Raw genomic sequence first — 144,179 nt, forward strand, 5'->3', positions numbered from 1 at the left:
ACTTGCCCTAGAGATCTGTGTAACTTTGAATTTGAGAGAGATGGTTTAGGGTATCTGGTGGAGGAAATTTTTAAGCAACAAAGCATTCAAGAGGTGACAGAGCATAAAAATTTGGAAAATTTGCAGGCTGACAATCTGATAGAAAAGAAAAACCCATTTCTCGGGAGAAATTCAAGCTGGCTGCAGAAATTGCATAAGTAATGAGGAGCCAAATGTTAATCACCAAGACAATGGGGAAAATGTCTCCAGGGCACAGGGCATGTCAGTGACCTTCACGGCAGCCCCTCCCAGCATTCTATGTATAAGAAACATAGAATAATGTCTAGTATGTAGTAAACACTTAATATACCTCAGCCATTATTAGTAATTATTGAAACAGTCTGGACAAAATATCAAAGCATAATCACCTATGATATGGTTTGATGGTGTCCCCACCCAAATCTTGAATTGTAGCTCCCATAATTCCCATGTGTCATGGGAGGGATGCGGTAAGAGGTAATTGAATCAAGAGGGTGGGTCTTTCTGGTGCTTTTCTCATGATAGTGAATAAGTCTCATGAGATATGATGGTTTTATAAAGGAAAGTTCCTCTGCACATGCTCTCTCCCTTGCCTGCTGCCTTGTAAGACATGACTTTGCTCCTCATTTGCCTTCCGCCATGATTGTGAGGCCTCCCTAGCCATGTGGAACTGTGAGTCCATTAATCCTCTTTCCTTTATAAATTACCCAGTTTCAGGTGTGTCTTTCTTTATTAGCAGTGTGAAAACAGACTGATACAATTTATATATAAATTTAGTTGTGACCAGAGACAAATAATACTGTCTTATTTTGTGAATGGGGAAATTGAGGCATATAATTTCATGAAATATTTATTCATGAAGACATCTGTGACAAGTTAGTACCTATTTTACATCAGTAGCTTCTCTTTTACTGAAAATGACACTTTATCATATAGTAAAGAAAATCATATATACATACGATCTACACTGTTTACACAAAGAAATGCTTTTCAAATTTTATGCAGTATTATCCCTAAAGGTGGGTGAGAATAGTAAACTTATAAAACTGCGGGGTAAAGGGGAATTGATGAAGCCAGCCAAAGAAAAATCGGTCTAAAATCTCCTGTTTTATCATTTGAAGACTGTGAATTTGTCCTTTGATGCCTGTATCAGTCAGCTTCTAGCAGGAGACTGCTGTCATTTTCAAACTGGGTAATTGAGGAGAGTGTTATAAACAGATTATTTATAAAGGTATAGGTAGGTTTTAGGGCAATCATAAAGTAATAGCACAGTACTGTCTAGCGACAAACTGGGGTCAGGCACATCACTCTTAGGCCTGACAAGTCAAAGGGAAGGAGGAGTTGACAGGACCCAGCCTAATGGAGAGACCTGCCTGGTAGGGGTTCTGACTTTGTTGAGCTTGACATGGCCAACATGAGGCATCCTATTAGGGGTGGGGGTATTCAGGAAACAAATGCTCCAACCTTACTCTCTTCCCCGCCACCGCCTCTAGCCAGCACTTCTGAATGGCTGAATGCAATGGATAGCAGGATGGCAAGGGAGCCTGTTGAATCTGCCATTGCAAGTCAGCCTCCAAGTGCATAGGACAAGATGAATAAGGGTGAAGAATGGATAGAGAAGAGAAAATAAAAGATATCCAGTACAATAAATTTATGTTTGCTACAATATTAAAATGACTTCAGCATTTACTCATTAAAACTACCATCACATTTTTCAGTAAAATCGATGCTTCAGGATAGAAGGGTTTGTGTGTCCTGGTTTGGGTAGCATGGACATAAGCAAGTCCTTTACTAAAAAATTGATCTTTGGCAATTTTGAATCCCTAATTGAGCTGAATGGTGTTGTATTAGTTTTGTGGCCACACAATGAACTAATGCAAACTTAACAACTTAATATAATATAAATTCATTATCTCACAATTTCTGTAGTCCAGGCAGGCTAGCTTGATTCTCTGGTTAGGGTTTTCTCTGGCTGAAATCATGGAGACCATCAGGGCTGCAGTCTTCATCTGAGCTTGGGTGTCCTCTTCCAAGATGGTTGTTGGCATAATTGATTTTCTTGCAATTGTATAACTGCGTTCCTGTTTCCCTTCTAGCTATCAGCCGGGATCACTCTCAGCTCCTAAAGGTTGTCTGCAATTCCTGCAAATGTGGCCTCCATAGGCAGTTCACAAGGACGTTTGCTTTCTCCTAGGCCAGCTGGAGCATCTCTCTGACTTCCTCTTCTGGAATCAGCAGGAGAATACTCTGTCTTTTAAAGGGCTCATGTGATTATGTCAGGCCCACCCAGATAATCTCCCTAATTACAACCTGTATTACATCCAGCAGTGATTGAATAATGGGGAAAAGGTGTGTGCATACCAGAGGCTGGGAATCTTGGGGAGCATCTTCAGGTTTTGCCTACCACAGTGGGCCTTAAAAAAATTGCAGCACTCTTTCTTTCCACTGCCTGTGGAGGGTCTGATGTTGTTGCTGACCTCTAAAACCTATAGTAACTTTGGGGCCTCTAGACGAGCAGAAGCCACAAATGTAGATGCCTTTAGGGGCTAAGTAGATCTCATAATCACGGTAAGGTCATCATTAGTGACAACATCTATTTCAGTTTTGGGTACACTTCTTGATTCAGCCACAGGTCATTCAAAATTGCAAATATAGTCTCAATTCAAATTTAAAATGCCAAGTCTCATGTAATAATCATGTAAGTAATACTGTAATACTTGTTTATAACTCAGGGTTTCCTCCTTACAAGCCCTATAGACCTACATTGGGAAGAGGGTTGTGATTTTGATTCTTTTCTCTTTCCATCCCTAGAGATTCCATTTCTGCCAAATAATCTGGTTGAAGACCAGGGAGGAAGAGGAAGAAAGAGGGTCTGGAAAGGTCACACTTTCCTGAGTGCTGCACTCTGCCTGTGGCAGGTGTTTACATTGAACTCCTCTCATGGGCTTCCAGGTTCTCTTTGGAGAATCTTCCCCCTACAGCCTCACTCAGACACTGATATGGTTAAGCTTTGGGTCCCCACCCAAATCTCATCTTGAATTGTAATCTCCATAACCCCATGTCAAGGGAGAGAGCAGGTGGAGGTAATCGAATCATGGGGTTGGTTTCCCCCATGCTGTTCTTGTGATAATGAGTGAGTTGTCACAAGATCTGATGGTTTTATGAGGGGCTCTTCCCCCTTCGCTCAGCAATTCTCCTTCCTGCCGCCTTGTGAAGAAGGTGCCTTGCTTCCCCTTTGGCTTCTGCCCTGATTGTAAGTTTCCTGAGCCCTCCCCAGCCATGCTGAACTGTTAATCAATTAAGCCTTTTTCTTTACAAGTTACTCAGTCTCAGGTAGTTCTTTATAGCTGTATGAAAACAGACTTAATACACACACTCCCCCATCACCAGGTATCTCCAACTGGAAGATCTCTTAATACAGGCGAAGGACCCTCTTCTAACTCTTGGACATAAAGCTCTTAATTCAACTCCCATGAATCTGGAAGGTTTCCCCCAGCGACATTAAACTGTGGGGATTAGAGATTTGTTAGTGAAGTTTAGCATATTTTCAAATGTTTATGATGCTTACTTATATAGTTTGAGTAATCTATTTTATTGCTCATCTTTTAAAACTAATTTGTAGGTGTTCTTTCTATTTGCTAGATTCCAGTACATGACTTCTCTTTCAATTTGTCTATGAAGTCTTTTTATCAAAGTTTTAAGTGTTAATGTAGGTAAATTTACCAATTTTGTTTCCCCTTTCCTCCCTTTTTAAATTAGTAATATTTTATTAGTACTTAACTTTATATTTTAGAAATCACATTTAATGTCACCCAGTTAAACTTAATTAAAATCTTTTCTTAATTCTTAAAGGTCTGACAATTTTACATGTTGGAATGTGTTTCCCTCATGCTTTAAACAAAAAATAAAAATACTTTTAAAGTCACATTTTATGTATCTCACAGTCATACATTAAAACCATTCTTAGGCCAGGTGTGGTGGCTCATGCCTGTAATCTCAGCACTTTGGGAGGCCGAGGTGGGTGTATCATGAGGTCACGAGATCGAGATCATCTTGCCTAACACAGTGAAACCCCATCTCTACCAAAAATACAAAAAATTAGCTGGACGTGGTGGTGGGCGCCTGTAGTCCCAGCTACTCAGGAGGCTGAGGCAGGAGAATGGCGTGAATCCGGGAGAAGGAGCTTGCAGTGAGCTAAGATCGCACCACTGCACACTCCAGCATGGGTGACAGAGAGAGACTCTGAGGGAAAACAAAACAAAACAAAACAAAACAAAACAAAACAAATTCTTATTATTTATCCAGATTTATCAAAAGCTTATTAAATAGAATAAAATGGCAAAATTCAAGGCTTTTAACAATTGAGTGGTAAAGTTCAAGTGGAAGAAAGCAAAACTCAGAGGAGTAAGAGAAGAAAAGAACAATATTTTGCCTATGCCATTTAATTCCTACAAATTTGCAAAGTGAGCATTTTTATTCTCAGTTTCCAGATGAATGCACTGAAATAATTTGGATATTTATCCTCTCCAAATTTCATGTTGAAATTTGGAGGTGGGGTCTGGTGGGAGGTGTTTTGGTTTACTCAGCCGAAGAATTTAGCTTGTTTGATTCGAAGCTGAGATTTGAACCCAGGGTCCTTTGATTCCAAGCCCAGATATTTACCACAATATCTCTGTGATCATCCAATTTATATGTCTCAAGTGTCTGTGCCATTGAAAAATTGTAAAACTGTGCATGTATACATTATACCTCCTAAGGTTGAGACATAGATGGAAGTGCCCAGCAAAACGTCTGGCACAAAGGCATTATTTTTTGTTTTGGCTTTGGGCTAAAAAAACATAGATAACAAGCAAATGCTTTGGAGCCCTTTAAGAAGTCTTATCTTGCTTTTAAACACCTATAATATCTTTGGCAATGACATTCTGCTTATTATTATTTTTAATGGCAGGTCAAGGCTGTTTTGCAGCTTGATTGAGAGACGTCAAGCGGGACTAAAAAAGGTGTAGGGAAATACCATTCTTGAGATGCCAGTACTCCCACCAGAAATCTCTGCAAGCACTTTCAGCTTCCATCCAGACAATTTGAATTTCAACTATGTTAGACCTCTGTGATATATTTAGAAAAACCAACTTCAGAACATTGTTAAGATAGTTACAAGGGTCTAAACATTTTAGAACTCTGTAAATTAGCTCAGTGGTTGTGTAGAATGGTGTTGAAGAAAATTTAATAATGTTGGCATTCAGAAGTTCATTAAGAATGTGTGTGCTATGGCCTAAATGTCTGTATCCCTCCAAAACTCATGTTGAAGTCTGAACTCCTAAGGCGATGGTGTTAGAAAGTGGGGGCTTTGGGTGGTGATTAGATGGTGGTCACAGAGCCCTCATGAGTGAGATTAGTGCCCTTTTGAAAGTGGCCCGGGAGGGGACACTTCATCCCTTTTACTGTGTGAGGACACAGCAAACAGGCACCACACGTGAGCTGGCAAGTAGGCCCTCACCAGACACCAAATTGGCCTTGATTTTGGGGCTCCCAGCTTCTAAAACTGTAAGAAATAAATGTATTTACAAGCCTCCCAGTTTATGACACTTTATTATAGCAGCCCAGATAAACTCAGACAGGGTGGTTGACCAAAAGTGATCTTATGTTGTTTACAAAAGGCAAACCCTTCACAAGAAACAAGAGGTATTTTGAGTTCACAATCAGTCCAGTGAAGCAATATTATGCTAAGAAGGATGTTCTTCTGTTTGCTACTCGACATTGAAGATGTGAAGAATGAGAACATTTGGCTGGAAATGGCACCTAATGAAACAAACACCCACTGGTGGGACATAAACAGCTATAGGCATAAGACAAACTATCTCGGCCCTCCGGAGACTTGCAAGATCTAACTTCTCCAGGCAAGGCATTTATATCTTTGGAAATGCATGAGGTTTTAATTTGGCCAAGAATAAATGTTTAAGTATGCAAGAGTTAGAGAATGGCAGCCACAGGGCACCATTTTAGGTTAAAATCGTGTGCATTTATACACACACACAGCAGCTGGAGGGAGAGTATGGCTCTCGGAAATTTTGAAGCAATCACTGTTTAAAGTTCATGGGAAATTCACTAAATCATTGTTTTGAGATTTGGGTTTCATATATCTTGTACCTCTCCTTCTTTACAGATCCTTGATGAATTGAAGATATTCAAGGAGGTAAAAAGGGATCAAATTGTAGTGCTAGTTTTACTACTGGTCAAGTCAAACTGGGGATATGGCTGGGCTTTCCATCTCCTTCTAGGAATCCAGACTGCAGGATCCCAGTTTATCTTCTCAGGAGTAGGCAGAAAGGCTGGAGCTATACAGGGTACACCTGATGGCTCTGCGTAAGAGGCATCTAAGCCTGGACAATAAGGCAATCTAAGTGCCCTGGACCCCTACCCAGCTCTGTTACCCCACCCCTGCCTGTATTTTCACAATGCTCAGCTCTCATCATTCTCACCGAACAACAAACACACAACGCACAAACACACACACACACTGCTCTACCAAGTACAGGAAAAACCTCGCATTTGATGACCGGGAGGCATTGTTGATTCTATGGGAATTCTATTTTAATTAAATAAAAAAGTTCTTTCATTGCAAATACTTCCAGTTCCACTGCAGATTCCTAGCAGAAGCTGTCACATGGAAAATCAACTGATTCTGCATATTCATGGTTAAAAGAACGATTTCAATAGCACTGGAAACAATAATAACATCAACAAAAAACAGAATAAATTGTATCTATATTACATTTATTATGAAAAGTGAGATGCAAAAAATCATAATCTAAATTTTTTGATGGTAAAACTAAGTCATTAGTTGAATATCAGAATTTTAAGCATCCATTCAAAAATCAAATCCAAAATGAAGGTGTAAGTATATGTAATTCCAAAATCTTACTTCATCTTTGTATAAATTATAACATTTCTTCTTTTTTCTACGAAATGAAGTTTTATTGGTCAATATCTGGAGGATGAGAACTTTCTGAAATGACTTTATGGCCTTTGTATATAGACATTATGAAAAAACATAACTTTAGAATTTAATATTAATACATTCATAAATGGACTTTCCATTTTGAATATTTTTTCTTGTAATATTATACCACACTTTTGATCTTTCTTAGTTGAGTATTTACACACATAAATGATTCTCATATTGAAAACTGCAATTTTTAAGTTATAATTTTTCTGGGTATTATTTAAATTAATACACATCTTTCAAAAATAATCACATAAATTTATCTTTGAAGCAACCATAAGTATTGACAAACATCAAGATTTCAGGTATGCTGCACTTATAAACATGTATACTTTTATTAGTTAAAAAACACTGCCACTCTAGTTGTAATTGTAGTGTTCTTATAGCTGGTTAATCTTTTATTTTTATTTAATATACAACGATGGCACATTCGTTCTCTAAAACATGAATATGTTTTTAAATGTTATTCTTAACTTTCTACAGAGAAGTGATTGTTTGTACTTTGCCAAATGGAATTCTCTATCAAGGGGTGATTCCGGTATTTCCATTTATATTTTCTCTTTTTTGAGACAGAGCCTTGCCCTGTCTCCCAGGCTGGAGTGCAATGGCGCGAACTTGGCTCACTGCAACCTCTGCTTCCCAGGTTCAAGTGATTCTCCCACCTCAGCCTCCCGAGTAGCTGGGATTACAGGCACACACCACCATGCCCGGCTAGTTTTTGTATTTTTAGTAGAGACGGGGTTTTGCCATGTTGGCCAGGCTGGTCTTGAACTCCTGACCTCAGGTGATCTGCCCACCTTGGCCTCCCAAAGTGCTGGGATTGCAGGTGTGAGCCACCACGCCCAGCCTCCATGCATATTTTCAATCTGATACCCAACCAACGTAATTTTTAGTGTCAAGGATTCAAGGTCAAATTGTGTTAGGTTTTAAGAACCAGGTGAGACTTTTTGATCCCTAATAGAGCACTTCCTTTGAGAAGAAATGAGATAAATTCGAACAATATCAATTAACTGGTTGGAATTATAAGCTGACAAATCTTGTTCAGAGTTGACACTTGCCAGCTAATGATTCTAATGTTGTTAGAATCCACACAGTATTACCTGTTATTGATAATACTAATTTTTTGTTTGAGTCCATCTTAAGGAACTCAAGACATGAGGCAATTTAAGTGCCCTGGAACCCCACCCAAGGGTTCATTGCTCATATTCTATTATCTCACCAACATCATCTGCGATTTTTTTTCATTTAAATCTTTGACTTCTCTTCAGTGTTGGTAAGCATAGTTTTGCTGAGCTCAAGAGAAGAATGCCTGTGATCATATCCACTTTGAGTGATTATACATGCTTGAAATCTAGGGATCCATTTCCAAAAAATGTAGGGCTTTTATTGGTTTGTGCAAATCAACACATTGATACATGTCCAAAAGGAGTCTCCAAAACATAATCGATTTTCATCACTGTTTGCCATTTCCAAATATGAAATTAGGTGCTTAAAGAGCAGCATTAATTCTCTGTAGCTACTCAGTTACCAGTCTGTGCTTCAGTTGCTGGAGTTTTCTAAGCACAAAATCTGCTACCAGGGAGTAACACCATTAATTGGGGGGGCATCTGATCCAATAATAATATTTGTAAAACAGAGCAGTCATGGAAATATGCAGCTTTCAATTAGTGGTTTTCATTTGTGATTTATCTGAATATACTAGTATAAATAAAATGTATTATGTGTGCATATATATGTGGATAAGCTATTTACATTTTTATGTGTAGAAAATGAAAAATATATATTGATTAGCCCTTTTGAGGCTTTTGAACAACTGTTTCATCTTCCTTCTTTCCTGCAACTGCTTTGAGGATTTAGATAATTCATACAAGGTATGTACACAATCACACCCATAGTATGTACATCCTAGTCACACACTTAACACGGAGAGGATGTGTGAGGAATGTAAATTATCCCAGTGGTCAAAAAACTGACCTTACCTGTGACTAATGGCATGGTTAATTAGCCCTGGCGTATTTAATAATATGCCAATGTACTGATTACTATATTCAGCCTTTGTGATAATTATGTTACCTACTCAAAGAGATGATAAAAAAAAATCAAACAGCCCTTTCTGACCTTCAAAAATAAAAGGACAAATTCTGTTACTGAATACATGTGCACACTTTTGTTGGCTTTATTCATGTATGTACATATGCCTGCCTGAATACAGAAATTGGCCTTTAAATAGGATATGACAAGTTATTTTTTTTACACATAAAAATAGAAAACTGATCACTCAGACTGTACACACTCACAGAATGTATTGACATACCACGACCAGCTACAGTATTATGCACGACATGTTGTTCACACATTAGTACAGCAGAGATACACACATTTAGAAAATTAGTAATTGCTAGTATATATTTTTCTTATTTTCAGGCTGTGTTGACCTTTTTCAACCTTAATAAAAGGTATCTCCAGGGGCCCTTAAAACAAGAATTAGTCTCTCCTCTCCTCTAGGGATTGGGGAGTATGACTATAATACTGCAATCTCCTGATATACCAGCATCATTTTAAGACACGATGGAAAACATTAGGAAAAATAAGTTACGTAAAGATGTGATCTAAAATAAATGTTAAGGAATCTCAACTAAAATCATCAAGGATGCCGATTAACATGAGTAAGCCCTTTCTACTCATTTTATATAGTTTGCTCTACACACAGCCTTTACATGTTATTAAAAGCAATGATATGAATCAGAAAAAAAACTGTTTAACTGCTCAAGAGTTCTTCTAAAGAGAGACAATTTTTAAAGCAACAAAGAACAATACTAGCAGCAATGTCAAAAAGCAAGCTATAATTTTCACCCCAGAAATAAATGAATGACATCTCCATAGTTAAGAGATCAAGAAAGCTGTTAGCAATTCTCTCCCATTTAATTCTTTCTAACATCATTAAATCACTGGGGTATCTCAACATAATTATCACCATGCAGGTTGATCATCAATATCCTTTTCTAAAGTGTAAAATATGTGATTTTTATTCCTACTATTTTTCAGCCAATTAATTTTGAGCTTGAATCCAGAAAGATACTTGATGAAGAGTTAGCATTTAGAAGTGCCCATCTGGAGCATCATTTTCTGTAAGGCATCATTTGAAGCCTCTTTAGATACAAGATCTCATGTTTTAGTGATTTTACATCCGGGAGCCCATTTTTTCACAGCTAAAGCTGGTAATCCTCTGGGCAGAGTTAACTGAATTGCTTTCTACATGCTAGTGTCCAGAAAGAGTAATTACCATAAGTTTAAAGTCTCCATTTCAACAAAACTTCTGGTTGCAGCTGTCTTGAGTTTTAAGCCAGCAAGACTTTGAGTGGCTCCTCTTCCCTCTGGGCTCACATAAAAACATAGATGCCAACTGTATCCTGACTAATGCTCATTAGTGCTGTACCTCTTTATGAAGCTTCTAAACAAGTTTTTCCAGGAAGAAAGCAGAAACTATGCCTTTGCTTATTTTATCCTGTGGGTTACAGTCAGTCTTCATAAAGCAAACCATCATTATATAATGGTGTGCCCATAATAGATGCATTTGCTGGTATAACTGCCTCTTTTTGGCACATTATTGCTTGGCTTTAATTTCATATTCAACAGTCTTTATTCTCATTATTAGTATCTGAGATATTTGTGTCTTAAAAAAAACTTGTAATTAACATCTTGTTGCACCATTCTGGCCACCACAAGTCATTTCACCAAGGTCCAAGGTTATTTGAATGTTGTTTATAATTATCATCACGTTTACTTACCTAACAGCCAAAAGTAATGTTTCAGGATTGTTTGTTGCTGCTATCTACACATATATACAGATGTACTGGATTTACTTTGAGAGAGGTTATTTTGTTGTGGCAAGTGAGTAGTTTAGCTGGTGACTGTTCACAGTTAAAAGTAGCTGTAATGACCTCTGGCAGATGTCACTGATCACTTGGGAGACAGAATTTTTCCACTTCAATCCATCTTCATTTATGTCCTTGGTCATTGCAAACCCAGCTTATTTGATTTCTGCAGCCAAGGAGAATTGTTTTCTTTCCAAGAGTAGGATAAAGTTCATGGAAATCTGTTTCAGTATTTACAAGACTATTTTTTTTCCCATTTGCAAAAATGTCTAAAATTTTGCAGACATCCTTAAGCCCATGTGTCTGGACAGATGACATTTGTAATTGCTCAGCCAGTTGAAGAATTTCATTAAGAAGGATATCATTACAAGGATGGACAGGAGATTCAGCATATCCTCTGTTATTTGCCAGGTGGCAGCAGCTGACCCGAATTTGGAGAGAATCAACCAAAAAGGGCCACGCACAACATAAGGAAGCATTGCTAACAGAAAACAAAATGCTCAGATACATATGTAAAATAACAAACACTAAAGGGGATGTTTGACTTCTGATTTCACCATGTAGACAAAAACAGTGTGGGAATAAGGTAGTCGGCTCACTTATCCAAGATACTGCTGAGTTCACTGTTCTATCACAAAGGGAAATTCACAGGCCTCACTTCTCAAACACCACTTAGAACAAAGCAGGAGAGAGTAAACAGCATCATCTCCATGGCAGCATTACAGATAATTAGTAAATCAGGCAGGTAGAGGTCTACACGAGGCTACAAGTGCCCAGTTTTCAATAAAAACACATATACATATATGCAAACCTTATCCTAATGCATTGTTTTTCTTTATACTGATTCATAAAAGTAGACAAGGGATGTGGTTAATTATGTGTTACTAGGAGTAGACAAAATTTTAAACACTTGGCACAATATGTAGGAGGAAGAGAAGACACACATTTCACACATTTTGGCAGCAAAACAGTAACAAAGTGGATGCAGAAAAGGCCAAACAATTTATATTAACAGCACACTTGCATATATCCTCTGTAAACACATTTTAAAGTAACATCATACTCTGTTCTTGGTATGCTATATATAGGGATTCTCAGAATGACAGGCATTCCCAGAAATGAGAGGAAAAACATTAGTATAAGCTAGGAACAGTGAAACCTCAATATGCTAGAATACAAACAAATGCTATTTTCCTCTTCTGCTTTCTACTTTAAGACAGCAAGCTCCTATTATGAATTTGGTTCTGAAATCCAACCTCTAAGGTATATGTTACACATGCATATTTAGTTCAATTTATTTCAATTTTTATGTTTAACTTTATAACATGGTGAACACTGGTATTCAAAACAGTATCAGAGAATTCTCAAGATTAAAAAAATTATCAAAGATCAAATTACATTCAATATAGGTGAACTTATCAAGGCAGGAAACATACTAACACATTTTATAAATATTCAATTTCAGACGTGAACAAAAAGGTTTCTGGTTAACCTTGACTTAACAGGATGTTCAACTTTTGCCAGTGACCCAAAGCACAAAGGTTAATCAATATTTTACTCTATGTAAAGTAGTGGTCTGTGGCATTCAAAGTCAATAATCCAGAAATACATAATTAGAAAAGCATTCAAGATAAACATATGACAGCTGAAGCTGTCGCATTTTTCTCATGGTCATAAAAACAGAACAATCAATCTTTAAATTAAAAATTTTAGTATTCACTTGTTAAGTGGTATAGCATCTTAATATTTTAAATGTTGAATTGTCTTCCAGACATGGAGTTCTAACTCATCTTTTTACTACTGGTTTAAGGAATATTTTCTATTTCTTGATTCAATAAAATATTTCCTCCATATATTTCAAAAATAAAATGCATGAAAAAGAACCAAATCATATCTAAGAGAAATGAAGGGTAAAACCAAACAACTTTCAACCCAATGTGTGTTATGCAGGTAAAGTAAGGAAAAAACTGAGCAAGTTCCAAGAGTCTGCCAAGAAAACTGTTTTGCAACTTCATCTGTTGAATGAACCTTAGGTTTCACAAATAAGGTATACTAAATGCCTAATGCTATGTCACAGATTGAAGTGAAGGAAAATTCTCAAATAAGGTTTTATTGTGAGAGTAACTTAGGGGAGGTATCACAATACAAAAATGCTGCTGTCTTGAATAGGTCCCTATCTTATTTATCCATCTGAAGATATATTTCTGTTATTGTCCTTAAAAGCTGTTAGTTCTATAGGATTTAATGAGCCACAAAACAAACAATATTTTTGTAATATTTTGTGACAATCTCTTGAGTGTTGTAGAAGTGAAGAATTTGGTCCCAGCACCAAAGAAAATCAGTTAAACTTAGTACATTAAACAAATTTTCTTAAAGTTTTGATAGGCATAACCACAATAGCAAATCTAGCAATTTTAATGTATTTAATGTGAGACAAATGCCAACAACTCTCTCAGGCCTCTGCTTCATTTAACTGTTTACAAATCATGTGGTTACTCTAAAGTCATGAAAATAAATATTATTATCAGAGGCGAAATTCCTTTTTCTCACCTATTTTAATGCAGGAACAGCCTGTTCTAGCCACTTCACAGCAGAGGATTACCTGGGGCCACCCATCTGGAGTAGGCACTGTTGACAGCTGCTACTGTGTACACAGGCTGTACTCTGTGTATACACAGCATGTATGCCCATGTGGGAGGGAGAAGCCAGCTAGCAAGAGTTAGCAGAGAGATTATGTCCTGGCAGAGGCATCTGAGACAGAAGTGACACAAACACAACTACAAATGGGTATTTAAGGCCCAAAGAGAGAGTGTTAGGCTAAATCTCTAATCATTAATAGTAATTTGCTTGGTAATTTGATGGAAATTTCGACATTACATAGTATTCTTAATAGACACCAATGGGTAAGAAACTGAAAAATGTGCCTTATTAAAAAATTCCTTCTAATTTCCAAATAGAACAACTGTAACAACTCTCAGGCTCTGAGAATACTGGTCCATATATGCAAGCTTTGTCTACAGTTAAATTGCTTCAAAATAAATCAGAGGCTTTTTACTAATTTAGGTTGTGTCGAGTGTAGCTTGTGCTAAGTTCAGGAATGATTTTTTTTCCTGCATATGTTCAGAACGTGCAGAACAGAATTAAAGTGAAAAAAGCCAGAACAGATACTGTGAATTGACTGTACCCACGGGACACATGAGTCTCTAGAGAGAATACCTATGGTTAGATACTCTTTTCTAGCTCATTACGGGGAATGAGTTCAAAGAAGACAACCGGTGCCCCTCCAGCATCTAAGTCTGGTTTTCTAAACGCAAAATGGAGAGCAGCACTCCCCCAACAATGTCTGCAGGAAGGGAAGCCTTCCCAGGGCCGTTGTTCATTCTTCCTTTCCACACTACCCCAATTCTCAAGCCGATGCTGCTCATCCAGGCCAGTGCCTTGGAGGATACTCATGTGTCTCGGGACACACGTCTCTTCTGGAGACACGGGAGGGCCAAGGTCCCAGGAAGTATAATCCACCCAAATCACAAGCCACGTTTTCGTAAAGGCCTCTTCTTTCATTGGGTTTGAAGGATATTATGGGTATTTCTCTTAAAATCAATAAGTTTGCAGAAGTTACCTTTTTACTCCAGAGTATATATTTAAGCAATTAGATGATAGTAGTCTATGTACAAAAATTGTAAGGAAGCTCACATTCTAATTTGGCGTTGACTACATTTGTTACTGGAAGTTACTGAACCCAATTAAAAAAAATCACTAATTGCATCCTGTTTACAGGAGTCTAAATTAAACATTGTTTTTGTTACTTATGAGGCTTTTATCATCACAGAAAAAGCAGTGTTTGGTAATCTGCTATTTATAGTTCCTGACCAGAACCTTAGCATTCTCAGTAGAATATCACTGGAGAACACCTGCACAATATCAATTTAGTATTATCCCTAATTTGATGGCTCTTTTCAAGAATTCAGTCCCATGTACTTCCTCTAGGGTAAGAAAATATGAATATGTCTGGTCAGAATCACAGAGATGCGCCTTGCCTTCAGTGCAGGAAAATGGGTCTATATAAATCCATGTTTAATGTAGGCAGTTTTCATAGTCAAAAGCTTAGCTAATGTTCCTAATATAACTTTCTTATATTTATTAACAGCAATAAGAAGGTTTATAAAAAGAGTTGTCCGCAGATGTTTACAAACATTAATTCATATTTCGTATTTTACACATTTAACTGTTTTTATTTAATGTTATCTGGCCTAGGAATGAATCAAATTTGTTCTCATTTTTTTCATTATGGTTCTTATCACCTATTTATAATTTGTGTGGTTACAGCATTCTTACTGCAATAAGACTAGAAATTATAACAATGTTTTTGCCAATAGTGTTTTTGCTACTTTCAATATGAAGCAGGGATTTTAATGGAAATACTATTGTGTGATAAATTGAGGCAGTTATACAAAATAATACATGTATAATGATATAATAATGCTATTTCTATGAACAACATCGTATTTTTAAAAACCCAATGAGTATTATTTTCAATTTGTTAAGGTTGCAAACCTTCAGTGAAGCTTGTTTCTCTTCTCTTGTTCTTTCTTTCAAATTGAAATGACATTTTTGTTTATAGAGCTCCAGGTCAAAGGATCTAACAATTTTTAATAGCAATTTCCTATAGTGAAGACTTGCTTTTTCTTCCTAGTCTTGCAGCAAAAAACTAAGCAAGCTTTGACATAGAGGGACACATGTGAATACCGTAAATTTATACACAAACTCCCATAAATACTCCCTTTCAATCTAACACAGAAGAAGGGGCAGGGCGGACGCAGCAGTTGGGGCGTCGGAAGTTCTGCAGCATGGACTGGAAAACACTGTGCTGCCTTCCTTTGAGCTTCTTATTTGAAGAAGTATCTGAGGAAATGGATCTCCGGGTCTGGCTATTTTGAGTTTTGATTAATTTCTCATGTTCCCTGATTTGTCTTTGCAAATGGTTCTGGATCGCGATTCCCAGGGACTCTGCGTCCAAGGATGCACCATACACTTCCCAGGTCATTCCCTGCTCATCCCACACGACGTCCCTGACACGCTTGGACTGTTTCAGCTGGAGCTTGGAGTCTGCGCCAAGCTGCTTTTTCTTATCTCCTGGAGTGAGTCCTACCTGAGCCGCAGCTGCTGTCACATTTAACTTTTGCTCCTTGAGGAACTCGCTGACGCGGCTGGGCCTGCGTGGGCTGGCTTTGACGGAGCGAGATGGGGTCTTCTTGCCGGAACCTGGGCTGGAGTCACCCATGGGATCAGATGGCAGGCTCAGGCTGGTGGCTGTCTTGGTCTGTCTGTTTTCTTCTAAGGTGCTCTCCTGGTTCTTCCTAATTGGTGAGGGTGTAGGATTAGCAGCTGATTCTGTGCCTCCACTTTCTTGGGATTTAGGATTGAGCAGTAGGGTTTTGGCATCCGAGGTATCAGTGCCAGTAGACTCTTTTTCTTTTACTACCTGAGGAGATGCAGGCTTCTTTTCCCTTGCATCTCCTTTATTAGTGGGATCCAAGCTCCCAGAATGATCAGCTTTGCTGATAGAGCCACAAGAGTCAGATAGTTGGCAATCTGGGTCTGTTTTGTGGCCGTTTGTCGTTTTCTCTGCAAACTCAGATGGCCTGGTTTCAAATTTCCCCAATCCATAACTTGTTTCAGCTTGACTGCATGCACTGATAGAAATCTGGTCAATGGCGGTAGCTTTCAGGGAGCTAGAATTAGTACCTGCGAGCTTTTTAGCAGTTGATTCTTCCCTCGCTGGAGTCATTCCTGCTAACCTCCCATCTTCTTTACACGTATGCTGGGCATTACCGGAGACCAAATTGATTGATGAGGTTTTAAGGACCCCACCTGGTAGGCTCGCAAGTTTATTTTCCCGTTGGAAAGCTGTAGACTCAGCTGCAGCTGCCTGAATGTGCACCTGTGGCATGATGCCAGGGCACTGGCTGGATTCCTGGGGGGCTAGCGTGCTGTCAGAGAGCTCCAGTGTGTGGCTCCCACTGCTGCGGCAAATGACACGCAGCTGCTCTTGTTCAAAATGCTCAGGAGCAGGGCTTTCCTTCAGAAATGCAGTGAGGATACTGGGGCTGGTGGAGACGGATCTGCTCTCGACACTCGCCACTGCCTGCACCTCTGCATCTTGCCAAGCCCTGCTGGGAACTTCCTTGATTTCACTTTCAGCTTGGTTGGTCATCGTACTGGCTTCTTTGAACCTTGACATCTGACGCTGTGCTGGCAGCGGCACCTTCTCTGGACCTGGGGGACATGCCGAAGTTTCGCTAGTGAGGGGGGTTGGTTGAGGTGTCACAGAAGTTGTGCCTTGGGGGCCCGAGGCAGTGATAGAGGGCTGCTTGTTCTCTGAACATCCAGATTCTCTAGTTAGAGGTTTACAGGACCTCATTTCAGAGTCACAGATGGCTCCCTGCCTTTCCCCTTCAGGTCCACCTACAGGAGAGGATGAGTGACTGACCACCCTGGCTGCTGTCACTGGAGTCTGCACTGTTCCCTGGATTGTTTCTGGAGAAGGAAACTCACAGGACACCTGATCTTTGCTGCTACTGAGGACGCCTCCCACAGGACAACTTGGTTTCTCAGGTTGCTCTCTATTTGAGGTTCTCTGTGATCTCATCAGGGAATCTTCAGGCATGGATGAGGTGATGGCATTGGGCTGATCACCTGGGATGGACTGGCAGGTGTGCTGATTGGCGGGCATTGTCAATGGTGTGTGTATAAGATCCCTTCCTGCTGCAGAACTCGGGGCTGATGCTGCGGGCTGGCTGCTCCCTGGCAGCTGGGGATTGCCGGGAGAGTTGAATGTGGCAGGTGCTTTCTCCACTTCATTGAAGACACCAGGAGAAGACATATCTGGTTGGGTGGTCTCATGCTCACAAACCTGCATCAGGGCTTCGGCAGCTGCCCTGGGGCTGAGGTCTGGTTCTGCAGGGGCACCTGAAAAGCCATTGGCATTCTTACACAGGAGAGCTGGTCGATGCCGAGGTGAGGCAGCCTGTGGCTCTCCTAGATCGTCTTCTTTTCCGGAAGCTGCAATCAGGGAAGTTTTAGCTGATCTCAGAGGGTCAGGTACAGTCCCCATGGAATTTCTTTTCAGGAGCACTCCAGAGCTCTCTTGAGTAGTGTTCCCACTGGTGGGGGAGGGGAGCGCAGTCAGAGCTCAGAGTGATGACACAGTCAGGGATGATTCCTCTGAAGAACCAGCCTGTGAATCAAGGAAACAGCATCATTAATACAGTACGTCGCTTAAGGATTGAAAAATAAACCAAACTGTCATTTTTATAAGAGCACATTAAAAACTTTTCTTCCCATACCTGTTGATATAAAAATAGACCTTGTGGGGAGGTAGAAGAAAAAAATAAATAAAAATAGACTTGAGAAAAAGATTTTGAAAAAAATTATAATTACGAAAATATTATTTTGATATATTGGTTTCTGCTTGCATCCCACTAATGTCTAGCAAATAGGTTTTTCATGTATCTACCTAAGTTTGCTAACTACCTCAAAAGTTATTGGTGTAATCTGATTTAGCAGATGTCAGAAAATCCTGTAAAGCCACTCTAATTAAATCAATAAGTAAGTATTGAAGTAGGCATAAACAGATATGTGAAATAAGAAATCTAGGGATAGATCCAAATATAAATGGGGACTTAATCTGTGACAAAAGAAGTATTACAATTTGGTGGTGAAAGGCTGAGTTATTTCATAGAAGGAGTTGGCAAACTGTTTATTCATCTGGAAGAAAAGAAAAGTAGATGTTTATATTATACCACTTCCAAAAATAAATCCTAGATGGATGCAGTGGATTAAAGGTTAAAATATAAAATAAATAAATAAAATCATATAAGAAAACCTAGGAATCATAAATGTAATCTAGAGACAGGTGAGCTAGGCTTTTTGAGATGGTAGAAACACTGTAAGAGAAAACAAACATAGGTGACTAAATAAAATTCAAAACCTGAATTTTATGGCATGACAAAAGATGCTATAAAAAATACAAGATTTTGGGGGAAATAAAAAGTGTATAACCCTAGAGGGCAGGCAAAAATACCTATAATATAGCAGGAGCTCTTTAACATTTACGAGGAGACCAAATAATCCATTGAAAAAATGGATAACAAATATAAAAACATAGTTTACAAGATACAAAATTTAAATAACCATCAAGCTTATGAAAAGATGATCAAATTCATTTGTAGTCAAATAATGCAAATAAAGTAACAATGCAATTTTACTTCACACCAGTTGCATCTGCAAAATCTTAAAAAAAATAGACTTTTAATAGTAAGGCCTAGGGAGACCTAGCAAAAGGAAGTATTTTTATTAATTGTAGGTGCAAATAAATATGTATTGCTACAGCTTTCTTATGGAGGCAGTTTAATTTTTAAAACTATAAATACACATTTCCTTGACTCAATGATACCAACTCTATCAACAGAAATAGAAACACCAACATATATGAATACGGGGATGTTTCCTGAAGTACTATTTGTAGAAGAAAAACAGACTGGTCTTTATAAATAGGCAGAATGGTAGGATAAGTCATGACGTAATTCTACTACAGAGTATTATGCAACCAGTAAAGTAAATAATTCAGCTATAAGTTTTCACATGGAAGAGATTTCCTCAAGGTATGATTGAATGAGAAAAACAAGGTCCAGAAAACAGCATATACATTTTCATTTTTGTAAAACAATGACCTAAAACACTGCATATGTATGCACATAAACAGGCATACACACAGATATGTCTGTGTATGATTACATAAATTCTAAAAACATTTGGAATGAGACATATTAGGTGTTAAATAGAGGGAGAGTGATAAGTTGGGGACAGAGAGGGGAGATGAAAGTACCCAAAGGTGGAAAATGCTGAATTTTAAAAATCGGAAATGATTTAGGGCATATGATTATGTAAAATTATATGTGTGTGTTTATATATAAGCTTTTTTTTTTTTTTTGAGACATGGTCTTGCTCTGTCACCTAGGCTGGAGTTCAGGGATGCAGTCATGGCTCACTGCAGCCTCGACCTCCCAGGCTCAAGCTATCTTCCCACCTCGGCCTCCCAAGTAGCTGGGACTACAGGTGAATGCCACCATGCTCAGCTAATTTTTAATTTTTTTGTAGAGACAGAGTCTCTCCATGTTGCCCAGGGTAGTCTTGAACTCCTGGACTCAAGTGATCCTCCTGCCTCAGCCTCTGAAAGTGCTAGGATTATAGGTGGAAGCCCATGAACCTGGCCTATAAGCATTTTTTAGAAAGAATAACTAGACACTAGGTCATGTGGATAAAGCAATGGATCAGAAATTAGTGGATGACTGTGTTTTAATATTTATCATTAATAAGCCATGTTACTTCAGGCTAGTCACTTAATCTTTCTGAACCCCAAATTAACTCACTGGCAAAATGAATTAAATGATTTCTGAGGATCTTTCCAGCTCCAAAATTCAAGGATTCCACTTCTTTGCACATGATGAATAATACATCAAACTGTATGATCTTCACTCAGGCTACAAAGTGTCAAAATAAGGCAAAATCAAATCCGGTTGGACCTAGATTTTGAAAATACATAATTTTATCCTTTAGCTCAATGTAATCCAGGTGATCTACTATCACATAAGATCTAACAATAAATAGAATGCATTTTCTCCTCTAAACAAGCTCTTCCTTCTAACTTCATTCTTTATATGAATAGGTTGAATATTTTCCCATCCCTGGTCTTAACTGCTTTCTGCTCAAACCATTTCTGTAGGTTTCTATTCTATTTCTTCCTTACCCCAGGATTCTGTTGCAAGATCACTTGCTCTGCCCCAGCCAGTCTTTCACTCTGTTTTGCATTTGTGTTTATTATACTTTTCCTCCCACTGGCTGCCCTCCTCATCCTCAAAAAGCCTACCCATTCTTCAAGGCCCCACTTAAATCCCATTTTTCTTCTGAAGTCCTCTAAAGCCTTCAAGTTATGAAGTCTCTCTTTTCTCAAAAAAAAAAAAAAAAAAAAAAAACCAAAACTCCTACAGGTTGGTTGGTCGTCTGTGTCCTTTTATTGTTCTTTTCATGCACTGTTTTCGTACCATTGTTACTTATATAAATGCCTCATTTTTCCAAAAACACTTCAAGCCCCAGAAGGAAAAGAAAGAAGCCTATTGATTCATTTCTGTTGACTCCACAGGACACAGTGCAGGGTCTTGTGCATAAAAAGTTGTTAATTGATCCGTTACCCTCCAAAATGGCCATTATTACAGCTCTGCCAAATGTCAAACTTACAGGAAAATTTGATCCATGGCATGAAATGTTAAGAAAAACATAATGTAAAAGAGTGCTTTTGGAAGTGAGAGAATGGTGTTATCTTACTTATTAAACTTTATGTGTCTGTAATCCAGGTTTAGATAACTAAAACCAAGAACACTGAACACCTGCTATGAAAAGTTGGAAGGTCTCATAAAGCCAGGAACACAGAATATCTCCTGTGTTGTAAGGCTGGTTCCAAGGAAGCTAATTCGCCAAAGAGGACTATAAAACATGAACAGCTCAAAGTTCAGCAACTGAAAGTTAAAAGATTTAGATGAAGATGACTTCACAAAACTCTCAGAAGTCCACTGTGTTTACTTCCATTTCCAACACATAGCTAACTTTTAGTTTAACTTTGAAAGTGCGTTTTATTTCATTTGCTTTGCTAATAGAGGTTTAATTGTCCATCAATTGAAGATCAAGAAGAAAAGCCCAAATTGCTTGGCTAAGACCTAGCACTTGAAATCTCTGTATTTATGCATAGATAACAAATCAATACTACTCTCCAATCTGTCTGCTAATGGAATTGTCACAGCATCTCCCTGAGCCCAGAAGAGACTCGCCGAAATTCTGAACCAACACTCCTTCCCTCCCTCACTGACTGGCAGAAATCTATGGGCTCCAGTAGGTCAGACAAATCGAACATTTAAAAAGTATAACTACTTGTTGGTTTAGAATAGGGAGTATGTGTCTTTATCATCAACCAGAGTCCATTATGGTAAGATTTAATAACTTGCACTAAAAATGAGGTGCAAACAGGTGGTCCCCAGACTTAATGAGTCCCTTCTACAGAAGGGTGTGTTGCATCTGTGTGTGTGTGTGTGTGTGTGTGTGTGTGTGTGTGTGTGTGTGTGTAGTGTGTGTCCTGCATGGTTTTCTCTTCCTCCTTCCTTTCCTCTTCCCCTTCCCTTTCTTTTTCCTTCTTTCTCTTTTTTTAAACCTTTTTTTTCAAGTTCAGAGGTAAATGTGTAGGTTTGTTACATGGGTACACTCATGTCACAGGGGTTTGCTGAACAGATTATTTCATCACCCAGTTATTAAGCCTAGTACCCATTAGTTAGTTTTTTTCTGATCCTCTCCCTCCTCCCACTCTCCACCCTCTGATAGGCCCTAGTGTCTGTTGTTCTCCTGTATGTGTCCATGTGTTCTCATCATTTAGCTCCCACTTAAAAGTGAAGTATTTGATTTTCTGTTGCTGCATTAGTTTGCTAAGGATAATGGCCTCCAGCTCCATCCATGTTTCTGCAAAAGACATGATCTCATTCTTTTTTTTATGGCTGCATAGTATTCCATGGTGTATACGTATCACATTTTCTTTATCCAGTCTATCATTGTTGGGCATTTAGGTTGATTCCATGTCTTCGCTATTGTGAATAGTGCTGCAATGAACATATGCGTGCATGTGTCTTTATGACAGAACGATTTATAATCCTTTGGAATATACACCATAATGGAATTGCTGGGTTGAATGGTAGTTCTGTTTTTAGGTCTTTGAGGAATCTCCACAATGTTTTCCACAATGATGGAACTCTTTCCCTTTTTCTTTCCCTTTCTTTTCCTTCTTTTTCTTTTGAATTGAAGAGATCTTTCATAAAAATCCAGAATTCTCCCTTGCCTCTATTTATTGTTAAGGTTTGCATTTCCACATGGCAACCACTAGGTGGCGCTGAGAAGAACTGTCCCCCTTGACGGGCGTGGACTCTCCAAGTGACCAGGAGTCCTGCTACACTTGTTAACATTACTTACCTGGGGTTGTGTGTGCAGCTGGGTTTGAAGACCTTGCTCTAAGAGTACTGACAGTAGACTTCCAACTCTAATTTGCAGGTCTCTGAGGGCAGTCTGACATTGTGTTTAAGAACATGGACTCCGGGGCAGATTCCTTGGATTAGAATATCAGTTCCACCACCTAGCTTTAGCTCTGTGTGCTTGGGCAAGTAACTCAACCTCTCAGGGCCCCAGTTTAATCTATAAACTGAGGATAATAATAGTACAGCCTCATTGGGTTGTCATGAGGAATAGATTTGGCCTTTAGAACAAACAGCATCTTGGCACATATTAAGCACCATAAAAGTGTTAGCCTCTTTTAGAAACCTTGGTATTTAAGCTTTTATCTGTGTTAAAGTAAAAGTTATTCTGACACTTGTTAAAATGGTAAGAAGACTTTATTCAGGACTTTTGTGATGGGTATCAAGAATATTGCAATAAAGTAGAGAGATGGGGCTCAAATTCAAATACAACAAGAACAAGTAGAGATATTTAGCCAAGAAGAGGGTTGTGGTCGGGGACAGGTGTGTCAGTGGATGTAAAATTACTAAGAGGAGACATCAAGCGAAGGGGGATTTTTGCTAAACCACTTAACAAATTCTTGCTGAAAGCATGGTTGACCAAAGTGATCAGATGTCAGGGATGGTGAATTCTCTCTAAGCTGGCTTAGCAAGGTTCTTGCTAAAACTGGACTCTGCAAAAGATGAACACAGATGCCTAAGGTCAAGACCCGGTTGAGAAGAGGGCTCAGCAAATAAAGGTTTTCTTAAAAGACTCTCTGTAACATTATAAATTCTTCCTGAATTGAGCAGAAATCACACAGAAGCTAATGGTACCTCTGAGTTTATCTTTAAGTTTAATGGGAACCGTATCCTTGACAGCAGACTCTTTTGGCACCTATCCTTAAAATCGTGAGCAGAGACTTAAAGCCTTGTTCTGGTAATACAGCAAAGGTGGTAAACATTATCCACCTTTTACAGGGAGGGAAACTGAGGCCCAGAGGCTAAGTAACCCACTCAAGATGGAATACCTGTAATTCCTGTTGAACTGAATTCTAATGGATGCGAATGCCTGGACCCTTCCTATGCTGCTTCCTTATTAACTGTAACCATGAGAAGAAAATGGAAAGAAAGAAAAAATTTTAAAATTTTTATAGATATCTATATATCTATATATATCTCCCTAGAGGAGAGGGAACCTTCTATTTGCAAGTGATTTGCAATCCAGGGGCAGCCTAGATGGCATTAACATCCACTACAGTGACATTCATAACTGGTCACCTTAGGAAAAGTCCAACCAGCTTGTTGAAAGCTGACACTGCAACTGACCATTCTGAAAATAGTGAGTTCCACTACTATGCCACGCTGCCTATTTTCATAACAGACACCTGCACTTAATAAGAGAGGCAGCAGGGAATCTCAGCCCTTTGTGACTTCCCCCAACGCCACGCTGATGTGAAGAGCATTAAGCAGAACGGATGGGGAGAGGTGTGGTGGCCCAGGACCGACAGGAGGCTGATGTAGTGCAGGTCATAGTGATAATCCTGTGGGCAGCAATTACCTTAGCCCACTTTGGAACCACTGCACTGCTAGAACAAGGGCTCCAGGATGTCATCATGCCTCTTTAGTGATATTAAATAAGAGTTACAGGGACCTCAGTGAGCACCTTTCTTTCCAGCCATCTGACAGCTGTTTTTAGTAATCAGATAGCTCCTGCAAAGACCCTCAGAGAACAGCAAGGCAAAAAGTAAGAGATTACTAATCCTCAAGAAAAGAGTAAAGAAAAAACATCATCTGGCATCCTATTCAATCTGATCTAATTGCTCCCTTTAATTGGGAACTTTTGCCTGGATTATTTGCATTCTGAACCCAGCAGATTCTGCCAGTGCAGAGTTTGAAGGAGAAGTGATTCAATCCCAGGAAACAGCCACAGGCTGGGAAGAGCAGTCCCTTCTTCTTTCTTTAAAAACATCATACCGGGGCACTAACAGCTGCCTAAAATGCACTTTTTGAAGACATTAGCTGAAAAATTGTTTTGTCCCTTCAGACTATGGCTAAAGCAAGTCAAAATGGCTGAAGACAAAGGAAGACTGCTTTGCTTAGTGCTACTAACAGTGTCATGTGGACTTTCAATTATAATGGTTACTTTAATAAAAGGCTCATGAGAAACAAGCTGCATCCCTTCTCCCCATCCAGTTTGTCTTTTCAACATTGTTCTAGAAAAACGAGTGCATGGCCTGTTATCTTACTGAATTCCACTGTAAGCAAGACTGGATAAAAACCAAGAGGTTAAAAAAAAAGGGCTTTAAGAAGCACGATGACCCTAAATATTCCCCCTCTTTTGTCAAACACAATTTGAACAGATGGCTTCTAAATTCACAACAGATTAGAATCATGGGACAGCAAGCACTTATTTCTTGCTTTCTCTATTGCAGACACTGTTCTGTATGTGAACTCATTTACTCCTTAGAACAGCTCTATAAGGATGGTCTTACTATGTGCCCTGCTTTGCAGATCTGGAATCTGAGGCAAGGTCACACCACTAGTGAGTTGTGCAGACCGAATTTAAATCCAGACCATCTGGCTCCTGAGTCCACATTGTTAACCAGTTTTACACAGGGAAGAGAGACCTCTTTTTATTTTTATTTTTTGTGGAGGCAAACTCAATGACTTGGACAAGCAGCATCATCAGACAATAAGAACAGTAACAGAAAACTCAAAAAGCATAGTGGTATAGGAACATTCCTTTAAACCCTATTACTAACCGAAGCTAATAAAGGTCAATTGGGCAATACAGAAATCCAATACAGAAATCTTCATAATGATTAATCCAGTTTGGACATTTTAAGAGCCATAGACTCTTCTGAGAAGTTGATGAAAACCATGAACCCTCTAGAATCACATGCATGTACGTGTACACACACATATTTGCAGATCATTTTAGAAGGTTTACGCTCGGTGTTTTAGGGGAGGGAAAATTCTTTTTCCTCTTACCTTTCTAGGTTCTCTGGCTGGAGCCCTGAGAACCTAGGAAGGTAGTAGGAAAAAGAATTTCCAGACAAACGCCAGAGTATCAAAAGAAAAGCATATAACTGTATTTAACATAAGCTTTATGTGACATAGAAGCCTTCATAAGGAAATGAAGACTTGTAGAAATGGTTAAGCCTGAGCATTTTTTTTTTTGAGACAGAGTCTTGCTCTGTCACCAGGGTAGAGCACAGTGGTGCCAACCTGCAACCTCCACCTCCTGGGTTCAAGCAATTCTCGTGCCTCAGTCTCCCGAGTAGCTAGGATTAAAGGCATGCGCCACAACACCCAGCTAATTTTTGTATTTTTAGTAGAGATGGGGTTTCATCATGTTAGCCAGGATGGTCTCCATCTCCTGACCTCGTGATCCACTCCCTCGACCTCCCAAAGTGCTGGGATTACAGGCAGGAGCCACTGTGCCTGGCCAAACCTGAGCATTTTTATAGTAGGGTTGATGAAGAGTGGAAAATCATGGAAAAATGTGATAAGACAAATGGGCAGGAGCTAAGAGTAGTAAACTGCAGGAAACTTAGCAAGGCCTGTTCCTCTGACTCCACTTGGATTCCCTCTGGGTATGGGGAGGGCACCCCTCACATGAGGGTCGTATGACCTGCTTTGGAGAGAAAGAGGCGTAAGAGTCCTTCCTGTACTTGCCATTTCTCAAATTCCTTCAGCTTAAAATAGTCACTATGCCAAGGCGCCCTACGTCGGGGTAGTGTGTTCTGAGCCCTGTCACTGGCAGCCTTTCCACGGCTGCACATTAGTATCCTTTTCTCTATGGCATTGGAAAATGTCACAAAATAAAATGGACCTGCTTCAAAGACTTGTTATGAGCTCAAATGAAATAGGTTAAACACTTAGCATGCTGCTTAGAATATAATAAACAATCGTGAGTTATTATTCTTAAAAATTAGTATTTTGGCATAATTTACCTATGGAGGCAGGAATTATGAAATATATTTTACAGAGAGTCCATCTTACATGGTCCAACATTTAAATAAGTTTACTATATGTTCCCCTAAATCCCAATCTAAAGACTACCACTTGAAGAAGTAACATTTAGCTAACTTGAAAATTAACACACAATAAGCTTTATTCTTTTTCATTCAGGTGGGAGGAATAGACTTTTTTGGTCCGTTTTCAACAAAAATATTTTTTAAAAAACTTGAACTCTTCTCCAGAAGAGGTGATTAAAACATTTAGGTTTGTTATTCTTTCCTTCTCTAATCAAGCTGGATCTTATCATCTACTTGGTTTGCCTGACAAATATTCAAATCTGAATATTTTCTTCTTTTGCAACTCAGCTTTGAAGGACTTCAATTGCAAGCTTATTTTAATTGCAAAGAGAATGCAACAGGATCTCAGGGCTAAGTGGTGGTTAAACAACACGCTAATAGAAGTAAACTAGGCAGCCTCCATTTGCATGTTTTTGCATTTGCATTTTAAAATCCTGTGTTAGATATGATCAAAGCTGCTCTGCATCCCAATTTTCTGCAGGATATATTTAGCACCAGTAAAGTGCCACTCAGCCTTACAAAGAAGTATTCTTGTCCTTGCTGCATTCTTGACCTTACTGATCTTGCTGCCTTTTTCCCTGGCTGCCACACTGCCCCCCTCTACCACCCCCAACTGTTCCAGGTTCACATCAAAACAAGTCTTCCACTCCACTTGCTTGCCTTTTGGCAAAGGCATCTTCCAAATGCAGAGGTGGACACCTAAGTGGGAGATCCCTGCTATGCCATAATAGGCTGAGAGCTTATTGGTAATTTCTGCTTTTAGCTCACATCAGACACCACCAAGTCAGACACCACCAAGTTCAAGCAGTTCTCTTGCCTCAGCCTCCTGAGCAGCTGGGATTACAGACGTGTGCCACCACACCTGGCTAATTTTTTTGTATTTTTAACAGAGAAGGGTTTTCGCCATGTTGGCCAGGCTGGTCTCGAACTCCCGACCTCAGGTGATCCACCGGCTTCAGTCTCCCAAAGTGCTGGGATTACAGGCGTAAGCCACCACGCCTGGCCCTACTTGGGTCTTCAATCACATTGGAGGATGGAAAAATGTCTGGTGGCAATATTTATACAGTGAGGAATCCACAGGGAAAGGGAGCTGTTCACTGAGATGGTGCCTTGGGGGCTCTTCTGCTCTTAGAGAACACAGAGAAACCCAGGAATAGGCAAATTCCTCAGGGTCTTATGGTCTATACCTGCTCTGTGCTCCCCATTTGCTGTTTGCAAGGAGAACCAGGCTGCCTGAGAGAATGTGGGGTGCTCTGCTCTTGAGAATGAATGAATAGCTTCTTTGCTGGGGCCACAATCTTCAGGTTTGATCTGACAGTTGTGATTAAAAAAGCGAGGAAGAGAAGGAAAGAACCCGTCACTCTCTTGCTTTACAGTCTGTAAAACATTAAGTTAGGCATCGCGAGTACATAAAGGTTTTGCTTTTTGCCCTTAAGGAAATATCAATCCTTTTGAGGAGACAAGACAAATTCAATAAGAAGCTATAAGTGAGCAAGAGTGTATATAATTAAGTGGCTTAATGCAGTGGTAATAAACTGCTTTGTAGATGTTCAAATCAGAGAAAAGGCCAATTGACATTAATTCAATTGACATTTCCTGTATAGATTCTATAGGCTAGAAAAAGTTGCCCCTATGTAAGTAAGTCTAAAGAAAAGTGAACATTTGAAATAAGAGAAAGGTGAATCAAGTAAGGATGAAAAAGAATGGTCTTTGATTAAAGATAAAATAATCCCTTAAATCACACAAAGACAATTACAAAATACTGTTGACATCCATTCATTTATTTAATAAGCTAACTGCCTTTTTGTGCCAGATATTCAGTATACAAATATAAATAAGACACACTTATGTCTCTGAGGAGCTCACACTTCCTGCATTAAACAGAATTAAAGTGTTGTAAAAGAAACAAAACACAACCCCCGCCCCCCAATGTCCTATAGAAGTACAGAGGATTTGTCATTTTATTCAGCACAGATCTTAAATTAGAGTGGAGAATCCTAAGCTTTGTAAGACGTATTTAATATGATCAAGAGGAGCTAGATGTTAATCTAGGGTAGAGTTTCTCACCCTGGAACTATCGACATTTTGGACCAGATAGCTTGTAGTGGGGAAGGGAAGAAAGGAGGATTGTCCTATGCACTGTAGGATGTTTAGCAGCGCAATCCTGGCCTCCGCTCCCTAGATCCCAGTAGTGCCCCCACTTCCAGCTGTGACAATCAAAAATGTCTCCAGACATTTCTGGGAGGACGTAATTGTCCCTGATTGAAAGAACCACTGATCCAGGAGGTGAGCATATTTACCTTTGATAGACAGAAATCTCCTTAGAATGAATGCCTGTGAGTTGATGTAAGATAACTTATTCCAGCTGGATATGACTTAATGATATAGTTTTCGGCTCTCAAGTCAAAGAGAGCACTTCTCATACTCTACCTGTGAGAATGCAAGTTAGTACAACTCCTATAAAGAACAATTTGGCAATGTTTATCAAAAATGCCAGGTCGTATACACACTGACTCTGCAATTCCACCTCAGGTACTAATGTTGTAAGTAAACTAAATAAATGTGCTAATTGATATATGCACAAGGTTTTTCACTACATGAAATAACAACAGATTAGAAGCAATTTAAATATCCATTAATAAGAAGTTAGTTATAAAAATTATGCTATTTTGATGAAATGAATACTAAGCAGCCATACTCAATAATGAGGAAGCTCTTTAAGAATTGATATGGGGCTGGGTGAGGTGGCTCCAGCTGTAATTCTAGGACTTTGGGAGGCTGTAGGGGGGTGGATAGCCTGAGCTTAGGAGTTCAAGACCAGCCTGGGCAACATGGTGAAACCCCGTCTCTACTAAAAATACACACACACACACAAATTAGCCTGGCATGGTGGCACGCGCCTGTGGTCCCAGCTACTTGGTTAGGAGGCTGAGGTGGTGGAACTGTTTGAGCCTGGGAGGCAGAGGTTGCAGTGAGTTGAGATGCTGCCACTGCACTCCAGCCTAGATGATGGAGTGAGACCCAGTCTCAAAAAAAAAAAAAAAAAAAAAAAAAAAAAAAAAAAAAAAAAAAGAATTGATATGGAATAATCTCCAAAATACATTTTTAAGTAAAACAGCAACTAAAACAAAACAAAAATCCAATAATAATAATAAAATTTCAAGATACTGGCATATGTTGTATGCTACCATTTGTATTAAGAAGAGAAAAATTAGTATCTTTGCTTGTAGACCTATAAAATATTGCTGCAAGGATAAATAAAAAATTGCTATCAGAGAAGGAAAATGGTGCTTGGGGGACAGAATGGATGGAACATTTTTCGCTTAATATCCTTTTGTATTTTTGGAATTTTAAACTATATGAACTTATTACCTGCTCAAAAATAATAAAAAAAATTTAAGGCCTGGTGCTCCTCACCTAGGCAAAACCGAGCAAGCATGCACGCTGACGTTTCTGTCAGTGATGATGGATTCGTGCTGGTCTACGCTTCAACACCCTTTGCATCTGCTCTTTGCTGTGCGGGGAGGTCAGCCTGGCCATGCGACTAAGGAAACCATAATTTTCTTATCCATCTTGACTATCTAAAAGCTCCAAGCTGGGCAATGTGAGTAGTTTTCAAAGTCAACAGCTGAGAAATGCTTTTTAAAGTAATGTCTGTTAGGCCACAAAATAAAAGTTTACTTAAGTTACTTTTCCCAGACTTTCTGACTCCTGTTTATTAGTTGATTTCTCTGCCCTGCCCACCCTCCGCCATCCGCCTACTTTCCTATTCCTGGTAGCTCTAGCAGTTGGTTTTCAAATCATACATTCCTCAAACAATAAATCCAAAGATGACCTAAGACAAACAACTACGAAATTAAGTCAAAACATCAATAAAAGTGATTAAGAAGAAAATGCATTTATTTTTATTTCTCTAGTCTATATTTTGGGAATTGACTAAATGTCAACATACAAAATTTAGAAAACATATTTTAATTGCCAGTTATCAAATCCACGTCTTCTGTCAGTACTGGGCTTAACTGAATTTATCATGTCTCATGAAAGCGCAATATTATACTAACTGGTCTCATTTAGTCAATGCTAAACACCCGCCACTTGCTGCTAATGTTACCTTTGTAAAACAAACAAATATGCCACTTCTCTGTGCATAAAAAATTTTAATCGTTCCCCATTCACCTACAAAATAAGATGTATACATTTTGGCACAGTTAAAAAAAAATGCCCTTCACTATCTGATCCATTTCATTTTCTAATTGGTATGTTTTCTTATTGAGATAGCCAGGTGGGAGGGGGGTCCTTGGAGAATCTCCAACCAGCCTGTGCACTGGCGGGAATGTGCACTGGGGTGGAGCCCCAGGAAGTCTGCACCATTTGCTGCAGGGAGGAGCCTGGCCCCTCCTCTTCCTGTGTGAAACCTGGGATTCAAACGGCCAGGCAGGAAGCACTGTAGCAGGGACTCAGGCCTTTGGAGTGTCCCTGTTTCCCCTTCTTCCTTTTGACTCAATAAAACCCGGTCTTACTAACCATTCAAGTTGCCTGTGCGCCTGAATTTTTGTGGCTGTAGGACAAAGTACCCCATCTTTAGCTGAACTAAGGAAAAGTCCTGCAGCATTATTGTCATTTGTCAGACTCCGTGTGTTATTTATGTATCTGAAAATAAGCTTCAAAGAAGGATTATGGTCTTCATTTTACAGATGAGGAAACTGAGGCCCAGAGAATTTCAGCTCATCAAAGATGCACATTTACTAAGTAGCAGAGTTGAAATTCAAAACCAAGTCTGACTCCCAAACTCATGTTCTTAAGTGTCTCCAAGAGTACAGAATGGGAAATAAACATGAACTCATGATGTATGGGGATAAAAGAAAATATAGACAAAAGGGGTACATTTCAAAAGCGCTTTTGAAAGGTAATTTCGCCCCAAGATCTTTTCTGATAACACCAAACAGTAGCAATTGTTCCATTTGTCTTCTTCTATATCAGTTTGTTTTACCAACCTCAGGACGCTTTGCACATACTGCCTCTTCTATAGTTTCAATGTTTGTCTTTCCAAAACTCATGTTGAAATTTAATCCCCAGTGTTGGAGGTGGGGCCTAGTGAGATGTGTTTAGGTCATGGGGGTGGATTCCTTGTGAATAATGTCTTCCCTTGCAGATGAATGAGTTCTCTATTAGTTCCCATGAGAGCTGATAGATAAAAAGAGCCTGGCACCTACTGCCCGTCTCTTGCTTCCTCTCTCCCCGTTTGATCTCTGCACACACTGGCTCCCTTTTGCCTTCTACCATGAGTGGAAGCAGCCTGAAGCCTTCCCCAGAAGCAGATACTGGTCCCAGGCTTTTTGTACAACCTGCAGAACTGTGAGTGAAATAAACCTCTTTTCTTAATAAATTACCTAGCCTCAGGTATTCCTTTATAACAACACAAACAAACTAAGCCTTATACTTGGTTCTTTTTTGGCTGCCTTCTCTTCCCTGCATACTTGGGGAAGAGAGTTCTAGGCAGAGGGTGCAGCTAGTGCAAAGGTCTTATGTAGGAGCTCATGGGGAAGAGTGAGGAGTTCAGAATGGCAGCTGGAGCCAAGCAGGTGAGGACAGAATAAGGGGCAAGATTAGAGATACAAGGTGGAGGGATCATGCAGGGCTTTGCTCACATGTCCATTTGCAAAGAGGTTCCTGCAGACTAAGCTATTGTTAAACTGCAAGTCCATTGACTTCCACTCTCTGCCACTTCTGAAGCCCAGCTGAAATTACTATTTTTTTCCGTAACATTAATCACCTAAAATACCAAAACATTTACCCATTTATTGTGAGTATTATATATGAAATGTCTTCCCCTGCTGGAATGCAAGCTTCAAGGGGGCAAGATTTTGTCTTTTTTTGCTCATTGATACCCTAAGTGCCTAGATCAGGGAACAGCCCATAATAAGCTCTCAGCAAACATTTGTTAAATTAATAAATACTGCCTTTTGTGTTTTAGCCTGCATTTGTAGTATGCTACAGTTTTTATGGTTTTCAGTTAGCTTTTACTAATTGCACTCAAAGATGGATTTTTCTCTAAGGACATATATAGGTGAGGTAATCATACATCCTGGGTGTTTTGGGGATAATTATAGTTCAAATGCTAAGCAATACTGCCACCATAATTATTCTTATACTATTCTCAATTTTCACTTAAGATATGGTTTTAATGTAAAGGGATATATATCAGTGTTTTGAGGGGCTAATTTAAATAATAAATTCTATTCCTCTAAAGTCATCTGCTATGGAGACAGGAAATTTCTAATTCTGTTTGTAGACAGGGTACATCTTATTTGGGGACTTGTAAGCAACTGATTACAATACCCCTTTTTGTTTAAAATACTTTGGAAAAAATGTAATAATAAATACATTTACAGAAAAATACCCAAAATTAAAGAATATTCTTTCAAATTTGTCTTTCTAACCTAGGGAATACTTATAACTATATTTGCTCCTTGGATGTTTTCTGGAACATTTAAAACTTTGTGATGAGTTCATTAGGGTAATAGTGGCTAGGAACATATGTTGACCTTGCGGACTACTATGCTTTAGAACAAAGCTAAACATTAAAATATTGTTTCCCTTCCAAAAAATTTCAGCAGATGCTTATTTATTATACTATACCACTGGAATTATTGGACGTTTCTTCCCTCCTTTCACCCTTCCTTCCTTCCACCCTTCCTTCCTTCCTTTTTTCCTTTCTTCCCTTGCTCCTCCTTTTTATGTTGGCATAGGCCTAATATAATTTATTTGCCAATATTTTATAACAGAATCAATATGCTGTTTTTCATTACTTACTTTGTAACAATGTAATATAGTTTGTAACTAAAATGATAAGATATGACAATTTTTAAACTGCTTCTTAGGAGAAGTTGAAAGGCATGCAGGGGTGAGCTCCACCACATTATGTAATACCATACTCAGGTAAATTAACACAAAGCGCTATATTTTTGTGTATTTAATGTCAAAGATTGAGAATAATGTTCAGTTGTTGTAAGGATGGGGTACAGTATTCTCAGTACTGCTTATAGGAACATAAATTAACCAACTGATTAAGAACATTACAAATATCTATACCCTTTGAGCCAGTAATTCTATCCCTTGGAATTGAATTTAAGATAGCAAACAAAATAACTGGTTAGGGCTTATGAACAATGAAGTTCATTGTAGGGTTATACAGAAGGAACTTGCTCAATAACCTGCCCCTAACGGACAGACAAATTTTCTGTTCCCAAAGTGGGACTTCCTGAGGATGCCATGACTCAAGGAATCCTAGCAGCTGGTGGGCCTCTCTCTGGCAGGCCTGCCCAGTACCTGTCACTGATATTGCATGAGACCAAGAGTAAGTGGCTCTTCATAAACTTATGCATGCCACTTACTCTTGTTCTTTTCACCACATAATTTGACTACAATTATATAAAAAGGATGAAGCATGAGTTCAAAAAGTGTTCTTGTTCCTTTGAAATGAAGTTGAATGGTTTGGGAAAACATGACAAAGGTGGGTTGCTAAAACCAAGTTGCTATTGAATTAAGGGTGAGTGAGACAGCTGTAAAAGATAGGAAAATCGTTGTAAACACCTAACATTCTTATTCTTAATTACGACTGCGTCTCCCTATTATAACAAAATGGAAGCAGAAAAATATTGAGGTTCCATAGTGAGTTTCTGTAAGAAAGATGATCCAAAACTCCAATCAATGGATCCATTCTCAAAGAAGACATCTGGCCTTATAAATGATTAGTGAATGATATAAACTCACTAAATCCTTAGTGAATGATACAAATTCCAGTGTTTTAAGTTGAAAGAAAAACCTTAGGAATATATGTGTCATTTTTATAGTTCTTAATTTTTACTAATTTTTGATAATTATATCAATTAATTGTGATGCTATAGGCTGCAATAAATTTATATCTAACATAACATGTAGAGAAAATATATATGTAAAAAAAATTAGAAGGAAGTAGACTAAGTGTCAGTTGGTTACCATAGGGTGGGGTTATGGGTGATTTTTAAAACTATTCTTTTGTATTTGAAAAACTCTGGAAACATAGTCTTATTTCAACTGTGTAAAATGTAGCAAAATGTAAAAGAAGGGTAAAACTGGGAAAACAAGACTCCTACCAAGTCGAACCCCATAGCCAAGAGGTTTCCCATTTTATAATCCTTGTTAAAACTTCCGAGTTAACCACCGCTAAGAATATTCATGGTGCAAAATTGAGAAGGGTGTTCCTCTCTGCAATTGCACTTTTGAATCTTGTTTTATATCAATGCACTCTCTGGATTTTCCAATATTACACCAGTTCTGACTTTGTTTAAACCAGTTCTACACACGGGTATGAAGTATATAATTAGGCTGCACTACATATCTGGGAAGAAATCTGGGATTAGATCTGCCTCGTTGAGGTACCCTTATATGTTGCTGCTTGATAGTACTAACCAGCTTTAGAAGGTTCACTGTCACCCTGACATGGAGGCACATGATGCCTCTGGTTCAACAGCATTAAAATGCCTTTTCTAGGAGCTGCTTATCACTGCTCCTCATTGGTCCTTAACATTCTTTCCTGTCTGGGCCCCAGTCCATCTCTGGCTTCTGGTGTAAGCCATATAGATGCCACAGTCTCTTTTACTTCTGAATTTAGGATCTATTATCTCTTCTTTTGTTATTAATGTCTATAAGTGCTACATGCATTTGAGTTGGACTTTAAATGATAGGGAAGATTTCAACTGTACAGGAGGGAGGACATCAGAGAAACCTACACAAAGAAAGGTGCATATGTTGGGGGAATATTCCACTTATTCAGGAAAGGGTGGGTTGTCCTGAAAGCTTCAGCATAGTATATCCATAAGCAGAGGTATCATCAGAAACATTTATCATCTAGTACACACCTAGATGTGCCTGACTTATCAGATTGCGTGATATTTGTAAAACCATAAGACCGGGATGTAGTTACACAAAAGTGGCTATTACTGGGAGACAACAAACAGATTGAGTAAAACTGGAAAGCCTTAAGAGCCTCAACAAGTTTGAGCTTTTGTGGTGGGCAATAGGAAGTTACTAGAGGTTTTCCAACAGACCAGTGAAACAATTAGAAAACTTAAAAAAGAAGTAGTTTTAAAGTTGCTCTGATTAGCAGGGGAAAGTCCACAGGTAGAGTGATCAACTATGAGGCTGTTTCCATACAAGAGATAGGAAAGAATCCATCAATGTTGTTAGTAAGAATACAAAGAGAAAAGAGATATGGAAATTATTACAGAAGTGGCATTGGCAGCATTTAATGACTGGTGGCATGTAGGAAGCAAGGCTAGAAAAAGAATCAGGGATGATCCTAAGATTTCAAACCAGAGTGATTAGGAGAATGTTGGAGAGATTGCAAAGATGGTTCAAGCACAGGGAACAAGGCTAGACTAGAAGATGTTTGTGAGTGGCTATGCCAAGGGTAGGCAAAGGGCACAGGCAGGGCACCTCTGCTACCCCTCCCAAATCCCCCCACAACTCACTTCAAATAAATGTATAGTCCTATAAAAGCAGTGTACTTCCTATGAAGCCACCCCTTCCAACTGAGTTGATCCTGAAATTCGCCTTTATGTAAAAATTCTGAAGCCACTACTGAAGTATACAAGTGTAGAAAGATGGGAATAGCAGGCCCACAACCAATTGTGTGGTGGAGCTGGCTCACAGAGCTGGTTGTGTTCATCCCTTTCCAATCCCATGATCAGTGACATCATGTAGGTAGCTTGAAATTGGGCCACTGAGGGAATATTCACACCCCAGAATTTGGCAAGCTCTCTAAATTCAGGCACTTTTCCCCCAGAAAGCCAGTTGTTAAATATTTATATCTCTCTTGAGGAACTGGCTATGAAAGCAAGAAAAATAGTGAAGTATTACATAACCTTGAATGACTGTTAAGATAAACTTTAAGAATAACAGCTGGAAGAAGAAAAAGGAGAAGCTCATGAGTTTGAGGTATGATTGATATGCATGGCTATGAAGGTTCATGACAGGTGGGATGGCAGATTTATTCTCATGCAGAAGGGATCTCCAAATATTTCTAGGTTAGTCATTGGTACCTTGAGGAAAAATTTTCTTCTGATTTTATAAACAATGTTTAATACTCTGGTACAAGTAATGTTTTTCACAGATGACCATCGTTCCTGCTTCTCATTCTTCCTGTTAGAATGGTCCTGCTGGGTTTCCTTTACAAATCAGATGAATACTTCAATTGAGCAATAATGAATTTCTGCAGCAGGCTAGCCTGCTGAATGTGGGAAGCAATTATTAAGGAGATAGCAAATCACCATGGTAGTATATTACTAAACTTCTCTTTCAGGGCATCTTTTCAGAACTAGATCTGTGTTACAACGTCCACACCGCCCCCTCTACAAGCCCCATCTGCGCAGTCTTTCTCCTACCTCCTCCAAAAGGCTAGTGTATTTTGTACTCACTCTTTTCATAATGAATCATTTCTAAGGCTTAATCCTTGAACTGTGAAATTTATTACAGAAATTGTTCACTAGAGCAGGCAAGATACAAGAGATGATTATATCTAACTGACATTTTGCTTGGATTAAGGTTAAGATACCCATTATTTTGAACCTTATTCTCCTATACAAGACAAAATATGGTTCTTCAAACCTACTCAACTGTTGAAAAAACCATGAGGATTGTGCAGTAGGAATTTCCATTTCATCTTCAAGAAAGATGATTAGGTGCTACAAAATAATCCAATCTCTTGCTATGTGGTTTGAGCACATAACCGGTGCTCAAAAATGTTTGTGGAAAGACTGGAATATTTTCCTGTAACAATGGGGTTCCATCACACTAAGCTTTAAATCAAATACTTGAGGAACTAAGAGAATAAATGTCCTTTTAACTTAAAATAATGTTTTCAATGGTTGGATTAATTTACTCAATCAATAATGTGCAAATCTTGAGTATTAATTCTCTTAGCTTGAGTATCTTTAATTCTCATTTAAGGAGAAAATATTTAGCATGATTTGTCGATTCATTACCATTTTAAAGTTACCAAAACAGAATATATGGTGACATTAAAAAGTATAAAGAAAGTGACAAGAGAGATGTGATGAATTTATTCACCATAAAAAGGGCAAAAGGAGCAGGAGAAGTAAAAATATAAAGGCTTCCCTTTGTCTAGTGGTGGTACAGCTTCTCAGGAATGAAGATGGTAGGTTAATACTGATGACTTGTAAGGTTGATGTAAAAAATCTGGTGACTAAGTCAGTCTCTCTGCAATTCTCTTTTATGGCAAAACAAACAAACAAACAAACAACAACAACAACAAAAAAACAACCAAAGGTGAGTTAACTGAAATCAAATAACTTATCAAAGTTGCCAGACAAATGTATACCTCTCTGAGTCTGGAAATACAAACGACTCACCTATTTCTTATTCTTTCAACTGTACTCTTTTTCCTGTATGTATTTACCATATTTGGCATTTTAATTTTTTTGTTTGCTATGACATCTCTCATATATATTATATATATTTATATATATACTTTATACATATTTATATATAATTTATATATATATATATAATATAGATATATATGCAGCCTCAACCTCTTGGCTCAAGCACTCCTCCCACCTCTGCCTCCCAGTAGCTGGTACTTTAGGGGCACACCACTGCACCTGGCTAATTCTTTTCGTATTTGAAGAGAGGAGGTTTCACCAGGTTGCCCAGGCTGGTTTGCTATAAATTTCATGCATCAAGGTACACATAGGAGAAACAATAACTAATTAGACATATTGCTAAGGGCCAAGTGAATGAAAGAAAACAAAAAGTACTATGCAGAAATTGGAACTTGGTGCAGCCTAGAAGAATAAATATGCATTGTGGAAGTGGCGACTGAAAGAGAAGACAAACATTTCACAGGCTACAATGCTCAGGGATAGGTACCATGGTCAGGCTGTGAAGTGGAAGGATCTGACTAGTGTTTTGAATACAACGTGTCAGACTATGGGAAGTTGATTAGTGGCCTGAAGAGTATACACCCCAGAGGTTAGCAATATATTATGATGTGGGAACATATTTTGTTGAACGTTACTATGCTCTAGGTGCTTTTATGTTCTAAAGATTTCATAAGCATTACCTTATTGAAACTTCACAATAATCCTAGGAGGTAGAACTCATTTAACTCATATTTTAAAGTCAATGAAACTGAAGCTCAGAAAATTTAATCAATTTGCCCAAAGTCAAATAGCTAGTGAGAAATGCTGCTGACTTTAGAGCCTGCATTCTTTGTAAGCTTATTGACATGGTACCATGATAGGAATGGCAGGATCAAAGACCCATTGCCAGTGCATGGCATAGACATACCATCATCCAGGACCCCCCCTTCGGACACCAAAATCCACGGATGCTCAAGCCCCTTAAACAAAACGTAGTATTTGCATATAACCTACACACATCCTTCCATGTATTTTACATTTTTTCTAGATTACTTATAATACCAAATACAATGTAAATGCTATGTAAAGAGTTGTTATACGGTATTTTAAAAACTTGTATTTTTTTATTGTTGTATTGCTATTTTTTATTGTTTTCTTGAGGAATATTTTTGATCCATGGTTGGAGGAATCCATGGATGTGAAATTCATGGATAGAGAGGGCTGGCTGTATTGGGGGTAGTGGAGTAAAGGAGATGGACAAATGGTTAAAACAATAGTCTGGACAAGCAATAAGAAGGGCAGTAGAGAAAGAAAGACAAGGGTGCAATACATGTTTTGAAGCCAGAATCATCAGAACTTGCTCTCTGCTACAGACTGAATATTTGTGTTTCTCCACAACTCATGTTGAAACCTCAAACCCAATGTGATGATTATTTGGAGGTGGGGCCTTTGGGAAGTGATTAGGTCATGAGGTCAGGGACCTAATGAATGAGATTATTGCTTTTGTAAAAGAGACCCCGGAGTACTCCAAAAACCTCCTTCCCATGTGAGGTTGCGGCAAGAAGACAGCTGTCAATGAACCAGAAAGGGAACCTTCTCGAGACACTGACTGCTGGAACCTTGACCTTGGACTTTCCAGCCTCCAGAAATAAATTTCTGTTGTTTGTAAGCTATGCAGTCTGTGGTATTCTGTTACAGCAGCCTGAAAGGACTAAGACAGAGTAACGGGTTATGGAGGGTGGTGGAGGAAACAAGAACCTGGAAATGGGGCCTGTATCTTAGCAGGAAGGCTGTAAATGTTGGGTTTCTAGAAAAAGACTGCAGGAAATGAGTGGAAAGCGGAAGGCAACAGACTCATAAAATGGCAATTGCTGGTGTTGGGCACTGAGTGGAATCTTGCCTACCATACCACATACATCTCTGCTGACTCCATAAGCAATTTCCTTTTGAAGATTCATGAACAGTCACACCAGAGTGGCAATCACGATTATCACTGCACTTATCAGTTTAGAACTTATGAAAATGAAATTTTCTTTTGACATTCTCCATTACTCTTTGAGCATTTAACTCAAACTTCCATTTCCCCTGAATTTGTCTGGTACTTTTCTGATGGTATGTTTCTAATTGTTTTAAAATGAGTGTGGTTAGTAGAACTTTTGCTTTAATGGAATATTTAGGCTATCACAAAATTTCTCTGTGAATCAGCTATACTAGTGGATTTCATGCTTTTTTGACACCATCCAGTGTAAAAGAAAAATGATATAACAATCCAGTACACACATTCATATTCAACTACCTACCTATTTTACCAAAATCAAATGTTAATAAAACAACACTTATCTTCTGATATTCTCTATTCAATTTTATTCCATTTAAAAATGCTCACTGAAACTCACCAAATTGATATCCATAGTGACCCACAGATTGAAAACAGCAAGCTTAATTCAGAGGTCCATCCAAATAGGTAACCATCAGCTTGGGCCCTCTGGTATCTATCACAGAATCTAGCACATAGAGCTTTAGAAGTGTTGAAAATGAGAAAGAAGGAATGAACCACATTTTTTTTTGTAGATCATTTATTTTTCTTAATTTAAGAAACACTCAGTAAATGCATTACACGGCAATCTCACTAAGTTTATGCCATCTGAAAATTTAGTAAACTTGTTCCCAATCCCAAATGATAACCCCAGTTACAGCTTTAATGCAATCACCACTAAAAATTGGAGCTTAAATCTACAAATTGGGGTTCACATCTCCTGAAGGTCATATTCATGACAAAGCAGAATATTACATCAATTTAGAATGTAACATTAATTGATATAGAATTTCAACAAGCTGCAAAAAACAGTTAATCTGGAGTCAAACAGATTTATGGCAACAGAGCCTCACCACTCCTACCTCTGTAATTGCTAGAACATAAACTAATGTTAAAAAACATGCCTCGGTTGGGCGCAGTGGCTCAGACCTGTAATCCCAGGACTCTGGGAGGCCAAGGTGGCTGGATCACGAGGTCAGGAGTTCAAGACCAGTTCAAGACCTGGCCAAGATGGTTAAATCCTGTCTCTACTAAAAATACAAAAATTAGCTAGGCATGGTGGTGGGCACCTGTAATCCCAGCTATTCAGGAGGCTGAGGCAGGGAATTGCTTGAACCAGGGAGGCAGAGGTTGCAGTGAGCCGAGATCTGGCCACTGCACTCCAGCTTGGGCGACAGAGTGAGACTCCGTCTCAAAAAACAGACAAACAAACAAACACATGCCTCATGAAAAAATGCACTTTTTTCATAGGTGCTATATTCCAGCAAGCAAATCTCTGTGATATGACCTCACGAACCTCCTGGAAATGACCTGTGTGTACAACACCCATGACTAATATGTTATGGTATGTGTCCCTCCTTCCAAATGGCAGATCTTCCTCACTGTTATATCCAATGCCAGTTTAATCTAGTCCAATTAATTAAGCAATAGTGTACTAAGTGCTAAAGTGGGCACTGAGGATACGACATGAGTAAACATAGACTCTGCCCTCAAGAAGCTTATTATGAAGTCAGAAAGGCAGATGTCTAAACAAATGATAACTCCAGAGTGGGAAAGACAGACAATGAGAGGATTAGACAGATGCGGGAAGAGGGCTTGACCAAGACAGACAAAGACTTTGCCCGATGAGTGGTGTCATTTCTCTCATGAGAGAGAATCTAGCACCTACAGCAACACGCCAAATAAACAATTGGTAGTAGAAGACAAAATAACCCCGAAGTGCTATTTAACTGTGTTGTTGTCAAGGTGAAGTATGTTTGTGTTTAACTGTGCTTGTTGAAATGAAACATGTTTATTTTTGCCTGTTGTTGCTATCCTTACTAAGGTGTGGGATAACAGCAAGGAAGCTGAAATGTTTATTTGGAAGTTCTCAAAGTATAGTTCCTGGGCTCTTTAGGGTTCCAGGGTCTCTTTCCAGGGTGTTCGTGACATCAAAATTTCTCTTATAATTGTACTAAAAGATACTTGCCTTTTTGACTATGTTGATATTTGCACTGACTGGACAAAAGGGTAATTATTTGATAGTAATCATGTTGATTTTCACAGTGTCCCTGAAGGCATGTCCAAAAGAAAACTTGCAGGAAGTCAACACAGGGCAATGGGGAAAACACTGTTATTTAGAAGACACAGACTTGATTTTTTTGGAGCCTCAGTATCTTCATCTGGGAAATGAGAAGGTTGGCCTGGATTGTGGATCCCAAACTTAGCTGTGCAGCAGAATGATCTGGAAGGCTTTAAAAAAATTACAGGTCTCAGGAACTTGTAGGATGAGGCAGAGATTGGGCCTTCTGGGATGATGCTGTGGGTGGGGAAGGGTAGAAAGGACTACATTTGTCAGCAATTGTCTCCCAACCCCTTGTCTTTCCAGTGTTGCCTGCCTTCCTGATAACCTTTCAGAGCTAATCAGATTGGCACTGAGGTAGAGGAGTGACAACAGGTAGCTGCTGTCCTACTCCGGAAAAGACCCATTACTGACAGGTAAATGAGGAGGCTTGGATGGCTGGTGTTTGTCACCAAATATGAACACTGAGGCAGGATGGGTTTAGGAGCTGTGGATGTCCCCAGAAGAGCTTCAGCCTCTTTGGCAAGCACTGTGTTCTGGTAGCTTCTATATTTTCCAATAATGGACCAAGTAACTCTGTGTGTGTGTGTGTGTGTGTGTGTGTCCACGCGCATGTGCACAGTGTATGGTATGTGAGCCCACACATAGGGGATGGGTGGGAAGCAATTACCCTAAGAGTAAAGCAATGACTTTGTTTGCAAAGAAGGCTCAATTGCAAGACAGGTTTGGCCCTGTGATTTGGGTAATAGAACAAAAGCTGTGTATCTAATTTGAAATTTTTACCGATAATGTCTATATTTTGCTAGTCAAGATATTCTAATCAATGTTAAAATAATAGTACCCTGCCGAGAGCCAGCAGCCACTCAATGCCGGATTGAGTTAGCACATTCCTTGACCTTAGGTTATGTGGGTATCTTGGAATCAGTAGAAAAAGAGAATCAAAACAGACATAAAAGACAAAAGGATAGCTTTCCTCTTCTTTCTTCAGAACAGATTCCCTGACAGTCGGGTAAGATCTGCTCTGGCAGTTTGGTGCCCTGGCTAACAAGATAATAATTGCATACACTCTTGGAGGAGCAGAATGCAGCTCTCCTTCCTCCTTTCACCCATTTCCTACCAGCCCTGCAAAGAGCTGCCCAAGAAATGGTTGTGTAACCTTTGACTCGGTTGTTATTTTTTCCTTCCTTTAATGAAGTAGACCTTTGTTTGCCTCCTTGTCCACGTCACTAGCAATGACGAACTACAATGCCGTCACGGTAATGCAATCTGGGATACTGATCAGATGGGTTAATATTTGCCAACACATTTCACAAAGAAAAAACTCCAATCTGCCTAACTCACCTTAACGGGGGTCAGTTTTATGTGGAGCTCCCAGTTCCATAATGAATAATGCCTACAGTTAACCTAGGCCAGGCCGATTTAATTTCAAGGAAAAGTTCTGCCAGTTTTACCTGCCTCAAGAAAACTGAATTCCAGGAAATTCTTGCTATAATTAGTAGAATAGGGATAAACAGTAGTACTTTTCTCTGAGCCCAGAGCCCATCTTGTCCCTTGCCACACAGCAAATAATATATGGTATTTTTTGATGGTAACAATGAATTTTGAATAGAGCAACCATTCTTTAACAGATATTTATTTAGTACCTACTATGCACCAGATATCATGTACAATTTTATTTTATAAAATTTTTACTTCTCTTCTTATTTATTCTACAACTTGTCTATGCACTGCTCTTTAGGTGTCTTTAAAATGTTTATTTTAGTAAGATTATTATAGTTCTTGTTGATGATATTCTAATTCATCTTTTAATGGAATCTTTCTTAATTACAGACCCCTTTCATTAGTTAATACTGCACTAGCCACTTCAATTATCACCTAGATTTTGAATTTTGCTTTTGCTTATCATTTATATGTGCAGAGAGACTAGTTGAAAAAGACACCATCAGCAATTTCTTTTGAAAAACTAGCTATCTCTCTAGTGCTCCTCTACAGAAAATACAGGTAATCTGTTACACATGAGACATATAGCCTCCCCTCACCGGAAATCCTTGAAAGGTAAAAGAAGAAGATAATGTGAGTGCATTGCAAACCATTAAGAAATGAAGGAAGAAGCTAGAGACTATTATTCTTGTCAGGCCTATTAGCACAGTACAGTGTTTCCCAGTCACTTTCCTATTACCCCATGATGGGAGTTCAAAGTTGATGGCATCGTTTCTCCTACTCTCATCTGTGGAGGGGACAATGTTGGCTGGGTGGTGCTTCACCTACTGAGAATCTAGCAGTATGAGATGAGCTTCTGCAGCTCAAGTTGGAACTCATAATTAATATTCCTATATGGGGGGTGGGAGGAGGACATGTCCAATGAAATGAAAGCTCATAAAGATATGTGTCAAATATGCTGGTTTAGGCGGACCTATGTATAACAATTTACATTAAAAAACATAATGTTAATGTCTTTTTTTTTCCTTTCAACTATTTATTCTGATACACGAGCTTCTCACACACATCTTGGGAGGAGTCTTCAGTCCAAACAAAGAATTTTTCTCCTAGAACCATTAAAGTTGGACGGTGCTGTGGCCTCAGAACAATCTATTTTCTATTGTAGTGGCTTTTGGGGTCATGGCTGGCTTCTCAAAATAGTTTAGAAAGTTTAGATCCAGGCCCAAATGGTAACCATAGTGGCCAGTATTCCCTTCATTTGTGGGCTAAATTCACGAGAAAACTGACAGAACTTGTCCAGGTGCGAGGCATGAGTGACGTGCAGGAGCGGAATGTCCGTCCCCAAGGAGGGGTCTGCGGTCCACAGACTGGGCGTGCCAGGGAAGGGACCAGGACCCCCAGGGAAAGCAGGACTGAATGTTTCCTGTTCACTATCCCTGGCAGCTGACCCTCATTCCACCCACCAGGTCTACAGCTTGGCTTTGCCCCTTTTGTCACAGGACCTTATATGGTCAGTGGACAATGCTGACCTTCAGGCTACTTGTCTGCAACAAGGAGACTGCCATCTCTGCCCCGTCCACCAACTGCTGAGTCACCTGATGTGGACATCTTAGTAATTCCAAACTCCTTTTTCATCCTCTGCCTTTGGGTGTCTGAGCCTTCTGGGCCCACTGTCTTGTCACCAGTTGCCCATTGTTTGACTCAGAAAGCTCAGCCTTCATCACTGGAGTCCATCTAGTTTCACGCTGTGGTCACTGATGACCTTGATGTGGAGGGATCCAAAGGACTTTCTGCCCTCATCTTAGTTGACCTCTTAGCAACATGTGCAGGTTTCTTCCTTGAAATATGCGCTTCTATTGGCCTCTATGATCCATACAGCCTGTCCGTTTTCTTCCGTCTTTCTGCCTGGTTCATCTTGGGTAGTTCCTGCTCCTCAGCTCAGTTCTATACCTTGGTGTTTTTCACTACCCCCTCCCTATTTTCCCTGGGTGATCTCTCCCAATCCCACAGCTTTATAACCCCATGTATCAGTTAGCTATTGCTGCAATATTGCTGTGTAACAGGCTACCCTGAAACTCAGTGTCAGACAGAAGTTGGCATTTTCTGAGTGAGGAAAGTGAGGCTCAGTGAGAAAAATGAACCTCTCGGGGACATGAGTGACATGAGTTCCAAATCAGATTTCCAGTTCACTGTATTTTCTACTGTGTTCTGAACTTAAAGAAAGGATCGATCATTATCTGTCTTATTTCTATGAACAGCTAATGAGCTACCATATTTCAAAAAATTTTCAAAAATCTCTCCCTTATTTTCGTTCTCCAAAATTCTGTAAAAACATGCCATTAGTGTCTCTCATTAACTTCCTTTATCTGATTCTTAAATGAGAGCTTTCGTTCATTTGCCACAGTGATAATGACATATTTAAATTCTCCTTCTTTTTCCAAATTGTCAAAAATAATCAGTTTCTATAAAATTATTAATTATGTCTACATTTTCAAGTTCAGTACAATAAAATGTTACTAATTTGGAATAAAGGAGGCATCCATTATTCCATTGGCGGCACACAGAAGCAAATGATCCTGGCTAGCATACAGACAAGAAGAATTTATTAGAATCAGAATAACCAGCACCTATAGCACTTACTTTGATTAGGCACCATTCTAAGCACTGGACTCATTAATTTCTAGATTAATGCCTATATAGTAGGTACTGCTATTAGCCCCACTTTACAGATGAGGAAGCCAAGGCACATAGAAGTTAAGTAACTTGCTCCAGGTTGTGCAGTTAGGGTATGGCTAAATATGGATTTGAACCCAAGCTATGTAGCTCCAGAGTCTTAGGCACTACAGCCTGTCCAAGGATCTGGGGTAGTCACAGAATTGAGGGGAAACCTATGGAAGCAGGTTCAAAGAGGGTACAAACCAAGTCATGGTAGAGGCCTGTCACTGGAAGAAACTCTGATCACCCTCATCTCCCAAACCCTTGGTTCCATTTAAAGCCTCCAGATAGAAAGTCCTGGGAGAGAGGCCCAGTTGGGCCTTGACGAGGAGAAGGCAGGGCAGCTTGACTGGCAGTTTCACCAAGGCTGAGCACAGAGGGAAGAACCGATTCCCCTGGAGAAGACAGGAGTGTTGTAAAAAGAAAACAATGAATTTGGGAGGTTGGACAGCAAAACACTGCCCATTACATGGAGCATGAAGGAAAGGAGATTTTTATTCATATTAACAAATAGCTCATAATAGCAGTTGTGTGAGAAATTGCTCAACTGCCTTTAAAACGTGTCCTCAGTAGACTCCTTTATTTGGAAGAGATGTCCCAACTTTTTCCTGTCTCATCACCCGTGCCCCGCCACCATGGCCATACCCTAACTGCTCTATAGAGCCCATGTGTTCCCACTTCAGTTGGATGACAGCGTGCTCAAGCCTCTATCATCAGGGAAAAGTCTTTCCTGGCCCATGTAGCTACTGACTTACATATAGCTCTGCTTTCCTCACAACTCAACTTCTTAAAAAGACAGTCTATCCCCACACTCCCCACTTCTTGCACAGTCACTCCCAAATCTACTATCATGTTGTTTCTTTGTCATTTCTGCCATTCCACTGAAACTGCCCAAGCCACAAATCACTGGACTTTGCCAAAACAAATGAACATGTTTTTCTCCTTATCTTTGTTGCCTTCTCTGCAGCACTCCCTATTCTGACACTGTCCTCTGGAAGCTCTTTTCTGCGCTAGGCTCTTACTTGGTTTTCCTCTTTTCTCTACAGAAGTCTCCTCCTTAATGCCATTCTTCAGTTCTTTTTTCTCAGTTCACTTCCTAAATGTTGGCATTTTCCAGACCTCCTGTTCTTCTCACTCTATACACTCAACCTGGAGGACCTAATTACTTATATGTTCATAAATCTCAACATTCATCTCCAGCCAGAGCTCCCTTATTCATCTCCAAAATAGCAACTCTGCATTTAGAAGTCCTATTGATATCGTAAATTAAATATGTCCAAAACTCATCCATTTTCACTTCTAAGCTTGTTCTTCCTTCTTAATTATCTCAGCGAATGCCATCTTCATCTTCTCATCCATGCCAGAAACTTCAAAGTCATTCTCGCCTCTCTCTCCTCATTGCTCACATCCAACTAAACACCAAGTCTTATGGATCCTTCCTTTGTAATATCTCCTATGTCTACCCACCTCCTCTCTAGTCTTCCTACTGATATAATGTAGGCTCTATCATTTCTTGCCAGAAATAAGCCTTCTTAAGTGATTTCTCTGCCTCCGATCTGTACCTTCTTCAATTCTCTAAATTGCTGCCGGAGAAATTTTTCTAAAATGCAAATATGATCATGCAAGTCCCAGAATTAAAATCCTTTTATGGTACCCACATATTTCAAGATGAAGTTCAAATTCTTGAGTTTGGCATACAAGTAAGATGAGGCTTCTGTTGCCTCTTAAGCTTCATGTCTCTTGTTAGGTCCTCCAGAGCCTTTCAATACAACCATAAGGAAGGATCAATGGTTGCTCAAATATGTCATGGCCTCTCTGCCTTCTTCCATGCTGCTTCCTGTTTCTTGAATGCTCTCTACTGTGTTGGACACTGTCCCCTAAAATTCCGGTCCACCTAGAACTGGTGAATGTGATTTTATTTGAAAATAGGTTTTTGCAGATATAATCAAGTTAGGACAAAGTCATACAGGGTTAGGGTGGGCCCTAAATCCAATATGATGGGTGTCCTTATAAGAAAGAAATTAGGACATAGACACAGACACAGAAGCAAGAAGGGAAGAAAGTCCTGTGGAAACTGAAACAGAGATAGGAGTGATGCATCTATTAACCAAAAAATGCCAAGGATTGCTGGCAACCACCAGAAGTTAGAAGAGGGGCATTGTATTAGGCTATTCCTGCATTGCTATAAAGGAATAGCTGAGACTGGGTAATTTATAAAGAAAAGAGGTTGAGTTGGCTCACAGTTCTTAAGGCTTTATGGGAAGCATGGTGCTGGCATCTGCTATGTTTCTGGAGAGGCCTCAGGAAACTTACAGTCATGTTGGAAGGTGAAGAGGGGGATAAGCACATCACATAGCCAGAGTAGGAGCAAGACAGAGAGTAAGGTCCCACATAGTTTCATGTTTTTTTTTTTTTAGATAGAGTCTCGCTCTTGTCACCCAGGCTGGAGTGCAATAGCATGAACTCAGCTCACTGCAATCTCCACTTCCTGGGTTTAAGCGATTCCCCTGCCTCAGCCTTTCAAGTAGCTGGAATTACAGGCACCCGCCACCACACCTGGCTAATTTTTGTATTTTTAGTAGAGACGGGGTTTCGCCATGTTGGCCAGGCTGGTCTCGAACTCGTGACCTCGTGATCTGCCCACCTCGGCTCCCCAAAGTGCTGGGATTACAGGTGTGAGCCACTGCACCCAGCTGCCACATAGTTTTAAACAGATCTCACTTCTCACGGAGAAGTCACTAGCTGTCGTGAAGACAGCACTAAGAGGATGGTACTAAACCATGCATGAGAAATCTGCCCCATGATCCAATCACCTCCCACCAGACCCCACCTCCAACACTGGGGATTACATTTCAACATGAGATTTAGGCGGGGACACAGATCCAATCTATATCAGACATGGAACAAATTATCCCTTAGAGCCACTGGAAGGAACTAACCCTGCTGACACCTTGATCTCAGATGATTAGCCCACAGAACAAGGACAGAACACATTTCTGTTGTTTTAAGCCATCCAGTTTGTGGTATTTTGTTATGGCCGCTCTAGGAAACTAAAATACCCTCTCTACTCTTTCTTGCATTGCTAATAATCTCAACACAACTCAGCATTTTCTTCTATGGGAAGCCTTCCTTGCACTTTCCCATCCCTAAACCATTCCCCCTTAATTACAAGTCTTTCCCCTGTTGTCTCATTGCATTCTAAAGTCTTTATTATAATGCATTGCTATGCAGTCATCTTTTTTTTTTTTTTTTTGGTCTCTTTAGTAAGAGTACTGTAGAGAGTGAGTGGGTGCCTGGTAGTCTCAGTATCCTGCATGGTGCTGGCAAGAAGAAAAAGAAGTACAGTTACTGTTTGGTGAATGCTAACATGCCTCTAAAGAAATGTGATTTTTATTTCGTGTATAATGCGTTGCCAACAAAATTACTGTAACATAAAAGAATAGCCGTTTCTATTACTGAAGTTAACTATATTCACTAGCAATGATGAGAATTATGTCCATCCTATCTCAAATCATGAATTATTTGCTTTGAATTTATTTTACTGTTTTGAATAGTAGTTTATAACAAAAATCAATGTCATATGAGTATCTAAATAATAGAAATATCCTTTGTAAACAATAAGATACTTGGAGTCAGGAATGTTTCCAACATGCCTTGTTACCTTGACCCTCAAGGGGTTGTAATCTCTCACCTGCTTCAGCGGTGTGCATCTATTATTGGGATAAACTCACAGGTTTATAAGCCTCATTAGGAAAGGAAGGATCCAAAGTGGGTAGAACAAGCTTGTCCTTATGCAGTCCAGGACAGCTTTGAACATAGCCCAACACAAATCTGTAAACTTTCTTAAAACATATGTGATTTTTTTGCAATTTTTTTTTTTTTAGCTGATCAGCTATTGTTAGTGTGTTTTATGTGTTGCCCAAGACAATTCTTCTTCCAGTGTGGCCCAGGGAAGCCAAAAGACTGGACAACCCTGGTGTAGAATATTAATCTGACAAATCACTTGTCAGAAGTATGGGATTTTTACCTCTTCGTGGCCCGAGGTGGCTCAGAGAGCTATCCCCACTTTGCTGTCATGGGAACTATGAATCATAGTCTCAGAGTCTACATCGAAGACCTCACAAATCTGTGGAAATTTGCCTAATAAAGATATAATAAGTTGGACTTTTAAGAATTCACTAAGTTGATGACTTGCCACACATGCGATTATGTTACCCTCAGATGGTAATGGAGGACTGTTTTTCTGAAAGTGATAAGAACATTATGCACATATGTTCGGGCCTAAAAAGACCAATTGTTATTAATATTAACAAAGATAGCCAAGGCCTTTAGTGTTTTGTTTGTAAAATCCCTTGCTTCATTGAGGGCTATGAGAGGAAGTAAAGACAGGCCTTCAGAGTAATTATTTTTCTTATTCACTCAACTCATGCAGCTGAACAATAGGCCTATGTAGCACAAACATTAAACATTACTTTTTTAGGCTATCCCAAATTGTTTAACATACACAATGTGCCAGGCCTGTGGTGGGTTCTAGAGAGCCACAAAGACTCAATTCCTGCCTTCAGAAGCTCACATCCACTGGGCAGAAAGGTGATTTCATTGCTACAGATTTCAATAGTAACACAAGAGAAGAATGACTCCTTCCAACTTCTGCAATCAGGGAAAGCTTCCGGGGAACCAGTGGAGATCTGCTGCAAAACACGGAAGGAAAAAAATACCAGGAACATAGTAAGTAATCACACAGATCATGGTACACACAAGGTGGGTGGAATCTGCCAGTCCTCACCTTCAGGAAGTTCCTATAGGCAGAAACATAAAGGGAGACTGGACTACAGTATAATGGTGAGCCCTTCGGTAGAGCTCCGCATAGGGTGTTATGAGTGCACAATGCTGGCACATCTAAGAGAAGGCCCACCCAAGGCCTCTGAGTGTAAGCAACAGCAATGCTGCCTTGAAAACTAAGCAGGACTTCACCAGTGGGGAGGAAAGGGCATTTCAGGTGCATATGGACAAGTGTGAATAGATATACAGGCAGCCTACTGGGGAAGTGGTTGAGGGTGGGGTGGGGCTGGAACAATATTTAGTTGGCATGGCTGCAGCTCCGGATGCAAGATATAGGGCTAAAGGCTGTGACAAAGTAAAACTGCGGGGGACTTTGTAAGTGAAACTGTGAGAAGTAGGGCACTGGCAGCAGGAACTGAGGGAAGGACGGACCTAGAAATACTGAAGAGGTCAAATCAGCTGTGCCCTCTGATTGAATGCGAAGGATGAAAGAATGGAAGGATCCAAGGTTTTAAGACAAGGCAGAAAAGCAACTGTGTTGAGGTAAACGCTATGACAGATGGTATCACAGGGTACCCACCACAAGCTGGTGAGGTAAGAGCCTCAGCAGGATTCTGGAAAGGTGTGCTGGGCAGGATGAGCCCTGAAGGATGGGGAGTCAGCCAGGTGAAGGAATGGGTGGGTGGAAGAGGCCACTAAAGCAAATGAACGGCATGAGCAGAGACAGGAGGCTGAAGACCACATGCTGGAGGACTGCCAGCCATTCAGAATTACTGTCCCTTACCTTCTGGAAACATTTCACTGTGTGAGAGGCACAGTGGTTAACAATGCCTCTAGGATCAGATTATTCAGGTTCACATCTGGTTGGCCACTTACAAGCTGTGTGGCCTCAGGCAAATTAGTTGACTCCCCAGTGCCTAAGGTTTGTAACACTTGCCACCCAGGAATGAAAATAACACCTTCCTCTAGGATTGTTGTGCATTCTTAGAAGAGAGTTTTGCACACAGGTTAGCTAGTAGTAACAGCAATAATATTAGTGATCATGGCAGTAGAATTACTTGGGCTTTCTTACTAACAGGAACTCACCACCCGGTCTACCTTCCAAGTCCACTGCTCCTTCCCTAGTTCCCTTTTCTCACCCTGAAATCGCCTTTGCAAAAATTATATCAGTGAGAATATTATGGTAGTGGGGGAGATCTGATCTAGCCAACCCAACTCCCCATTCCTTGCCTTTAGCTTTCAAGCTGCCTTAATTATTCCTGGACTTAGGCCTAGGCCTAGCTAACTTTGGAAGACATTTAGGTTATAGTTTAAATGAGAATAATGAGACCATCAGGCTAGGGGAAGGAGAGGAGCCTGAATTCTGCTAATAGGCTGGTCACAAGATATGCAACTTCCCCAATTACTACTGCAATAACATCACCAATGTAGACTGGCCTTTCGAGATATCTTTTCAGGCTTTTTGCATGTCTGACACTGCTGGTTCCACTTGGTCCTGCCAAACTGCTCCTGTGGCCCCACAGAGGAGTGACTCAGCTCAAGGGGACAGACAGCTTTGACTCCCTATGATTTCATCTCCACCCCAACCAATCAGCAGCAAGCACCTAGCCACTCTCACCCCTTCCCCTAAACTGCCTTTGAAAAATCCCTACCCTACACAGGGCGGGGTCTGTTGGGGGGTCGGGGGGCGGGGGAGAGACAGTATTAGGAGAAATACCTAATGTAAATGATGAGTTGATGGGTGCAGCAAACCAACATGGCACATGTATACCTAGGTAACAAACCTGCACGTTGTGCACATGTACCCTAGAACTTAAAGTATAATAATTAAAAAAAAAGAAAAATCCCTAAACATATGAGCCTTTATGAGATTGATTTGAGCAATAACTTTGTCTACCATGTGGCATGGCCAGCCTCCCATCAATTAAACTTTTTCTTTACTGCAATGCCATGGTCTGTATTTGTGCAGTGGGCAGGAAGAACCCCCTGGGTGGTTACAACCCCATCTACTCCACAATCATAGAATAACCAAAAGATCATGCTTTATAACATGACATTTTAATTCTGAAAATGTGTTGGACACCTCAGGCTGCATCACAAATGTCTCAACTTCCTCTTCTGTCACCCAATTCACTTCTTTTTACTTTTCCCAAATTCTACTATCTCCTTTCTCCATAATTACTCCTAAAATATTCTTCTGTAAACAAACTGAAACTGACAGAGATGGGGAAAAGGCATGCAAAGTAAATCAGTGTATCCAAGAAGAACTGGCTCATGAACTGGTGTTTGGGAGGGAATTACTATGGATAAGTAGCTTGTTAGAATGCTCATTCTTTTGCCTAAATCTCTAACTCTGCTACTCCAACTGCTTAATTTATCCTCAGGGGAAAGAGAAGCCATATACTAGTTCTTCATTTGGATTAATCATTTTCTAGCTTGACTTCCTCAGTTGCAAAGACTGTCAGCTCTCTCACTTTTTCTTTTGCAGAACATATCCTTTTCTTTAACTTTTAGACATTTTCCTTCTTGCAGAGGTTGCTCAATTACATGTGTATGTGTATATATATATATATATATATGTAAACTAAGATGACATTCATTTGTTAATAAAAATTAAGAAAAATAATGCTTGAGGAGTTGTGATATTCTCTGACTGTTTTAACAACGGTAGTGAAAGGAGACAAAACTTAGGAGGAACGCCAACTTGCAAAACATGAGAATGTTTCAACTAAACTATGGTTTTTGCTGGTGGTCTTATTAAAGTTGTACAGATGGTATCAGGCAGATGGTGTTCATTACAACTATGGTATAATGATGGTCTGCAAAATCTTTTGCTTGTTCTTTGTCTGGGACCTGCTTGGGAACAGCTTTGGTATTTCCCTTTCAGCCAAGTTTGTCTTTCTCTGGTGCTTTCCTACACTGTCTTTATCACAGCTGGTATTTCTTTTTGTCAGAGAATCTACCTCATCATATTCAGAAAGCTTACTTTTAAAAGTTTTATAGTTCTCTTGCCTTTTTTCTTTGTGTTTTTTAGAATGTGACTCCCAATTCAATTTTTTTTTGTTTCTTATGTACATATCCTTTTATACATTAATTTTGTCTTTTTCCTTTGAGAAAACAAGACTCTCAAAAAAGAAAAGTCACCAATTACTGATAGGGAAAATATTTTCTTTCTCCCATTACATTGAAGACACCAAGATACTTAAAACAACACACAAAAAGAAATAACTATTAATCTTACAAGGATTTAGAAGGTAGTACTCCCAAAATACTTAAAAAGCAAATTATTTTTGAATTCTACTACTCCAGCTGGACCCAGTGGTATGTGCCTGTATTCCCAGGTACTTGGGAGGATGTGGCAGGAGGATCACTTGAGCCCAGGAGTTTGAGGCTATAGTGAGCTATGATCATGCCTGTGAATAGCCACTGCACTTCACTCTGGGTAACATAAGGAGACCCTGTCTCTAAAAAACAAAACAACTACTCTGGCCTCAGAATCTTGAGGAATTCAGTAGTGAACTCAATGGAAAACTGAAATGAATTCAAGAACTATTTATTGAGGCTTCTTATGTATAAGGCATTGTGCTAAATTCTGTGGGGGCTATACAAAGATATGTACAAGACATACAAAACTGGTCTCCAAAACTAAATATTTCAGGGAAGATACACCATGAAAAATAACTCTTGTACTAGACATGTAGAGAAAAATGCCACGAGAGAGCAAGAAAGCAAATGATTAATTAACATTAGGATGAATTTAAAAGGTATTTTGGAGGTATTTGGCAGAGATTTTTAAAAATGCATATAATTTTATTTCCTTAAGCTATTGAAATTTTGGGGTTGTATATGTTACAACCTGTGGTTAATACAATGAAACTGACCAAATTAAACTATGTGCTATTTCCTAGCACAGGATAAATATTCGAGTTGGGTTTCAAAAGCTGAGCCTTTGGGCAGAGGGAAGAGGCTAAGGAAAGATTTAAAGGCAGGGAGGTACAGGCTTACTGTGGTCCCTGTGGTACATTGTTACCTGGAACTTAAAAGTATATGCAGGAAGAGCTGGGATGGGGAGAAAATGGGCTGGGGCTTGGGATACTCACTGGGAAATCAGTTCTAGACACAAGCCTATTATGAATAGACTTCAATGCCAGGTTAAGAAAATTGATTTAATTCCAGAAACTATTTCAAAGTTCTAACCCTGAAATGAGTAAAACATGAATGACTCCATTAAATAAAATGTGGAAAGAAAGAGAAGAGAGAAATGTTGGGAGTGTTTAGAAGTGCTTTTGACTATTAGGAAAATCATAATAAATCCTAAAGTTAAGAAAGACTGATAGGCTGATGCCATGATAATCTTGATTTTTACTGACCCCTGCAAATATGGAAGAAAATTTGCACTAGTTTCAGTGTCAGGCCAGCAAACTTGTTATCACATAATGACCAAAAAAATTGTTTTCATCAGTTTTCTTGGGAGTGCTCATGATTTTTGACTGATCATTTGAACACATGGAATAATGTACTGTCTAATTTCGGTGCCTCGAGGGCCCGTGCAGATCACAGAATCTTGCTCCTGGCATTGGATAGTTTTTCCCAGAGCAGTGGCAGATGTCCCTGAGCCGTGTCTGTTTTCTCTCTGTGACTTCTTAACTGCATACATTTTTAAGGTGGCCGATTTGAGAAAAGACATGTGATCCCAAAGAAAGGTTTTTTGTTTTTTTCTTTGCAAAGCCAACTAGCTCTTGCTTGGCTTTCTAGATCAAGAATAAAATATAATCAGTATGACACAAATAGATTTGATGGTTGTTCTATGCTGTCTTGGTCACTCATTTATAAGAAATTGTTGAAAGGGTATGTATTAAACCAATATTCTCTTCAACTTTTTCCTTTTCACAAATGATTTTCTGGTTTGCATAAATGCAAACTTCAGGAGTGAAATTCAGGTTTAATATATTCTACATGAGGGCAGCAGGCAGCTGATGAGCAAGTTGTTCTTATTCTGTGTACCTTGATAGGATTCAACTTTGGCCTGGATGAGGGGAATTTGTTTTTCCATGCAGGGCATTCTCATGAGAGTTTCAGAAAAACAATATGCTCTTGTCAGAACAGTATGCAGTTCTTCTAAAACTGGGGCTGAACTACATTTTACCCTTTAAAGGTCAGGAGATATTATTATGCAGCAAATTTAGCTGCATATGATTTATCTTAAAAAGGAACCATCACATATAACCCTCACAAGATCTGGGTAATGTTAAAAATGAGAATAAATTTCAATAACAGTACTAATAATAGCTCCTCCTGTGTATAAGAGATGGCACTCAGCACTGTCGCTTATTTACTCTCCACAACAAGCCCACAGGCAGGCATTAGTTTTTCAGTTTTAAGATCAAGAAACAGAATTTTATTCTTCATCTACCTTGAACTCATGGCATCGTTTTCACCACTGGTTACCTCTCTGACATTTTCCTATGTCGACTTTTCTTTCCACTTTCAGATCATCCCTTTGTAGCCTTAGATCAAACTAATTCCTTCTTTGACACAAAATGTTGGTTTTACTGAAAATTCTCTCCTTCAGGCCTCTTCTTTCCTGTCCTTGATAATCTCGTATAATCTTAGGGTATCTGATGGTACTGACCTTAATTGCTCTCAAGCCAGGCATCCCCCTTTCCTCATGTGCCTGGTCGTCTTCTACTACATAATAAGTGAGGGCCAGATATCTGACCTGCATATTCTGCCAGGGTCCCAAATAATATCCACCACTAGATTCAACATCATTCTGCCAAAACAAACTTTCCCTCTTGACATCACTACTTCTGTTAATGGCACCAATGTTCTCCAAGTCAAAACCTGAAGTCATTTTGACAGCTTTTGTCCCTTACCTCCTAGAGTCATAGAGTCACCAACTCCTGTGGCATCTCTCCAGAAACATTTGCAACTATCTTTCCAAGAGCCGAGACTCAAATGCCAATAACTGTTACACTCATACAGCTCTTTAAAATAAAACAAGCTCCCACAGATATTATTTCTTATAATTTCCACACTAACCTCACAGATACAAAAACTGAGGTTTCAGAAACATATGAGTTTTGTTACACAGTGTAGAAGCAAAGTGGGGACTTGATCCCAGGTCTTCTGATTCCTGTTTTCCAAGTGTAATAGTCCAAAAACTGCCTGTACCTTCATGCATGAGGCACAGCTGCCTCAGACACAGTTTTTCCACTCCTCCAATGCAGCTTATGTAATCACTAATAGTGACTGTCTAATAATCATTGTTAAATGACATCTTTTTTAAAACACAGATCTGATCACATCACTCTCAGCTCAAAAGTCTGTCAGTAACTTCTTAGACTGAAAAATGTTCAAATCACTTAACCTGGCACTCTCCAGTTTGTTTCCAACACCATTTTGAAACATTGCTTCCCATATCCTCCCATACTACAGCCAAGCTGAACTATTCTCAGTGTTTTTGTTTTGTTTTGTTTTTGAGACAGGGACTCACTCTGTCACCCAGGCTGGAGGGCAGTGGCGCACATTAGACTCCAGCCTGGGCGACAGAGTGAGAGACCTGGACTACAGGTGCGCGTCACCACGCCCGGCTAATTTCTGTATTTTTTGTAGAGACAGAGTTTTGCCATGTTGCCCAGGCTGGCCTCAAACTCCTGAGGCTCAACCCATCCTCTTGCATAGGCCTCCCAAAGTGCTGGGATTACAGGAGTGAGCCACTGCACCTGGCCCTACTCTTAGTGTTTCAAATATGCTTGAAGCATTTGCCTGCATTCCTCTGCTCAGGCCATGCCCCCTGGACTGTCTTCTCTGCCTTTGAAAATGCTGACTGTTCTTTCTTTTATTCATTAATTAACACCAAAGCATTGATGGAGCAATAGTGTATCAGGGACTGGGCTAGGTATGGAAAAAAGCAGGTGAATAAGGCAGGAAGGATCCATTTCTCAAAGGGCTTAGGATCCGCTGGAAGCACTAAGTTTTAGGACAAATGCCATACTCTCCACAAAATAACCCGTTCCTGATACCCCCAGCAGGAAGTGAGGACTTCCTCTTCTCAACAGCCATAGTACAGTGAGGAAACCTCGATTATAGGATTTACCATAATCTGATTTAATTACAGTTATTGAGGCATATGTCTTATCTCTCATGCTATAAGCCCCATTTTTGATAGGGACTCTAAGAAGCTCCCTATTTAGTCCTCACAGCATGTAGTGCAGGACTTCTCATTTAATAAGACCTCAATAAACAATATTGGAATAAATAATTTCTCTCAGCTTCTGTGAGTATGAGGTTGGGGAGAGACTGCCGCATGCCCCATTCACACACAAACAGCAGAGGACACAGTGAGCACACACTACTCCCACACACGCTCACCAGATGGTGAACATAACATTATTTTAGGCAACAGAACTGTCAGCTGACATCCAGGGTCCCATGATACTTGCCTCCATCCATTTAAAGAGACGTTTGAGACAGAAACTAACCCAAGATTTCTGGATATCAGAGTGCAAATCTGTTCAGAGAGCACATTTTTCTGTGTCAATAAACAGAGAGCAGGATTAACATCTCCTCCATAGCCTGCTTTTCTGACCTCAGAACTAGGAGGACGCTATATTCCTGACCATGATTTGGGACTGAATTTTTTCTTTAAGAATTAACACAAGTCACATACAGTTATATTTACTCTTTTTTGGTGTACAGGTCTGAGTTTTGATAAATGCTTCTGTGTAACCACCACCACAATCAAGACAGAATAATTTCCACTGCTCCCCACCAAGAAATTTCCCTTCATGACACTTTGTAGTCAAACTCTCCCCACCTTTAATGCAGACCTCTTTCTCCACCTGCATAGTTTTGTGTTCTCCAGAATGTCACATAAATATAAAAGCACCTAGCTGTTTCAGTCTGGCTTCTTTAATTAGCATAATGTACTTGACGTTCCTCCCTGTTGTTGTGCATATCAATACTTTGTTCCTTTTTATTTCTGGACATTGTTTCACTGCATGAATGTGCCACTGTTTGTTTATTCGTTTACTAGTTGAGGGACATTTGAGTTATTTCCCATTTTGGGAGATTATGAATAAAGCCATTATAAATAAGTTTTTATGTTATCATAGGTTTTCTCATCACTTAGCTAAATAGGAGTGGTCATATGGTAAGTGAACGTTTAACTTTATAAGAAACTGCCAAAATATTTTCCATGGTGTCTCTACTATATTTTGTATTCTCACTAGTAACATAGTAGCGTTCCAGTTGCTTCATATCCTTACCAACACTTGGTACTGTCAGGGTTTTTCTTTTTTTTTTTCTCTACTGTTCTTAGTATATAGTGTGGGATGGAATTTTAACATTTCATCTTTTTAGAACCAAAATATTTCTACTTTGATACTCAGCCCACATTCAGTTTTTCCTCCTCTCCCTTCATTTGGTTCTTTGTATTAGCTCTCCCACTAGACTAAAGGTTTCTTTGTGGGTAAGGAAAAACTCTTAGTCATCTTTGTGTACATGAAGCTCTGCCACCCCATCCCAAGTGCAGGGATTTGCAAATAACACATGCTACTTAAATAAATGCTTCTATGTGATCAGATTAGATTATTAGATTAACACATACAGTGACATAATTAATACATCCAAAGGCTAATCTAGTATTGGCTAATTTTGTCAATTGTGGAACACCAAAAGAATTTTAATAAAACTATATACTTTCTTCCCTTTTCATGAATTTTTCCATTTTCATGTATATGTCTGAAAAAACAGATTTCTGTTTTCTTGCTTTACCAAGGGCTAAATTGGAAAATATATTTGGGATTGTGAAATATTTGTGTAATAAATTTCTTGTGCTTATACAAAAGACAAGATTGTTATTACTGGTACTTAAGTAAGAAATTAAGAATTATTAATTAATTAACTTCACAAATGAGATCACATATATTTCAATGTGTTTTTTAGGTCAGAGAGAAGAAATTGGAATTACAGAGGGGACCTGATCTGTACATACTATTTGTCAAGTGAGTTGGGGCAAAAAAGAGGTTGAGGGTCACTGATAAAGACTCAAAGAATCTTGAAAATGGAAAGGTTCTCAGAAGATACAGAGGCCAACCTCCATTTAAATGCTATAGCAATTTATTGATGGCTATAGCATCTGGCTTCCACCATTGGTAAACTCACCACTTCATACAGCACCAATTACACATCCTTACAAGCAAGAGACTCAAAACAAAACAATAAATAAAAGAAACATGGGGGAGGCAACTTCTTAACTGAACTTTCATTTTTCTGTAACATTATATTATATAAACCTTCCGTAGCACCTACAGAAATCTAAAAATAGAGATTAGAATCTATTGTGGCAGAAAATAAGTTTGTCACTACATCAACCAGCCACATGGGAGTTAATCTCATTAACTTATATTGCAGGATGATGCATACCTTGGAGAGATGAGTTCAGTGGTAAATGACATGAATCTTGGAATTTCTTTACATTAATATCTACTTCTTCTGAAACTTCAGTTTTTGAATGGAATTAAACCAACAAGTTCTAGTTGTGTATAGAAGAAAATTTGCATAAGTCTATAGAAGTCTATATAAGAAAACTTCTTAACATAGTTCATGAGCAGCATGGATTAGTTATCCTTCAGCTGGAAGGTTTCTTGGAGAACTTAAAAGCAAGGGACTTCCTGCAGAAATGACTGCAAACATTTCTCCTTTTATGGGCTAGCATCCTCTATGGTGGTTTTGTACCACTGTCTTAGATCTGATGGAAACTCATTCCCAGAATTCCCTTTCCTAAATCGTTCTTCATGCCAGTTGGCTACAAGGGAAATTTGTGTGACCTTTGGAAGGTAAAAGTGAAACAGCAGCATTCTGCTCTGAAGGTCAGTGTAGTCAACAAGTGCAGCTCACTGACCTCCCAGATCACCTTGTCCATGGCAGGCAGCAGCCAGGCTGCCGGACATTTGGCTCCCCACAGATCTCCTCTTTTGGTTTCTGGGCCAGGTGCACGAATGACTTTGCAGTGAAGAGTGCCAGTCCCTTTCAGGCTGTTCAAGTCAGGGTCATTGAGGCTGGAGAAGTATGAGTCAAATACAAGTTCCAGTTTATCTTTATGGGTTTCATTTTCTCCTGCAGGTTCTCCCTTGCTCAGCTCTACTTCAAATCTAGCTTTTCTTCCCAGTTGCCAGCTCTGCTAACCTATGATGACTTTAGCTCCATACCAGATGTGATGTGAAAGCGACTGCAAAGCTCCCACAATTGTGCAAGGTCTAAAACTGAAAATAAATCCATTATTCCATATTACCATAGTGGTTCTGCTTTTCTAAGTGATAGGGATTCCATTAAATCTTTTCTATTCAGACTACGTACTTGGTTACAAATATTCTTTAGTGCATGCCTTTCTTTTTTAAAATGTATGATATTGTCCAAAGAAATAGTACTAACGTACTGAGCCTAAGTATGTTATTTTATTCTCCCTTGTTTTGGGGATAGGGACTTGGAATATGCTCTTTTACACAATTCCTCTCAAAACCGGTAAGCCGAGGAATTGGGAGTCTGCTCCATAACCAGAGAATACAGAAAAACTAACAATTAATTTGAACTTCGGCATAATAATGAGTTAAAGACTACTTGAGCGAATTAGCTCGTTCTTTGAAATTTGTTTTAATGTGACACTTGGAAAGTTATGTCACTCATGATGAAATCTAAACATTAAAATTTTGAAAACAGGCTGGGCATGGTGGTTCACATTTGTAATCTCAGCACTTTGGGAGGCAAAGGTGGGAGGATCAGCTGAGCCCAGGAGTTTAAGACCAGCCTGGGCAACAAAATGAGACCCACCTCCTCTAAGAAAGAAAATTGAAAATTTCAGTTCATCAATTTTTATCATAATGTATGTGCATTGAGAATAAATAAATACTGCCATGAAGCACTTTGACCTTTTTACTTAAATTCCTAATGTTTTACATAATTTCTGAAGATTTTATGGTCTTTAAAGGCAGGGATGCATCTTCTCATTTTTACATCCTTCCATACTGGCACACAGATAAGTCCTTATTAAACATCAATTGAACTAAGTAAAGAACACATTTCAGCTTCCTGTTTTTTACAAAAAAGAAAAGGGCAGCAGGGTATGAGCAAACAACCACAACCAACTACATCCTCTGATGCTTTTCTCACTATTATATAGAAACTCCAGCAGGAAACCACTGCTATATCCTTTTCACCACTATAGCAAAATCTTATGAATTACTGGCAAGCATAAAACAGCTCCATTGACATCACATAAACGTTTGTGACAATTTATACTCACCACACTCAAGTGCTTTAAAACATCTTAACAAAGTTTCTCAAGGACAAATTCCCAAGGAAAAATAATCATATACTTTAACCACGTGTTTGGAGTTTAATTATATGAAAAAGCAATAAGCACTATTGAAACTTGATGCACCTCTCAATGTAGCTGATGTTTACACAAAGCTCAAAAAACTAACAAGTGTTAAAATTCCTCATATGACTCAGACTTATAAAGATTTCTAACAGACCAAAGATGTATTAACGACTACTCCAAAACACGAAAGTACTAATTTTTTCCCTTTGTATTCAAAACGACCCAAGAATTAGACATTTCTAGCTAGGAAATGTAGACCCCCCTTTTTTCCATTCTCACACATTATGCACTTATATTTACAGCAACATACATTTTAAATTTGTAACGTGAGCCTTGATAATGCATTTTATCAATGAAGGGGTCTTCCATTGAAGATCTCTTTTTGTCCAAGAACTGCAAAGACAAGATGATGGCAGAAGTCCAGGCCTTTCATTCAAGGGCTTTAACTTAAATGTGAAACATAGACAAATATATTCATTTTACACAGAAGTCAGAGGTCTAGAACTCTGTAGCTTTCTTGCATGCCCACATTACCTAGTCTATAAGCTCTCCATAGGGTGTAGGGCTAAATGACTACATGCGTAAATGAATGAAGGCATACGTGCTTGGTGATGATGAAGAGGGGGAGATAACAAGGGCCGTTTGGGTTCCAACAAAGGCAGAAGGGGCCTAAAATTCAGAAAATAAGCCCATGAATGAAGAAGAAAACAAGCAAGATTTTAAAAAAAACAAGTGGTGGGGCATCAGAGCTAGAATTGATCTTAGGGATTTCTGGACCAGCCCTCTCATTTCCAGAGAGGACCTGAGGTACCGTGGGCAATGACATGTCTTCATGTTCCACTTTCAGGGACTGTGACATTTGTGTACCCATTTCATGATTTTAGCCTCATGTGCTTCCTATCTAAACCATTTTTTTTAACTCAATATTTTTCATTAAATTGACTTTAACTGGTGCACTGGTTGAAAACATTAGCCTTGTCCTAAAAAATAACATCTGTGAAATTACAGGTTTGATGTACTGGTTATATTATTTTTCATAGCATATATTTTTAAAAATATACTTTGAAATGTGTTCTGAACATATTTCTACATTTAAATAAATTCATAAGTATTAAAATCCAAAGCAAATCTGTATACTACCTAAGATCCTCTCACAGGTCACTGCTGGAAATCTGCACTCTGAAAAGCAGTGCTCTCTACTGTGTTACCTCCGGGAACAAAGAGTTTAAATTCTGAAATGACATGAGGTGGTAAAGACATTCCAGAGTGATAAAAAGGGTCCAGTAATAAGACTAATGCCTCTAGGTGATTTCTGTCCATTTTCTTTTACTAGAAAAAAAAATCAATCGCTAATTAAGGAACTAAAAAAATAAGGCAGAAATCACGGCTTTTTTCAGTTATTGGATTTTCACCTTCCAAATGGACAGACAGGTATATTCATCCTCCTACCAAGTACCATTAATTCATTAGAACTACAGTTTTAAGAAGGAATTTGTCTGAAATAGGCCTCCTGTGCATGGATCACCTTTTTTTTTTTCTTAGTATTCCATTTGCAATGAGAACACTTAGCTGTAAGCTGTAATAAGGAATTGCTTAACTTTCATAAGTAAATGAATGTCTATGATTAAAACATCAATCACGGAAACACTAGTTCTATAAATAGTTTCTAGGTCCAAAGTCCATAGGCAGTTAAACAAAGACACATGTTTGTTTTTTCTTGTTTGTGTGTGTGTGTGTGTGCGTATGTATGTGTGTGGGTGTGCACACACATGTGACATAAGAAACACATTTGGTTTTTCTTTTGAGAAACAAAGAAATGTTATTTGCTGAACATATGTGTTACCTGGTATTTTGATAAAATTTATGTTTGCCAATGTTATCACCTATGCAATGATCTATAAAATTTTAACCTAAAATACCTGTCCTTGAACTCACCCTGTTTTTTTTTAAATGTCTTGTCACTCATTTAGAAGCTTTCACATTTGCTTTTTAAGCAACACAAGATGAAATCCAAGATAGAAGACAGAAGTCCATAAAATCGTACTGAGTCCTTACATTTTGACCCACTGTGATTTGCATCACCAACAGAGTCCTGCAGTGTAGCATAGTGGTGAAGCTCATGGCCTTTGACATTGAACAACTGAATTCACACAGCTCCATTACCATCTGTGGGACTTTGGGCAAGTTATGCTATTTCCTCATCTCTAGAATGGGGAATTATTAATGTGCTATTATTTAGTAGTACAAACCTCAGAGATTTCTTTAAAGGAGAAGTGGTTTTAGCAAGATGTCACTGGCAGATAAGCCTGAAGAATAAAATTTTTAAGGATTTATACATATCTGTAATCTAGCCCTCACTCATTTCCTTTGGAAAGTAGATGGATATATATGGAGACATGTATTAGGGTTCTCTTATGCTCTAGAATCAAGATGGCAAACTGCCTCAAGTGTTTTTTTGTTTTGTTTTGTTTTGTTTCTTGTTCATTCTTTAATGAATTTTAAACCCTCTTCCCGCATGTGTTTAGTTGGTCTTTCATTCTTTTCCACTCATCATCATTAATTCTATAATGGAGGCTCCATCTCTTTTCTTTTATTTCCCCTATACCACCAGTCTCTGCGCTCCAAGGCAAAGGAGGTTCTCCTCCCAGTCGGGGCAAATACACAGAGATGGAATCACTTACTAGGCATTTCAGAGGCATGAATTACCACTTAAACTTCCAAGGTTGAAGCCCTGGAGAGGGAGACCAATGGAGAGTGGTGAGCACCTCCTCAGAATAAAAAGCCAGAAGGCATGGGGTATTTCACAGAGCAGCTACGTAAATAGCTGGGTATTTACAGTCCCATTGGAATGGGTACATTCCCCAATAATGATCTGACTCAAGATCATTCCCCAAGGGTGGAAGAGCTTCCTGAGAGTCTAAGCAATTATCTAAAACAGTGGCCCTTAAGCAGTCTTAAAATACACTTGTGTATCACAAACAATTTATGAGCAATGATAAAGTACCAATGACAGCAAATTATTTATTAAAGTATAATTTAGAGCTGTTTTCTCTAATGAATTATATTAACCTCAAAAATCAAGTTATTTCTATAATAATGTCACTCTCACTCATTTCACTGGCATGTGTGGATATTTTCTTGAATAGGAAAAAAATGGAAATGAAGTTACACTGAGGTTCTGGTATCCTCATGAGAAAGAAATTTCTCGTAGTACGCAGACCAGCAGACTCTTGTAAGAATTCTACATCTTATATCTGTTCCGTTTTTGTCACTTCTGCTACCCTCTGCTTCTTAGTTGTTTTTAGGAGAACTAAGTCAAAAATGCATGTGTCTGTGACTTTATTTTCTACAACATTAAGGAAGTGGAGTATGGGAAAGACATATAGTTTTCAAGTTAGCCTGGCAGGGAGGAAAGGAACCCAGGTGTGGCAAGCAGGTGGTGAAGCTGTGAAGAGGAACGGAAATGAAGCTGAATTGCTCAGCATACAGGAAGGAAGAAAGAGGTACAGGGCTGCTTGGTTAGGACAGAGGAGGGACACAGGTTGTTAGGCTACCAGGGGAATTCTCTGAGATCGTGACCAGGAAAAGAGCCCATTCTAATTTTGTTGAACTATATTTATTACTAAGCTTATTCCTGTGTCTGGGAATTATTTGAGAGTTCAGACTATGTCTTATTCAATTTTGAGTCCCTAGCACACAAAACAGGGTTTTACATACATACATATATATATATGTATATATATATATATCTCAAGTGCTCGATACAGATTTATTAAATGATCCAAAGAATTCACCTTTCTTAAACCAGGGCCTTCTGCCAACCCCATTTCACATTCTGTCTCTCACCTCCTAAATAAATTCCTATTTCCAGTTGGAGGAAAGCTTTGATTCAATTTGCAAAGTAGAAGGAGCTGACATGCCCTCAATCCAGTCCAGCTCAGGTTATTAACTTTTCCCCTCCCTCTCGGAGACTCAGATTTCATCACTCAAAAGCCACAAACCCCAGAGGGAGGATTTTTTAAAAACCTATCATTATAGTTCTAAACATCAAAATAGCCACCAGGGGAATAGCAGAACAGTTTCTTCGTAAAAGAGCATAAACATTTCAGTGAACTAAATTTGTGTTTTAAATGGCACTTTCAGAAAAATAACTTTATCTCTAAAGACTTTTAACACCTATGGTCTTTTATATATTATCAACTCATTTCAGGTGACAGGACGCTTGATACTTAAACACAGCCACCATTCTATAAGGAAATGCCACTCTCTTCAAAGAAAGCATAGAGTCAATGTGGCACTGTGTCCTCTGTTAGTTTCGATTGGTACTATTCTCGGCACTGTCTTCTCGGAGTGAAGCTGTTGAAACACCGACACTTTAGGATTAATAATTAGATGAGGGGATGTTTTTAGAAATAAAGTAGGAGGCACGAAGTGGGGGTGGTATGCAGTGAAGTGTGCATGAGGAAGGAAAGTGGCAGGAGAAGTTGAGAAAGCATGAGAGATTTCAGAGCGCTATGAAGACAGCTTTCCCTACCGAAGAGATCTGCCTGAGTTTTCCATCTTGTTGCCTCAAAAGGGCATTTGTATTTATTTGCAACATGAATAAATCAACCCTGATGCAGTCACCTCATTTTTTAGCCATAGCAACGGAGCAGTTCTACACAATCAAGTGGCCAGACTGTGCAGTGATCTGCCTAGCCTCAGAGAGGGGTTGCAAACACAGCCTACTGCAATCATTAACTGAGCATTTCCAGGCTATACAGAAACACAAGCTGGGATACGAGTTGATACTACTCCTGAAAGTTTATCTCAACTGCCAGGCCTGCTAAATAAAATGCAGCATCACTTGAAAGATTGAGATACACTCTGGACTTTCAGGAAGCTATGCAAGTTTGGTCTATGTATAAAAAGTTATACATAAGATAAAGATACGGTGCATTTAAAAATACATAAAGCAATCCAATGTGAGATCTCAGTCATTGGTCTTTAAGGTAAAGAAAAAATAAATTACATTATTGTTAAAAAGGCTAATATTTTTTATTTGCCACTTGTGGTACAGTAAAAAGCAAGCAAGTACACAGATGAAAAACTCCGTTATTCTTTAACAGACTACGTTAACTCAATTTTTATTCATTAAACTTTCACAGACTCTACATATTTTGATACTGCAAAATTTTTAGACCCTCACTATGGTTAATGGGGGTTAACTATATTTGGCGCCATTACCTTTCTGCTTTGTAGACACATCAATTTCATGAGTACAGTCATAGCATTTTGGAGCTCAATGGTACTTAGGGAACACCTAAGTAGTCCAGACTTTACAGACTCAATACCTACAGGTTTGCGGTAGTAACACAACTAAGTGAAGCTGTTGGGCACAAGTGACTTATATAAATGCTCAATGTCAGTGAGACATTGAGAAGTGAGGACTACAGCGAAGTAATGAAGTAGCATATATATTGCTGTTCAGCTCCAGCCTAGAGAATGTGGGTGAGGGCTTCATTTTTTATAATAAATCTGATGTTTAAACACTGGCTTAATTAAAAAATAAATACCTGGAGGCCACAGTTTTCCTGCTAGGCCCACAGACTGCCAGTTTTCAATTCTGATTTGGTACATATATCTCCAAATCTGAGGCCCAGACGGGTAAAGTGAAGACTACCAGGTCTCTCAGATGCTCACAGCAAAGCTTTCTTCTGCCCTGAGAATCCACTTGGGTAGACAATCCCTCACGTGAAAGGAGACTGTAAGTGCATTTTCACTCACTTAATCAGAGCTCAGCCCCTTACCCTGACAATGATAGACTTCTGCTCTCTGACTGTTTTCAGAACATGTTCGACATGAAAACAAGAACAATCACCCATACCCACTTTGTCATAAGCAATTTTTACTCAACCAAGGATGCAGGTGAAAATGAACATGCATTTACTAACTTTAGCTCTGACTAAAATTTTTACTGGAATTTAAAATTCTTAATTTTAATTAACAATTACAATTTTAGCTGCTTCATTTTTACCTGCATTTTTCAAGGAGAAATACCTTATAGAAAAATTCAAAGAAAGGCATGCTTAATTAACAATATGACTAAGTATAAATTTAAGAATCATGCTACGTATAAAATAAATTAGAAACAGGTCTTAAGAATTACAAAAGTTTTGCTGCAATCATGGAGCTTTAAACCATGCTTTGAGTGGATTGAGAAACTAATTTAGAGTGAAGGAATGAGCATTTCAAAGCGATGTAATGGCAAAGGCAAAGATCAAACTCCAAGAAAGTGGAACTCACAGTGAGTCAAATGTCTTTTGCATTTTTGAACAACAATTTTAAAAAAATGTATACTGAGAAAGCACATTCATATCACAGAGTAAAAAGGAAGAACTACAAGAAAAACTTCTATGTTATATTCAGCATATCTGTCCTGTACAGTCATAATTCAGAATAAAGACACAGAGGCAATGCAAAATTTCAAATCTTGATAATATTTGCAGGCTATTACATTTTAGAAAAACTGTCAACAAGAATTGAAACAAAAAATGCTCTGATTACTTAGAAAATATAGTTCACACAAACACTTCACTCCCTCAGGCATTTCATTTAACCAAAGTTATACATTATAAAGAAAGAGAAGAGTCTCCCATAGACACAATATGGTTATTTTAATTTTATGCTATTTAGAAATCAATAACAACTGATTTCTGAAAAACAATCAAGAATCTATTAACATAAAGCATCTGATTATTCTTCATAAACCAGATCTCCCACTTGGATGGACTATTTGCAATTCAAGTTTTAAAAAAATTCTCTGTAACTCTTTTTTCCTCCAGAAAATTAACAGATGCAAATGTGATTGTCAAAGGGGCTTTGGAGATATATCTCCGTCCTCCAGCTGTCCATTACTGAATTAGCAACAATGCTGAGGTCCCTGGAGATGCCTGACATTGTGAGTTTTTACTCTCTAGCCTCCAGAATTTTTTTAAGGGTTCTCTTGCTTCTGTGTCACAAAGCTGTGAATCCTGACTAAACCAGTCTTCTAGAGGTGGCTTGGTATCCACGCTATTTAGGATCCAAGAATTAAAAATTTTAAATGGAATCTGGTGTGTAAGGCCAAGAAATTGTCTTGTCTTAGATCACCCAGCTGATCCCCACGATATTTCTGCTACGCTAGACCCTTGGGACAGAGATGAGATCATGGCAGTGTCATTTAGACAGACTTACTGAATTGACTCTCAATTTTGGAGGAAGGGGTGCATAGTAACTGATTCTCCTCCCTCACCATGGAGAAAACTCTTGGACACTATCTTCAGGTCCTGGTCCTTTTCCCCTTAGCCAAGAATTAGTGGGGAATTAGAAAGAGGAGTTCTGGATTTTTAGCTTCAGCTCTATTAGTGACTAGAAACAGTTATTAACTTCCTTGGGACTCATCTGTAATCATTTATTTCTTCGTAAATAAAGGCAATGGTTTCCAAATCTGGGTACTGGAATCCTTTTGGGACCTTTATAAAAATACAGATTTCTGAGCCCCACCTCCAGATTCAGATTCAGATTCAGATTAGGGTCATTTATAACTGCCTGGTAATAATAATTGGCGCCCCAGATTATGCTGCCAGCTTCAAAATAAAGCCAATAATTTAAATACCGACATGAACAATTAGAAAGCTGTTACTATGTTGCCAACTCCAATATGCCCAGTTAAAAAGCTGTGAAAACTTTTCTCACTGGCATTCAAGAGAGTATGTAATTTAAATTGTAAGAGTATATACATTTTCTCCCTGAAATTCAGTAATTTCAGAATTTCAATCCAAATGCAGACTCTAAATGTTTTTATTATTCCAGACTTGACCCTTATGTGCAAAAAGTTAGATTATCACTAATTTGAACACTCTGATATGGATAAGAAAGAGGTCCAAGTCATTTTTATTTTTTTAAAAAAAGCAAAGTTCCATATTTGGTTGCATTCCAAATCAACTAATTCAAGCAGATGAATCTCAGACTTAACTGGCCCTGGTCTTCTGTTTAAAGGTATAGCTTCATTTAAAAGGGTGAAAATATCACAAAATTGTTCTATTCCAGAGAAAAGACACCAAGAGCTGAATGAAGCCCACCAAGAAAATGTTCAGGAACACAAGTAAAGGTTTTCTTCTCTAACTTTGTCTCTTCAGAATAACTGTTAGGGTACAGCAAAACACAAGAATAAATTTTCTAGAAATGCATACAAACATATTTAAATACCTAACTAAGAAGATGGACAAGTCATAGAGCAACTGACGAAAAGAAAATATGGCAGATGCTGCCCTTCCTTTAGGAGTTCATGGCTACCAAGCAATCTGGTTCATCTTCACAGCCTGTCAGTTCCTCACATGACCACCTCGGCCTTCTGTGCCAACGACTGTAGTTGCATTCTGAGAAATGAAATAATCACGCCACAATGTGGTGTATCTCGTAATGTCAATAGTTCAACAGTAAGATTCAACTGAACAAGGCCTAACCAGTAAATTACTGCAAAATAAATAAAAAGATGGCAGGAAATGGCAGATTTATGATGTTATGGCCACTCTGGCTAGATTTTCTTAAAGTAGCAGTATTAGGAAAATAGATCTTAGTCATAAAATAATTAACAACTCAAAAAAGGACAAATATACAGAGCTAGAGAATAAAACAGTGATTACCAGGGTGAAGATGGTCAGGGGAGGAAAAGGGGGCATCCAGGTCAAAGGATACAAAGTAGTAGATATAAAAGATGTATACGTTATTTAGTTCCACTACAGATATCGTCACCATTTTACATTTTATGAATATACATGTATACCATTATATATATTTATATATAAAAAATATAACATATGTATATATGTATATATATACAAAATATATAACATATGAATGTATGTATCTTATAACATCACGTTGTATACTTTAAATATACACAATGAAATTTATTTTTTTAAAAAGTAACTCATGTAATATTTCAGTCCAAGCAGAAATTCTACTGCAGTTCTCTTCCAACTTGATATTTATTTTTTCTTTTCTAAATGATTCTTAAATATAACTGCCATTACTCCCTCATTCTTTGCTTCCTCCTTCTATAGACACGAAATCAGCACCCCTTCCTCACTGCCCATCCAGGTCCATCCATCTTTTATAAACTAACTCAAGATCCCCCTCCTCCTTGAAGCCTTTCCAGATTAATTCAGTCCCCAAGGATCTTGCTCTCTGACTTTACTGCCATGTACTCACTAAATTGTAAGTCTTGCCTTCCTCAATCAGGCAATTATGCTATTCAGAATATTGCGGAAAATGCTTGTCTATCAGATCTGTCAGATCTCTTGGTCGGCTCTTGGCATCTTGCAAACTGGGAACATCTCTTCTTTGTATCACTTAAAGCAGTAGCTTTCAGACTTTTTGGAAAATGATGTATAATGAGGTATACATTTTATATCACAGTCCATTATGCAGGCGTGCACACACACACACATACGTATATATATATTTAAGGAATTTCATGAACAATACTTACTCTTCTGTTTTAGTCTTTTATTTTTCAAAAATAAAAATGCTGATCAGACTCACTAAACTGACTTCACAGTGTGCTAGTTTGAAAAGCACCATTCTTGAAGGGCACTTAATGATTACTATGGGATTACTGTAACTATTTCTCTCATTTAAAAAATAATTTTTAAAAATGTATGTGGCCTTTGGGGTCTGTTTAGCCTGTGTTCCTGAGTCACTTGTTTGTTCAGTCCGTTTTTTACACTATCATATGTTTGCCTTTTGGAGTCATCTAGGACAAATAAATACTTAGAATATACACTCTTTGTCATTCTTTTCCCCTGAGCCCTATTCTCATAAAAATAAGAATCCTTGAATTTTTATAACTCATTTCTACAAAATTCAAACCTCTGTTCCCTCATTCTCTCTCTTATTTTTCTAATATGCAAAGTAGGTGGTAGACATTTGTAGATGAAATATTTGAGCCAAAAATAATTAAGACTTTTCCCCCTTTAAGCAGCCTATTGTAAATTAAGGTAAATATAATTTCTAGATATTTGAAGAATATAAATTTGGGTAATCTGAATACCATAGATCCTCAAAATGAATGCATTCACCTAAGTCACCCAGATAAAATGGTTTACTGACCAGATGAGTTGGCAGGCCTTTTGGACTTCAGTTTGTAGGTGGATCCTGCTGCCCTCTCCATTCTCATCTTACCATCTTTATGTACTCACACTGTTTTTCAACCACCTGGAGCTATGTATTTTCCTCGGTCTCTGCTTATTTTGGTCCCCACGCCAGGAATGTCCTTCCCTCTCTTCTTCACTGGGCTAGGTCCTCTCATCTTTCAGGTCCATGGGAAACCCTCCTTATTCTCTCCACCTCTACCCTGGCCTCCACAGCATCCTGTCAGGGCACTCCACCAGCAGTTGCTGGCAGTGTCCCTCCCAAGTTTTGCAGGCTGAGACTATGTCTTGTTTATTCTTCTATTCCACAATCTAGGACCATGTCCAGTCCAGGATTAAATATATGTTGAATGTATCAACATATATTCATGAAAAAGTGAATGAATGAGTGCATAAAGGGCAGGAGCAGCTGCCAATGAAAGAGCTCAAATATGAGCTGTGGCTAGAATCATGTGTCCTCCTTCTCTGAGCCCAACATTTTATAATTTTGTGATTCCAAGACCAATATTTCCGTGTTTCCTGCAAGCTGCAGATTTTGCAACTGGAAATTCAAACAGTGAAGGATAGCTGGATCTAAATATAGTCTTTTAAGTATGTTGAGGCATAATTAAGAAAATGTTGCAGGAACAAATAATTAAGCATATTGGGCAATTCTTTTGAGGCAATTAAAACACTCAAATTTCAAAACAGCTTGCTGGAATCCAGCCTGCCCTCCAATTGACACTGATCTGACTCATATAACGCCTCAGTCCTCTACTTCCCACGTGAAGCTGATGCACTTGTGATTTTGTCCTAATCATTTTCGTAGAAGTCTAGTTAGTGATTAGGTGAAGGCTCACCACACCACAACACACTGTACATGGCTCTCCACGAGTTCCTCTGCTGTTTCCAAAATAAATTTCAATCATATAACATCTAGGCCTGCAATTGCAATTGCTGTTTTTTTTTCTGTTTTGAATCAATAACCTATTCCCTTGCTTAAAGACACACAAAACTTGAAAAACTAAACACACACAAAAACTTGAAAAAGAACATTCTCTAACGCAAACTCCTGTCTTTTGCAGATAGCAGCAGAGATTTTCTGCTTTGGGCTGTGACTCATGTACCTTTATTCCCACAATTGTTACTCAGGGCAGGCCAATGGTGAGCACAATGGGAAAAGAAAGACTAGTTTATAACTGGAAAATAAGCACATTCGGGGGAAGTACACTCAAAGCATTATCAAAGTAAAATATGCAGCAGCACCAACAAGAGCAAACAAAAGCCCACGCAGGAGATGTGTAAATATTTCATGAAGCAAAGCCTTAATCAACCCTCTCTCCCAAATCTTGCTGGTGTTGTAAACACTTCAGTTTCTTCTAGTCCCACCATGACCCAGATACCTTGCAAAAACAAAATAAAAACATAGTCCAATGGATCTTTAAACAAATGTGTTGTGAAAATATTTAGATGGAGCATACCCAAGTACCGCTTTAACCAAGAGGAAGAAGACACCTTACTCAAAGGTGGGTGCTTCTTGAGTGACTGCTCAGAGCTCCGTTTCTCCCCTCCCCCTCCAAGCCCTTGCCTTTTGCCCACCTCCTCGGCTGCTTTGTGGACACTCACATCGTCTTAACCTTGAACTGCCTACACCCCAAGCGGTGATTTCTCCCAATGGCCCTCCAGAAAGCCCTTGAAACCTGGTCTGGATTCGATGTCTTCCCATCACCCAAAATTCACTTCCCAGTGGCATATTAAGTACCTCTCCTTTTTTCCCTCTTTCACTGTCCATTGTTGCGTCTGAAATGACGCCTACATCGTTTCCATCTGCCTGGAGAGCATGAAGATCTTCTGTGTGTGTTGGCTGACAGGCTCCTTCAGACCTCTTCTAAAGCCCATTTTGAAAGAACCGTTTATCACCTCTAGTCTCTACCCTGATTTAATGTGGTTCCAAAGTTCGCCTCTATTAGTGAACATGTCTCTACAACGATTTCCCTTTATCAACCCCTGCCCGCCCTTCCTCTTCTTTCTGCCTACCTCAAGAAAACCTATTTACATATGCATTTATGTATGTGTGTGTATATACACACACATACATCCATCCATATATAATATATATTTCTATGTTTTGACCTTAAAGGGGATAAGCATAGGAAAATGAGATAAATGTCACACACACACACACACACACACACACACACACACACCCCTCATATTCGGATATTCGCAGTGTGCAGACCCGATTGATTATAAATTCCCCTGCCCACGATCAGCAGGCGTCTTCTCCCATTTACCTTCAAAGCCAGAGCCAAAGAGAGCAATGACCTTGCAGAGAAATTCATCACCTGCGAGAAAGACTGCCCCTCCTAGAGCGCAGGATGGGACAGAGACAAGAGCAACAGGCAAAGGATCCCTGTGCAAAATGTGGGACCGAATCCCTTCCGCATCCCTACAGAGCACACCACCAGGCTCCGGTCCCCCGCGCTGGCCGCCGGGCGGAGGTGCGCAGGGGGCGTCTCCTACCTGCTCTGTCCCGCTCCGCGGCGCGGCGGGGCCACTGCCTGCGCTGTGGCGGGGGCTTCCCGTCGCATATCCCAAGCACCGTCTCTCGGCGCCACACCGATGGCTCCGGCGGGCCCGCGAGCTGAGGTCCTTCTCAGCCCGGTCCTGGAGCGAGCTCCGTGCGTTCAGGAACTGAAATTACTATGCCAAGAGCAGAGGTGGCGCGCAGCAGTCGGGCGTAGACCGAGGGGGCTGCCCCCACCGCGGGGCTGCAGACGCCGCCGCCGCCCCCGCCGGGCGCAGAGCCAGTTTGGAGGTGAGAGTTCACTTGCCCGACTGTTCATCCGTCAGGCCTGGGGTGTACCCATCTGTCCAGCGCTGCCCAGCCTGAGCATCCGAGAGAGGGGCGACAGCTTTGCAGGCGGCGGCTGCGGCAGCAGCAGCGGCGGCAGCAGGAGGCCGAGCTCCGCCCCCTCCAAACCCCCTCCCCCGCCTTGCCGGTCCTGGGGGAAAGTGTTGCAGCCCAGGCTGCTGAGCGCCTGGCCGGGAGCTAGGAAGGGTCTGGTGGGTTGTGGTTCTGCACCCCTGGAGACCAGAGACAGATGGAAAGTTAAGAAGGGATTAAGGAAGAGGGCTGGGGGCCCAGAGCGATTTAGCAGGCATTCTGGCCCTTGCTCCCTCCCACAGGTCACCAGACTCCATGGCTGAGTCTAGACTCTAGCAGGTTTCCAATAAAGCCACGTGCAGTGAAGATCTGAAAGCAAGATCATCCGATAAGTAATATGTTTTGCAAAATGTACTGTATCCTGCGTATTCGGAGAGGCACTGCTGACAGTGTTCCTGTCCCCACCCCCTTCCCCCTACCCCATGGGCTTGGAGGGCTTTGAGGGCTTTGGAAATCTTCCCTGTTGAGCAGCTCCAGAATCCTGAATGGATGTGTAGTATGGTTAGCAGCTGTAGATGGTGCAAAATGATACGATGAAAAGAGCTTCATTATTAACTGGGTATTTGTTGGAAGGCTCTGTGAAAAATGCCTTACATACAGCCTCAGCCTCTTTAATTCTTACTACAACCCATTGAGGTGCCTCACCATGTGGACGAGGAAACAGGCTTATATGATCTAAACACTTTGCTTGAGGTCACACAGTAGTAACCTGATCAGCTGGGATTCAAACCAATCCAAAATATATCCTCTCAACTAGTACACAGGACTCACCTAGGGGGTCTTGTTAAAATGCTGATTGTGATCCAATAGGTCTGGGGTAGGGACTGAGGAAACGCTTTTTTAGTTTGTTGTTGTTGTTGTTGTTGTTGTTTGTTTTTTGCTTCGTCTCCTAGCCTGGAGTGCAGTGGCGCGCTCTCGGCTCACTGCAAGTTCCGCCTCCCGGGGTCAAGCGATTCTCCTGCCTCAGCCTCCCAAGTAGCTGGGATTACAGGCGCCCACCACCATGCCCAGCTAATTTTTGTATTTTTAGTAGAGACAGGGTTTCTCCACGTTGGCCAGGCTGGTCTGGAACACCTGACCTCAGGTGATCCGCCCACCTCGGCCTCCCAAAGTGTTGGAATTACAGGCGTGAGCCATGCCTGGCCCAGGATAGACATTTCTAACAAGCTCCCAGGTAATGCCCATGCTACTGGCCAGAAGATCAAACTTTGCGGCACTATTCACAATAGCAAAGACTTGCAACCAACCCAAATGTCCATCAATGATAGACTGGATTAAGAAAATGTGGCACATGTATACCATGGAATACTATGCAGCCACAAAAAAGGATGAGTTCATGTCCTTTGTAGGGACATGGATGAAGCTGGAAACCATCATTCTCAGCAAACTATCGCAAGAACAAAAAAACAAACACCGCATGTTCTCACTCATAGGTGGGAACTGAACAATGAGAACACATGGACATAGGAAGGGGAACATCACACACCGGGGCCTGTTGTGGGGTTGGGGGAGGGGGGAGAGATAGCATTAGGAGATATACCTAATGTAAATGAGAAGTTAATGGGTGCAGCACACCAACATGGCACATGTTAACAAAAGTTAACAAAAGTTTGTTACATATGTAACAAACCTGCACGTTGTGCACATGTACTCTAGAACTTAAAGTATTAAAAAAAAAAAAAAGATCAAACTTTCTAAGCCCCTAGATCAGGGATTTTAAATAAGTTTCTTCTTTTATGCCAGGTGTAGTTAATTGATAGCTGCTTCCTGAAGGTGGGTTAAGAAGGATTCTCAGGCTCTGTCTGGGTTCTCCGGCTAGCCATGTTCATTTTGGTTGAAGATGAAGGGAGCTGGGTCGTCTTCCCTACACTAGGCTGCTTCTAAAAGGACATCTTTATTACAGGAGTGGTTGTGGCATAATATTTATGTCATCATAGTATTCATATCATAAATATGCTAAGCACAGATGTCTTTATTCCAGTTCTCCCTCTCATTAAGCAAACTAAGCCAAAGTTTTAGGCCTAACATTTGTATAGGATGAAACACTTTGCAAAGTGCTCATGTGAATAATTTTATTTGTCTTTATACAACACAGTAAGGCAGATATAATTTCACTCTACAGGAAAGGAAACTGAGATAGGGTGACTTTCCTGAGATTATACAATTAATATATTATATGTGTGGTAGGGACTAGATTGTGACCTATCCCTAGTTCTGTCTAGGTCTGTTTGTACTATCTTACTGTATTCATTTCCTGTTGCTGCCAACAAAGTACCACCAACTGAATAAAATACAAATTTATTAGCTAACAGTTCTGGAAGTCAGACATCTGAAAATGGATCTTTTAGAGTTGAAATCAAAGGCCCGCAGGGGCTGTGCACTCTTTCTGGAGACTGAGGGGAATCACCTGTTCCCTCCTTGTCTTTTCCGGCTTCTAGAGGCTGCCTGCATTCCTTGGTTGGAGAACTCTAACCTCTACTTCTCTTGCCTCATCTCCTCCAACTCTGATCCTCCTGCATCCCTCCTGGAAGGACCCTTGTAATGACATGGGGTCCACCTGGATAACCCAGAGTAATCTCCCCATTTCAATGTTCTTAATCACATCTGCAAAGTCCCTTTGCCATGTAAGGTAATATATTCATAGGTCCCAGGGTGTAGATATCATTGGGGAGGGTCATTATTCTGCCTATCAAAACCACATTTAGTACTTATTCTGTAGTTTCTACTAGACCTTATTCATCCTTCTCCTCTGTTTCATTTCTCAGACTGCTGGGAAGTTTTTATAGCTTAAAAATTCACAGGGAAGTTATTCAAGAGACAATAATAACAAATCAGTATTGACAAGAAATACCTCAAAGTCATGAAAAAATCATGAAAAGGACACATTGGATTATGATCATGAAAAAGACATATAAGATGTACAGCTGCTTTTGGTCTGACTGACACTGAGATGATCCTTGAGGGACATCCTAAATACAATTAAAATACCTCTTTAGCAATACAAAGGTTTTAAAAATTCTGCTACTCAAACAGTACACAGTTCCGTGATGAATAAGGTGATTCAAAACTCATGCAGAATTGAGTACAACACCAAATTCTAAACAGGGTGATGGTTTTCAGAGTGATGATACACATTAAATCAGTCCATCAAACAAAATCAATAAATGCTATTGAATGCCTTTTGTACTCAAAGCATTTATAGAAAGACTGATATACGGAAGTTCGTCATTTCATTGGGAACACAGAATTTATAAAAAAATGAAATCATAAAGGATTTAAACAGAAGAAACAATAGAAGCAACTTGAGCTGGTATATTATTAATTGCCAAGTGAATTAGATGAAGTGAACATTTCATTTGCAAGTTAGGTTTATCCAGGAGAATGGAGACAAAACTAGAAATGTAGGTTGGAAGGTTGTGTTGTAAGGATCTTAAATGTCAAGCTAAGGAGTTTAGGCTTAATCCACAGTAATAACAATGGTAATAATACATTATGTTCACACAGTGCCAAGTAATTTACTAAGTGCTTTTTACGTATTTTCAGTCTTTTGACCTCCTCTTCTCTCCCCCTAGACAAGCAGGCCAGTGCACGTGGGAGTGCATACATACACACACACACACACACACCCAATATGGGAAAGGAAATGCAAGCTTCTTATCAAAGAGACTTTCTTGACCGTTCTATATAAATTAGTAGCTCCCCTCAACACTTACCTGGCATACTTTCTATCCCCCTTACCCTGCTTTATGTTTTTCTGTTGAACTTAGTACTACAGCTTGATTGGTATACATTTGCTTATTGTACATCTACCTTTAGTGGGATAGAGATCTTTGGCTCTTTTGTTCACTGCTGTATTTCTATTGCCTAAAACAGTGTCCAACACTTATTAAATGCTCAGTAAATATTTGTTACTGAATTGTTACTCTCAGTTTGCAAATTAGGGAACCCAAATCCCAGACATTTAAGTGAACCTTTACAATGTCCTACAGCTATTTAGTAGCTTTACCAAGACTAAAATCCAGTGTCCAGCCCAGTGCTTTTTGGACAGTGTGTTTCCTTTCCAAGTGAAAGTGTTAGCGGTGTTTAAACAGAAGCAGCAATGAATTTTAAAAATATAAGAATTTGAGACTAGAATCTTCTCTAAATGTCACATCTTTCCTAAAAACTTCATCAGTTTAATTGGATTGGCAAGAAGAATTGGCAGGACAGAGTTACCAACAGTGGATTCTGGAGGGCTGCCATTGGTTCTGAGTTATTTGGCACTGAGTAATACTGTAAGTTGCTTTGTAATTTTTTCAAGTTAATTTGTGTGTGCACATCTTGACACTTGGTATTACAGGCTTTCTGGGCACAGGGACCATCACTTTTAATTCCTTTATATCCCTGCCTTCTGCCCAGTACTGGACTCAAAATAGACTTGTCGCTGAATGACTACAAGAAGGCTGCCATCATTCTAAAAATCATATCTTTACAAACCGCACACAAGGCTGGAAGAAACAGAACCTCAGTGAAGACAACAGCTTTTATACATATATATTTGTATTTTTTTTTTCATGGAGGAAAAATATATTTTCTAGAACCCATTGCCTTCCCTTGAGCCATTGGCCAGAATGTGGTCACTAGATCACTCAAGGAGGCTGTGGAAATAAGCATCTAGCATGCAGCCATGGTCTCGCCTTGCTTTTCCTAGGCTAGACATCTTGCTGCCTCAATTAAAACTGAGCTTGTGTTGGTAAGGGAGAAGGAGGGCAGGTTGTAGGATCATCCCATAGCAGTGTCCTCCCCCAGAGAATCAGTGGAGAAACACTGAAGGCTAACATTAAGGTCCATTTTGATATTACCTGAGTGTGTCTGGATTTCTGGAAGATCATGGCAAGCATATAAGTCAGGCTCCTGTTTCTTCCCTCTTTTCTCCCTCCTGTGCTCCCTCCCTCACTCCTTCCTTCCTCCCTGCCTCCCTTCCCCACTTACTCCCTTTCTTCTTTCCTTCCTCCCCTTCTTCTCTCTCCACCCCTTTCTCTTTGTTACTAAATAAGGCTTCTCCAGCATCAATTTTTGGTCATACTTAGTATTCCATTGTACGTTTAATCAATGCCCTATTGTTGAGTGTTTAGATTGTCTCCATCTGGAATACTCTTAACATAGGCTTGTTCGACTGATTGGATAATAGATACTCGAATCACTCCTTGTCCTACTGCCTCATCTTTTGCGGCTCCTAACTTTACATGTTCCATTCCTGCAATTATAGTTTTTATAACACACTAATATATTGTTCCACAACAACATGAATTCGTTATTTGTGCCCCACCCTAACTCCTCCTGAAATTCCCTTTCCTCATAGTCACTTGTGTTATTCAGGGTTCTGCGGAGAAACAGAACCACAGGAGATATATAGATATAATGAAAGAGAGGTATGATGTTGATGGCTCACGTGAATATGGAGGCTGCCATCTGTAAGTTGGAGGCCCAGGAAAGCTGGTGATATAGTTCCAGTCCAAACCCAAAGGTCCAAGAACCAGGAGTACTGATGTCCAAAGCGAGGAGAAGATGGATGCCCCAGCTCAAGACAAGAGCACATTTGTCTTTCCACTGACTTTTTATTCTATTCAGGACATCAACTGATGAATGGAAACATAAAATGCGGTATGTATTTATATATACATAAATACACATATACATAAAATGCGGTATATATATGTATATATATTATATTTGGCAAAAAAAGTGAAATAATGATATTATATTATATTAATATAATAATGATATTAATATATGCTCCAGTTTGAAAATGGACCACAGACATTTCTGTAAAGAAGACATAAAAATGGCCAATAAGCACATAAAATGATGCTCAACATCATTAGCCATCAGAGAAATGCAAATCAAAACCATAATTAAGTTTATTAAAGTACCACCTTATACCCATTAAGATGTCTATTATCAAAACCCAGAAAATAGCAAGTGCTAGTGAGGATATGGGAAAACTGAACACTCACACATTACTCATGGGCATGAAGAATGGTGAAGCTACTTTAGTTACCATATGACCAAGCAATTCAATCCCGAGTATATACCCTTGAGAAATGAAAACATATGTCCATACAAAAACTTCTACATAAATGTTCATGGCAACATTATAAGTGATATCCACACAGTATAACCAACTCAAATATTTACCAACTGATGGATGAATGGATAAGTAAAATGTCGCATATTTATAAAATGGGATTTTGTTCAGAAATAAAAGAAACAAAGTATTGATACATGCTACAGCATGGATGAACGTTGAAATCACTACACTAAGTTTAAAAAAAAGCCAGTAGCAAAAGACCACATACTGCAGAATTCCATTAATATAAAATATCCAGAATAGGCAGATCGATTGGACAGAAAGTAAATTAGTGTTTGCCTAGGGCAGTAAGGCTGGGGAAAAGAGGGAATGGGAGCTGACTTCTAATGGGTATGAGATTTTTGTTGGGGTGATTAAATGTTCTAAAATTAGACTACGGTAATGGCTTCACAACCCTGTGGATGAACTAAAACAATGAATTGTACATATTAGAAGGGTGAATTGTATAGTATATGAGTTATATCTCAATAAAGCTGCTGGAAATTATTATTTGAACAACTAGTTTAGATGACAGAATATTTTTTAAGAATTCTTAACTACCATTACACTTAGGCTGAGCTTACTGAGCAACCTTTTAATCTCTAACTCAGTTTCCCTGGTGTATTACTTGATCAATGACACTTATCCTGCCAAAATGTCAACTTATATAAATAAATTGATTCTCTGGTTTTCGTGTCCTTCTCTTATAGGTTTTTCCAGTCCAAATAATTTTCCCAGAGTGTGATCACACTTGGAGTGAACTGATAGAATTGATTTTAGCAAACCACACAACTAAACACCTGGCCTGTGTTAATCTCACACAGGTACTACATCCCCAAGGGACCCTACCTAAAACAGCCCATGAGCCAACCTGTTGGCCTCTTGTTCTTTCTTCTTGAAAGTCTAATCTGCCATATATTAAATAGGATATTATTTTTCCAATGCAGAACTATAAATATTTCTGGTAGAAACGTGGTATCACATAACAAGAGAAAAATAAAGCAAAATAAATTAAAACTAAAATGTGGTTCTAGAACAATGCAAGAATAAACAGTGATTTGGCATTCAGCACCACCATTATATCAGTTAATGACTGAGTTAATGAATGAACTCATGTCATAAGCATAATGTTTATGGATTGATGAATGTGTTCAGTTTGCCCCAGATTGGTTAAGTTTGTCTGGTTATAATGAAATTGGACCACTCAATCAGTATGACTTGAATTATACTCTGCAAACGCGGTACCTCCTAGATTGTAGAAGATGGAAAGTCTATTTACCCAATAAATCTTCTAGAATGGTACCTCAAAGAAATTTGGAACCTCAAAAAAATGGTTCTCTATATCCTATTTTTTCTGTTGCTTATTACACAGAAAATATATATATGTATATAGGGATCCATAAATCTAGATACAAAAATAATTTGTTTTATTTTATATAGACTGAAGGTGTCTCTGATAAGATTACATTTGTCTAAATGCTGCCAGATTTTATGGAAATCTTTTATACACATGAAAGATAAATACAAAAAAGCCTTGTCTAGTTAACAAAAACACTTAATTCTTCTAATCATCTAATCGAAAATCATTTCAATTTGTTATTTCCAGGAATGGCTTGTCTCTCTAATTATCCATTTACTATAGGAAATCTCCATGTTTGTAGAAGTTGAATCACAATGCATATCAGTATGAAGTGAGTTCTTTTTCCCTATAGCAATAGTGTTGTAATTAGGCCTGTCTTCTCTGATCATGAATACGGTAATAAAATAATTCAGAGTTTAAAAACTAACACTGTTTCATAGAAACAAATACTAAAATCTCTGCAGTCATTTAAAATAAGGCTATGTTCTAAAATCTATAAAAATAATATAAATAAGTTGTGTACATCAACTATTCAAAGAATCCCAATGTACTACAATGTACATATATAACCCTTAACAATTTTAACACACACTCACATTGCTTATTTAAAACAAATATTCCAGCTCTAATAGCCATTGTTTTAATTATACGTGATTCAAGGATTAATTTTGTTTGCATTCTTGTGATTCAGAAGATGATGGAGGAAATAATGTTTTGCACTGAAACTGCTTAGGGAAGTTTGCATAATTTTTTTTCTTGATTTCCTGCAGCAAGAAGAAGCCTTAAAAATTATTGAAAAGTTCTGACTAGCAAACATTTGTTAAGATTCTACAGTATGCCAGACACAGTATATTAGGCAATGAAGACACAAAGTTGAGTAATATGTAGCTTTGCCCTGGTCTTGTAGCAGATTTCCAAACAAGCATGAGTTATGCATGAGACTCTATAGGGCACAGGGCAGCTAGAGTTTTGGGAAAAGAGAGGATCCTTGAAATGAGGATTTAAATGTAAGATAAAAATGGGTTAGTGAGGTGAGGAAGTGGAATGAACAGGAGATAATTTAGAGAGTGGGTAATTCAGGCTCTGCTCAAGATTGGGTCATCAGAAAATAGAATCATTCATTGCAATGTGCACATATTTGAAGTGCTTATTAAGAAACATAATTCATTAAATAAAATGCCTACTGAGTGTTTTATTATGTACGGGGCAGTAGGTTCTAGGTGCTGCAAACATGATGATTAATGAAACAGTAAAAAATCTCTGACCTTTTGGAAGTTAAACTCTAGTGTGGCAAACAGATAAAAGTTGAATATACAAATAAATGTATGCCACAATGTCAGAGAGTAATAAATGTCATAAAAGAAAAAAAGCAGGGTCAGGGCCTGGAAAGTGACAGGGTGCTATTTTAAATTGAGGGGTGAAAGGTTAAGGAAATCCTCTCTAAAGAGGCGGTTTTGAGCAGACACCTGAATGAAGTTAGGGGGCAAACCATGTGACTGTCTAGTGAGGAAGAGCATTGCAGATACTACGAACAGCATGTATAAAAGCTCTGAGGCAGGACCATGGCTTGGTATGCTTAAGGATCAGCAAAGAGGCCAAAGTGTCTGGAGCAACCTAAATGAGTAGACGAATAACAGGAAATGAGTTGGCAGAAGTGGCTAGCTTATGTAAAGTCTTTGAATTTACCAAAGCTATTTTTTCTACTTCCTAATTAGGTAGCTATACTGTATTTCTCAGCATACCTTGCAGTTAGGTGTATAGACACATGAAAGATTTCTGCCTAATGGAATGCATCACTTTCAGACTTACTCATATAAATGTTGTGCGTGATTCTTTCTTCTGTTTGCTAGCCAGATGCACAGGATCCCACAGAAGACTCAAAGGCCCTGGGGAGTCCTGGGTCTCTGATCACTTAACTAGGAATATTTACATTGCACTTTGTATAAGCACAAAATGCAGTTAATTACACTAAGTCACCAAGATGTGGGGGCTCTCACTAATAAAGCTTTGGAATAATTACGGTTTAAAAAGAAGTGTTTAATAAAGCTGACACTTGAGTTTATTGTTTTTTTTCATTCTTTATCCTATATCCCCCAGATTAGACAACCCTAGAGAAGCAAAGTGGCCACAGAAGATCAATTTGAAAGTTTTTGTTTTAAAGAGAAGAGGGATGGTCATCCTACTTTGTTTTAGTGATGCAGAGAGGTACAGACATCAACTTCCAGGGTGCGAGGGTCCTCAGATGCAGCCTCCGCCCACAGCTGCCTCTACCCGATTCTTTTCCTGTCCAGTTCCAACAAGAATAGCAGGAATGATCAGAACAAATCAGAAAAAGAAAAATATAGTTATCTGTTAGACAGAAGTGAAGTTGGATCACTTCCTTTATAAGTAAAAAAAGATGACATGAGAAAAGCACTTGTGTATTGAAGAATTTGGCTCATTAATTAATAAATTCACCTTAAAATTTGCATAATGCTTTCCCTGTCTCTTCATCTTTTGGGTGCAGACACGTGGCTAAGATCCCAACAATATTTTAAAAGATTTCTTTTTTCTCCCTGTAGAAATGGTCCCTAGCTGCATTTTAAATCTGCCTGTCTTTGGCAGTTTTTTTTTTTTTTTTTTTTTTTTTTGAGACTGAGTTTTGCTCTTTTGCCCAGACTGGAGTGCAATGGTGTGATCTTGACTCACTGCAACCTCTGCCTCCCGGGTTCAAGCAATTCTCCTGCCTCAGCCTCCTGAGTAGCTGGGATTACAGGCATGCGTCACCACGCTCGGCTAATTTTGTATTTTTACTAGACACGGGGTTTCTCCATGTTGGTCAGACTGGTCTCAAACTCCTGACCTCAGGTGATCCGCCTGCCTCAGCCTCCCAAATTGCTGGGATGACAGGCATGAGCCACCACGCCCAACAGTCTTTGGCAAATTTAAAATGAAGTGCCATGGCACTATCAAGCATTGGGTGCTTTATTTTATTTTTTATTGCGCATGTACTCTGTTTCTGGCACTCTTCTAGGTACTTGGAATACAAAACTCCCTGCTCTTGTAGAGCTCAGAAAAAAAAGGCGCTTGATTATATTAAATAATATGACTTGGTTTGGTTTCACTTTTTGTATTAGTTTCCAATTACCATAGTTAGAAATTACCACTAGCTTAGTGGCTAAAAATAGCACAAATTTATTCTCTTACAGTTCTGGAATGAGGCCTATGGTGCTAAAATCGAGGGTTTGGCAAGGCTGGTTCCTTCAGGAGGCCCCAGGAAAGCACCTGCACTTTGTCTCTTCCAGCTTTTAGAGGCTGCTGGTATTCCTTGGCTGGTGACTACATCACTCCAATCTCTGCTTCTATAATCAGATTACCCTCTCCTCTGTCTGACCTTCCTGTGTCCTTCTCATAAAGAAGCCTTGGGATTTCATTCGGGCTCACTGGAATAATCCCAGATAACCTCAGCACAAGATCACTAACTTAATCACATTTGCAAAGTGTCTTTTGCAATGGAAAATAACTTATTCACAGGCTCTGGGGATTGGTATATGGATATCTTTGGGGAAAGGGAGCATGGTGTTTAGGCTACCACACTTTTTCAATATTTAAGACCAAAGAAAGTATTTTCTTTTTGGGAAAGCTTCGGACAAATTGTTTTATAGAAGAATGATTCCATTCTCTTTCTCACAGATTGCAGGTAGACCACTAGAGCATGAAGGCATGTGTGAGTTCCATTATGCTATGGGAGCAGGGTGTTCAGAGATTCAGTTCTATTACATTATTGTCTGGTGATCTCCAGCAAATTCTTTAGTCTCTGTGACCCCTGATTTCTTCATCTTTCCACAGCAGTGATAATGGTACCTCTGTCAACTGTTGTCTGTTGTCTGAAGATCAACCGAGATAACTATGAAAACCAGTTGACATGCTGTGGGTGGAGTTTCTCAAACTCTCATACACAAATTTCTAGGGAATTAATAGACAGTTTTTAATAAATTTTTGATTCTCTGGATTTACATGCAATTTTTGTTCATATATATGAACATGGGGAAATATTATCTCTATTTTTAATTATATTTTCTGAGTGTATATATTTTTCAAATACTAAAAATCATTGCACTGGATAATTATAATAACATTTCTCTTTTTCTTTCAACTTCTCTAGGAATGAAATAGTTATATTCCCTTCCTTCATCAAAACCACAAAATTGACATAGGAAAACTCTCTGATTGAACACTAATATCTGGAAACCATAGTGGTACATCCTTTTCTCTTTCTCCAATGGTAATTTTTGGAACACAGAACACACCCTGTTTAAAGTAGATGACTTGCTTACCAAAAACATCAATATCCCCACGATATTGTTGCACTTAAAGTTTTATGCCCTGTTCCAACTTCCACTACTCCACTGAAGGGGATAAGTATGACTTTCACCACTGATAAAAATTTAGCCTTGATCTGCCTGGATTACTCATCACATTCCCAACTACATGCTTCAAAATTCATCAAGTCCTCCTATCCTCACTTTGCCAGCACTCACTGCCATCTTTTTCTACCTGCCCTACTCACCCCAACTCACTGAATCATGAGTGGCTTTGTAGACTAAAGTGATTTGAATGTAGGCAATTTGTTGAGTCCCTATTCATGGCTTGCTTATTCTAGGACACAATATGTCCTTAAAACTGTGGCAGTGTGATATAATCTTATAATCTTACCACATTGTATGATAGATTGCAAATTCCATTACAGTGGAGCTCATAATTTGTCTACTTCCTTATCCTTGACACTGGATTTCATGCCTAGAAGTGCTCAGGAAATATTTTTCATATTAAATAAAATATTTACTAATTTCAAACCCATTTATTTTTCCTCAGGAAACCTATCTTACTTTCTGTTTTCTTTTTTATTAATGGCATCACCCTCTAAACAGACATCTAAGTTTGAAATTGTGATAATTTATGTTGGGGTGAATAGACTATGGCCCTCAGGCCAACTCCAGCTGACACCTGTTTTTGTCAGTGAAGTTTAATTAGAACACACCAGAGTTGAGTAGTTATGACAGAGACTGCAAAGGCTAAAATATTTTCTATCTTGCCCTCTATACGGAAAATATTTGCCAACTGCTAATTTATGTGATAATGCCCAGCCATGTTACCTCCTGTCCATATTACTTTCTTAAATATGAATCATCTTCCTGATTCTTTCTCAACTCACCCTTAATCCCCACTTATATCAAGTGCTACCTCATTGATGAACTCTCCATAAGCCAAGAACAATAGATGTGAGCCCCTGAGGACAGGAATCCAGTCATATTTACCTTGCATCCTCAACTGAACTCAGTAACTGTTGCTTGTGTGAAGTACGTTCTCTAAATATCTGGCCAAATATCTCACTGTCTGTAGTCATCTCTAGGCTTTCCTGTAGGTATTTCATGTAGAGCACAAAGTTATTTAAAAGATATTTACCTGCACCTTTAGAAACCTCTGCACAAATAGATGCTTCAGGGCTTATTAAAGGAGAGTCTTCACAGTGGGCAAAAAGCTCGGAAATGGCTCGGAAATGCAATGAGAAAATTATGCAAAGGGATAAGAGTAAAATAACACTGATTTTCTGTAGCACTTTTAATGATTGTGAGTGTATTGTCTAGCAACTAAATAATCAATAACAGGAAGGAAAGGAAAATCTATGTGGCATGGAGTAGTATTTTTCAACTTTTATCTAAAAAAAAAAAAACCCTGCTAATATAAAAATGAGTGCAGAGTAACCTTACTTTGCAGTGTTAAGAAATACATGTTTTATTCTGGACTGGTTGAATGACATTATTAACCCACAGAGGTTAAGATCCAATGAGATCAAAGGATTTATAAAATTTTTCTCTTTCAGAACCCTCTCCAGATTTTAACCATGGGAAGGGTTGGTCTCCTCATCCTCTATGTTGTCAGTGGAGGAAGACTTAAAACCGATGCACCTGTTTCCTCCTATATTCTATTGTTCTTGTGACAGAAATTGAAGCTTCATAGGGCTTCCTAGAGTGTAAAGGGACCTCTTTGCTGTTCAATTTCAGAACTTTATGGGCATACATGTAAACCTTTGGGACATGTGAGGTAACATGTTTCTGTCACAAAATGGCTACAAAATAGCATTTAAATTATCAGGGCATTGAGAAAAATGGACTTAACCCAAACCTGAGCTGATGACTATGCAAAGAAGTAAAAAGACAAGAAAGGTTGCCTCAGAGTAGGGATGGTTGGTAGGTAGGCATGGAGAGATACAGGGGCAAGAGTGTTTATTTGTTTTCTCTTTTGAATATTTTTTCCTAATTGTTGCAACATGGGCTAATTTTGTAATTCACAAGAGATTGTAATACTAAAAACTTCTAAAGATGACAAATAGCCCGATATGAGCCTGGAGATGAGTATTTAAAAATTCTAAAATCTAGATATATCTTAGTTAATCAAAATTTGATCAAAATAATAAAATATGCACATATCACAGAGACTTACACAAATACATGCATGTATTTGCCTGCCTATCCATATCTATCTATCTATCTATCTATCTATCTATCTATCTATCTAATCAGCTATCACTCTATAATAAATATCAATTTCAGAGCATTGTTGACAACTATGCATAGTTTAAAAACTATAATTATAGGCTGGGTGCAGTGGCTCACACCTGTAATTCCAGCACTTTGGGAGGCTGAGGCGGGTGGATTGCTTGAGCCCGGGGGTTCCAGACCAGCCTGGGTAATATGGTGAAACCTTGTCTCTACAAGAAATAAGAAAGTTAAAAATAAAATTAGCCAGATGTGGTGGCACACGCCTGTCATCCCAGCTACCCAGGAGGCTGAGATGAAAGGATTGCTTGAGCCTGGGAGGTCAAGGCTGCAGTGAGCAGTGATGGTGTCACTGCACTCCAGCCTGGGCGACAAAATGAGACCCTGTCTCAAAACAAACAAACAGACAAAAAATCTATAGTTACAATAGTAATGAAGCCTGTAAAGGTTAGAGTGAACAGTAACAATATTTTTTAATATGTTGCTTAATAGTTGAGACCCAGGAAACCGACATTATACATTTTCACTCATAGGTTACAAAGCACGTACTCTTTACCTTTTAGTCCATTCCAATCTATAATTGCCTTTGAGAGTCAATAGGCCCACTCCTGTAAGGGTAAAGATAACAGTTTAATGCATCACTAGGACCAGAGAGAAAAGGCACTGGATTCAGAAATAATAGTTCTTTACTGATTTAATATATGAACCAACTCAATTATTAATCTCACTAAAAACATAAGGCCTAATTTCTCTTGGGCAATATATCAATGTTACAAAATTGTTGAATAACCCTGGACAAGATTAACTTCTATGTTATTGTGAAGGGTAGGTCAATTTCTATTGCAGAGGGAGTCAACATAATTATGTAATATTTTAAAAGGAGTTAAGAGACAGTAATAAATCTCTGATCCTGAGTCTCTGTATATACCTTATTCTAACCTAGAAACTACTCCTCTGACAGCTCATGTTTAAATCTTATTAGGTATACACTTAAAATTATACCAAAACTCCACCCTGCCAACCACACTATTACCCTCATCACCTCCTACATTCCTTCTATCTTACTTAGTATTTCTAAAACCTTTTTAATCTTATTGTTTCCTTCTCCCACTCTATCCCAAAGTTAGTACTTATTTTTGCTCCACTTTTTTTGGATTTGAATATTATTCTGATTAAGAAGTGTCAAGCTTCAATCTCTAAGTTTTCCTTTGCTCAAACATCTTCTTCAACCCACTCAAATGCTTATCTCATCAGGGTCCCCATATGCCCTGCTGAGCTGGAGAATCTAGGAATGTGGATTTTGCTGTATTTCTTATTGAAAATGTAGGCTGCAGCTTAAGTGAAACGCGCAACTTCCCCAGCTCTTCGTTATTTCAACCTGAACAACGTAAAGAAAGCAAGCTATCTCCAAGGCCAGAGCAAGAGCAATTTCTCTGAGGGCGGACATCATTTCCAAACCTTCAATTTAGGTATAATGTAGCCAGAAGATGGGGACTGTAAACCAGAATAGGGTTAGAAGAGAGGAGAAATCTGTAAAGATCCCCTGAATCAATTGAAACACAAGTGGAAGGTAACAGGAAGTTACCTTACCTGTGTGACTTTGGGCAAATTCTGGACTTCTCAGACTTATCACCTATAAAGGGTGCATCATAAGACCTATTGTGTAGGTTTCTTGAGAGACTGGAGATAGCACATAGCTCAGTGCCTAGCATATAGGTGGAACTCATTTAATAGCAGTTATTGTTATTATTCTTTGCTTTGCAGAGACCAGGGCTTGTAAATGAATTAAGAAAGAGTTAAAATTTCCAGAGGCATTGTGGCAAACATATACTTATCCTGGGGTATCAAGTAAATGTTGCGGGGAGTCTAAAGAGCTTGGCTCTGACAAGGGTAGTCTTTAGTACATAATTAGAAAGCTATCCCCATTAAATCTACTTAATATTTTTCTCACCAAGGCTCCCAAATGCCCTGCCAACTTTGAGAGTCTAGTGATGTGTATTTCTCTGTTCTTCCTATTGAAAATGTAGAATATAGGTTAAATAAAATTCACAACTAAAAGCAGCAGTCTGCCTCTCTTGATCCACTAAACAATTGCCTCTCCTCAGAGACATGTTTTCTATTTTAACTAAAAAGTGTCCTACTGGAGCTGTACTCCAATGGCACCTCATAACTTCTATTTTCTGTTGGGATATCTACAATGTAACTGTGAGGTTAACCCCAAGTTAGGGCAGAAGATGGCTTTGTTCCTTCAAGTACCATAGGCATGGGGACATGACAGGCAGGTTACTGTGTTTCTTTCCAAAGGCCAATAGTATGACATTATTAAGTTAAGGAATTTAGGAATGTCTTGCAGATTTTCATTATTTGGACTTTTGAAATAGTTTGCCTTACTCCATTTGGAGAAAGTCACCTACACAGAAGTCTATGAAACACAAGAAAATGACAGAGACAGTGAGGTCCCTGGAGCTGGCCTCACTTTTTCAGGTTGCACTACATAGAGCCTGTTGACCGCTGACGGTGATGGTGGTTGGGGGACAGTACCACTGAGTTCTGCTTTTCCTCTGACAAGGCATCTGATCTCAGATAAATCACAGTCTATCTGAGTCTCATATTTTTCACCCAAAAAATATGGGAGTTGGACTAGATGTCTACATTCCTTCTAGCCCTAACATTGTATCAACATCATTATTTGTATTCTTGATCTGACCCTTCACGTCCTCCAGGGACCCTAAATGCAGGAAACGAAAATTGGACAGGAAGTTAGGAGTCCTGTTCTCTTAATAGTCAGTGGAGTGATGATAGTCACCTCATATTCTCTGGGCCTTGACTTCCTCTTTTATAATCAAGTTCAGTGAAGAGCAAACGAGGCGAATTCTTTGCCCAGAGAGTAGGTCTGTGGGATGTGGGGGAGAATGCACAGGGCAGATGATGTCAATGTCCTTTCCACTTCTTGAATTCTCTGAGTCATCTTAGACACTCTGTCCACCATTAGTCAACCAAAGCTGAAATTAGAAGATTTCATGAAATCTAAATTGCTGTTTTTTGTTGTTCTATGTTAGTTTTATTTTTTGTTTTTGTTTTTGTTTTTGTTAGCAGCTCTTCACAAGTAGAAAGAAAGGCTGGCTGGTAAGAAGATGATGACTCCTAAAATATTTTAAAAATCAGTCTCCTAATATCATATAAGAGGACTTCTTATAAACCCAGGAATCAAAACAATTCACAGAAGAACAGAATTTCACTGCAGAATTGTATCTTTTCCGTCTCTACTGCAAGAGCTTGATGAGCAACATTGTTTAATGTTACTTTAAATTCTAGCCCTTATTTGTTAAGAAAAAGAGAGAGCAGAAAAACCCACATTGGGTTACTATATATTATTAGTCTTATTGATTGCTACTTCTTAGAATCACAAGAACAATTAATCTTAGTGATCAAAGAAAGGTGGTGCATTGCTATTTACCACTGCCTAATATGTATGAATGCAATTAACTGCCCCTCCCAGCTCAGAGAACCCTGCGGGTTAGGAAGGACATGTCATTGTTTTCTGTTTAGTAGACATCTATTGGTATATAAGAAATCGAATTATCTTCTGTTCACATTTCAATTAAGTAGCAAGGAAGATAAACAAATAAAACTAAATATAGCTTTGCAGAAAAAACTCTTTTCAGTTGTCTTCTTCAAAATTTCCCAAGCTCAGGCTGCTGTAAGAAACATGAACTAGAATCCTTTCTTCCAAGTTGTGTATATTGAGAGGCCACTAGCTTCCATTTTATAGATTATCTGCAATCAGCTCAATTGAGTCATTAATGGGTAGAGGCATTGTAGCTGTGTATGAATAAGAAAAAGAATGTGTGAATAAAACTGATAGGCTATGACTTTTAAAAACATAGTATTTATCCTTATGAATTCCTTACGATTCCTCAGTACACAGTATGTTTGGCCCCAAGGAATTCTTGTTGTTTCTAACACAATTATTAATTCTCTGTTGTTTCCATCTTGACACATGCAATATCAAAGTATGAATAGCTAGAAGTGTCTTTATATTTTTCTTGATAATGCTTTACTGTTTATAAGTACATAAAACACATCCAGGGGCCCAGTGAGATTTTGTAGTCATTATTAATGATAGGAAGGTTGATATAGAAAGGGCTTCTCCTATTAAATGCTTTGGTGAAAGATGGTTTTTAAAATTTTTTCTTGGAATTTTTTCTTAATGCAAGGGCCATCCATTCAATACGTTTATCCAATATATTTAGCCTCTTGCCAACCCCTGTTCAAGTTGCTATATTTGATGCTAATGTTTATCCATTTCCCCTTCACATATTTGACAATTCTAGAAGATAACAGCAATGAATAAAACTGTCCTCATGGAGCTTACAGACTAATTACATAAAATAAGAGCTAAAGCTGATGGCACAGTGAAAAACTATGAGCATTTCATTTGTAAGCTCTTTTTATTTATTTATTTTACTTTAAGCCTGGGATACATATGCAGAACATGCAGGTTTGTTACATAGGTATACATGTGTCATGATGGTTTGCTTCACCTATCAACCCATCATCTAGGTTTTAAGCCCCGCATGCATTAGGTATTTGTCCTAATGCTCTCCCTCTCCTTTCCCCCAACCCCCCGACAGGCTTGTGATCACACACTGGGGCCAGAAGTATCTTTAAATAGCGTTCTGGTATTCTTAAAAAGTTAAATCAATAATTCAATTATTCTTAGGATTTCAAAAATATAAACTTTCTAAAGACATCACCTCTTGTTTTAAAAGTATAAACTTAATACAAAAAAAGAAAGAAAAGAAATAGTGATTTACTTAAGAAAGAAAGCTGACTTGGGTGCTTTAGTAATAAATGTAACTGTCCTTGAATGAAGAAAAGAATATATTTCTGAAGATTTCCACTTTATAAGCTTCATTTCTTTTTCTCAAGTACTTTCTTCAGAGATTTATGATTAAATCTCTTCAGAATCCCTGATTAATTCCCTTCAGAAGACATCAGAAGCCAGGTGAATGGAGAAGTGGAAGGAATATCTTGCCAGAAGTACCTAGGTCTTCTCTGCGTTGTGTCAAATCAGCCAAGTGAGTCACGTGTTTTAAACCTTGGTGTTTGGCTACTGCAGTATAAAAGAATTATCATGAGCCTTGACTGAGGGACCTTAATAGGGCCTCTGAGGCATCATCCGGAGGGCAAAAACACCTTTGAAGAAAGGGGCAGAAGCTCATTTAGAACATTCTGAGAAGTCTCAGTGGATATAAACTAGTGTGCCTGGTAACCCTTATATTGCTAGACTGTGGGGCACTTGGGAACACTTACAATTTCTACAATAATTGCAATAGTTATTTCCTTGATTTTCCGGTCCTTTCCCCAGAATTCTCACGGAGATCCTAGCACTCTCCTTTCTTTCTCTCTCACTGAGAGAGCCCTGGGGACCCTGTGTTCTTTCTCAGTGGCTGCTACTTAGATCACCCCAGGCCAGTCACTGTTATTGCTGCTGCTGCTACTTCCATTCAGTAGTCTTGTTGCTCTCTCTCCCTATCAGTACTTTGACTTGCTGTCAGAACTTCTGCTGTTGGTACCAACAATGTTGGAGGGAAGTATTTCCATTACCAATTAATGCTTTCTGGACCTCCAAGGGTCAAATTTTCTGCTTTATCTTTACTAATACCACATTAGGAATTTTGAACATGATTGCCAAAGCCCAAGAGTAACACAGCAAACATATTCCTCGCCGGTGATTGCTCAGTAACACAAAATGGGCACATGTTTGCCATATTTTGACAGACTAAGATCCCTACCTTCTCTATATTATACATCTACAGCCTCTCCTCCTAGTCTCCCTTTTGATGTGAGTGTGCTAACATCATCAACCTGAAGTTCAGGCCCAAAGTTTCCTTCCCCAAAGCCCAGATAATCTTTCCAAAAGAACTCTGGGAGGTACTGTCTGAGTCTCCAGACTCTCCAAGACAAATATAATGATTAGAATTCATATTAATTTTTTATTTCTTCTGTAACAAATTACTACATATGTAGTGACTTGAAACAACACAAATTTATTATCTTATATTTTGTTGGTCAGAAGACTGGTGTGGGTCTCATTAGACTAAAATCAAGATACCAGCAGTCTGTTTCTTTTTGGAGGCTCCAGGGGATAATATTGTTCTCAGGTTGTTGGCAGAATTCAGTTCTTTGTGTTTGGAGGACTGAGGTTCTCATTTTCTTCCTGCCTGCTGAAAGTCATTCTTAGCTTCTAGAGGACACACGTTCTTTGACTCATGGCCCACTTCCTCCATCTTCAAAGGGAAAGTATGCTCCATGTTAGAATTTTTTGATTAATATATTGAGATAAAGAAAAAAATAGATATTTATTAGGTCATTAAATGAAGAAGTCTAGGTGGCTTCAGGCACAGGTTGATCCAGGGGTTCAAACAGATCTTCAGGAATTTGCCTCTTTTCATCACTTGGTGCTCCTTTTCTCTGTGCTAATTACAAATTCAGGTAGGTTATCTCTTTGTCTGTAGGCTTTTGCCTCATCATTCAATTAACTCCAGTGGAAAGAAAGGTTCTTTTCTTGTGCGTTCCATCAAAAGTTTGGGGAACAATTCTTTTACCCTGCAAGGTTATAGGATCATCTTGGAAACAGTCACCTTGTGCCAGGGTACTTCATTTCTTTGATTGGCTAGAACCAGTCAAAATCCAGACTCAAAATCCTAACCAAAATTCCCAGGTCTGGAGCCAGAAGATGGGGTAGACCCATTTTAGTCATCTGGATTGAGGGTGCATAGAGGTGCTATTTGTTACCTAAAGTGGGTGTGAATGCTAAACAGGCAAGAACAACAGATGTCTACCATTGCTTCTCGGAATTCTGGGGAAACATCACATAGAGATGTAATATCTGAAGATAAAAATATAAGTTGCAGAAGTAAGAGGAAACAGAAGTAGTAGGTAGTCTTTAGAAAAATGCACATTATAAATTATCATGTGAATAAAACAAAGTGATTTTATCTGTCACGTAAATATTACACACCCTTCCATTATCTATCTGTTCAACTTCAAGCAAAGTATTTAATCTCAAGTTTCTCATATATAAAGTAAAGATAACATCAATTACCTTTTGGAGTTTTTGCAAGGACTCGAGATGATGCTTGTAAGGAATGCACTTCTGTGTCTGGCATTGTAGTTGGTGTTCAACGAATGACAGCTATCATTATCATCATGGTTATTATTTTAATGCATCTCAGCTTTTCCCATTCCTGAAGAACAGTTTGAACTCACCACACTTCTATATCTGTTTCCTTGAGGGTAATTAAGCTACTTATAATGGCCTTGCTTTAATTGTCAGACTTGAAATAAAATTTTTATCAATTTGCTCTGAAGCCATTAGGCCTTTATTTATTGATTCAGCTCTAAGGAAAACCCCAAAAGTCTTAAACAGAGCAATGCTGATTGAGGTTAATTTTACTTTCACATAAACCAAAGGCCTTAAAGTGAGGTTGGACTGGCAATGTTGCTGACATGAAATTCACGTCCTTCTGAGGTGTTCTGTCACTGCTGCTGTTCATCAAAATCCAGTTTTATTTTATCAACCAGGAAGCATATGATTCTGAAACTATATATCTCTCTTCTCAATTCCAGTTCTTACAGAATGGTTTCTCCTACTGAAAAGTAGGATTGCTAGGGCCTGAGGCATGGTCTGGGTAGCAGGCTGCTGGAGTGGGCATCAAGATGGAGTCTGTGTGGAGATTAGGCCCATGCAGATCAGGGGACGGGGTGGGCAGGAAGTGCTGTGGATTCAAGTGCTGCGAGATTCGCTCAGGATTCTCCCCAAGGGGGCTAGTTATTGGGCAGATAATGGCACAATTTAATCCATGTTCTGGTAGAGAGTGGAACCGGAGGTCTTGACACACTTCCTGTCCTTATCCTGATGTTCTCAGGGTCAAGAAAAGGCTCAGGCCTGTGGGGACCCTGTAGTACACACTGAGTGTTAGTTCCTATGACTGTAACAAGTTTTCACAAATTTGGTGGCTCAAAGCAACACAGAGTTATTATCGCACAGTTCAGGAGTCAGAAGTCTAAAATGAGTTGGCAGGGCTGTGCTCCTTCTGGAGGCTCGAAGAGAAAAATTGACTTCCTTGCCTTTTCCAGCTGTATTCATTGGCTGTGGCCCCTTCCTGCCCACTCCATCCACAGCACTTCCTGCCCACTCCATCCACAGCACTTCCTGCCCACTCCATCCACAGCACTTCCTGCCCACTCCATCCCCTTATCTGCACCTTCAAATCCCTTTCTCTGTTGAGCTCTGCTTCCATCATCACATCTCCTACTCCGACTCTCCTGCCTCTTTCACTTACAAGGACCCTTGTGATTATATCGTAATGACAGTCAAGCATAATCTCCCATCTCAACATCCTTAATTTAAGCCCATCTGCAAAGTCTCTTTATCACGTTAGGTAACATCCACAGGTTCTGGGGATTACAATCTGGTCATCTTTGGTGGGAGGGCATTATTCAGTCAACCACACCCCATCCCAAATATAGGCTCAGCTATTTAATTCAAGGGCAAAAATATTAAATTCCCCTTGCAAGAGAAACCAAGAAACATCACAGAGAAATAATAATCTTTTGCACAGAAGTCGTTACTTGTCCCCAGGATCCGCAGTGTGTGCTTACAACACACAACAGCAGGGATATGAGTCCTATTGTGACATATTAATTTTTAGGACATTTTCCTTTTTTAAAAAAGGTCTTATCAATGCCCAGAGAGGATTGGCTGATATGAAGAAACAAATTGGTAGATATGGTAGATATGAACAAGAGACTATTTTTTAAAACTTTTATAAAATCATGGTCATTTATGGGCATAAAATGAATCTTCCATTTTACCCAGACCTCAGTTAGGGGTTGTATTAGTTTACTAGGCTTCCCTACCAAAGTACCACAGACTGGGTAGTGAAACAACAGAAATGTGTTTCCTTACACTTCTACAGGCTAGAAATCTGAGATCAAGGTGACAGTAGGATTGGTTTCTTTCCAGGTCTTCCTCCTTGGTCTGTCCTCTCCTTGCGCCTTCACCTGGTCTTCCCTCTGTGCCTGTCTGCATCCCTAATCTCCTCTTCTTATAAAGACATCAGTCTTGTTAGACTAAGGCCCACCCATATGACCTTATTTTAAACTATTTGCCTCTTTTAAAAACTCATCTCGAAATATAGTCACATTTTGAGATCCTGGGGGTTAGGACGTTACCATATGAATTTTGCAGGGACACAATCTAGCCCACAGCAGTGATCAACCAAATTTACTGTCTTACATTATCTTTTGGTGGAGTAATTTGTTCCTGCTGCAGCTGTCTCTCTTCCTGGGAAACCCAGAGAGAAGTGTTGACATAGGGGTTAGCTTCCTTGCAGACACCAGGTGTTATTTCCAGACCTTGCCATCATCAGCCAGTGCCATAGTGAAACCAAGATAAGATCAATTAATTCTGGGTCCATGTCTTTGTTAAAGTTACACAGAACCATGGGGATTTAGAAGTTATCACAGAAAGTTATTTAAAGCTATCCAAGCTGTTATCTGTTCCTTTTTTAAGTGTTCATATTAACTCACAATTCTGTTAAAATGGGGGTTATATTCTTTGGCTTTTCCTGTTTCAGTCATTTAATTTTCATATGTAGTGGGGTGGTTACTTAAAATTATTGCTTAGAAATGCAGAAATATAGTTTTATTTTCTGTACCTGAACTCACCTTACCCATAAGACCTCTGATTCTGGTCAAGAATGAGGAAAAACTTTAAGTTGCCCGTTCAAGTTTTCTCAGTCATTTTCGGTTTAAATCTTCCTCTTTTCCAGGGTGAGTCAGTGTTTCTGCTTCCTTCCCTTCCCCAGGATGAGATCCAGACACTGAATGGAGAAGCGAGGGGGAAGGCTCCTAGTCCTCCCTCTGTTGTCTTGTCCTTTCTATTCCCTGAGGTGTCTCATGCCCAGGGTTGAATTTGCTATGTAGTTAATGAACCTCAAACTTCAGAGCTTCTCCTTTGCAGGCCTTCCTCTGAGCTCTTAGAAAGGACCTTAATGATGGATTCACATGGTCATAGTTTTTGTCACGTTAATGAAAGTAAAACACTTTAACAGCAATTGATTGAGACACTGTTGCCTGCCACTTGACTTCCCCTCCACTAAAGCTGTCTGCCGTATAAAGTGGCTTTGGAGTGGCCGTAAGAATATTGGTCATCTAAGGGGAGGGTGACAAACCTCAGTTTGTATTTAGTGTGATGTATTTATATGGTTTGGAGTCACTTCCACAAATGGTTAAGTTATATGCTGGACAACCTTTGGTAGTAATGGCTTCCAAAAATATTCTTGTCACTTGCTGTACCCACTTACAATATGCAGGGCTGGAGTGCTATCATGATATACGGCCTAGAATGCCTGGCACCAGAAGTGTGTTGAGAGTGGAGGAGAAAAAGGCTTGGGAAAAGCCTATAGAAGTTTCCTCCAGTCATCAGAGGGGTAAAATAGTAAACAGAGGATTCAATTCTCACTGACAGCTGGACATACAGAAGTTTTCTCAGGCCAGGAATATACTGAATAATGTAGCATATATACTTGTAAATGTCATGCATACATATATTTTTTTCTGATGGAAATTATGCAAAATAGAACTTAGAATTTCTGTGTTTGTAGGACACAGGTACATCTGTGCATGAAGTCATTGGTTTTATGCTTTCCAATTATCAATAATAAAAAGTCAATCAAGCATACTTGAGGAAAATGTGAATTATCTACCTTTTTATCCTCTCTATAGAAAATATTACAAAACAATTATCCTATGAAGAGGTGATCAAAGAGTATGCAGTCCAAAATGTAGGAAAAATGTCTTACTAAGGTATAAACAAATAATTAATAAAAATGTTATCTAGATTTTGTGAGACTTGTAGTATTTGTAAGCTTTCTTATATTTTTTTCTCTATTAAAAAAAAATTCACTTTTGACCAGGCACAGTGGCTCAGGCCTGTAATCTCAGCACTCTGGGAGGCTGAGGTGGGAGAAGTGCTTGAGGCCAGGAGTTCGAGGCCAGTCTGGCCAACATGGTGAAACCCTGTCTCTACTAAAAATACAAAAACTAGCCGGATATGGTGGCACATGCCTGTAATCTCAGTTACTCGGGTGGCTGAGGCAGGAGAATTGCTTGATCCTGGGAGGCAAAGGTTGCAGTGAGCCGAGATGGTGCCACTGCACTCCAGCTTGGGCAACAGAGAGAGACTCCATCTCAAAATCAATAAATAAATATTCACTTTCATTCTTAGAATGATATTGATCATTTTGTATACTTTTTTCTTAAAGTGGGCTCCTAAAATTCTATATGCTTCAGGCCCTGTGGATCTTACCTGGCCTTCTCTATGCCCCTTGATCAGTGAACATTGAGTGCTGACACGAGGGGCCCTGGACCCCAGCCTGAGGCAGCTTATTCTGCATTCTCAGTGTCCAGACCCCAGAAATGTCCTGGCCAGTGTTCCCTGAGCAGGAGCATTTCAGCACACCTCTGTCCATTTCTGAATTTCAGAAGCACTGGATGCCTCAGTGACATTCAGGATGCCCCACTGGCATCACGGGCATGTGAAGTGTGGGGAGCAGAGGGCACGCGACTCCAAGGCCCCTTTCAGAACAAACACCCCATGCCAGTGCACCCACTAGTGTTGGGATGTGTGCGTGCATGTGTGCTTGATGGGGGTGGAGGTGGGCCTAGGGACCTTTGTGAAGTCATCTTTTTTTTTTATTAAACACGGCTGCACTTCATTCAGTGACGAAAGGAAGACATGATGAGATGGGACAACCAGGTTTTGAGAGAATGCTTGACTTGGCATAAGACCAATTTTATTAGCCAAGAATGACAAGACACATTGAACAGAGGTGTCAGACTTGTGAGAAGTGTATAAAATAGGATTCCAGAGCAGAGAGGGCAGCTGAACGAATGAAGAAAGTGACCTCTGCTCTGAAGTCAGCTTGTGCACTTAGTTTCTGTCCCTGGAATCAGACACAGTGAGAATCAGAAACATTTCCTTAATACAACAAAGTAATCACATCATGATGGCCAAGAAAGAGACTGGCACCACATGGAACATTCTATAAGTGTGAGGCCATCTTGACCCAGCCTCCTTTGCTTTGGAATTTCTAAACATGTCTGGAAATTTGTTGATCTACCCCCTCCAAGTGTTTGGATCTCAGAAGGCAGACCAGTCTTATTCCTACCGACACTCTCCAAGCACCTCCTCCCAACTTCAGGACCAGCTTTTATAGCACTGTGGTGTAATTTTTAAGAGCACAAAATGGAGATAAATCAAAGGGGTCAAATACCAACACCTGAATTACAAGCTGTGTAATCTTGAGTAAATTACTTAACCTCTCTGAGCTTCAGTTTTCTTATCTGTACAAAAGATTGCTATAAGGATGAATGAGTTCATGTATGTAAACTACTTGGAATACAAAATGTGTATGTTTTAACTATTATAATCCCCTCACTGTAGGACATACACTTGTACCATATATTCTTCCTCTTTTCTGGCCTATGACTTAGAGTGAAAACAATGTGGTCAGGCCTTCAAGCTTTGTTCCCTAATGTTTAAAAAGAAGCTTTTGGGATTTAGAACATTCTTTTCTATCACAAAGACTGAGTAGTTACATTCAAAAGCCCGGATTTCAGGGCTGTTGTTCTTGAGATGGACTTCAAGTGCCTATTTTGGAAGTCTAGAAATGAACATAGATTTTTAGCTTCTGCGTGCATCCCAGCTATAAAGATACTAAACTTCTCTGAGGCAATAGGCACTGCTGGCTAAAAAGAGAAAGATCATGAGCAAAGATGAAAAAAGGGGCAGTAATTAAAGTAATAATGTATTTCAAAATGCTATACAAATAATAATGAAGGAGAACCAACATTTAAAATTTCCTTTAAAAGTACCAGGTGTCAGGCCATGAAATATATATATATAAACTTCATCTTTGCAACCACCTATTATATGCATAGTTTTATTTTACTGGTGAGTAAACGAATGTTTGTAGAGTTTTGTTACTGCTCAAACAATACAGTGTGATAAGGGGTAGGCTATGATTCGAGCTGACGTTTTGCTTCCAAGGACACGGTCTTTCCACTCATTGTTCCTGGTACCCCACCCCCTGCTCTCTAAAATTTAATTCTCTGAAAGAAAAGCATCTGATGGAAAACAGCATTTTCTATCAAGAGATTTCCATCATCAGCTGGGAATGTATCAATTGTGGGGAGCATCTTCCTGAACCTTCAAAGCCTTTTCTCTGTCAGAAGAGAAATCTCAACCTCATCAAAATCTAGGGTACTGGTTCCATCTGCAAGTTTTACATCTCAATGTGATTAGGCAGGTAGTCAATTCTAATTAACTCTCCTCTTCCAGCCAATTCTGCCAATACATTGGTTCCATTTTAAAAATTCAGACAATTCTTGTGGAAAAACATCATTCCATCTCTCTCCAAATACTTGTTAGTTTGACTCTAAGACCTCATCTTTATTCTTATCACAAATTCCTCAGAAGAACGGTTAAATTGATTATGCATAAGATGGTGACAAAGAAATTTTGTTTACTTCAGAATGGAAATACAGACATCAAATATGTGAACTCATTGCTCTGGCTAACATTGAAAATCAGCACCATACAAACTGTCATATGATTTCAATCTTAATCCCAGGTGAGATTGTGAGGAAGACAAAATTTGCTTTTTATGGCCCACTCCCTCCTTTCCCTCCACCTGCCACCTTGCCTTTATATCGCACCAACGATGTTGTATCTAACATTCACATTCATTCTTTACTTCTTTCTTCCAAGACCTGGTTGCAGGGAAGAGTCTGGTAGACTCATTCATGCTAATGCCGTTGGATCCCAGCTTGCCCCTTATAGCTTCTTTCTCAGTTTCCCATATGTAGATTCATAAACATGCTTGTCTCCCTCTCACCTTCCATCCTTCTTTTAGGATTGTTTCTCCTCTTGTCTTCAATTTAATTATAAGGCAGTTAGGAAGCGTCTAAATTCTTTCCATTTTACCACATGGAAGGGTTTAAAAATAGATAATTCTGCTCACAGTTACACGATCATTTATCAATGTTCTGCAAGTTCTGGTTAAGGTAGTAAGACTTAAGTAGAAGTAAGTTGTGCATAAGTTTTGTAAAAGTGAAGACAACATTATTTTTATTTGTAGGTAGGAAGATATACCTAGAAAATACATGTGACTGAAGTCAAAAAGTATTATGATAAAAAAGTTTAGTAAAATGATATGTATGAAAACCATGTAACAATAAATGTGGGTTATTCCAAAAATTCCCATTTAGAAAATATAATGAAAGATGAGCTCATTCACGGTATTGGCAAAATACTTGAAATAAGATAGAAATAAACGTATCAAGAACCATAAGGCTTATATGAAGCTAACTAATTTTTTTTTTAATGAATAGGCAATATACCTAGAAGAGAATTGGAGAAACATGGCTTCGTCTATATATGAGGAGTCTGTATATGCCAATGTTTTTTTCTTCTAAATAAATATATACACAAACATAATTCCAATAAATATTCAGATGGGATTAAAAATCAACTTTGCAAATGCTTACAATGTTTATCCAGAAAAATAGATAGACAAAAACAAATAAATAAAAAATAAACAAAAAAATAAATAAATAACAAAAAAACAAATAAAAAATAAAAAAATAAACTAAATTTATTGCTAATAAAACTTAGTAAGGTTATAAAAGTTTAAATAAAGTACTGCATGCCACGAATTTGAGATTGATTAGGATTTTAATAAATCACTATTTTTATATACGTTCATTTAGTACTTACATGTTATAGAATTTCCGTAAGTCTTAGTAGCATGTTAAAATGAAGTCACGCTAACATTATTTTCCAAGTTATAGTGACTTAGTCTCTGCCTTTGATACTGAAGGTCTTCTTCCATCCCCTGGCAAAGTCACCAGTAGTTATTTCTGGGATGTCAGGGTGTGTCACGTGGTGGCTCGTGTTCTTCATTGAGTCGCATCACCACAACCTCTGCTGCTGGTATTCTTTATAGGAATCCCCCAAGGTGGCTTCTCTGAGCCCACAGACTGCCAAAGCCCCCTCAGTGAGCAATGACAAAGTTGGGAGGACCCAGTGCAGTAACATTTATGCCCACAGCCTCAGGTGTATTTCACGAAAACATCTCCTGACCCTTCTGACCTTAATTCCCCTCATCATCAGGGCATGAATTTAGCTCCTCAAGCCAGAGAGAGGTAGATCTGAGTCATCTTGTCTTACCCAGCCCTGTCCCTCCATCTTTCTTCTTTATTTCTTCTTCAATTTCTCCATTCTATTTCAGCCCCAAATAAAAACCCCCATGCTCATCAAATCATGCAAATAAGTTAGGTTACTAGTTCATCAAACAGGCAAGTCCTGATTTCAAGTTTATGCTCAACAGAGGCACTGTGCTGTAAAAGAATAATCTTAACTGTATTATAAATCACTTATAAACAGTGAGTTATTATAGTGTATTAGAGGCTAGGCAGAGTACATAGGTAAAAAGTCATGGTTTCTGTCCTCAAAGAAACTTATTGTCCAGGAGTCACAGTTATTATTTCACTAGGATATCAGGAGAGGGCATATCAAATGCGTTTCTAAAATACATAAACTATATTTTTCCTACTTTACCAAATTAAATGTGTTATAAAAGAACAATTAAATTGAGTCTGTCATGACTTGTTCTCAGTTAAGCTCCTAGAATTCTTTACTCCATTCTTTATGTTCTTAAAATTCATTTGATTGTATTTCTGAGAATCCACATCAAACTACAAGAATGCAGTAAAAAAATCAAAACAAGGCTATTGCCAGTCTTTTAGCAGTTTTCCTGTTCTCTGCAGATCTTCAAAAGTGTTTCACTGTCTGCCACACTCTGTTAATACCTTTGGAATGATATACTAGACAAGATGCCAGCACTTTGAAAATAATCGTGTGATTTCTTACACGATCTCTACCTCTATTTTAGACTGACATGACATAGTTATCAAATAAACATCTCATTGATCATAGACTTTTAACTGGCAGTTATGTTATGTACAAAGGAAAACTGGTAAACAAAACACGGTCTTAATTCAAAGCTGTCTTGGTTTAGTGGAGAAGATAGGTTTAATAAACAAATAATGAAGATGATGATAACGATGATAGTGACTATGATATGATATGATAATGATAGAAGTACAATAGGCAGAAGAATACTTTTTATTCAATAAGTGGTGCTGGGCTAATTGGCTATTTAGCTGATCTCTATCTCACACCACACCCCAAATCAATTTTGGATGAATTATAGATTTAAATGTGAAAGTTAAAGCATAACATCTTCATACCTTGGGTAGAAAAATATTTCATAATCCCCTCTTGAAGCAATGTGCTCAGGACAGCATTCTTTTAAACCACATATTGTGAGTACATGGAATTCTACAATGAGCCTCATGCCCAGCCCTGTCTATTTTCTTGGGAGTCAAGAGACAAGTTTCAATTTCTGCCACCAAGGTTGCAGAATGAAATGGGTACAGTTTTAAAGGGAAGTGATCCCCAACCACATGTGTAAAATGGCTTATTATTATCATTTTATCTCCCCTCAAGTATAAAAGTCAGAAGAGCCAGTATGAAAACTGGAGAGAGTCAGGGTGCTCATTATCCACAGTAGCTTTTTTTGTGTGCTGCTGAAAGAGAGATGCAAGAGCCGGAATCAAAGATTTATAACCACGAGAGATGAGACTAGCTGTGATTCAGGGAGAAAAAGCAAGAGTTTAATGAGCAGTGCAAATGTAAGCACAATTGTGAAGGGAATTGGGTCAAGGATTGAAGTATGGGCTATGTGGGGCAGATTAGGAAATGAAGTCATTTAATAAAATGTGTTGGATGTCGTTTTATTTTGATGTCCTGTTAAAACATCAGGTAAGGTTGGACCTTATTCACACCAAGTGTGTATCCCTCCTGTTCTCTCTCTTTCTTTCTTTATTTCTCTCTTTCTTGAAGGAAGATGTAAAAACTTACTTCCATCAGAGATCCAGTTCTAGTCAGGTGTATAGCTGTTTTCCAGACAAAGCACCTTCCCAAAATTCTTGCTATTTTCTTCTAATGTTGACCTGGGTTGGTCAACCTAAAAGACTCTTAAATCTTTTCTTTTCAACTAATATTAATTCCTGAACCAAAGTGATCTGTCAGCCAGTTACATCTGAATTACCTGGGGTAATTGTTAATTAAAATGCAAATTCCTGGTTTTGCTTGAGACTCCCTGAATCAGAATCTCCTAGAAGTAGGTTCTAGGAATCTGTATTTTAAACAAGCCCTGTTGATGATTCTTAGGAATTCTCAACTAGTAAGGAACTCTCCCAAGTGTCTTTTCTCAGCTCTTCTTTTCTCTTGGCTTGGCCTCATCTCTTTAAGTCTCTAGAGCTGAAGATATTTTCTAGGCAGAGGATACACCACCAACAGGAAAACAAAACAAACAACTAATATGATCTTCTTAAAAATGTCAGACTGTGTTACTTTCCAATTTTAAAATATTCAGTGGCTTCCCAATGAACTGGGAATACAATATTTCCATGGCTACATGCCCTTCATTTCTGATCTCATTCTCTACTACTTCATCTTTTCTGGCTTGATATCCTCTGATTATGCTGGCATAGGATCAGATCCTTTAACCTGCCAGGATTGTTTCTGTCCGGGAGCCTTTGAGGTTACTCACTCTCTGCATGGAAAACATTTTCCGTGTCTTCCTACTGCTGGCATCATCATCATTCAGATCTCAGATGCTGCTTTACCTCAAGAAGCCCCTGACTTCCCTTTCTTGTGTGTGCGTGTACATATACATGTGTGTGCTCCACTTGTCATTCTCCAGTACATCAGACTATTTAAAATTTACTTTCTAGCATTTATCACTTCTGAAATCAACTAATCAATCAATTAATCACTTTTTCTTTCTATCCTTTTTAAAGAAAACTGACCTGTCTCCCTGCTTCCCAGCTGCAAATGAATGAAAGAAGAATCTTCATATATGTGTTAATCATTGCTATGCTTTTAGTGCCTAAAGTGGTGCTTGGCACACAGTAAGTTTCTATAATTACTTAGTGAATGTTGAGTTAAAAATACCAAAAGTTCAAGTCATTAAAGGATTCTTATGGTCCCCAAATCAACCCTCAAACCATAATGCCTTCAGTTCTCCTAATTTTATAATTGCTCCCTTTTCTACCCAATGATCTTACCTCCAGTCTTGTAATATCTGCCCGTAATTATGTATGAGGGAAGAAGGACAAAGACCTAGATAATATAATGTGTAATTCGGCAAATGAGACCTTACACTTTAATATGGAAGCTAAATGGCAAATAGTGTCAATGTAATTCCCTACATATAAAGAAAAGATATGGACCTTAAATTAATTAATCAATTAAATCATTAGTTCAACAAGTATTTATTGCTAACCAATTCTGTGCCGGGCCCTCTCCTAGGCGGTTAGAATACATGAGTAAGCACAACAATGACTCCTACTCATGGAGCTTACTCATATTCCTTCTTGGTAGCTAGAACATGAGAATCTTCAAGTTATGGAGAGCTTGTCTTCCAGCCTGATTTATCTTCCTCAAATGTTTATTTGTAAATAATAGTTTTTGCTTAGAAACCTCAACTCTTCTTAGATATGCAAATAAGTTGCTCTGAAATGCACATTTCTAATTATCTCCAAAATATCATGCATTATAAATTGAGGCAGGATGCGGTGGCTCATACCTGTAATCCCAGCACACTGGGAGGCTGAGGCAGGAGGATCACTTGAGCCCAGGAGTTCGAGACCAACCTAGGCAACAGAGCAAGACCCCATCTCTACAAATAATCTGAAAATATTAGCTGGGCATGATGGCATGTGCCTGTAGTCCCAGCTACTCAAAATTCTGAGGTGGAAGGAGCCTGGGAGATCCAGCCTGGGTGACAGAGTAAGACCCTGTCTCAAAAAAAAAAAAAAAAAGAATATATATGCCTATATTATTTCCAACAGAAAATTATCTGCATAGCAATAGTCTTAGAAGTTAAGAAAGTAGATGAACTCAGAGGAAGAGTAGATTACAGCAATCAGGGGATAAAAATGCCATTCAGTTATTAGGTCATTGTTCTTCTTTATTCATTGACAATATCTATGAGTTTAACATTAATGTTAGAAAAAATTACTTGAACAAAACTCATAACTGAACTTCAATTCCATAGAGAGGTATTTATGTATATAAAACGATATATATTTATGTATATAAAATGATACATAAAATGACATTTTGAAAATTTAATTCTGTCTCATCTGCAAATCTGAGGAATTAATACAAAATTTGAGATAAAGATTAAAATTCATTAAACATTTTTATCAACATATAGAAGGATAGATTTTTAAAATGCCAATCATTTAAACAAACCAAAGCACACATCCTTTATACACTAGGAAGACATGATCAAGCCATCTTTTATTCCTCTAGGTAGAAGAAAGGACCACTCTCCTTCTTGCCATCCTCAGGGTTGTACAGAACACTTATAAATATCTATTTTTCATTCTGTTACAGAGAGTAATATGCAAATGGGAATGGGATGAGGTATAGAAAAATGGGAACTGTCAGTGCTTTTTCTCTAGGTACCAGTGGCTGGATGATTTTGCACTTGTGCCCTTTTAATAAACAACTCAAAAGCTGAGAAGAGGGGAGGACAGAACAAATATTGTTATGTTAATTAATTAATTAATTAATTAATTTTAGTTTTAATTTTGTTTGAGACCGAGTCTCCCTCTGTCGCCCAGGCTACAGTGCAGTGATGCAATCTTGGCTCACTGAAATCTCTGCCCCCTGAGTTCAGGTGATTCTTGTGCCTCAGTCTCCCGAGTAGCTGGGATTACAGGTGCATGTCACCACACTTGGTTAATTTTGTATTTTTTGTAGAGATGGGGTTTCGTCATGTTGTTTAGGCTGGTCTCGAACTCCTGGCCTCAAGTGATCTGCCAATCTTGGCATCCCAAAGCGCTGGCTGGGATTACAGGCATGAGCCATACCTGGCCGAATTAATTTATTTTTTTATTTTTAATTGACAAATAAAAATGATATGTATTTATCATGTACAACATGATGTTTTGAAATATGTATACATTGTGTAATAGCTAAATCGAGCTAATTAACATATGCATTACCACATTCAGTTATCTTTTTTGTTGTTGTTGTAAGAACACTTAAAATTGATCTCAGCAATTTTCAAGAATACAATACATTGTTATTAACTATAGTTACTGTGTTGTACAATAGATTTCTTGAACTTACTCCTTTTATCTAACTGAAATTTTGAATCCTTTGACCAACATCTTCCCCAGCTTTCTCCCAGCCACTAGTAACCACGATTCCACTCTCCACTTCTATAAGGTCAACTATTTTAGATTCCATATATAAGTGAGATCATACAGTGTTTGTTTCTCTTTGTTTTAATTTTTATTTACTTTATTTATATTGACACTTATTAGATGTACATATTTTTGGGGGTACATGTGATAATTGAATTTTTTTTTTTACTATTGAGTTTTTTGAGCTCCTTATAGATTCTGAGTATTTATGAATCCCTTTTCAGATGGCTAGTTTGCCAATTTTTCCCCCATTCTGTGGGTTGTCTCTTTGTTTTGTTGATTATTTCCTTTATCTTCTATTCTGTTCCATCGGTCTATGTGTCTGTTTTTAGGTGAGTATCATGATGATTTGGTTACTATAGCTTTGTAGTATATTTTGATGTGAGGTAGTGCGAAGCTTCCAGCTTTGTTCTTTTTTTCTCAGAATTGCTATGGCTAGGCAGGGTAGTTTTTGTGACATATAAATTTTAGGATTAATGTTTCTATTGCTGTGAAGAATGTCATTGGTATTTTGATAGAAATTGTATTGAATTGGTAAATTACTTTGGGTAGTATTGTCATTTTAACAATATTAATTTTCAATTCCATGAGCATGGAATATTTTTCATTTGTTTGTGTCCTCTTCAATTTCTTTCAACAGTGTTTTATAGTATTTCTTGTATAGATCTTTCACATCTTTGGTTAAATTGATTCCAAGTATTTTATATTCTTTGTAGCTATTGTAATTGGATTGCTTTCTTGATTTCATTTTTAGATTGTTTGCTATTGGTTTATATAAATGCTACTGATTTTTGTTTTGTTGATTTTATATCCTGTACCTTTGCTGAGTTTTTCAGTTCTGAGAGTTTTCCTGTGGAGTCTGTACATATTTCTAAATATAAGATCATGTCGTCTGTGTACAAGACTAATTTGACTTCTTTTCCAGCTTGGATGTCCTTTATTTCTTTCTCTTGCCTAATTGCTCTGACTGGGACTTCCAGTATTATGTTGAATAAAAGTGGTGAAAGTGGGCATCCTTGTCTTGCACAGATCTTAGAGAAAATACTTTCAATTTTTCCCTGTCAGTATTATGTTGGCTGTGGATTTGTCATATGTGGCTTTAATTATTTTGCAGTATGTTTTTTCTATGCCCAGTTTGTTGAGGGTTTTTATCATAAAGTGTTGTTGAATTTCATCAAATGTTTTTCCAGCATCTATTGAAACAACCATAAAGGTTTGTTCTTGTTTCTGTTAACATGATGTATCCCATTTACTGATTTGCATATGTTGAAACATCCTTGCATCTCTGGGATGAATCCCACTTGATCATAATGAATGATCTTTTTAATGTATTCTTGAATCGGTTTGCTAGTATTTTGTTGAGGATTTTTGCATCTATGTTCATCAGTGATATTGGCCTGTAGTTTTCTTTTGTGTTGTGTTTTTGTCTGATTTTGGTATTAGGGTAATGCTGGCCACATATAATGAATTTGGAAGTATTCTCTCCTCAATTTTTTTTGAAGAGTTTGAATAGAATTTCTATTAACTGTTAAGTGTTTGGTAGAATTCAATAGTGAAGCCATCACATCCAGGGCTTTTCTTTGCTGAGAGAGTTTTTATTACAGCTTCAGTCTTGTTACTTGTTATAGGTTTGTTAAGGTTTTTAAATTTCTTCATGGTTTGATCTTGGTAGGTTGTATGTGTCCAGAAATTTATCCATTTCTTCCAGGTTTTCCAATTTGTTGGCATATATTTGTTCATAATAGAAATTAGTTCTATGTATTTCTGTGGTCTCAGATTTTACGCCTCCTTTTTCATTTCTGATTTTATTTATTTGGGTGTTTTCCTTTTTTCTTAGTCTAGCTAAAGGTTTGTCAACTTAATCTTTTCAAAAAACCAACTTTTTGCTTTGTTGATTTGTATTGTTTACTTAGTCTCAATTTCTTTTATTTCTGTTCTGGTATTTATCATTTCTTGCCTTCTCCTAATTTTGGGTTTGGTTTGTGCTTGCTTTTCTATTTCCTTGAGGTATATCATTAGGTTGTTTATTTAAGTTATTTCAATTTTCTTCATGTAGGTGTTTATTGCTATAAACTACTCTCCCCATACCACTTTTGCTGTATCCCATAGATTTTGGTATGTTTTATTTCCATTTTAATTTGTTTAAAGGCTTTTTACATTTCATTCTTAATGTGTTCATTGATTCATTCGTCATTCAGAAGCATGTTGTTGAATTTCCATGCACTTGTGTAGTTTCTAAGGTCCCTCTTGTTGTTGATTTCTACTTTTATTCCAATGTGGTCAGAAAGGATACTTTATGTAATTTCTACTTTTCTGAATTTTTTCAGACTTACGTTGTGGCCTAAAATGTTGTCTAATCTAGAGAAAGTTCCATATGCTGATGAAAAGAATGTGTACTCTGCAGCAGTTGGGTAAGATGTTCTGTAAAGGTCAGTTAGGTCTTTTTGATCTGGTATGGAGTTTAACTCCAATGTTTCTTTGTTGATGTTCTGTATGGATGATCTGTCTCTCACTGAGAGTGAGGTGTTGAAATCCCTTACTAATATTGTATTGCAGTCTTTCTCTCCCTTTAGATCTATTAATGTTTGCGTTATATACTTAGGAGCTCTGATGTTGGATGCGTACATATTTATAATTGTTATATCCTCTTGCTAAATTGATCTTTTTATCATTATATAGTTACTTTCTTTGTCTCTTTTTCTAGCCCTTGACTTGTAGTCTAGTTTACCTGATATAAATATAGCTACTTCTGCTCTTTTTTGGTTTCCACTTGCATGGAATGTCTTTTTCCATACTTTCACTTTTAGTTACATGTGTCTTTGTAGGTGAGGTGAGTTTCTTGTAGGCACCATATAGTTGGGGTTTTTTTTCTTAATCCATTCATCCACTTTATGTATTTTAATTGGAGAATTCATTCTATTTATATTCAGTGTTACTGACAATAAGCAATACTTATCTTTGATAAGAAAAACTTACTACTGCTATTTTATTCCTCATTTTCTGGTTGTTTCGTAACTCGAGTCTTTTACTTCATTTCTTTCATACTGAAATCTTTTGTGGTTAAGTGATTTTCTTTCTAAGTATGTTTTAATTTATTTAGTTTGTATTTTTAGTATCTGTTATAGAATTTTTTGCATTGCGAATACTATGTGACTTACAGAAACCATCTCATAGATATAACAAGTTATTTTAAAGAGATGACAATTGATGTGTTTTGCATATTTGTCCTCTCCAAATCTCATGTTGAAATATAATCCCCAGTGTTGAAGGTAAGGCCTGGTGGGAGATGTCTAGATCATGGGGACAGATCCCTCATGAATGGCTTAGTGTCATCCCCTTGGTGATGAGCGAGTTACTCTGAGCTCATGTGAGATCTGATTGTTCAAAAGTGTGTAGCACCTCTCCCCTCTTTCTCTTGCTCCTACTCTCACCATGTGACATGCCTGCTCCCCCTTCACCTTCTGCCATGACTATAGGCTTCCTGAGGCCCTCATCAAAAGCTTAGCAAATGCCAGCACTGTGCTTCCTGTACAGTCTGTGGAATTGTGAGCCAATTAAACTTCTTCTCTATATAAATTGCCTGGCCTCAGATATTTATTTATAACAACACAAAAATGGACTAATACAACAGCTTATCTTAGATCACAAAAAAAGATACAAACAAAAAGCAACAACAAAGTTTATTCTTTAGCTGCACCCCAGTCCTTCTCCAATCCATTTGACTTTTTGTCATCTCAATTTACATTTTTTTTTGAGACAGGGTCTCACTCTGTCATCCAGGCTGGAGTGCAGTGGTGTGATTATGGCTCACTGAAGCCTCTAACTCCAAGGCTCAAGTGTTTCTCCCACCTCAGTCTCCTGAGTCACTAGCACTATAGTGGGTGCATTCCACCACATCTGGCTAATGTTTTAATGTTTTGTAGAGATGGGGTCTTGCTGTGTTGTCCAGGCAGGTCTTGGCCTTCTGGCCTCAAGCAATCCCCCTGCCTTGACCTCCCAAAGTCCTGGAATTACAGGCATGAGCTACTATGTCCAGTCTCAATTTATATATTTTTATACTGCCTATTTCTTAATAGGTTGCAGTAGTTATTGTTTTTGATAGATTTATCTTTTACAGGCTTCTTACTAGAGTTGTAAGTGGATTTCACACGGTAATTACAGTATGGGAGTATTCTGGGGTTTTCTATGTTGTTTTCCAGTGGGTTTTATACCTTCAAATGTTTTCTTTTTATATATTAGGGATTTTTTTCCTTTCTGATTGAATAACTTCCTTTAGCATTTCTTATAAGATGGGGCTGGTTCTATGAGTTCTGTCAACTATTGTTTATGTAGAAAAGACTTTATACCTTCTTTATATTTTAAAGATAGCTTGTCTGGATAAGATATTCTTGCATGGCCGTTTCGTTTTTGTTTCAACACTTTGAAAGTGTTGTTCTACTCCCTCCTGGCCTATGTGATTTCTGTTGAGCACTCTGTTGCCAGATGAATTGAAGTTCTTTTGTATGTTATTAGCTTCTTTTCTCTTGCTGCCTTTAGGATCCTCCCTCTCTTTGTCCTTGACCTTTGAGAATTTGATGATTAAACTCTCAAAGTTTAAACATTGTCTGCCTTGGGATAGTCTTGTTGGGGTCAAATCTGTTTGGTGTTCTCTGACTTTCTTGTACCTAGATATTTGTATCTTTCTCGAGTTTTGGAAAGTTGTCAGTTATTATTTCTTTAAATAAGCTTTCTATCCCTTGCTGTTGCTTGGCTCCCTCTTGAATGCCAATATTTTTTAGATTTTTTTAAAGGTAATTTTCTGTATTGTGTAGGCAATCTTCATTTATTTTTATTCTTTTTTTCTTCTTTGTATTTTCAAATAGCTTGTCTTCGAATTCACTGATTCTTTCTTCTTCTAGATCTAGTCTGCTGTTGAGAGCCTCTAATGAATTTTTCTGTTTAGCAAAGATATTTCTCAGTTCCAGGATTTCAGTTTGATTTTTAAAATTATTTTAATCTTTCTGTTAAATTTTTATGATAAATTTCCAAATTTCTCTTCTGTGTTATCTTGGAAATCACTGAGTCTTCTTAAAACTGCTGTTTTGAATTCCTGTGCCAGGGGGCTCATATATCACTATCTTGTTAGTGTTAGTCACTGGTTTATTGCTTTATTTATTTGGGGAGGTCATGATTTCCTCTTTGCTATCGTTTCTTGTAGATGTACGTCTATGTCTTTGCACTGAAGGATTATTTATTTATTCCAGTCTTCCTGTCTGGCTTGGTTTGGTTTTTATTGGATATGTTTGCTTAAGAATTATTTAGAATTTACCTGTTGAATTTCTTTTTTTTTCTCTCCTAGGTCATGGCCTCCATTTCAGTACTAATGGTGCCTTAAGTCCAGGTTTGCTTTGGCTCTAGTAAATGATAGGAGTCCTATTCTGCATCCTGAATGTGGAGGTCCAAAAGAGGATATCCCAGTAGTGTGAAAAGGCTGGCTAGGAGTTCGTGCCCAGGAGAACTGTGAAACATACTTCCTACAGCATGGTACTGCTGAACAGTCACTCTGATTTGGCATCTCCTTTAGTTGAGTCACAGAGCAGTTTCCAAGGCTGGAAATGGTAGTCCTACCTCTCACCTTTGTCTCTGGCTGTCCTCAGGGATATGTCTTCCTTCAGGAACTCATGATGCCTCCTATGGTTTGAGGCACCGGCAGGTCTCCTGTCAAAGAATCCAGGATTGTGTGGAAGGTAGTTTTCCACCTTGACCTCACTTTTTCCAGTTTAGAAACCACGAGTTAAGGGAAATTTTCTATGCACTTGGCGCTGGGAAGATTTAGGGGAGGGATTTCATGGATATAAAACAATCTGATTCTCTTTTTTTTATTATTATACTTTAAGTTTTAGGGTACATATGCACAATGTGCAGGTTGGTTACATATGTATACATCTGCCGTGTTTGTGTGCTGCACCCATTAACTCATCATTTACATTAGGTATATCTCCTAATCCTATCCCTCCCCACTCCCCACAACCCACAACAGGCCCCAGTGTGTGATGTTCCCCTTCCTGTGTCCAAGTGTTCTCATTGTTCAATTCCCACCTATGAGTGAGAACATGTGGTGTTTGGTTTTCTGTCCTTGAAATAGTTTGCTCACAATGATGGTTTCCAGCTTCATCCATGTCCCTACAAAGGACATGAACTCATCATTTTTTATGGCTGCATAGTATTCCATGGTGTATATGTGCCACATTTTCTTAATCCAGTCTATCATTGGTGGACATTGGGTTGGTTCCAAGTCTTTGCTGTTGTGAATAGTGCCACAATAAACATACGTGTGCATGTGTCTTTATAGCAGCATGATTTATAATCCTTTGGGTATATACCCAGTAATGGGATGGCTGGATCAAATGGTTTTTCTAGTTCTAGATCCTTGAGGAATCGCCACACTGTCTTCCACAATGGTTGAACTAGTTTACAGTCCCACCAACAGTGTAAAAGTGTTCCAATTTCTCCACATCCTCTCCAGCACCTGTTGTTTCCTGACTTTTTAATGATCGCCATTCTAACTGGTGTGAGATGATATCTCATTGTGGTTTTGATTTGCATTTCTCTGATGGCCAGTGATGATGAGCATTTTTTCATGTGTTTTTTGGCTGCATAAATGTCTTCTTTGGAGAAGCGTCTGTTTATATCCTTTGCCCACTTTTTGATGGGGTTGTTTGATTTTTTCTTGTAAATTTGTTTAAGTTCATTGTAGATTCTGGATATTAGCCCTTTGTCAGATGAATAGAATGCAAAAATTTTCTCCCATTCTGTAGGTTGCCTGTTCACTCTGATGATAGTTTCTTTTGCTGTGCAGAAGCTCTTTAGTTTAATTAGATCCCATTTGTCAATTTTGGCTTTTGTTGCCATTGCTTTTGGTGTTTTAGACATGAAATCCTTGCCCATGCCTATGTCCTGAATGTTATTGCCTAGGTTTTCTTCTAGGGTTTTTGTGGTTTTAGATCTAACATGTAAGTCTTTAATCCATCTTGAATTAATTTTTGTATAAGGTGTAATGGAGGGATCCAGTTTCAGCTTTCTACATATGGCTAGCCAGTTTCCCAGCACCATTTATTAAATAGGGAACCGTTTCTCCATTTCTTGTTTTTGTCAGGTTTGTCAAAGATCAAATGGTTGTAGATGTGTGGTATTATTTCTGAGGGCTCTGTTCTGTTCCATTGATCTATATCTCTGTTTTGGTACCAGTACCATGCTGTTTTGGTTACTGTAGCCTTATACTATAGTTTGAAGTCAGGTAGCATGATGCCTCTAGCTTTGTTCTTTTGGCTTAGGATTGTCTTGGCAGTGCAGGCTCTTTTTTGGTTCCATATGAACTTTAAAGTAGTTTTTTCCAATAACTGTGAAGAAAGTCATTGGTAGCTGGATGGGGATGGCATTGAATCTATAAATTACCTTGGGCTGTATGGCCATTTTCACGATATTGATTCTTCCTATCCATGAGCATGGAATGTTCTTCCAAAAAATCTGATTCTCTTACCATCTGCTCAGAATTTTTTACCTTCTCTGTGGCCCCAGGAACTGACTCATTCTCACATTCGAGTTCTGGGATATTGCTGGTGATAATCATGGTGCTATATATTTGTTTTTGGTTTTCTTTAGTGGGACTAAAGCCAGCTTACATTTAAAACACTATTTTGGAACTGGAAGTCCCCTGATATTGTTCTTTTGAATAGTGCAAAGCCTGACTTCTATTGTGTGTTGGGCCTGTGCAGCTTATGCTGCATTTAGGGTATTGTTTTTCTTTTAAAATATGGGTCTAGACTCTACTCTTTATAAGAATAAATGCTTATCTTTGGAAGAGATGTGTAAGTCCAATTCAACAGGTACTCATGGAAGATCAGCAAAAATCTTGATTCCTCACTTGATACCAGAATGTACCAAAGCCCTCTGGACTACCTAGAACTTCCTTTTCCCAGCCCAGAGGTTTGTCTGAACTAAGTAATCATGATGCTGGGAAATGTGTTATTGAGTACAACTCTCTTTCATGTGTTATCTGCTGATATGAGCAAATTTTAAAACAACACCAACTTTGGGGTAGATGGTGAGTTTCCTCAAAACGGTTTAGAATACATGTTATCTGCCATTCTTTCCGATGCTGGTGACCTGAGGACAGGAAAACAAGGTGGCAAGATACCCAAAAGACTCAATGTTAAAGGCCATCTTTTTGATGCTTATCTCTTGGACTACTAAAAATAAAAATCAGATCACATGCACTGTTAAAAATGTTTTCCTTTGCAGTATTCAAATTTATTGTACTTAACCCTTCAGTAAATTCTGGTACACCATGAAGTTTTGATGGTGATGTGGAAAAAAAAGGGATGTGTTAGTAACTAAACACCAGGCACACCTCATATTTACCTCTCTCCTGATATCCATGAAGAAGATCCTATTATAGCTCAGAACTTCAAGATACACCCATCAGTGAATGAACTGTGGCCCCGGCAAGCTGAAACAGATGGGGAGAAACATCTGCTAAGGATGGGCATCTAGCTGTCAGGAAGATGGTTCAGGAACAAGTACTAGACCAACCTCCTCTTTCCCAACTTAAGCTAGAAGAAAGTAACAATGGAAGAGAAAGGATACTGACACTCAGATCACAAGCCAATTGAGGTAAACCCTCAAAATAAAAGCTTTTAAATCAAATACACTTTTGTCTTTTCTAAAATTTGTGACTTTTTAGAATTTGATATATGTTATCATTTATCGTACTTCCAGTCAAGACTAGCAGTAAATATTCAGTCACATTAAGAATGTTGAGCTAGGAAAAGGATCAATATTGATGCACTGTAGCAAAAGAGACAAGCCAGGTAGTACTTACTGTCACTCTAAGTGAAGTATGGCTGCCAGAGTAGTCAATAAAATAAAAGAATACCACAATAACTATTGACAGCATGTCTTAACTCAGTAACATGCAGTCTATTCAAAGAATAATTATTATTGGTACAGCAAGTAAATTAGTAATATCATGTATGGCCAGCTGATTCTGAATTTTGTTAGAGTCTCTTAAACTTGAGGATTTAAGTGATTTGATAACACACTGATTTAATCTTGAATATATCCAGCTGCTCCAAAGGCAGCACACATGGTACAGAAGAGACAAAAAGACGAAGATGTGACTTCGAGTCTGAGGAGCTACAGAATGTAGTCAGTTACAAAAGCAAGTCCTAGAGCCTGACTGCCTGGGTTCAAATTCCAAGGGCACCTGATCTTTCCAAATTTAGTGTTCTTGTCTATAAAATGGGGATAAAATTAGTACCTATTACAAGACGTTTTTGTAAGGAATAGTTGACATAATTTATGTAACGCCTTTAAAGGGTATAATGTAAGTGTTTAATAATGTTTACAGATTATCAACATTGCCATAAAAAGCATGTATTTGCCCACATAATTATATCCAAGGAAATTAAAATAAAAAATGGATTCTATGACGAGCCACACGATCAAACCAAACTAAATCTCACTGCTTCATTAATATTCTCCCACATACTTCTTTTACTAACACTATGTCTGTAAAGGCAGAGCCAAATGAAATGCTAAGCATGCATTTGTTTATTATCAATAATCATAGCATGAAATTTATTTTTTGGACATTTCATAATTTTTTATTACAAAGTCATTCAAAATCATACATTATAAAAAACATTCACGTAGTACAGAAGCACATGCAGTAAAATGTTGAAGTCCTTTTATTATTTTCCCCTTCACCCCCCTAATCACCCTTGTGATAGTACTGTTTCTTAAAATAACTTTTAAGTATATATGAGTGTGTGCATATGTGTGTGTGAATTATATTGTAATGTGTATGTCATCATGATTATATTTTATAATTATGTTACATATAACATAATTTAATCTTTTTAAAGTTAATAGAATTATCCTAAATAAATTGTTATTTGATATGCTTTTTTAGTTAACTTTCTTTTTTCTTGGTGACCTTTCCATGGCAGTACAAGTGAACATAGCTCATTATTTTTGGATATAATACATCGTTTTAAAATATAAAGTAATATGCAGTCATGTGTCACTTAACACAGGGATATGTTCTGAGAACATACACTAACAATTCATTGTTAGGACATTTTGTCATTGTGTGAACATCACAGAGTGTATTTACACAAGCCTAGATTGTGTAGCCTAGGCTATATGCTATATGCTATATAAACCTGTATGGCATGCTGCTGTGTTGAATACTGCAGGCAATTGTAACACAATGGTAAATATTTGTGTATTTAAACATATTTAAAGACAGAAAAGGTACCATAAATATGTAGTATAAAACATTAAAAATAACACATCTGTATATGGCACTTACCATGAATGGAGCCTGCAGGGTTGGAAGTTGTTCTGGGTGAGTCAGTGAGTGAGTGGTGAGTGGATGTGAAGGCCTTGGACATTCCTGTACACTGTGTAGACTATATAAACACTGTACACCTAGGCTACACTAAATTTATAAAAATTATTTTTTCTTTAATAGTAAATTAACCTTACCTTACTATAACTTTTTACTTTATAAACTTTTAAATTATTTTTTAACTTTTTGACTCCCTTACAATAATACTTAGCTTAAAACATGAACGTATTGGCCAGGTGCGGTGGCTCAAGCCTGTAATCCCAGCACTTTGGGAGGCCGAGGCGGGCAGATCAGGGGTCAGGAGATCGAGACCATTCTGGCTAACACGGTGAAACCCCGTCTCTACTAAAAGTACAAAAAAATTAGCCTGGCGTGGTTGCTGGTGCCTGTAGTCCCAGCTGCTGGGGAGGCTGAGGCAAAAGAATGGCGTGAACCCGGGAAGCGGAGCTTGCAGTGAGCCGAGATCGCGCCACTGCACTCCAGCCTGGGCGACAGAGTGAGACTCCATCACGAAAAAAAAAAAAAAAAAAAAAAAAAGAACGAATTGTACAACTGACCAAAATACTTTTTTCTTCACAATCTTATTCTATAAGCTTTTTAAATTTTTTAACCTTAATTTTTTTTTCTCTACAAACTAAAACATAAACACACACTAATGTGTGCAGGTCTATGCCTACACAGGGTCAGGATCATCAATGTCACTGTCATCTACCACCACATGTTGTCCCACCAGAAGGTCTTCAGAGATGATAACACCCATGGAGCTGTCATCTCCTGTGATAACAGTGCCTTCCTCTGGATACCTCCTGAAAGGTCAGCCTAAGGCTCTGCTACAGTTAACTGTAAGTAAGTAGGAGTTAAATACACGCTAAAATAGCAATAAAAAGAGTAGTATAGTAAATACATAAACCAGTGACACAGTCATATATTATTATCAAGCACTATATACTGTACATAACTATACTGCTATAGTTTTATATGATTGACAGTGTAGTAGGTTTATTTACACCAGCATTATCACAAACACATGACTAATGCCTTGTGCTACAATGTTATGATGGCTACAATGTCACTAGGTGTTAGGAATTTTTCAGCTCCGTTATAATCTAATGAGAGCACCATTGCACATGTGGTTCCTCATTGACCAAAAGGTCATTGTAACTATATAGAGAGAATATATACAACTGTGTATAACTGCACTATATTCCACAATGTTGGTACTCTACACTTTAGCCATTGTCCATTTATGAGTAGTCTGCATACTTCCAATTTTTCATTATTTCAAACAACGCTATACATACGGTTTTGAGTTTATGTAGGAAAACTGTTTTAGAACTACATAAGATTTGCACGTTTATGGTTTTGAAAGATCCTGCCAAATTACCCTACAGTTTTGGAGTCTCAACCATGATATACAAAAGCGTTTCCCTGCACTCTGGCCAGCAGTGCATGGAGGGACAGTTCAAAATCTTCCACTCTAATATTGTTTTATTATTTGTTATTTATTTTTATTATTTTTTATTTTGAAGTATTTCCTTCTTTTTTGTCTCTTGGTATTTTTAAAAAGTAAATTGCTTCTTCATATGTTTTGCTTTCTCATTGTGTCATCTTTTTCTCTGAGTTGAAGCTCCTTAGGTATTTTAAATATTAATCCTTTTACAAACATATGTTGCAAGTATTTTCCCATGATTTATTTGCATTTTGTAATTGTGTTTATGTTGCTTGATTTTATGATTTTGGGGAATTATATCTTATTTAAGATGGCCTCCGCAACCAGTATTCTAAATTAGCTCCTATATTTTGTTCTAGTATTTGAAGCAAAGGAGAGAGGTCCTTGGTGAGAAGTTCAGTTTAAATTGTGGCTCTGCCATTTATCAGCTGTGTGTCTCTAGGAAAGGCACTTAGACTCTTCAGATTATAAATAATTTGTAAAATATCTTGCATTAACCCTTATTTGGAATTAACTACAAATTTTACTGATGTATTCGCTCACCGTTTATTTTAAAATCATATTGTACTTAGTATCTGTTAATTGTGAAATATTTGACTATTATGAAACATTCTAAACATACAGAAAAATGTTGAGAAAAATAAAAGACAGGCTTGAGTAATTATGTAACAGGTTTATCAAATCTTGAGATTTTTGCCATATCAATTTCTTACACATGTGAAAAAAAAATTAGACACTGTTGAAGCCTCTGTGTACCTCTCCCTGGCCCTACTGCCTTACCCGCTCCTGTCGCCATGCAGTGCTGTGCTTTATTTCCCACGCCGTTTTAAGTATTTTGAACACACACACACACACACACACACATACACACACACAACATTGTTTTGTGTTTTTTTGTTTTTGTTTTTGTTTTTTTTTTTTTTTGAGACTTAGTCTCATACTGTCGCCCAGGCTGGAGTGCAGTGACACAATCTCAGCTCACTGCAACCTCCACCTCCCAGTTTCAAGCGATTCTCCTGCCTCAGCCTCCCAAGTAGCTAGGATTACAGGCGCCCCGCCACCACGCCCAGCTAATTTTTGTATTTTTAGTAGAGACATGGCTTCACCATGTTGGCCAGGCTGGTCTCAAATCTTGACCTCGTGATCCATCCGCCTTGGCCTCCCAAAGTGCTGGAATTACATGTGTGAGCCACTGCACCCGGCCAGTTTTGTGTATTTTTATGCTTTAAGAAGTGGTATTATACTATTACACAGTTTTGCAGCTTGTTTTTTTTTTTGAGATTTATTTTTGTTGCTTTAAGTAGCTCCAGCTTGTTTTTATACCTATTATATAGTATTTGAGGCATTAAACTACAATTTATGAATTTGGTTGAAATTTACCATCATTTATTTATGCTCCTCTTGATTGAGGTTTTAGTTTTAAACTTTGCTTCATTTTATTTATTACTTTGCTGTTTAAATAACCCTGTTATGTCTTCTTGAGAGTATGTTTTAGGTTTCTGAGGCTAAATATCTAGACATAGAATTGCTGGGTATATGCACACTTTCCATTGAAATCATTAATAATAGATATTAAATGGATACGGCCAGATTGCTCTTCAAAGAGGTGGAACCAATTTTCACTCACTCGTAGAGCATATGTACTTTCTATGTTTTAATATCCTCACTACAAATATTTTCTGAACTCACTACTTTAAAGTTTTGATTTTTACATTTAAGTTTTTAATTCATGTGGGAATGCTTTTATCTTTGTAAAAAGTGAGGTAGATTCCCATATGGCTAATCAATAACCCCAGCACCATTTATTGACTAGTTCATTCCTTCCCCAATGATTTGTACCACTTTAGTTATCCATCAAGCTTTCCTAAATGCCTTCTGGGCTCTCTTCCAGGTTCCACAGCACTGTTTGTTTTTCCTTGTCCTAGACCACAATTGTCTTAATTACTCCACCTTGTTATGACTTACTATCTGAAAAGGGAAGCCCCTATTTTGTTTTTCTTCAACATTTACTATTTTCCTTGTCCTTTATTCTCCTATATACATTTTAGAATTGACTTGATGGTCTAAAATTGACCACAGCAGTTGGAGCCCTTAAAACTATAGACCTAGGGTATTTTTGGAAGAATAGGACATTTTAATATATATGTTCTTATTTTTCTTCTTTCTTTCTTTCTTTTTTCTCTTTCTTTCTTTCTTCTTTCTTTCTTTCCTTCTTTCTCTCTCTCTCCCTCCCTCCCTCTCTCTCTCTTTCTCTCTTTCTCTCCCTCTTTCTCTCTCTCCCTCTCTCTCTCTTCTTTCTTTCCTTTCTTTCTTCCATCTCCCTCTCCCTCTCTCTCCCTCTCCCATCTTCCTCTCCCTCTCCATCTCCCCTGTCTCTCTCCCTTTCCTTCCAATCCCTTCATAGAAGCACCCGGTTGATGGACATTTGAATTCTTAGACCTATGCTTCATGAATCATCTTCTAACTGTTCTTTCATATTTATGATGATTTAGCTTTTTTTCTATTTATTTGGGGCAATATCTAAGGTTGATTTTTCAACTGTGTTTCATTTTCTATTCTTCCCACTTATTGATCATTTTAATAATTTCTTTCTCTTAGCAGCCTTATTCTTAATGGATGAATTAACCTTTTGAATCTTTCAGAAGTTACTGGTTTTGCTGATTTTCAAATGCTCCTTGGTTGCTTTAGGGCATTAGTTCTTTTATGAATTTTATTAGCTTTCTTTCATGTCATTGCATTTGCTCAAATGATTGCTGAATATTCATTAGTCTTTTCTACCTAGAGGTGATGTTTTGGACTGCTGTTGGCAGCAGAATATTTCAGTGTTCAAAGGAAAGTTTATGTTTTCCTGGAAGTGAACACAGATTCGACAAGAGACTTCACTCCTTGTCTATATGTGTGCATGTGTGTGTAGATGTGTGTGCATGTAGCAAAAACATGGCCAGGTTAGCTTTCTTTTAGGGAATACTTGTTATGTATTTTCTAAGTGCAGGACCTTTATGTCCTCATGGCTGCACTAAGTCCCCTGGGGCACAGTCTTGCTTCTCTATTCCCAATGTCCTCATGGCTGCACTAAGTCCCCTGAGGCACAATCCTGCTCCTCTATTTTCAGTGTCCTTATGGGTGCACTAAGTCCCCTGGGGCACAGTCCTGCTTCTCTATTTTCTCTTTTTTTTTTTTTTTTTTGAGACGGAGTCTCGCTCTGTCGGCGCGATCTCGGCTCACTGCAAGCTCCGCCTCCCGGGTTCACGCCATTCTCCTGCCTCAGCCTCCCGAGTAGCTGGGACTGCAGGCGCCCGCCACCATGCCCGGCTAATTTTTTGTATTTTTAGTAGAGGCGGGGTTTCACTGTGTTAGCCAGGATGGTCTCGATCTCCTGACCTCATGATCCGCCCGCCTCTGCCTCCCAAAGTGCTGGGATTACAGGCGTGAGCCACCGCGCCCGGGCCTGCTTCTCTATTTTCAATATCCTCATGTCTGCACTAAGTCTCCTGGAGCCCAATCCTGCTTCTCTCTTCCCAATGTCCTCATGGCTGCAGTAAGTCCCCTGGGGCGCAATCCTGATTCTCTGTTCTCGAGCTCCCATTTTATTGGCTCTAAATGTGGTCTTAGCTGAAGGCTAGTTGCTGAGAGTCAGCTTCTGGAAAAGAGATTGGCCCAGCCAACAAGAAAACTACTCTTTTAGGCCCCCGTTGCCTTTCCATTTAACATTACTTAATGATTCAGCACTGCTGCCTTTCTCCATCAGTTCACTCTCATCAGAAACATCTTTCTATTCTCATGTGCTGAGGACACATTTCACGACTTGACAGGATTGCTGAGTATTTGTTATATCATTGTAATATGATTTTTTGAAAGAAAAGAGATAAAGCCAGACATCTTGAGCTAGAAGTGTTTAGTCAACAGTTGAGAATTGAGTGATACATAATTTCCATTGTGTTCTGTGCTGTCATCAGAATTCAGTGAGATAATACGTTCTCTGCACTGAAAAACCATGTCATAAGTTTGTATTTTCCACAGGACTGAGAACAATAAGTATTTTTACTGTTGAATAGCTAAAACCACCTTTTTTCAAAAACAGATTAACTCCTCCAAATTATCTAGATAAATGTTCCAAAATCTTCCACTTATTGTTTCAAAATTTATAGTGCTTTTTGCCTTCTCAAAATATCATCTTTCTGCTTTCAAAACTAAGCTGAGAAATAGTCTCAGCTTTTGAATTGTAATGCAATGTTTTTGTTTTTTCTTTTTTTCTAATTTCTAGTACCCAGGAGTTAGACCAATGAGCACTAAGAGTTCTTGGAATAGGGTGTATGTAGAGGTACCTTAAATATAAGGCTCCAAATGGAGGCTTAGGGCTAATTCCTTCCATTTGCAGCCTATATTCAACACTTTTCTATTTCATTTATAATGTTACGCTCCTGTGGGACAATGGACATACCTCTATTCTAGAATTTCTCCAGTCTGTTGTATTTAGATTGTGAGTACCTCAAGGGTGTTTACATTTTCATTGTTAATACTGTAAGGAGAAAAATATCTGTAAAATATCTGTCACTCAATAATTATTCTCTAAATGAATCAATCATATTTTTAAAAACATATTTTTCTGCTATACTAAGTATAAATGGCTCAAGCAAAGTGGAAGCTTTAAAATAACCATTTTGAATTTCTAAACAAAAATTTAAATAACTCCAATAGCTTAGTACTCACATAAGAAGAATCTACTTGACAACTAAAGGTTTTGTTTCTGAGCTGGTGGTTAGCTAATTAACTTGACCTAATCACGTTATTGAATTGTGTATTTAGAACAAAGATCTGCCTCAGCAAATATTTTAACATGTTATTTTAGATTCTGATATGTGCACTCAGCTTTGAGAAAATACGTAGGTTCTTTGATTGCATTTTGAATAAAAAAACAGGCAATTAAAATTTATGGTTGTGAGGAGATCGAGAACTGGGAGAGTCTCCCTTTATTATATTTTCTTCCTAAGCATAAATCATTATAATTGCTTTTGAAATAAACACAAATATGACTCAACAGTCTTATCAGCTATGGCTTCAACCCCCAAGATTTACTGTGCAGCCCTATGAGAATCATAAGTAGCTAAGAAACTCACTTAGGAATTGATGACAGCAAAGTAACCTTTTGTGTACCACTGACATGGGCCTACCATGATCATTACTAGAAAGCTGTAGTAACTGCTGCAGACCTGCATTGCTGTGGGACAATGAAAATACCTCATGTAGGTTCAGCATCATTTCTATGTGATAAATCATTTTGACGGAATTACCAAGGTTTGATTTTGTTTGAAATGTACTAATCAGATAATGGATGCCGTGGGTTAGCTGATGGGTAAGAGCGGCGTCATTAATTGTTTCCTGGTGGCTGTTCAGGGCAGCACTGAGGGGCTGTCTCTGTTAGGGATGTGATTCTATATTGACAGCACTTAAAAATAACCCAAATCTGTAAATAGCCAGGGGAACTTTTGTTTGAAAAGAAAAAAAACCCTCCAGGATACGATTCATGAATCAAATTTTTGATAAGTGTAAACTTTGTGGATGGCTTTTTACAAATTTTATTTTTATGATCCTCCATTGCCTACCCCCATTTTCTCTCCCCATTAATAAAGCACTATGCACCTCATACACCATACAATTATTTATATATTCAATTACAGGCATAGCTTGGTGAAGATGATTTAACTCCCTTCCCAATTAAATGGAAATTGAGACATGAGAAAGCTCAATGATGATTTGTGTTTTTAGCCAATCTTAGATGTCAAAATTCCAACTAATATTAAACCCGTTTCTACAATGCTGTCTCCAGCAACCAGTGTGTGGTTATATAAATGGCGCATCATCCAAGAAATGTAATGTGGATGTAGACAAGAATGTATCTTCAATCTATTATTTTCCTACAATTCACTATGCTCTCCATTTCAAGATAATTAAGACATTCGTCATTTTTGTTCTGTAATTTTGGTTTGTATTAGATGAAATGTCATCATTCCTCAGAACATCTTGATTGCCTTATTTTGCCAAGTGACAGGTTTACTTTCTGTATCCTCCAGATGTGCTCTCTTTAAATGGTTAAATCAAAATTTCCTGCCATTCTTCCCTGAGACTTCATCATTTTGGTAAGCTCCTGAAATTGGCAAATCAGGAAACCAAACTCCCTCCTCTCCAAGCAAAGAATGCTTGTGTTGTGGAGCAGATCTGCAGACGCAGATTGTAATCCCTGCCCCACTTAAGACTTGCTAAGCCACGTTTGTAAGTCATTAAACTACAGTGAGGCTTCATTTATTAAGTGGATTACTTCCTGACCTCGATGTGTCCTCTAAAATGAACCTGAAGAACTTTGTGCTTTGTAAGTATCTCATAATACGTTTGGTAATAAAGCAGCACAGTGCAAAAGAACTCTATTAAAATTGTGTTAGCAGAGGCAAGTAATCAAATATTATAAGTGGAGGAATAGAAAAGTACTAAAAAAAAAGATGCCGACTAATACTAAACCCCAATGCTTTCAAAACAATGTGATAAAAGTAAAACAAAACAAAACAAAACTCACTCAGATTTTACTCATACTTTTAAGTGAAATAACCTAAATATACTTAAGCTTTATGTATCCATTTTCATAGAAGCATAAATTTGCATGATTGGAATGGATTTCTGCAACTATTTAATCCAACTACTGTCTCCATCTCACTCTCATTAGATATTTGTATCTTTTTTAAATATTTTCCTTGATAAAAGATTATTTTGCTGCAACTGAAATATCACTAATGATACAAACTTTATTATCTACATACAACTAGCTGCTTGAAAATTCCTTCCAATTTTGCTTTCTTATAACTTCTACTCATTGATATCTGTTTTGCCCTCCGAGGAAACAGGAAAAAAATATCAAAACAACTGTATTCTCTACACTTATGCCTTTTACAGTTGAAGATAATTATTATAGTACCAAATGTTTTAGTTCTCAGAAGATTTTCCTTTTTTTGTGGCATTCCGTGGCATTATTCTGTCTCCCCTTAGCACTCACTGCTAAACACGATCCACTTTATATGTGTCTTTCTAAAGGATTTGGGTCAGATTAGTGTGAACTCCAGGGACTTCAGGAATGGTCCAAGCAGTCAGGACCTGATCAGCATATTCTCCAGGCTCCTTTATATTGTGAACTAACAGAACTTCACCTGCCAAGACACAGGGCTAAAGAGTGATCCTTCCTTTTGTCTCTTTCAGATAGATCCTCCCAAAGGATGGGTGCCTTCATTCACTCAAGAAATACCTTGTAAGTACATGCAATTATCAGACATTTTTCTATGTGTTAGAGATCTATAGTGGACTAGACACTCATGGAGTTCAGTCTAGAAGAAGAAAAAGAAAAAAAAAGTTACAATTTGGAACTCCCTAAATAAAAAATCAGGTGCGAAAATGGACAGTAATTCATAAAGTGGGGAATATAAATTAGATTAGGTCATTCATGAAGTTGCCTTTGGGAAGAGGCTGTTTCAGGTCAGTTCTGAAGGGAGAGGAGTAGCAAGTCACCCATCACGTAATTAAAACGGCCTCTTGTCACTCTGCAAGTCTTGTGCTCCAGTGCGTGTAGTAGCTTTGTTCTTCTAGGGTGACTGTCTTCAATGACTGCCAACTCCTCTGGACCACATGGGAAGGGCTGTGGTCCGTGCTACCAGAACTCAAGCTGGGCTTCTCACCTGGGTGCAAAGAGCTTTCTTTACAGTCTGTATTAATTTCCTAGGGCTGCCTTAACAAAGTACCACAAATTCAGATGGCTTAAAACAACAGAAAATTGTTGTCTCATGGTTGTGAAGGCTAGAAATCCAAAATCAAGGTTTCAACAGGGCCATGCTTCCTCTGAAGGCTTTGGGCAAATCCTCCCTTGACTCTTCTGGCTTCTGGTGGGTGCCCACCATCCTTTGTGCTCCTTGATTAGTAGATGCCTCACTCCTATCTCTGCCTCTGTAGTCACATGGCCTTCTCCCTGGTTCTGTGGCCACATTCAATGACAGGAATCATTGAATCAAGATCCACCTTAATCTAGCATGGCCTTATCTTAACTTTATTACATCTGCAAAGACGCTATTTCCAAAATAGGTCATGATCACAGACATGGGGGTCAGGATTTGAAAGTATCTTTTTCAGGGATGTAATTTAATCTGCAACAATGTTCCCATATACATTGAAGAGCTTTGTGCTGACAGCAGATGGGACTTCTTTTTTCAGCAAACTTCTCTTTAGCTATCAAGGAAAACTTTTTTCTTATTATGTCTAGCTTTTTTTTGGAGGAAGCTCCCTTAAAACAAGCAAACAAAAATCTTGCTTGGGCCCCTAATGACAGAATTGTTTCTTAATAAAAAAAATTTTTTTAACCATAATCCTCTCAATCCCAGAGAGAAAACTGCCCTGGGAACCAGAGCAGATAAATGATGGAGTGAAACATTGAAGTGGGGGCTCAACTAGCTACTGCACTAAGAGAGGAAGAAGGGCAATTTCTTTTTTCTTTTTCTTTTTTTTTTTTGAGTTGAAGGCTTGCTCTGTCACCCAGGCTGGAGTGCAATGGTACGATCTCAGCTCACTGCAACCTCTGCCTCCTGGGTTCAAGCAATTCTTCTGCCTCAGCCTCCCTAGTAGCTGGGATTACAGCTAACCCACCACCATGCCCAGCTTTTTTTTTTTTTTTTTTGTATTTTTAGTAGAGATGAGGTTTCGCTATGTTGGCCAGGCTGGTCTCAAACTACTGACCTCAGGCAATCCACCCGCCTCAGCCTCCCAAAGTGCTGGGATTACAGGCGTGAGCCACCGTGCCTGGCTGGAAAATTTATTTTTTCAATCTATCCTCACATTTTTAGAACACTTTAAGTTATTATGTGAATATATGTGTACAAGTATGTACATATGATGATGTAACTATGTCTGTGGGTGGGTGTGTTTTTGAAATTTGTGGTGGATGCAAGTTTTATGATTATCGGAAAGACAAATTGCAGAGTGGAGCAGCAATAAGTCAAGAGAATCAATCCCAGCCTTATTTGTATTTTTGTTTATTAAGAAAATTTTCTACTACTACTGCATCATCAATCATAAGATGCATATTTTAGTTATATTTTAACATCTTCAAGATCAGGATGTGTCTTACAAATGAAAGTGTTTTCCAATCCTTGTTGGTCAGGGGGGCAGTTAGCATGGGCTATCATTGACTTTCAGTGCATGAATGCAGAAATAGATTTACGTATTTTCACAGCCACTTCAGTTGAGTTATGTGCATTATTGATATCACACATGCTGATTTTAATGGCCATTGCTAGTGTCTCCAAAAAGATTACAGTGTGCTTTGGCTTTTCAATTAAAATTTATTGCATGTGGAGAAAAGTGAAAACAGAAATGTGAAAAATAAACCTATGTCTAAATAATGCTAAAAGGACCCTTTCAATAAGTGTGAAACCAAATTTTTGTATAATAAGCAAACCTTGTATTTTAGTTTAACTGGTAACATTTTTTCTTAATAGTACATAAAATAATGGCTCATCTTCAATAAATGGCATCTTAGAGTCAAGGAAATGTGGTAATTTATTCCCTCAAGTACAGTGAAACACAAGCTCTTCAAAATGCAGCCTTTCACAACTTCCCAACTTCTAGACTAATAGCTAAGAAAAAAAAAATCTCTTTGGTAGTGAGTAAATAGCATTTGAAGACTCAGGGAAAAATGACTGTACCTGATAAAAATCTAAAGATTCAGAATCCCATTAATCTTAAGAGTCCCGTAATACCACCTTGGTCCAAACCATCATCATTTCTCACTGGAGCAATCGTGACAGCCTCCAAAATGGCCTCTCTGCAAACTCTCCAATGGCTTCTCATTGCATTCAGAAGAAAATCTAAATATCTTAACAGTAACCTGCAAGGCTCCACCTTCTTGAACTGGCCCTGCCCAGCTGACTGGCCTCATCTCTTCCTCCCCTCCTCTTTCATGGTGATTCAGCCACAGCGACCTCTTTCTGTTTCTCTTTTTGGCTTTTCGTCAAGCACTCAGTTTACTGCCTTCATACTGGCTCTTCTCTCATCTTGCAATCTTCTCGTTCCAGGTCTTCCAATGACTTGCTGTTTCTTGTCATTCAACTTAGAGGGGACGATCTCAGAGAGACCTTCCTTGTCCGTTTAATATAAAATAGTCTTTAGTTTATATCATACTGTTTTATTTTCATAGCATGTGTACCACTCTGAAATTATTTAATTTGTCCACTTCTTCGTTGTCTGTCTTCCTTTCCCATAAAATGTGACTGCACCAGAGGTGGAGACAGCAGGGGCTTGCCTGTCTTTCCACTGCTATGTCCTAACACTATACTGTTACTCTTTGTTGAATGACTAAATAGATAAAGTGTAACTGGACAGTTTAACATGAAGGAAAAATGCTTTAGTCGTCTGGGATGCTCTACAAAAGCCAGTCTATATAAAAATCAAAAAGCACTTCAGAAGAAATTGGAAGCTTAAGAAACAAAAAATGAAACATTGTAAAGAAATGGAAGCAAAGAGTAATGGAATCCAGCCATGATGGAGTGACTTAGCCACAGATTAGGATTGGGTACTTTGATGATATGTAACAAACACTGACATTGGAGAAGAGAGACAGACGGTAGAGCAGCTTGGAAGTCTTGAGATGAGGAGCATGCACCTGTTACACGCAAAGCCCTCATGGCAGTGAATGTGCTCCACTCCAGGCTGCCAAACAGCTGAGCTTGGTAGTCAGTGGCCAGGAAGGGGCATTCACTATGTAGAATACAGTGGTGTTAATAATCCTTTACATTTCCAAAGCATTACTAGCAAAATCAAAAGCCTATGAGGGTCAGGGCAGGTAACATGAATGAGGGAAGCAGGCTGGGTCAGGCAAGCTCATGCCCCATTTAAAGGGACGACCAGCTGCTACTCAGCAGCGATGGCTGCCCTGTGGGCATTCAGGCCAAGCATGATGAGATATTCTCATTTTCCTAGAAAGGACAGATATCTGGATTTTTATTAAAAAATTTTTCTACATTTCAATTTTGAGAACAAAATTAACTTACAAAAACACACCATGAATGAAACAAAAACAGATCTGTAGTCTAAATCTAACTCACAGGTCACTAGCTTGCAACCTCTACCTTATAATTTTGAAAATTGTACTTCAGTATTATCTTTTCCGAAATATCCAAGGACCTTAAAAAATAAATAAGTACAAAATTTAAAATTTTGATTATGGAATGAGCACAGTCTTATTTTAGAAGTAGAATTTGAGAGTACAGAAAAGCATAAAAATTTGGAAACAAAAAAGTTAAGTGTTCCTATGCCAGATAACATTCTGATGTATGCTTTTCTATAATTAAGATTAATGATCACTGATAAAATATATATGTACTTACCCACTCACAAATATCCTTACATATGTAGGCACATCATGTTTTATTGTACTTCACTTTATTGCACCTCATAGATACTGTAATTTTTACAACTCAAAGGTTTATGGCAACCTCACAATGGGCAAGTCTACCAGCACCATTTTTCCAACAGCATGTGCTCACTTTATGTCTGTGTTACATTTGGGTAATTCTTGGAATGTTTCAAACTTTTTCATGATTCTTATATCTGTTATGGTGATCTATGATCAGTGATATTTGGTGTTACTATTGTAATTGTTTTGGGACACCACAAACCATGTCCATATGAAGTTGCAAACTTAATTAATTAATGTTGTATGTGTTCTGACTTCTCCATCAACCCTTGGGCCTTCCTATTCCCTGAGACATAACAAGATTGGAATGAGGCCAATTAATAACCCTACCATAAACTCTAAGTGTTCAAGCAAAAGGAAGAGTCACAGGTCTTGCACTGTAAATCAAAAGCTAGAGATGAGTAAGCTTAGTGAGCAAGATATGTCGAAAGCTGAGATAGGTGAAAGTTAGGTCTCTTGTGCCAAACAGTTAGTCAAGTTGTGAATACAAAGGTAAAGTCCTTGAAGGAAATTAAAAGTGCTATTTCAGTGAACACAGAACGATAAGAAAGCAAAACAACTTTATTGCTGATATGGAGAAATTTGAGTGTCTGGATAGAAGATCAAACCAGCCATATTTTCTTAAGCCAAAGCCTAATCTAGAGCAAGAATCCAACTCTCTTCAATTCTGTGAAGGCTGAGAGAGGTAAAGAAGCTGCGGAGGAAAAATTGGAAGCTAGTAAGGGTTAGTTCATGAACATTAATAAAAGAAGTCATCTCTATAACATAAAAGTACCCAGTGAAATAGCAAGAGGTAATGTAGAAGCTGCAGCCAAGTTATCAGAAGATCTAGTTAAGATCATTGGTGAAGGTGGCTACACTAAAAACCAGACTTTCAATGTAGACAAAACAGTCTTCTATTGGGAGTAGATGCCATGCAAGACTTTTATAGCTAGAAAGAAGTCACTGGTTTGCTTCAAAGCTTCCAAGGACAGGCTGATTCGCTTGTTAGGGACTAATGCAGCTGGTGACTTTAAGTTGAAGCCAGTGCTCATTTACCATTCTGAATATCCCAGGGCTCTTTAAAATTATGTGATAATTTGCTCTGCCTGTGCTCAATAAATGGAACAACAAAGTGTGGGTGACAACACATCTGTCCATAGTGTGGGTTACTGAATATTTTAAGCATACTGTTGAGACTTACTGCTCAGAAAAAAAAAAGATGCCTATCAAAATATTATTGCTCATTGACAAGGCACCTGGTCAAACAGGAGCTCTGATGGAGAGGTACAAGAAGATTAAAGCTGTTTCATGCCTTCTATCAGAACATCCATTCTTCAGTCCATGGATTAAGAAGTAATTTTGACATTCAGGTTCTCTTATTCAAGAAATACAATTTGTAAGCCTATAGTTTCCATAGAGAGTGATTTCTCTGTTTGATCTGGGCAAAGTACATTGAAAACCTTCGGGAAAGGATTCACCATTCTAGTTGCCATTCATAACATTCCTGATTCATGAGAGGAACTCAAAATATCAACATTAACAGGAGTTTGGAAGAAGTTGGTTCCAATCCTCATGGATGATTTTGAGGGGCGTAAGATGGGGAAGTAACTGCAAATATGGTAGAAATAGTAAGAGAACTAGAATTAGTAGTAGAGCCTGAAGATGTGACTGAATTGCTGTAATGTTATGACAAAACTTCAACAAATGAGGGGTTGCTTGTTATGGATGAGCAAAGGAAGTGGTTTCTTGAAATAGAATCTACTCTGGGTGAAGATGCCATGAACATTGTTAAAATGACAAAAAAAGACTTTAGAATATTACATAAGCTTTGTTGGAAAAGCAGTGGTAGAGTTTGAGAGGATTGACTCCATTTTGAAAGAAGTTCTACTGTGGGTAAAATGCTATCAAACAGCCTCACAAGCTACAGAGAAATCTTTCATGAAAGGAAGAGTCAATGGATGCAGCAAACTTTATTGTTGTCTTATTTTAAGAAATTGCCACAGCTACCCCAGCCTTCAGTAACCACCGCCCTGGTCAGCAGCCATCAACATCAAGACAAGACCCTCCACCAGCAAAAAGTTTATGACTTTCTGAAGGTTCAGATGATCTTTAGCAATTTTTAGCAATAAAGTATTTTTAAATTAAGATTTTTACATTGTTGTTTTAGATATAATAAATTGCACAGTTAATAGGCTATAGTATAGTGTAAACATAACTTTCAGATGCACTGGGAAACCAAAAAGTTTGAGTGATTTGTTTTATTGTAATATTTGCCTTATTGCAGTGTCCTGGCACTCAATTAACAATATCTCTGAAGTAGGCCTGTACATAGATAGCTAGATAGCTTTACGTCCTGTTTTCTCTCTTATTGTTAGATTATAATATTAAAACATTTCCTTGTTATTTAAATTTCTTATGAATATTATTTTAAAAGCTGCAAAGTATTCCATTGTAATCATGTATTATCATTTATTTAAAGTTTTCTTTACTTCGGATGTTGACATTGCTTCCATTTTTACTAGGACAACTTAATGAACATCTTTATGCCTAAATATTGGTTTGTATTCCACATTATTTCATTAGATGTGATTGCCAGAAGTAGAATTATTAAGTGAAATGTTGATGAATGAAACCAAATTAATCCAAAATATTTTGTCACAAAATCTACTTTCAAGAGCAGTTTTGAAAATACTTAACATAGTCCTTTCCATCATTAAAAACATAAGGAGACGTAAGACTTTGCTACTTGCTATAAATTTATTTAATTACCAGTAAGAGTGATTATATTTTATATGGTGATTAGCTACCACATATGTTGAAGCCAGCCTAATTTGTGTGCTTTGTAGGTAAATCTCTTTTTCCCCCCCTTGGTTGGGTGATTGTTAACCTTTTTTCTTTACACTTGAAATTAAAATTGCTATAATATATCTATATTAAAATTAATTTTCCATGGAACACAATGGAAGTTTTCATTGTACCTACACAGGCTTCCATTCAGTTCAGCAATGATTTTCTTATATACTATTATTACGTTTCCTATTCTCATGTTTGGTCTTTAGTAACATGCATGATTTATAGGTTGGCTTCTCTGTTTTTTCTTTTATTTTATTTTATCTATTAATTTGGTTGTTAATATCATTTAATGCAGTTTTCCACCTTTAATGTTTTGTTTTTTGATTGCCACCAATGCTGACTTTAAATTTGTTGCTGTATTTGGGGGATTTTTGTATTATTTTCCCATTGTATTCAGTTCCTGTTTCACAACTGTTTTCATCTTAAGCCTTTCTCTTCCTATGAATTCCTTCTTTCCCTAAGAGGTCCTTCTTTCTCATATCCCCTTGAATGCATCAAACATGTTTTCTAAAAGCTCCTGTAGCTCCTAGAACACTTGGCTTTGTGCCTGTATCCTATTAGTATGAATAATTGTGTCAAAATACTGGGACAAAAGACAGTGCACGTAGGCTCTTCACCACAAGGCCACATTTCTGCTTGCAATTCACATTCCACTTCCCACTTTTAGTGGAAGTGTGTCAGTTTCTGTGTCATGTCAGGTTCTCTGAGAAGCAGATGCCAAGATGGAGTTAGGGATATGAGAGATTTATTATAAGTTTTGTCCGTGAAAGATAAAGAGGAGCGGCAACAGGAGTAGGAAAAACCGTCACAGGGCAATTCAGGTCTGAATCCTGTGAGAGGAAAGGATGGTGGGAGGAGAATTGGGTAGAAAGATGTTCAGAGTGTGGTGCCAGGTTTGAGAGCATTTTGGCCAGCCACTGGGCAGTTTCTCTAGAGCAGAAAGTACCCATTAGAGGAGTCTTACATTGGGTAGAAATTGGCAGGTCTCAGTCCCTCTACCGTGCGTGTCATTGGCTGTGGGTTACCTGGGGACAGCAGGTGAGAGAGAGGGGTCTCTGCAGGGGACCTGAAGGCACTGCAGCAGGAGAGAAGCTTGCAGCAGTATGTCTTGAAGGAAGGTCCAAGGAAACTCCACCCTAGCTGCTACAGAAGGTAACCAGAGAATCAACGCCTTTCAATCTAAACATTTCAATTTCTGATCCCAACACATCCTAGTTACTAAAGATGTTTTTCTAGTCTTTTCTGGAGGTGGCATTTCCTCCCACATGAAGCAGCAAGAGTGAGCAATGGCTAGGAGGTTTGACAAGACCCAGCAGACCTCATGACATGTTGATAGTCCGTTATCTTCCCTGAGCACTACATAATACTGCTCTATCACTTGACCTAGGTCACTGGTTTCAGTTAATTCTCAAATCTTTTCTACAGCGCCTTTTTGCATAATCTGCCTGTTCCCTTTTCTAATTTTCTCTACTTCCAGGGCTGACGTCAACTTACAACAGAGAAATGATTGTTGGTTTTGTCCTCTTTTTGTGCCATCTTCATCTAAAGAGTTTAACCATTTTGAATCACATCAACTTACTCCAATTTAATGCTCTCTAAGGCATTCCACTACATTTAAAATTAACACCCCACTTCTTACCATGGTGTACAAGATCCTATATGATCTGCCTTCTGACCTCGTCTTCTTTTGCTGATTCTCCTTACTCATCGTAATCTAAACTCCTTGGCTTTCTTACATTGCCTTGACTACCTGAAACTCTGTCTGGGCTCGAGTGTCTTCTGCTTCTATCAGTTTTCCTCCAGAGCTTTGCACCATGAGACTTCTGTTCTCAAGTATCAGTGCCTCAGAAGACTTCCTTGGTCTCCCTACTTAAAATACAACCTCCAGCCTCTACCACCACCACTGTCTATTTTCTTAGCATGCTTTCTGGTCATCCTGTCCCCTTCCCTGATCATACTGTCATCAGTTTTGTCCTGCATTTTATTGCTACTTTGTGTCAACTCTTTTGTAGGGTTGGCACCGGCATTCAGGATACTCTGTATAAGTTAGATCAAATGAGATCTAATCCATGCTAGAGCAAGGTGGGAGACCTCAAGGCTTCTAAGGAATTTGAAAGAGTTAACCAGTCTGAGCTACACCACTGCCTGGATCTGATTCTCGACACTGGTGTTTCATCATCTGGAATTGTATTATTTACGTGTTGTCTTATTTAATATCTGTCTTCCCCATCAAGAAAGGAAGTGCCAGAATGTCAAGAGCTGTGTTTGTGGCATAAACTTCTGTATGCCTGACCCTCCAACAGTAACTGGTACATGGAAGGCACATCAATAAATGTTTATTTAGTAAATGAATGAGTGCATAATGGAGGAAAGTCTTTGTCTGAAAGAAGTATATTTTACATTCACAGCACAGCTTCTCAAACCTCAGCTATATGCATGGTGATCACAATAACTTTGACAGAGAGGACTTAGGGAAGATATTACAGAAGGTCTTGTGAGGAATATCAGAACACACATTGTTAAAGGAGGGATATCATCAACATAAGGAAATGCAGATTGGGCATTGTGGCATGTAGCCAATTTAGCTAGTGACTCTGCAGCCAAGGCTGGTGCAGGTTTGGAATGCTGATCCTTCCAGAGCTGTCTATTTTCATTTCTCTTCTAGGCCTCCCTGTGGCCTCCAACCATGCTATCTCGTCCTTCCTTTCCACTTTCACTATCTGACCTCCAAAGGAACAATGTTTTCCTCCCCTGTTGGGCTCTGCTCTATTTTCTGTGTCCTGACTAAAATTGCCTATTGAACGGTCACATTATAGCATATATTTTGCCACCTTATACATATTTGAATTTTTAAAACAAATTTCATGGGACTTGTTTTTTAGTTTCATACTGGGAAATTTTCCAAAACCAATGGAATCAAAATAAAATCTATGTCGGACTAAATTTTTCTCAGCACCGCCACTTCTAAATGCATACCTCTCTCATTTGCATTGAAATTCCAGCAACTCCAGTCATTTGTTTCTTAGATATTTCCCTAAAACATTATGATCTTCTCGGAGAAGATGGACCATTTCTTCTCATCATGTTAGAATATTTTAAACCCGAATGTGAACATGTGGCTCAGCTCTAGTTGCTTTGGTGATGATATCTGGTAGACATATATGGTTTATTTCTTTGGAATTCCACATTCAGAGAGAGACTATTTAAGGCAAAACGAAAACAAAAACCCAACACAGAAACAATATGTGAATTAGGAAAACAGTGCTGATTGTCTTTTCTATTTAAAAGATCTTTCACTGTAGGAAAATATGACTTAGTGAGTACACTTGAAGGTCTGTAGCAGCGCCTGTTCCATGTTGCTTATTTTAGAGGCAGAGGCCTGGAGTGTGGAGCCCTCTTCATGGACTGAAGTGTCCAGGTTACTTTTTCTATGAGTGTGTAACATTCTGCCAACCGAGGAAATCCAGTGGTGTAACACATGCTGTAATCAGAGTCTGGCTTCGGGGAAATTGAAAACATGATTTGCAATTTTTAGTCTGATACCAAGAGCTCTTCAATTTGAACAGAAACAAAATGAGCTTTATTATTCTGTGGCTGCTCTGACTGAGTAACCTTCTTTTGTCTCCATTTTTTGCTCTCTAATAAATTACCTCTGATTAATCTTGCAGATTTTTATGCAAGCAGGATTGGAGCAGAAAAAATAAGTTGTTTGTGTTAAGCAGTGATGGGTTATTCTTATTAATTGATTAAGCTGCCCTGAGTTGTTTTTGGAATCATAAGAAGGTAAATATTGTGAATTGATTATTACATTGCCATTCAATAAATGTCATGCAGTATTTTTTACTTCATAAATTTGTGTAAAAATGTAATGTTTGTTTCATGTATAAGGAAAAAGGCGAAAGGTCTTTCACAGATTTTGAGAATGAGGGGGAACCATGTGGTTTCCAAGGATAACAATGCCTTTTTCCACGTCATTCCCTGCAGTAGTGCAAAGCATCTCAGGTTGTCAGCAACAATAGTGCAAGATGCCTGGTGCTTCATGCCCCAAAGCCTACTGCTACTGTCTTTCTAATTAGTCTCCGGTAAGTTATGGAGAGAGCAGATAGATAGGCTCTTGGGTGACAATACGCTTCATCACTCAGGCATATAATAATTATGTTCATTAGCATTACCTAGTTTTTAAAATAGCAAGTTATGCACTCTCTATTTGGCCAAACTCGAAATTCTTCTAGAACCATGTAGTCCCTCCCATAGTCAGAAATATTTCAACTAATATTTTAATGGATATTGTAAGTAAAACTGTATTAGTGCCTTTTAACGAAGACATATTTGGAGACATTAGATTTGGTCAGATGGTTGAATATTCAAACCCTTCCTTGTTCTGGAATTCTATGTGACTGTTGGCAATTTAGTGCATCTCTATTACTAACTGTGTAAAATGAGGATAACTCTAGCTAACAGAAGGGTGGCTGTGTGGATTAAGTGATGTAAAGGATGTAAACTTCTTGGCCCAGTGTCTGGGATTTAGAAGCAATTAATAAATGAATTCACTCATCAATGTTTACTGGGGACTTAGTATGTACCAGTCATTGTTCTAGACCTGCGCTGTCTAATATGATAAGCCACTAACCACATGCAGCTATTGAGTACCTAAAATGTGTCTAGTCCAAATTAAAGTGTGCTATAAGTATAAAATATATGTGGATTTCAAAGATTTGAAATAAAGGAAGTAAAATATTATGTTAATACTTTGCTACTTACTAGATGTTCAAATAATATTTTGGATATATTACGGTAAATTAATGTTATGAAAATTAATTTCATGTTTCTTTTTTAATGTATTTACTCAAACATTTAAAATTATATAAGTAGCTCACATTTGTGGTGCACACACATTACATTTCTTGTGGACAGTGCTGGTCTAGATGCTGAAGTAAAAGCAAACCAGAAAACATCTTTGCTATTGTAGAGCTTGCTTAGATATCAAAAAGGGGGGATACATAATACAACATGAACGAATAAATACAGCCAGTCTTCATCATTTGCAGATTCTGTGCTTGCTAATTCATCTACTTGCTAAAGTATACTTGTAATCTCCAAAATTAACAATTATAACACCTTTGTGGTCTTTCACACATCGGCACAGAATGACAAAAAATTTGAGTCACTCTGCACACATTCTCAGCTGAAGTTAGTCAAGGCCATGCTCTCTGCATTCTTGTTTTAACCCTCATAATGTAAAGTGGGCTTTTTTGTGTGTTCTACTTGGTGCAACATTTTTCACATTTTTGTGCTTTGTGTTGATTTTGCTGTTTACACCGCCCCCCGAGAGTAGTGCTGAAGTGCTGTCTAGTGTTCCTAAGCACAACAAGGCTGTGATGTGCCTTAAACAGAGAGAATATGTGTGTTAGATAAGCTGCTTTCTGGTATGAGTTATAGTGCTGTTGGCGAGGAGTTCAATGTTAATGAATCAACAATATGTATTAAATCACATCTTTCAACAGAAACACACACAAAACAAGGTTATATATTGATCAGTTGACAAACATTTTGTCTCCAGAGACTCATAGGAACCTCACCCTATATTTCTCTTAGGAGCAATGGTTCAGTGTTTGCTAATGCAGTATTCACAGAAACTTTATAGAACATAAGTACCATGATTAATAATAATTGATTTTATATACTATAATCTCAAGTACTGATAAGTGCTATTAAGTAGGGTATGGGGATAGAAAAAGGGATGGATGAGGCCGGGCGTGGGGGTTCGCACCTGTAATCCCAGCACTTTGGGAGGCTGAGGCAGGTGGATCGCTTTCAGCCCAGGAGTTCGAGACCAGCCTGAGCAACATGGTGAAACCAAATCTCTACAAAAAACACAAAAAAAATTATCCAGGTATGGTAGTGTGCAGCTGCGGTCCCAGCTACTTGGGATGCTGAGGTGGGAGGATCACTTGAGCTCAGGAGGCAGAGGTTTCAGTGAGCCAAGATCACACCTCTGCATTCCAGCCTGGGTGAGAGAGTGAGACCTTGTGTCAAAAAAAAAAAAAAAAGAGAAAAAAGAAAGAAAGAGAGAGATGGATGTGATAATTTAGAAAGGACAGTGTGGAAGTCTCACTGAGGTTGCGAAATTTTAGAAAATGAACTTGGGGTCAGCTGGTGGCTGGATCATTCATGCCAGTAAGCCATCTGATGCCTTTGCTTTGCTCAAGCTATTTCTTCTCCCTATAATGTTCTTGTCCTCAGAACAATTCCCCCTTCCTTGTTTTTCCTATTGCCTTTTAAAGAAAAATGTCAAAAGCAAAATTAATTGACAGACTATTCTTTAAGATAAAGGAGTAAAACAATAGAAAATAAGAAAATAAGGGTATGGCAACAACTACTCCAACTTGGTAAACAAAATTGCTGTAAGAATCCAACAAGCATCTTTATGGGAATTGGAAATCATTAAATAAAATATACCATATCTTGAGTGATTAGAAGGCTTTGGAAGATGGGATTAGAAGGCTTTGGAGGGTTTTGAGGGGGTGATAAGCTCATATTTACATTTTAAAACATCATTCAGGCATCAAGAGAATAAGCTTTCAGGAGAAAAAAATAAAAATGGAGACAAGTTAGGTGGTAAGAGAATGAAATGATGTAAATAAAGCCCTTAGCCCAGTGCCTGGCACATAGTAAGTGCTCAGTGCATGTTAATGATTACTGTTATTCCTAATGATTCTACTTCCTCTCATTTCCATTCTCAACTTGATTTTCCTTTCCACTGGCCATGTAGTGTAGTCCCAGGGTGCTTGCCAGTTCTGTGAGTGCTGTTATCATTAGGTTTATGAGTCTCTAAAATCTGTTCCTGGTTTCTTTCTGACCAAGGAAGTTAGCCTTCAATGCTTTATCCATGATCCTCTCTTATGAATAAATTCTGAATTAAACTTCATTTGACATTCAAGATGTGATATATCCTATTTAATGTTTCCAATTCCCATAAAGATTCTTGTTGGATTCTTATGGCAATTTTGTTTACCAAGTTGGAGGTGTTGTTGCTATACCTTTATTTGTTACTATTTTACTCCTTTATTTTAAATAATAATCCATCAATTAATTTTGCTTTTGATCTTTTTCTTTAAAAGACAATAGAAAAAGCAAGGAAGGGGAAATTGTTCAGAGGACAAACAGTGGACACTGCAAGCGTTCTATATTCTGACTATCTTGGTGTATATCTTTCCATAGACCCACAGGAGATTCTCTGAGTCCTCGATAGAGGCTTCCTGTCAATTTTTTTTCTTTATCTAGAAAAGACTAATTGACTAAATTAAATTTACCTTGGGATAATTTATAAGACTCAAGGCTATATTACTTCTGCAGGAGAGCAATGATACTAGTTTCAATGAGAATCCAAAAGTATCTTTTAAAAATTTTCTGTGCATCCTAGTTTTTAGAATGTTGTAAGCCCTTATGATGCTGTTGAGTCCAAAGCTTATACTCCTTGCTGCAAGAAAGCCAATAGGCTGAGCGACAAGGTGATGAGGCAAGTAAAGTGACTTTATTTCAGAGAGCTAGTAAGCCAAGAAGATATAGGACTAATGCCCTAAAGAACCACATTAAGTTAATAGAA

At 38.4% G+C, this 144,179-nt stretch overlaps 1 protein-coding gene across 1 annotated transcript; it reads right to left on the reverse strand.

Annotated features, from left to right (window-relative positions):
- Positions 1-933: 933 nt before the first annotated feature.
- Positions 934-75,922, reverse strand: GPRIN3 (GPRIN family member 3). The gene is made up of 2 exons (XM_004039120.5): positions 75,540-75,922; positions 934-18,133 (listed from the first exon to the last, which is right to left on the reverse strand). Exon 2 carries the CDS (start codon positions 18,008-18,010, stop codon positions 15,680-15,682), a length of 2,331 nt encoding a protein of 776 aa, XP_004039168.1. The 5' UTR covers positions 18,011-18,133; positions 75,540-75,922; the 3' UTR covers positions 934-15,679.
- Between the last annotated feature and the right edge of the window lie 68,257 nt (positions 75,923-144,179).

This window comes from Gorilla gorilla, chromosome 3 (assembly GCF_029281585.2).
Source record: "Gorilla gorilla gorilla isolate KB3781 chromosome 3, NHGRI_mGorGor1-v2.1_pri, whole genome shotgun sequence".
Lineage (NCBI taxonomy): Eukaryota > Metazoa > Chordata > Mammalia > Primates > Hominidae > Gorilla > Gorilla gorilla.

Excerpts from the sequence above, each read along its gene's own strand:
- GPRIN3 (XM_004039120.5), bottom strand. The coding sequence starts at position 18,010 with ATGGGGACTGTACCTGACCCTCTGAGATCAGCTAAAACTTCCCTGATT.